Raw genomic sequence first — 144,179 nt, forward strand, 5'->3', positions numbered from 1 at the left:
AGGATGTCATCAACAATTGGCAGAGGGCAATGCAATCCATTAGCTTAGTGGGAGGAGAGGGTCCCTCTCCACTGAGCGCTGCACGACTGTTTGATTGCCAGCAGTCAAGTAGGGCATCTGAATAATTCACAGGGACAAACTGGGAGATGACAATGGGTTCTTCATGTTCTAACCCAGCCCACGGTCTGAATATCCTGCTTTTTATAGTCTTCTCAGGCTACATAAGTGAGCAAGTATCATTATTCAGTGTGAGCACAGACTGGAATTGAAAACAATCAGCGCATCCACTTATGTAGTCGCTAGATGGTAAACAATCCACTCACCTCAATTTCCTACACAAGTCCATCATAGAGTGATAGTGCCTGAACAATGGACGGATCTGCCTTTGACCCTTCCTGAAACTCCTGCAGGGTCAGCTTGCCGTCCGCATTCTGAACAAAAGAACAAAACACAAGGTGTGAAACTTGAACAACTGAAGACGCCTGTACACTTTATCGCCAGCAGGGGGCAAAAGAGGTTCTTAAGTTAAGTCACTTGTCAGTCCTGTTCCACACTGTTAGACCGATCCAGCTCAATGCACTTGGACGGTAGCCCACTCTCCTCCAGCCATACAAATGAAATGACTGACTGAGCGCTGCTGTGTTGCAGAGCCAGTCCAATGGGCTGAGCTTGGCACTGGTGGGACGTGCGGCTGACAAGCACACACCCAATCAGACTCCCGTCTCATCTTTCACTGAGCTAAGGAGGCTCTGGGGGAGCCGAGGGACTGGGCATTAGCGCTCGACATTGGTAGCGGAGGAAGGTATCTGTGACGTTTATATACCGCAGGCAGAGTTAGTGACACTGCGGTGGCTACAGCGAACAGCTCTTAATTTTACAGTGCCAGTATCGAGCCCCCAAGGGTGGCAGTGGAAGGCACATTCAGTTCTCTTCATTGCTAAACGAATGACCATTACAACAAGTAAGATGTTTTTGGGGCTTTTATGCCTTTATAGATAGGACTGACAGGAAATGGGGAGTGACGCACAGCAAAGTTCGTCGTGATCGGGATTCAAACCCTCGACACGCCGCCAGGCTGGCATTGCAGCCTAGGGTGCCCGGAGTGCCACGCTGCGGCCCAGGCCGTGATACCTTGTTTTTTTTTCTTTATAATTTTTATCCCGCGATTTTTGTAACACAATTTTTTTCACCCGGTGCCAATTTCCTAAGTGATCCTGGGCGCTACACCAGCCCTACACCAGCGCTACACCAGTCCCCCACAGCCAGGGCCAAGCTCATGCTTCCTTCAGTGCATGAGAGCCAACTGACCTTCTTGTCACCTGACAGGGGGGAATTTCCCTGGTTGGACGTAGCGCGTGGAAGGAACACGTTATTCCAACCAGTTCCCTTCCCCTCCATCAGGCGCCCCGGCTGTCATGGGGGAGGCGGTATAGCGACCAGGATTACTACATGTTTTTGTGAGGGTATTAACTACCCTAGGAGACACGGGGAGAACAACCCCACCCTGGGTATGGGCGCTGATGACGCGGAGGAGAAGACACGCCCCCAGCGCCCACAGCGTCCCTGGCGGGAATCGAACCCAGGACCTTCTAGCTGTGAGGCGACAGCGCTACCGACTGCGCCACCGTGCCCCTATTATACCTTCATACCTTGTTTTTTTAAATAAATGGTATTCAAAAAAATGAATGTTTCATGTTTGAATGCTTGAGCAACGCACTCTGCAACTACGGCATTAATCCATCCCTTTGTAATTTGTGTGGTATTACCTCAATACTGCAAATCACTGACCTTGTCCATCATAGCAAAAATACGGTCCACCCGCTTCTCTGGAGTATTCTCCTCCTCTGGTAACTCTACAGTGTTCCCCTGGGAAAGAAAAGCATTACAGTATATACATACTCTCTCTATAGCCTTGAGCTAATTTTTGTTCAAGTCAAATATTAATTAAACAGTGAATGTTTGGTATAACTTACCACCATCTGATAAATGGCGTCCACAATGTTCAGCATCTCATCACGAGTGATGTAACCATCGTTATCAAGGTCGTATAACTTGAAGGCCCCTGTGTAGAGAAAATCGCTTGAGTGGAAAATAGCTTTGAGTTTTGCCAGTGCACTGTAATCAGTTGTTCTCAAATTCTGCCCCGACCCGACCCTACCCGACCCAGCGTGTTCGGGACGGGCCAAACATTTATGCTAATTACTCGAGCCGGGCCGAGCCTCGGTTTCCATGACAGAAAATAAAAAATAAATATATATATAATTTGTCTATTTTTTTCTCCGTTTTTTTCGGGTTTTCAGGCCTAACATTATGGGCCCTGTTCGTGCCGGTCCAGTTAGGGCCCAGTTAGGGCCCAGTTAGGGCCGGGCCTTAATTTTCAGGCCCGTTGAGAACTCGAACTGTAATGCTAAGTTTTAAAAGATGATTTTGTAATTGACCCCAAATTGAGAAGGGAACAAACAAAATGTTATACCCCTGCCACCAAAAAGTTTAAACACATGTATATTGCTTAATTACAGTGTGCTTTACAGAGCAATAAGACAATGTTTCATTTGTTTTTGTGAAGTAATTAAAGGAGTTAATGGGCACTGTTTTAATGAGAAAACTAAAATTGTATGTTACTGCTAACCATGGATACATTGAATCTTAACGAATCCGAAATTAAAAACAAAACTGTTTCATACAGTAGCAAAATGTTTCATGTACCATGTTGATGACAAGAGAATGCAGACCATGTTGTGGAAACTAACTCTACACCTAACTCTTACCCAAATCTTATCCAAAAGAACTATGCCGTACCTTAATTTTAGAACTGCATATAGAGTTGACATGGTCCTTATCAGTTCAGAAATGTTGAGATTCAACATCTCCGTGGTTTACAGAAACGTACAATGCCAACATTTTATTCTGACGATTGGGTTGCTTTAACAGTGGAATCTGTGCCGGGACCAGAATTATATTGAAGGACCCCAATTCTCACATCAGGGGGCCTTGTCCCTGAGGATACAACAGCCTGCTGTAGCCTTTCTTCTGCCACCTTTTATTTGCTGCCGACCTCTTTGTTATGCAATGCATAACAATCAAGCCTGAATCCTGTCATTTGGGTGTCAAAACGCACTAGGCCGGGGGTGTAATGGAAGAGGTCGAGCTCCTTACATCTCAACTTCTCATCCAGGGTCCCCCGAGAGGTTACTGACAGGGCCTGGATGAACTCGGAGAACTCGATGCGGCCATCCTGCAGAGTGACAGAAGGGGACAGCAAGAAAGAAGGATAGAATGTTAGATGGAAAGTGTAAGTGAATGGCCCAAAGACAAGAACACCTTACTTTGCTGTACTTTTCACCAACTCATTGCTGTTTTTCTGCTGAAAATGGGGCCAGACGTTTGCTCCATGTAAGCTGCTATTTCTGCCCTGCACCTGGCTCTCTCCCGGGGCTTAAATATGTCACCTCTGGTCATTAGTAAGATGGATACTACTGGTTCACAGCAGAGTTAAAGCATGCACAGTTAACCACTGTATATATCAAAGGCCAAGATGTTTTTCATTGATTATACATTATAAATGGACTTCAAGGATAACACTAATATTTTCCGTTCTGTCAGTTTTGTTGGAATATCATCTAAAGCATCTTTCTGGAGCAATTCATAATCTCTAGAATCCAGTTGGATTCCTAAAATCGTAGCCTGCAGCATACTACTGAGTCTACCATGATGTAAGATATAAATATAAATGTCTGTTGAACACCGAGTAACTGAACACAAAATGAAGTAGAAAAGTAGAAGTTGTAAAGATTTAAATTTCAAACCACCCTTGTGATGCTATTTAACATAATCAACCAAAGCAATTCTAAGGGACTCGTTCAAATATAATCATAACAGTGCATGAAAATAAATGCATTTTATGTATTAGATAAAAACATCTTCTGAACCACAAATTGACTCTATCTTAATGGAGGTATGGCCTATTCATTACTTCACAAATGCTGACCATATAGGCCTAATTCAATCACATAACAAAGGCTATTCCAGCATCCTAATTCCTGAACATAGGCCTATTACTATAGGAATCATAAGGCCTGAGACAGGCTATGACTCTTGTCTCCCCAACAACCCCCGAATCCTCTGCCAAAGGCCAGGCTAACTATCTCTCAGACATCTGACCAGCCAGCCATTGTTAAAAAGACAATGAACTGACTTAATGATTGTTACTATAAAATAAAAATAAAAAATAAAACCTATAATGATAACTGAGCTCTCTAACTATAGGGAGCCTATCACTAATGAAGGTCACAGATAAACATCAGACAGAGGGTTCGTCTGATCTCCCTGACTCAAAATCAATACATGCCGGTGGAGGGAGTATGCCACAGAAAAGGTTTGCTTCTTCAAGACATACACCATTCATATTTCTTTGGAAATAATAAGGCAGCTTGAGAGCTATTTTTAGTGCTTTGACATAAAATCATGAGCCATCTTAAGAGCTTACGGAACAGTTAAGTTGTTGAAGGGAGAGACATCTGTGATTTCGTAAGAAGAAAATACATTACACCAACCTGACAACATACAATTTACAGACATGCAAAGTACAAAGGGCTCTAAGACAGTACGGTAATTAAGGCAGCGCAATGAGTAGCATTTCTTATAGCATTTGTTATGAGCAACAAGAGCACCTTCTGGTCCTTTCATTCTGTGAAACCTACAGTTGACCAGAGAGTAGCTGGTCATGTTCTTGCACACTCACATGACCTCTTATTAAAGACCATTAAATTAACACTTCCCATGAGGCTTTATGGATACCATTGCTTTTAACATAACTGGCAATGATCAAACAGCAACCTCATATCTCTTTATATCCGATGAAAGGAAGACCAACTCCTAGCTACTTAAATACAATTATGTATTAAATACAATTAACTCTTTGACTGCCAATGACAATAATATTTTGCTAAGGAATGACGAGAATGACGAGATTTTGTGTTTTCAGTGTTTTTTTCGCTAGACTCTTGACTCCCAGTGAAGCAAAGACGCAGCAAATCACGTGATCGCAAAAAAAAAACAGGCACATTCACATTCACTTCCATGTTAATGGATTTGGATAAATGGCTTTTTCTCTGCTTTCTGTTGCTTTTAGGCAAATACTGGAGATAAATATTCTATGATTTTTCAAAGGGTTAGTGAAAACACTCGAAAATCGCTGGCAGTGGCTTAGCAAACTACATTTTATTTCTGGCAGTCAAAGAGTAAGTCAAAGTAGATCATATATAAAGCAGGGCAAAAAAAACCTTGTTTTCATCAAACACGTTGAAGACGAAGGAAGCGAATTTAGTTGGATCTCCAAAGGGGAAGAACTGTTTGTAGATCTTCTGGAAGCCCACAGCGTCTAGCTGTCCACTTGGACAGTCCTTGATGAAGCCTTTGTACCTGAGAGAGAGAAAAGAGACGGAAACATACAGAATTCAATATAATGAATTTATAATAATTTATAATGCAAGGAGTACACACTGTACAGGAGTACAGTGAAACTGGAGATTTGTTCAATTATTAACGACTTAGACTACAGCTTGTTTGTAGCTTGTACAAGCATTACTCATCCATTTTGATACAGCATGCCAGATCGAAAACTTTAGAGCACAAATCTATGTGTCTGGTTAGAAGATAAGACGAACACGCTAATCCAATATTCGGAGCAGAGAGTGTTTAAATCTAATCAAATTACACTCCAGTCTTCTCTTGATATACTGTAATATGCATAACTGATAGATAGGTCTATGAGCTTCCTCCAGCCCCTGGAGATGGCCTATCTAGAGAGTGACTTAACATCTCAGTTCTGCCTAAATATAGAAGCATCTCATAAGCAATTTCAAGCACAGTCACTCAAAGGTTGGCAATTTCCTTGTACAGCTCAATACAGAAACACTGCATTAGTGGTAATGGGCCAGGGAAAAAGGTGTCAAGAGGAAATAATAAATGTGAATTTAGAGGAGATGGAGGAAATTGACAGAAAAATGATAATAACCTGTCAAGTAAAAAAAGTAAACAACCTCCTCATCAATGTAATGTAAAGTTCAAACGGTTAGCATTACTTGCTCATCTGTGATTGAGTCAAGGCGGTGTAGAATGAGGCTAGGCTGTAATTAAGGCCAGAGAGAGAGAGAGAGAGACATTGAGGAGTCTAATGGAGAATGACGCCCAGGATAGATCTCTTTCCTCTTACGGTCTAGCTGTCTCCTCACTCTAAAACTCTTTACTTTTAATCTGCCTGGTAGATAATGAAGGCAGATCCATGGTCAAAGAGATGGAGAAAAGCTCGGTGGAACAGCTGGGAAAAGGCTGTTCAGCGAGGAGAGAGGGGAACCATGTAATTCTAACATTTTCATTGTCTGACGATATACAGGGAAATTAAAGCCTTGGCCAGGACTAGATGGAATTCATTGGTATTCAAAGTGCACAGCGCATACTATAATCCAAACATGACCTATTTGACCTGATTATTTGTCTCCCTTTCTCTGTTTCTAAATTTCCCCTCCATAAATGAATGAATAATAGTGTCTGTAATGGAGTTGTGAGGCTCCCTATCTGGAGACCTCGATTACAAGCATTACTGATCCATTTTGATATCGCATGCCAGATCGTGTCTCTCTTCCTATGTGGACACAACTGCAATCTGAATGAAAGAATGAATAAAATCATAGCATCTGCCACCTAGTTGAGTAACAAGCGGATGGCAGTGATTTTGCTACTAGTCTACTAGTTTAATTAATGTGAAAACTCTACTTTGAAACTTGTTAAGATCAAATACCCACATTAATTCCCACTTCCCACTGTTAATCTCCTGCATTAGCCAGTCCTGCTGGGTGTGAGAATTTGCTTGTGCCTGCCAGTATTTCTGTGATACTGTTTGAACCTGTGGTTTTTCATCCAACCCCTTAATTGGCAGACTACAGACAAAGATCTTATAACGCTAATTACGATAAGATTTAATATATGAAGTAAAACATATGGTACAGTGAGTAAGTACACATTTTGTATGAGCCCAACGTAAGACAGACACACAGTGGGCAGGTACAGTATGATTATTCACTAGGGAGCCAGCATGAAGATAAAGTATTTATTACTGGCAATGGCTTCTATTACTTGGCAACCAAATGTGGTAAGTGTCGTCGTGCAGGACATTTTTCCTCGTGCTGTCGAGTTGGCAGGAACATCACGGTGCCATAGCATTCTGTTAGTGATTCCAGGTGGATCCCAAGCATACTAATGAAGTTCTCTTAGAAGAGAATTAGAATGGAGCACCAATATGACGCACAACACAGGCTAATTGTGCTAATTTTTCTATATCTACGCCTCTAATTGCACACCATCTGGTATTTCCCCTGGTATAATGTCATCTCATCCCTCACACTCGGACATGGGTGTGTGATTGCTAGCAGATCCTCAAGTACAGACCAAAGATCTGTGATGAGACAAAACCACTTTAAACCCAATTTATTTTATATTATAAAAAAATGGTCTGAGTGTTACAAATGGACCCAAATGGATCCAAATGGAGTGAAATGAACTCTCAGGATTTTACCATGTGCAAGCAGCCGCTGGTGAGACAGGCTAGCACTGAGGCTGTTGAGCTGCTCATCGGCCAGTGTGTGTGTGTGTGTGTGTGTAGGCTGACTCAGGCTGCTGCTGTGTGACTGTGAATGTTCCCTGGCTCCATCCTTCCCTCTTAACCCATTCAATCCGGGAACGCAACTGCGTCATTTTAATTTCTTTTGGCTATTCAAAAATAGCAGATCTACAAGCTCATACCGCGCTATGAGCTTGTAGATCTGCTATCTTTTGAAAAATTGTGGAAAATTTGTGCAAATCTTTGAATATATATGTTTTAAAGCGAACATTTTATAACACTTCTGGGGGTCCCTGGAACAAAACATTTTGAGATGGGGGTCCGCGGGCCAAATACATATCTAAGAATGTTTTCTAAATCCTAACAGTATGTTGCTATATCAGTGGTGCTCCAACTTTTCCATGTCAAGGACCACCCAAAATGATATGTACATGGCCGTGGACCCCAATCTCAAAATATGTTGTTTCAGGGACCCCCAGAAGCACAGATCGGAGTTAAAACTGTTCGCTTTAAAACATAAATATATGGCCTAGACCGTGGCGTCGCGGTCTAGGCACCCTGGTTGCAAATCCTTAATAGCAGTGTGCCGCGGGTTCGCGTCCCGTTCCCGTCGGCCTTTCCTGCATGTCTTCCCCCCATCTCTCTCCCCATTCTTCCTGTCAGACTACTTTCCCTGTCCCTCTCCAATAAAAACAATAAAAAAATACCAAAAACAAATCTTAAAAAAAAAAAAAAAAAACATAAATATATATTCAAAGATTTGAACACATTTTCCAAGATTTTTCAAAAAATAGCAGATCTACAAGCTCATAGCACATCTGCTATTGGGTTTTTTGTCTTTATTTTTCGATTTTTTAAGTGAAGATAGACAGGAAAGAGGGAGAGAGAGGGGATAGACACGCAGCAAAGGTCGTCAGGAACGGGACTCAGACCCGCGGCGCGGCTTATGAGGCTAGGTCCCTGGACCGCAAGGCCAGGGATCTGGACTAATTTCCCAGTCTTAATGGGTTAAGTGAGGGCATGAACAGTATAGCAACCAGCTAGCTCGTGAGGCGTTGCTCCTTTCATGCATGCAGAGAGTCAGGTCATGATATGCAAACCCAAAGCTGGACCACTGATGTGTGTTCTTCGTTTAAGCTTGGGTCATCATCATAATGATGATGAAACGTCTCTTGCCCCCGTGCCTTCTTGCTGTGTAATAATTGCGCCTTGTGCTTACTGTGCAAAAACGTATGTGCAGAGCAGCATACCTCAACAGTAATGAGTCTTTACCAGTGACCCCCGGCCAGAGGTTTTGCTGTTATGCTAATTAATATGTATAATCCTGACATATTACAATAATTATATAACACTCTGTTGGGGCGGAAACCTTGTATCTACAAAACCGTGACTTTTTTCAGGATATGGACAAAATAACCTGTGTTCCAATAGATCTAATGTAGTTATTATCTACTAAAACAGGGGTCTTCAACGTTTTCAGGCCAAGGACCCCCTAGCTGAGAGAGAGATGAAGCAGGGACCCCCTCTATATTGTATAAAATTGTGTTTCAGATAAACTTTTGCTGCTAGGGTTCGAGTGGTTAATATAAATTTAAAAAAATCCTATCACACAAAGATTTGGTGGACCCTCTGTAGTAACTGTGAGGACCCCCTAGGGGTCCCGGACCCCCTGTTGAAGACCCCTGTACTGAAATTTACAACAAAAAACATAAAAAAGATGAAATATGGAGATACACGGTTTCTGCCCGACAGTGACGATAACGTTATAATAGGTACAGTGCAGGCTCAGGAGCAGAGAAGAAAGTGCTGACTTCTGCACACTGATTAGGCCATGCAAGGACACCGTGTAGGTATTTCACAGTTAGTTACACACATCAACCACCTTATGGAGCCCTCTGTCGCCATGGAGTTAAGTGGCTAAAAGAAAAATGGCCTTTTAGCCCCCTGGCCCTGCATACTACACTGCTATAATCACTATGAGCAAATTGATCAAAAAGGTTGTTGAGGAATGCATGCATCATGGAAGTGTTACTGCTGCATCAGCGTTATCAGGCTTCAAAGTAACTCAGTCTTGGCATCGTATCATCAAGGCTTCAAAGTCACTCTATTTTCAGAAGATGTCTTGTCTTCGGCGCCAACGTATGTGGGAGAGAACAGCTGGCTTCGAATACACTATCAAAAAACACTTTAAATATTTCATCCTTGGGGTGGTTCAGCCAGTTAGTGCACTGACCATGTTCCTACTTGTTAGTCGCATGGATCAGAGTTTGACTCAAACTCACATTTATGTCTTGCATGTCTCTCTACACTCTCCTCTCTAAATAAAGCATAAAATGCCCCAAAAAGAATCTTTTAACCCATTCAATCCGGGACATTTTCAATTTTTAGCTATAACCATTATTTTATACTGTACTTTGGGTTATTTCTTTTGAAAAATCGTGAAAATGTGTGCAAATCGTTTTTTAAAACTCAAATCTTTGCTTCTGGGGAGTCTACAAATGTCATCTAAATCCTAACTGTTTTTTTTTTGAGAAAAACTTATGTTGCTGTAATATCAGTGGTTCTCAAACGTTTTTCATGTCAAGGACCACCCCAAATGCACCCCCCCCCCCCCGGAAGCAAAGATTTGAGTTAAAAAATAATATTATTCAATGATTTGCACACATTTTCACGATTTCTTTAGCCAAAGACATCTAAAGTGACACAGATGCGTTCCCGGATTGAATGGGTTAAGTAAGTAAGTAAAACATGAGCAACAAAGTAGCAAAGTGAATTTTGGAAGTGGGTCAACATGAGACCCCGGCTACACCAGATGTTTTCCAGAGAAGACATCTCATCGTACAACTCACTTTCACCTCACTACTGTTCAGGCAATATGGGAGGAATAGATGAATGCGGTAATGGAGGAAATCATCATAAATAATGTATGCTTACCACTGCTGTACTTCTTTCTCTGTAACTGCAAGAGAAATGAAGAGTGACATTAGCTTCGACAGGAAAACTTTGGGTGGCCTAGAACAAAATGTTGCTCGCTATTGTTAGAAGCAACAGTAACAGCCAAGCAGTCAGATCGTTGATCATATTGGCCTAAAATCCTTTCTCACAGCTACCCTCATCTGTTAAGGCCTTTGCAGACAGGGTGCGATTTTCCGCACGGAAAAAACGGACAATATCATTTTTTAAATGAACACATGGTTCTCAATGACCTCATGCACACCCCGTGCGGCGATGCGATGCGGCGATGCGTTTTCTTTTCCAATCGAACCCAGTTCGATTCGTGCGTTTTTTCGCATGCGGTAAAAACTGGTTGACTAATCGCACCCTGTGTGCAAAGGCCTTTAAAGTGAACCAAAAACATGAATCTATGTTATTATGAGACGCAGAGAAAACAAAGTGATTGATGCTTAGTGGCGTTGGTGACGCACAGCAAAAATATAGTAGATCTACACATGTATAACTCAGGCTTTACATGATAATCACATGGCATTTAGATTAAAGGTAGAGCAACAGATAAGGGACAACTTCTGATATTTACATACTAGTCAATATCTAAACAATAATAACTTTCCTTTTTTTCATGTAATTATTATAAGAATTCCTTAAAATGAGAAGTTTTGAAAAGGTGACCCTACAGGTAGTAGAGTGGAACTGAACAGTGATACCATTACCATCACCAGTGGAGGAAAATGCTCGATGTGTAAGCTGTATTATTTTGAGTACTATATTGGCCTATAAATGTACATTGTAAACGTCTAGCATTCAAAATCAGATATATTTGCAATGCTCTGTAAGTCTCTCTACTGTAAAAGGTTAAATTACATGTATATTAATGATATAATAACAAGTATCATTGTATTTGTTCATAGGGAGTTTGGGTGAGTTTACTTTGCCAGGGTGGACTTATTTCACTCCAGACATCACACAAGTGCTCAACTTGGGATAATTGAATGTTGGGCGTAGGGCAGATTTAGCTGTTCAAACAACTTTTCCCAACATTTATTAAAAAATATGTATTGTTTATGATTGTGTTTTTTTCTCCACATTATTTGAATAGACTTGTCAGCATTTAAAATGATCTGTTGCCCTGCCTTAAAATGATCCAAGCAGTAGTGGACAAGTGAAGACAAAATGCAAGGGAATAGAAGAAGACATGTTGAAGAATAAATGAAGGTCAGGAATAGATTAAAGAAAGAGAACAGTTAAGGGAGCAGGATGTGTTATGCCCACACATGCATTATTATCTTCCAGTACCTAATCAAGCAATCCCTTCCGGGTCCCCTCTCGACTCTTAACTCTTTCTCAAGTAACCAAAAGCAATTTTCCTCCTCTCAACCCCTGGGCATAGAGCTGAAAACAGGCGGTGGAAATCAATAGCTTTGGTTTAACCTGGCGGTCCGATGGGAGAGGCAGTCTGAATAGAACCTGCTCTAAGGCTTTGGATAAAGGACCTCCATTACCACCTGTGTTAATCATGATTACAGGGACCTTCTGCACGCCAATCTAGAGGCCTGACGTGGGCTGAAATCAGAGTCAATGGGTTAGAGGTGCATGGCAACAGGCACCTCAGAAATAACTTGAGGTGGGCGTCCGCTGGCCTAGCGGTCCAGCCGCATATCACGTATACTGGTAATCCAGCTTGACAGCGTGTCGCAGGTTCGACTCCCGATCCCGACAACCTTTGCTGTATGTCATTCACCCATCTCTCTCCCCATTTCCGCCTACTAACCTATCAATAAAGACAGAAAAAGCTATATAAAAAAATCTTTAAAATATAAAAAAAAGAAATATCCTGAGGTCTCCTCCTAGGGATCAACTTTAGATGTTACACATTACAACAAATAGAGGCTCATCATCATGGTCACTTAAGAAGGATCATCTCCCTTTAAAGAAGAAGACACTGCCTTGGGATAGATATCACCATTGAATCCATTCCATAAAGACCCTTTTCAAAGCGGCTAGTTTGACAAAGTAAAGTGAAGTGTTTCTGTGACATGAAAGTCAGTCACACCAAAATGAAACACAACCACAGTTCATGTTATTACCTTCAGTTGTGTTTACCGGTCTATTGAGGCACTACACTGATCTGATTCTGCTTATCAAACATGTATTCAAGACAAGCACAATAAACCATATAGCCTTGAGCTGAAGATTATTTTTAGTCACATTTTATAATGTGACTAATGCTCAGATCTTTACACTGGCTCCCTGTCTGTCAAATAATTGATTTCGAAATATGGCTATTGGTTTTTATAAAGCATTGAATGGTTCAGGGCCAGAATAGCCTGACCTTGTGCTAGCCTACACCATGAACCAATGAGTCAGACTTCTCAGGTTGTGTGGGACAGGTCTGCTTTCTGAACCCAGAGTCAGAAGAACTAAGTGCGGAGAAGCAGCACTCAGTTTATACGCACCACATTATCTGGATTCTGGAACAAACTCGAAAACTGCAGGTCTAGTGAACTCTAAGTTCTTTTAGTCTTAAAAGCTGAAGACTTTTATGTTTGCTGCTGCATTTTACTAAGATTTGTGATTCGTTGCTTGTGAACTGTCATTTTATTCTCTTATTTTTCTGTTGTGTCCTTTTATAATGTGTTTGTTTTGCAGCTTAATTTTTGAGTAAACTAGCACATTGAATTGCCTTGTCGTTGAAATGTGCTATACAAATAAACTTCCCATGGCTTGGCCCTTGCCTAATGCAGTGGGGAGCAGAATAATACAGAGGCTACCAATAAGGTAGCCAGGTCAGGTAATCTGCATTCATTTTGGCCTCGTTTGCTTTGCTCAGCGTTTCAACCTGGATGCCCATCATTGTGACCCATTCCTAGGCAGTAAATGCCAGGGTCAATCTCTCGACTGTCAGCCAAGGCAAGCAACCATTAAATTGGCCTAAAAAGTCAATGCAGCCAAAAAATGGCAATTCACCAAAGCTAAAACAATTTAATCAGAACGTATTACATAAGTCAGAGGCAATGGTCAGTAATGTAATCAGCCTATGCAGGAAAGAACAGAGCCCACTCCCTGCCTGTTGGCCCTGCAGGGTGTGCTATAGCTACGCAGCTTAAACGTGCATTCTGTCATTATTGAGACCTTCTATATATGGATCTGACAACTTAAGGGTGATTTATACTTAGTTATAAAATAGTCAAGCTTGTACATCTGCTATTTTTGGTGCACGCCATGGCATGCAACCAAGTATAAATCAGGCATTAGGCTTAGCATTGCCACTCCAATACATACCTACTCTACATCCTGTGGTCAGTTTAATAGCATGGTTGGTCTTTCCACGAGATTCAAGGCCACTAATTTGGTACAGAATTTTTCAGTTGGTGTACTAGCTTAAAGGACAAGTTATAGAAAAATCATTCTAACTTGCTCACTTGTTCACTGGGAGCAGGAAAACATTAGCTAACTAAAGTCTCAGCTTTGGTTTGTTTCTGAGTAGGTAACTGTTGCCATGGTTCATGAGCAAACTAATAATGATTAGCTCATACATTTTTCTTTTCTTTTTTTAAGATGACTTGTTGGTTGCCTGTGAACAGAGGGCATTCATTACCAGGGAAAAGGTGACTTTTATTTTCTAGCCACTGAGAACTCAACAAAAATGGTCAAGCTTTTACGAAGTCCCCACTCTCTCTGTCAACAATCACAAAGAAACAGTAACTAAAATGGCAGACAACTTCTCATGGGAGCATGAGAGAAAGAGGCAATGGGATACAGAGATAATTTGAAATGATAAAGGTTCACAGTCAAACCATAGAAGAGCAGAGCAAGGGAGACGGCAAGAGATCATGCTGGAAGGGAAAGCTTGGTGTCTCTCTAAGCAATGCTAACCAGATAACATCCTAATGATTCCATTCCCTGCTCAAAGAGGGTAATCAGGAGATAAAGGCAGAGATAGAGGGTGAAAGGGTAAAAGGAAGAGAGAGAGAAAAGAAAGAGAGACGGATAGACAGAAAGAGAGAGACAGCCAGGCATGACAAAAGAGATGAGAGAGAGAAAGAGCAAACACCACATCTCAGCACGAAGCCCAATCTTCCTCCACAGTAATTTCCTGCCACAACAGCCTTCCTTCGTTGCACCACGGAGAGACCCACCACGCAAAGAACACTGTTATTAAGCAGCCATTGGCTGTCAACTCCCACCCAGCACCTGCACACTGCAGAGCAATAACAAGCGATGGGAATAACCAAAGCAACAGATTCATATAAAAAAAACATTTTTTAATTATTTTTGCTCTGGTCTGAACAATGGTCACAAAAAGTATAGATGCAATACTTTATTTATTTTGATCTGACTCCTTACCATTTCTTTTGACAGGAACAACAGGCCAGATAATAACAGAATTGGCCTATTCTTAACGCTGTCATTTTGGAGTGCTGTAATGGCTCAAGTGAGACAACCCACTTTGTAATCCGAATTGTTCTCTCTCTCTTTATCTCATCATCCCTATCATTCTCCACACTATGCTGTACAAATAAACATAGAAAAGGCCATAATGTATTCTTGAAAAATATATGTGAAATACTGTTTTTGATCATGTAAGCTGCAAGCGTAACTGCTGATGCAAAGGCTTCAGTGTCTCCATATTCATAGATTACTTCAGCATGATTTAAAAACAGCTGATAAAACATTTGTCAAACCCGAACCAATCAAAATGTTGTTACACAAGTGATTTTTAAATCTGCAGAGCCAGCTTATTCCCTGCTGACTATTATAGCATTGGTCTGAAAATAATGATTCTGCAGACATTGCATGAATTGGCTTAGAATCTCTCAATCAATACAAATCATGCCTGCAGTCAGGCCTGCACACCTGTGTGAAGTTCAACTGGCAGAATGTAGCCTAATTTGGAAAATGTAACATAACATGTTACACTACACCAGGGGTCTTCAACGTTCAGCGAGGCGTTGTGAGCTTGTAGATCTGCTATTTTTGGCTAAAGTTCACCTCAGAAAAAGGGATGCTTGGGTTCAAGTGGATAAGGTAAAAAAAAAATCATATCACACAAAGATTTGGCGGACCCCCTGTAGTAACTCTGAGGTCCTCCTAGGGGTCCCGGACCCCCTGTTGAAGACCCCTGCACTTCACAGTACTGGCACAGTGCTTTTGACGACCTCACATACTCGCATTTGGCTTCTTGTACCTGTAAGAGTATAGTGACAAAAAAACCTTCTTGATCCTTGATTCTACATGACACTCAATACAGGGGACACGATAGCTGTGATTTGCTTCCTTGACATTGCCTGGTTTAACAGAAGTAAATGTAAGTTCAAGTTTAAATGGCACTGCATTGACAAGCTCAACAGGGAAAGGACAGGAAGCTACTCACAGTAGGTTTTCCTTGTCAACTCCTCCACCACCTCGGGTTTGAGCTTGCTGTTTGATTTCCCCATTGTCACCTCTCCTCCACGCCGCCTCCGGTTCCACCGTGGCACACAGCGCACTTACTACCTCCACTCCAGTCTGATGCTCTGCCAAACACATACAAAAATGTGGGCCAGTTTAGGCGCAACGACAGGAGCGAAACAAAGTGAAACGCCTTTTTTTTCTGCTTTGGGTAGCAAAATAAAAAAACTCCCACTCAACCTAGATAAGTCTAGAGGAGTCAGTGTAGTCCACTGTGGATGTAGCCATGGTGTTGTAAAAGATTTCAGCCTCGACACCCCCAGAGAGTCAAGTTAAACCCCAGGGGCTCTAAGAAGTGACAGCAAGTTGTTGAGCCCTATAAGTGTCGAGTGCCTGTCTTCTGCCTCTCCCTTCCTTCACAGCCATCCGTGTGGGCGAGAGTATGGCGTTGTGATGCGTTGCCACCTTCGTGCCTGGTTACAGGAGTCACTCTGTCGCTGGGCTCTCTGCGCGCTCACAGATATTACAGTCCTTCTCTGTTCCTCTCAGCCCCCCCCCCCCCCACACACACACACTCTCTCTCCCCCTCCCACCACCAATGTCTCCTCTGCTCTGGCGAACTTACTGTATAAGTGAATCCTCCCTGTAGACAGCTGAGATAAGGAGGTGCGTACACTCACTGACATGATGAACAGAGACTACACTTATTCCCGTAATACAGGCAGACGTAATACTTCACAGAAACAACAAATAAAGAAAAGAAAAAAGCTTTTAAAAAAGGTATGGGAAGACTAAATAAAATAATAAAACATCTGTACATTTTGAGATGCAAATTGAAGAGTGAAAAAATAGATCCGGTCTGGCTCTTAAAATAAGCATGTGAGCTGTCTCCTCAGCTTGTAGGCAGAGGGATTTAAAGGTTGACAGTTCTCCTTTCTCCTCCATTCTGACTCATAATTCTCCCTCCTTCCTGGCCTCACGGCAGCACACAGTATGATGATTTCCTCCTCTCTGTCACAGCAGACAGGAGATGAGGAGGGATAATGGAATTTCTTTGTGTCGCATGGCCTGCCTTTCTGCATGCCTTGATGCCTAAACACAGCAACCGCCTGAGAAAACCTGTAAGAAAATTATGTACCACTTTGGCACCTTCACAGGGAACATCTGCTGTTTTTTTCTGTCCATCCATGGCTGAGATTGTCACTCTGATCATCAGCATCTTGTATTTTATCAATCTTGTGGTACTCCTCCTTCAATATGATAAAAAGGATGCACATGGGTGCTGCATCCAGAGACTGAAAGTTGACTTTCTGTCTATCAGAAGTCTTAGGAAGAGCTCAAAACGTAACACCTTTGCAAATTAGAAATCCTTTTAACATTGCATATTTGCTGTCCAGACTGTAACTGTGTTAATGTAGCTTTAAACGTTGCATATTTTTCTGTTTTTTAAATGTGCCTTCTTTGGTATAATTAAAACACTAATGAATACAAGCAGCAGCACACAAAAAGCTGTTAGATCATAATGCCAGAGACACGCTGCCTTTGTGGTGTGTGTCTGTGTACTAACCCAGACTCCCAGAGGCACAAGAGTCATCAACGTGCACACTTGACTTGACAACGACCTTTGATTCTCTGTAGCAAAGCAGCAGTGTAGTGGCAGTATCATAGACCTATTTTATATAGTCCTGATCCAAAGCTATAGTGGCAGCTAAAGTGGGTGGGATACCTATTTGAGTGGAGCATTTAATTCCACCAGCACTGCAGCAAAGTGTCAAAAAACTAAAAGTCAAGTCGTAACAGTTTATGACTAACAGAAGTATGCAATAAAATGCACCTTTACGTGTTTAACGTTAGCCATGAACTATATGCATAGCCTACATTCCTGAGTCCAGTCAAAAACGACTGGAAATAGGTCAACAACAAATTGGTGAGATTAATTCAAAAACAATTGAATTATGTGCATTTGTCTGTGTAGTTACCTGTGATACATGCATGTGTAACAAAGACATGCGGTTGCAGCAGCAGGTGGGATGTTGCCTTGCAGCGCCATAGCAACCAACGCACAGTTTACACAGTCAGCTACATTAACAGCTACTACAGTATAGACACAGCAAACTGGTCCGGTCTGGCGTTGACAAAGAAAAAAGAAAATGCGTGGAGAACTAGAACAGGTTAAATGCGGATTGTTTGTGAACCTATTATTACCTGTGTTTTAGGCTACACACACACGTAGAAAGTAAAGCGTCCCAAGAAGCCCAGACAGTGGAAACGTGTCCAATGTTGTCTTCCTGTCGATCCTGATGCCAGTGCCTTCCACTCTGTCTGGATGTCCGGACCGTTGCTCAGATGTGCGATGGGAAGCTGCGCTTGAGTCGCTTGCATAGGTGTTACACCAAAGCGTGTAACCTATTGAATACTGTGACTACAGGGGTCACTTTTTTTTGTAAACTATTGTAATTTAGTCTTGGCTGTGAACAGAGTAACAGACTTGGTTGTAAATACTCAGGCCATGTTACAGGCAGGTTAGTTAGTTGATATTTAACAGTTGAGGGGTTGTGACTGGAGCAAAGACAGGAAATGAACGCGTTACGTGCGTTAAGTGACGCTTCCAACGAATTCTGGATTAAGACACATAATTCGTTAGAATACGGGTTACGGTGTAACAAATGCCAAAAAAGGTTTTGCGTCGCCGCCGGTGAGTGACGTGGTAGGATCGGACTCAGTTCAGAAACAGAGGAGAGTCAAGAGACTGACGTCGCATTTACAGAAGACTCAAATTGTTTGATCTCTTGCCTCTGTAGCTTTTTGTTTATTACAATAATACACCACATACATGTGTTGTAAATAAACTATGCTATAAAAAGCCCAAAGTGATTACAGGGATTGGAAAGGATCGACAACACGACAATTAAGTCACCTTCTCCTTCTGCACGCCAATCAAGAGGCCTCAAGTGGGCTGACATCGGCTGCAATCCGAGTCAATGGGTTCAAGGTGGCAGCCACTGGGAAGCGAGCAGATCAAAGCAACTCTGGTTAGTCTGGAAACTATAAACACCCTGAACTCACTCTGTATATGACGCTTTAAAGTAGCATTTAGTCATCTTTCAGGCCAGGGAACAGCTTACAAGTCCATGCTCCTCTTTGACAGTTTATTGTCTGCGCCAGGCCGAAAGGCATGGCCGAGACTATGTTTTGCACCCTATCTGTCCGTGTGTGTGTGTGTGTGTGTGTGTGTGTCCTTACGTCTGTGAACAGCTAATCTCCGGCACTGTAGGCCCCATCAAAACGAAACTGTGCGCACACACACACATCCGTGGATGCCAGAGCAGAACCTCTGCCCCAAACATTTCACATGGGCCTGTTATAGCGCCACCAGAAGGCCGATTTGTGCAAAACAATTTTTTTGACAGTACTCCTACAGATTCTGTCCAAAAATCACGCAAATCGGTACACAGCATCTATAGTCATTAAACAAAACAGCTTTCATATTTTCCATATTCCAACCTTTAAATTGGCTAAGATTGGCTTCCAAAGTTTGCTGGAGTGCTCCGTATTGAACAAAATGCCTCAAATCATGAACATAGCGTGCAATTTCCGTGAAATCTTTCACGCACATCCCCTCTCTAGGCCGAGGAAGAAATGCCACTTGAAAATGTTCAAATCAGCCTCATGGTGGTTGTGAGGAAGGGACCTCGGTGGTTTGAGTAATCACGTATGAAATAATAGACTCCGGTCAGAGAATCCTTTTTGGAGGATTTACTGAAGAAGAACAGGGTACATTGAATGCAGTTTCGGGTATGTGTGTGGTTTCTAATACAGAGAAATATAAAGCAAATAAACAGTACAAATTACAGCTCACAATCAAGTACAAGGTCTCAGTGACCTCCTTCCAATAGAGTACAAATTTGCTCGCGGATGCCACATAGTCGGAGAAAAGGTCTGTCGGATTAACGCATGCCTCCCATGTCAAACGCAAGGTCACAGTGACCTCCTACCAATAGGGCAGTAATTGGCTATAGCTGCAAACATCTGGCACAGTTACCTCATTAACCAAACAAATGAAATAAACACCAAATTGCATCTTATACAATATATATAGCCTAAAGGTAATGTAGATACATACATCACAAGCATGAGTAAACACTCACATTATGCATTTAAGCTGCAGTACAACTCACTGACATGCAGCATAACAGACTCATTTTACCAAACATCATGATGCAGTGTTAAATGTAAAGGAAACTACAACTCAAACGTAGTTCCTCACCTGCGTCATGCACGCACACAAACAAAAACATAGAAAAAGGCAGAGCTCTGGTCCTGTGGCATGTTGCTCAGAGCAGCTCTGCTCACTGAATGAAGCTCTGCTAGTCTCTGACTCAGCCTTGATTGCATTCAGGTGTGCCAATCCTAATTGGATCAGAATTGGCTTCAGCAAGGGCTTTTGTACAGTGGTGCTATAACAGGCCGATTTGTGTTTTACCTATATATACTGCACCGATCTGTGTAAAACTTTGTATGCACACTCCCTAGAGGCGAAGGAAAAACCTTTGCCCTGCATTTTTCACATCTGCCTTTTATAGCACCACCAGGAGGCCGACTTATGTAATACACATTTTTTGATATTCAGATATTCAAATTTCCTAATTGGCTAAGATTGACATCTAAAGTTTGCAGGAGTGGCCCGTTTTGAACAAAATGCCGCAAATCATGAACGCATGTCCGATTGCGGTGAAACTTTGCACGCACATTTGCACCATGTTGAGGAACAAACATTTTTTTATTACTTACACAACTTTTGTCCAAACAGCATGCAAATGGGTGCACATTATCTCTATAGTCAAGTGATCCATCCGATTTGTCATATTCCATCCTGGCAGAGACCTGTGCTCCGAGTAGAACTTTTTCTAGTTAGATTAGACTTGATTCCAAATCTTGCAGTTTACTTATTCATGGCTGTTTCCATGATGTGAATAAACTAAAATCATTGATATTGGAAATAACAACACTAGGCTAGTCTTAAACAATGCTCCTTAGAGCAGAATTAGTATTGTAGGGGAAAAAAAGATGACCACTAACACTATGACTTGTTTATATAAAAAAGCTATTACACAAATGTTTATTTTACACGCGAGATGTTGGATATGTTGAATATGTGACAACTGGCCAGTAGGCCTACTCATAGTTTATGCTCTGTTGTACGACGGTACGCGACACAATCGTTCCACGATAAATCATGTTTCGGTTTGAATGGGATGGGTTCTACAGCTTCATTAGCCTAAGTAGGCATATAAAGCCTGACTTGGCGGGTCAGTTTAGGATTTAACAACAACACTCTTCTCAGAGAAGGCTTCTCTGCGATCCTTATTGCAGTCAACTCAAAATTCTCTCAGTCTCAGGATCAAAGAATGAGGGAGAACAGCCTGGGCAAGGGAAAATAATTGATGATTAAAACACACATTTTTGATGTGCTTTTCTCATGACATCACCCCCTCCCCCTTTTCTCTCTCTCTCTCTCTCACACACAACATGAATGGGCCCTAGAGCAGACCACCCAATGAAAATAGGCTGCACCTTGGTATGCTGGGAAAGGTTACAGAACTATAGGCTATCAGTAACATTTTTCCACAGCTATGTATTGCTGAATGTGACTGTTTCAAGTTCTTACGCAAATAAATGATAAATCGGTCCAAAACAGTGTTCAGCATGAATTGTGCAATGGTTGTGTGAGTCCCATCCTGTTTTGCCAGTTTTCGGGTCATATAACCATGTAAGTAAGTAAGTAGCCTTGGGAACCAATGGTTCCCGAGTCGTGTGGCCCACAGGTCAGGAGCCTATCTGCTGTTTCTGGAGCGTGAGGGAGCTTGATGTACAAGCACACCCCCTGGACACGAGCTAGTCTGTCACAGGGACTTAGGTACCATTTTTCTTCGGTATGACACGACCAGGGAGCCCGACCTCCCAGTCTACGTGTGGAAACTCTATCCATAAGGCCACTGTATAACCAGGTTATAGCCTATTACAGTTTTTCTTTATCAATTTGGCAAATATTTCCAGACTAAAGTCAATGCTCTCAAAAAGTAATGTCATACACTATAGACCAGTGGTTCTCAAAGTGGGTTCTAGTGACTCTCTGGGTTCCTTTTAGGGGTTCTAAATTGACCCTTACAAGTCTGTAACTCTGACAGTATACAAATAGAACCAAATGGACCCGTTAGTCCATTTGTATCCTGTCAGAGTTAAGGGGAGACGTTCAAATGAAAACGTTTGAGAACCACTGCTATAGACTATAGACAGTATCTATCATGATTGTATTTGGGACAGTAAGGAGGTAGAATTATTGATTTACACATGAAATCTCTTCAAAAGAAAAAAATCGGTGCCTTTGATGAGCCCCGTATTGATGTTGTCATCAATATTTGTTTATAGCCCAGCCAATAAGAATGTCCGGGTGTCCGGACAGACACACGGACACCCGGACACACGGACAAAGTCAGATATAGAGCGGTTGGCACCGCTAAAAACACAAACATGTTTGCTGTTGTTGTGAGTGACCAATGATTTTATGCATCATCCACACTTTAACTTATGTCAGGCCAGAGCATTTCATCCACATCACAGTATGGACTATTGTTTCTCTAGTTGCATGGCTAGAGAAACAATAAGAGGAAAAAAAGCCACCAGTGCCAAATCCATTCCTGGCATGCATCAGCTTCCTTCTATATCGCCACAGGCCTCCTCCATGTCCTCTACCTCCCATAACTCCTCTCTTCCTCCTCCATGATGTCCCCCATCTCCCCTTCCTCCTACTTCATGTCCTCTATACCTCCACATACCTCCACGTCCCCCTCCTTGTCCTCCATCTCTCCTTCCTCCTTCCTGTCCTCTACCCCCCCCTCCCCATCTCCCCTTTCTCCCATATCCCCTCTTCCACCTCCACACATTCTTACAGATCTGAAAATGCTTAACCCGTTAAGGCTATTCAAAAATAGCAGATATACTAAGCTCATAGCGCGGCACCGAGTGCCGCGCTACGAGCTTGTAGATCTGCTATTTTTGAAAAATCGTGAACATTCGTGGCAATTTTTTAAAAAGTGATATTTAGTTCCAGGAACCCTCAGAAGCAAAGATTTGAGTTACAAATGTCCGCCAAAAAAAAAGGAAAAAAATCGAATATTTGCACAACTTTTCATGATTTTTCAAAAATAGCAGATCTACAAGCTCATCAGAGTGCCGCGCGATGAGGTTGTACATTTGCAATATTTGAATAGCCCAACGAAATCTAAAAATGACACACAGATGCGTTCCCGGTCTTAAAGAGTTAAATGCTCTTGCTCCATTCGTTGGTCAGTTTCTATAGCCTTCATACAAATGTTTTGACTTCAGTTGACTCCTTATGTAAGTACATAATGAAGTGCAGGCGGTGATTATTGAGTGAACAATTTTGCAATTAGCACATTCTGTGTTGTGTGATTTATTAATTGGTCTGACATCAATATGCTGGAAATTGGGTTGAGTTGAATTGAATTGTCATGTGGAAGTAGTAGCAAGAACAAATTGTTAAATTAAATTTGGATGATATGTGGAGTTGTTTGTAATGTTTGGCAAAATGATAAGTGCATGTAGTTCTGTAGTTTGTTTGAAAACTAGAAATACTATACACAGTATACACAATGTTATACTATTAGTTTTGGAGAAATTTGGCCAATCAATTGAGAAAATCTGCAACCAACAGCGATTACTCAGATAAAATGGCATGTAGATTAGAAGAGTCGACTGCATGGAACCATATCAATCTCTCTCTTTCTCTGTATCTCTTATCAGATGTTTCACTGTCTCCGTCTCTCTCTCTCTCATTCTCCTTTCTCTCTCTCCATCACCATATCTCTTCTCACTGTCAGGTTCTCTCTTTCTCATTCTCTCTCCTCTATATCTGCTCTGTCTTTTCAGTTATTTCTGTGTCTTTCTCTCATTCAATTGATCATGAATGGAATTCAGGATAGGAGGCTAACCTTTGGCCACTATAGGTTAATGGATTCAAAAAAGTGTTCTGCCTCTTGCACTATTTATAATACAATGCCTCAATGGTGGATGGTTATGCGAGACAATCAGCCTTATTCAATCCCTAACAGTATTTGGCTGGTATAGTGTTAAATTAAGATGATAGTAATACAGTATTAAGTCTGTATTCCCCTTTTTTGTGTTTGTAGTATCACTATGATGTGCTGACAATGACATGCTGGAAAAGAGGAGGACTAAGCATATATCATCTGTAGTAAACTACCACTATGCTTACACACCACAAGTATGACACCATTAATGGTCTCGGGTTCACACAGTGAGGACAGGGAAGGGATTGAGGAGCTAAGGAAATATTACAAAGATTCAATTATGTTTTCTTTAACATTTAGAATTTAAGAGAGATATCCATATAAAGAAAGCTCTTGACAGCAGGGGGAAACACTCATACATTATACTGTATTTGAAAAATCTATGTCATGATTAGTGATGATGTGTTTCTGTACCATGTTGTCATTTGCTTAGCATCAGTCATTATGGCAGCTTCATAAATAGTCAATGGCAGAACTTTCCATAATAATGCAGCTTTAATGAGTCTGATATGAAAGATCCAGATTTAGGCAAGGCAGTGCCTTCTGGGCAAAATGCTGAGATTAAAAAAAACATAGCCGGGTCAAGCCAAGGGATTTCAATATTTAGTTTCTCAGTTTTGTCTCAATACTGTGCTTACTAGGCAGGGTTTCCATGTGAGCTGTTTAAATGAAAGATAGCAAATGCTGTGCCATTTCCAGATTAAATTGATCACAGATCATTCATTGTTATGGCTTCGCCTTTCATTGATGCTTATTATTTATACAAATGCATGAGGCCAAAAGGATTAGGTGACATACTATATCGTACAGGGAAGTGTTCTGCGCATTTATAGAGTTTCTGGAAATGTGATTCTCCACGACCAGTGTGACAGATGGAGGGAGAAAACAAGAGCAGCTGATGAATGAGAATCCTTTTATATGCAGCGCAAACCAGATCATCTGTACAGAAATGTATCCCAGTACAGGAAACAGTGGTTTGACTTCAACACAATGCTTCTTGAAACAAAATTATCCTCAGAAGTCTCAAAGATTGATGTATGTTAACATAAGTGACTATTTATGATGAAAGAAAAGACACTTTCTTAAAAGATTGTACTGCAGGATTAACCATTGGAAGTGGGACATAATATTAAGTACTGCACATCTAAAAGCAACATTCAGTACCATACTTATATATAAATGAAGAATGTTATTGTTGTTGATATTATTATTATTATACCTTGGTCTGGGTATCACCACACAGAAATGCAACCATTAACTGTGATTAACCTTTTCCCTGTTCAGTAATTGCTGCTCGAACAACATGTTTTGGAAGACATCAACCAGAAGTATCAGTTGGACACACTTGGGCATCCCATATGGCTGTATGTATAATTCAGACCATCATGAATATACAATCCCAGCCCCGTCCTTTCACAAAAGGCGTGGGTACGCAGATACAATGACACTTATCACAGTCTGTGGCTTTGCTGTGGAATTCAGTCTGGGCATGGAGGTTTTTTAGTGGAACATTGATGCTGGTTTAATGCCTGTGAAACGCAGCTGTTAATTGAGAGTGACAACAGACAGATATCTGGCAGACGAATGGCAGATGGAGCCTGAATCCCTGGCTTTAACAGAGATAAAGTATACGCCTCAGGAAAGAGGGGATGGGCAGACATGGAGAGAGAGAGAGAGAGAGAGAGAGAGAGAGAGAGAGAGAGAGAGAGAGAGAGAGAGAGAGAGAGGGGGAGGGAGAGAGAGGGGTGGGTGTGAATGTAACGAGTTTACCCTATACAGCCTTACTGTGAAAATACCATTGCTGCTATTGCATGACGCACTTCATTAGAACAAGTGCAGTGTGTGTGTGTGTGTGTGTGTGTGTGTGTGTGTGTGTGTGTGTGTGTGTGTGTGTGTGTGAGCATGTGCGTGTGCGTGTGTGTGTGTGTGTGGGGGGGGGGGGGGGGGGGGCTGTGGGGTCATGAGGTCACAAGGAAAGAAGGCAAAGATGGGACTTATTACTTAACACAACTGAACTTTATCTGGAAACTGGGACATTTTTTAAGAGGGTGTCTTTAGCTTGTTATCAGAGACGACAGTCTATTAAAATCATCAAAGGCGCAGAAAGTAGTTCAGCTATGATGGATAATAAGTAAATTACTTGTGAGGGACATAATTAGGAACAAAATACACATACTTTGAAATGAAAGATGGAAAAAGAATCTACCCAATTTAAAAGAAAAAGAGTATTACTAGGCTATTATAGTCACTTATCTGCCCATACTGTAGGTAAAGCAGGTCTATTTGATCTCTAGATTGTCAAGTCATTTATACTTTTGGAACTGTACTGCACAGCGTGTTACATCATGAGCTTTTAAAAACAGTCTTTGGTTTGGTAAAGTTTTCATGTTTGTCATTAGTTAAAGGAATGTTTGGTTATGCTTTCATAAGGGGTACTTTGAATGCGGTTGTCTGTCACCTTCTTGAAATCCAGTGAGAAGGTCTGAGAAGGCTAGCACAAATAGAAACATGTTGCCCTCTAGTGGTTTCATGTTGAACTAACACTGTAACGCAAATGCATGATACAGTATGTATTCATTCATTACATGATTGTGGCAGTTAAAAGGCCATACATGAAATAAAAATACTTCAGTTCAGTATTGGGGTTTTAGATGCCAAATAAATTACACATCCATTAGCTATCAGTGAAATCCTCTCAAATGAATGCCTTACAATTCTGCAGCTCAACCAATCTTCATGAATCGTTATGGTTTTCCTTCAGTCCAAAACCATTATTAAGAAATACTCCTGAACACCCAATGTGTCACAGAACACAATCAAACAGGAAGTGACTAATGAATTAGTCAAAGCACCCGTAAGTGAACCTAACCTTTTCCATTGATCTATCTCCCGGAAAACACACATTACGCAAACACACACACACACACACACACACACACACACACACGCGCGCACACACGCACGCACGCACACGCGCACGCACACACACACACATGCATGTTTGTATTAATATACTTGTGAGGACATCATTATTTTAGGAAGCCGAATGTATAAATGACATTATTTTTTGGCCATTCTTAACCCACACCTAAAGCTGCAAAAATAGCTGATCTACAAGCTCACAATGCATTGCAGTGTGACGCGTTGTGTGAGCTTCTATATCTGCTATTTTCTGTGGGCAACACCCACACACAACTAAGTATAAATCAGGCATAATTCTTACCCTAAACCTAACCTCTAAATGCCTAATCATAACCTTAATCCCCACCTGAAAATCTTTTCCTAATTGTAATCCTAACTTCCCAAATCTCTAAACAACCATTTCTCTTGTGAGGACCAGGAACATTGTCCTCACAATGTCTATTTCGCAAATTACACACACACACACACACACACACACACACACACACACACACACACACACACACACACACAGAGTGACGTGTGCCACAGATCAACTTTGTCCCTAGTGTTTTGGTAAACACACTGTCCTCTTCCCTGCTAGGCTGGCTCCAGTCTGACTGTGAGCCGGGGGGGAGAACCATATGCTGTATCTGTGAGATTCCCTCCCAGTATTAAAGCAGGTCAGGCAGACCAACAGGAAAGAGGGGAGATATGGCGTTTATGATGCTGCTGTGTCTGCTGCTGTCACTGCTGCCTGGCTCCACTGCTCTAATGAGATCTCCATTGGTGGAGGTAGGTCGAAAATACAGTAGAGGGAACTGTACAGGAGCACACAGTGCTTCATGATTCCCCTGCTTAGTTGGGACATCTGCAAAGTACATTGAACTCTTCAACTTTAAACAGTTTATTGTGCTCGTGGTACATGTACCTACAGAGAGACATAACTACATTTGAACAGGATCTCGGTCTTATACAATAGGCCTGTATAATAATATAATAATAGGCCAGTGTGTGTGTGTGCATATATATATACAGTATATATATATATATGTAAGTCACTTTGGATATAAGCGTCTGCTAAATGACTGTAATGTAATGTAATATATGAACTGGTGAAACTCTTTAAATAACTTTTTGTGATGTGAAATGAGAGAACGGACGCAAGCCTTAAATAGGCCAAATGCTGCTGTTGTTTTTATGGAGATCTAAAAAAAGATATACTATATATATTTCACTGTTTTGTGCTTTCTCTCAAGGTTTTTCAAAACTCTCACAATCAAAGGGATATGGGATATCAACCTGACACTGCCTCAGGTACATATGGTGGCTTAGTTGAACTATAAAGCCTTATTTATGCTCTGTAGTCTGACAGTGTCGCTTGCCAAAGAGAACTGGTCTACAAGCTATTAGCTTTTACATCAGCTCTTTTTGGCAGTGACACCCTTGTGTGATGGAGCGTAAATGAAGCTTAACAACTGTTTGAAGAAATGCATTCAATGCTGTGGCAACTGTCTTGCTATTGCTGCCATAATATAAGGAAACACTGCATTATATGACGCAGTGGCAGTGTGCATCTTCTGAGTGCCTTTCCTTTTGCTCATTTACATAAGATAAAGCACTCTGGAAATGTGAAGAAGTAGCTCTGTGCTGTGAAAACATCCAGGCACTCAGGAAAGAAATAACAGCGGTTTTCACCAGGACAAGGATGAAGACTGCTGTGGTCGAAACATGTTGACTTTTTAACTTTGACACGCCATGCATTAATAAAAGCTTTTTTGTTTGTATCCTCCCTTTTTTCCTGAGTGCCCGGAACTTTCTCTTCATTTAACATTCTTGTTGATTTAGGAGCACCTTCAAGATTAATAATAGTCTATTCAACTCTGCTTTAAGCACCTGGTTGTTTCCTTCTGTGCTTTACTTTCTCTTTAACCACAGTCAGCAAGCGGTTTCGCAGGGACAACGTGATGCCTGACGTGACACACCTGGAACTACTGGTGGTTGTGGGTCCTGATGTCCAACAGGCCCACAAACAGGACACTGAGAGATACATCCTCACCAACCTTAACATCGTGAGCGCCTAGACACACAGACACACACAAACCACATACATGCACATGCACGCACAGGGTTCAATTCTTAAACAAAAAATCACACCCTGTGTGAAGTGAGTGGTGCCTTTGATGAGCCCCGTATTGGTATTGATGTTGTCATCAATGTTTGTTTATTGGACAGACATACATACATACATACGGACACACGGACAAAGTCAGATATAGGAGTGGTTGGCACCACTCAAAAACAGTTTTCTTAACCTATTACGCCCTATTTAGTTTGTCGTATGACAAATAGCGAGAATAGCTGATCTACAAGCTCTCAACACATCCCATTGTGGTGCGTTGTGAGCTTGTAGATCTTCTCTTCAAAAAAAAAAGTAAAAATCCATCCATCTTCAACCGCTTATCAGTAGTCGGTTTACCAGGGCAACATTTCCAGCAGAGAGCTCCAGGAATTTCCTTTCCCGGGCAACATTAGCCACTTCATCCTGGGAGATCCCAAGGCGTTCCAAGGCCAGTGTGGAGATATAATCCCCCCATCTGGTCCTTGGTCTGCCAGGGGGTCTCCTCCCAGACGGACGTGCCTAGAGGACCTCCCTAGGGAGATGCTCAGGAAGCATCGGTAGTAGATAACTGAACCACCATTAAATTGTTAAATTGTGATATTATCAAACATGCCAGAAGAAGGGAAAAAACATATTGGCGATAAAAATACCACCAGAGAGCAGGATACCAAAACCAGAGGCATATATTTACCCCCCCCCCCCCCACACACACACACACATACACACCTGTTGCATGATTCAAAGACTTGCCTGCCTGCTCCGTACTCCGTGTAATTTCCCCACAGGCCTCGGAGCTGTTGAGGGACATGACCTTAGGGGCCAATATGAGGGTGCACCTGGTGCGCATGATCATCCTGTCAGAGCCAGAGGTCTGTCCTCTTCTCCACGGTCACATTCAAGTTCACTGTCAAATGCACAAAACAGCATGTCAATAGATTGTAAAGCATAAACAATACATCAAAAAGCAAGTGAAAAAAGGCTGTTTGTTAGCAGAAGGGAGTTACGGAGTTAGACTTCTCTGTACGGTTCAACATTTTCAGTTTATACTTATATAAACATAACATACATATTTACAACAATTTAAAACACATGTATGAACAAAGTAATGCAGAAAATTTACAGCGAGATTGTGGCATTAGGTTGAGGGACCGTATGCTACAACTGTTATGGCATATAATAAATATGATTTCCCTTTAGTTGTTGTGGTGGTATTTGTCACTATACATTTGCACATACGTGAAATTCATCCTCTGTATTTAGCCATCACTAAACTATTAGCAGCAGTGGGTACTATTTATACAGCACTCAGGGAGCATTAGGGGTTAAGTGTCTGGCTCAGGGACACCTCAACACATAGACTGGGAGGATCGGGGGGCCAACTGGAGACCTTATGACTCCCACAGGGCCTCTAGTCTCTACCCACTCAGCTACTAATTCCTTCCTCTCTCTTCTAGCCAGAGATCCAAATGTCTACCAACATTACTGCTTCTCTCAGAAGTGTGTGTGACTGGGGTCGAAGGATCAACCCTTCCAATGACACAGACCCGTTACACGCCGATCTTCTGCTTTACATTACCAGGTATACTCAATTCAGCTGGCTCTATACGTGTCTGGAGTCTGGCTGTATGAGCTTCACTTATAGGTTTTATTGTGACATGATTATTCCAAGCACACCAGTAGATAATGAAGCATGTGGTCATTTTTAATCTGTTTCATATTTCCATATTGTCGCTGTCGGGTGGAAACGAGACTTGCCCTATAACCTCGATGACCTTGCAGGCTTACGCAAAGGCTAAAATGTAATTTAGATAGCATGTTATGTAGACAGATGCCAGGTCATTGTTGACCTGGCATCCTATAGTGTGTATAGTTTCAATGTACAGATTATTGACTTTTTTCTTTTTTTCCCCGATATTCTACTGTTAGACTGATTATTGGTTTACCTATGATCCTAGATTACTATTTCTATGCATTTGATGTATTACCGTGTGTTGTCCTTGCTAAATTGTAAATTGTAATTGCAAAATGTGTTCCAATGGATCCATTGTAGTTAAATATTTATAAAACCCACAGACATTACCACTTTCACTTTCAAAAGTTTTCAAAAATAGCAGATCTACAAGCTTAGAATGCGTTGTGGAGCGACACGTTGTGAGCTTGTAAATCGGGTATTTTTGCTACTTGTGTGTGACACTCTTGTATGACGAAGTATGGCATTAATTTACGAAAAACATAAAAAGAATGAGATATGGAGATACAAGGCTTTCTGCCGTACAGCAACGGTATTATGTGGAAAATAGAACCTAGACCTCTACATCCTATACATCTCTTCTTCTTCTACGACTTTCCCTATCAACAGGTATGACCTGGAGCTGCCCGATGGGAACAAACTGGTCAGGGGCGTGGCACAGCTGGGCGGGGCTTGCACCAATGAATGGAGCTGTGTGATCACAGAGGACACAGGCTTTGATCTGGGTATCACCATAGCACACGAGATCGGACACAGGTAGAGAATCTGTGTTTAATGTTGTTCTATTTTTAATTGTCTTTCACTTGTAGATTTTGCCTTTAACCACAATAAGCCTGGCATCCCTATTTTGGGCATGTAATGACAGATTACATTTCGTTTTTGAAACATAAAAATACAAATATTTGTACATTTTAAAAACAAGTGTGAATTAAAAACAAGTCTGAAGCTCATCATGCATTGAAGGAAGCATGAGCTCAGTTCTGGGCTCTCCCTAGGCTGGCAGAGGGAGAGTAGTGCCCAGGATTACATAGGCAATTGGCACTGGGTGAAAAAATGGGTTACAAAATCGTGGGATCAAAATTTAGGGAAAAAAACCCTGACATTTTACAAATCTACAAGCTCTGAACTTGCAGACTGGCTATATTCGCTGCATGACATCATCGTGCGAAATATGAAATATGGCTTACTAGAGGATTGCAGAAAGGCCTCAACGTCCTGTTATTAACTTATTTTAAGCGTCATGTTTTTGAACCAGTTTTGGAATAAACCACGATGGCGTAGGAAACACCTGCGGCAGGAGTGGATTCATGATGGCCTCTGACGGAGGCTACAACAGTGTGGATCTCACCTGGTCCACATGCAGCAGGCAGCAGCTGTACACCTTCTTCAGGTGGGACCACCTGTTTCATGCAGCTGTGCACTAAAATAGCTCCCATTCATCAGGGAACTGCCACGTTCAAAGTAGCACTGTTCTTCAGCATTTCACCAATAAGACATGCAGCATACACAGCAAATCTAACAGGTCAATTTGGTTATATTTGTACAGCCTAGAGCAGTGGTTCCTAAACTTTTTAGCTCAATACAAAAATTGTGAAAACAGCCGATCTACAAGCTCACAGCTTGTAGATTGGCTATTTTCACTATTTCACTATATCTTTTGAAATAATACTTAATTCTAATTCAATATATTTCCTCACAACTCATAAAAATGGGTTTGAAACGTGTCCCGACCCATTGTTTGGGGAAATATAATGGATAAATTGTGAAATTTAAAAAGGGACATTTCTGTAAAACCCTGTTTACAGTTTTAAGTAAGTATTGTAGGGGGTAGGAGGATTCTGCCGACGCTTTTCAATGGGAACGAAGCGTTTTTTTTGGCGGAAATCCGCGAATGGCAACAAACCGCTCTGATCCCTTTGTGTGATCCCTTTAACACCAAGGGATCACTGTCCCTAAGAGATGACATCACTCACTTACACAAATTTAGTAAGGCTCAAATTGTAACTCTAAAAATTACATTGTCTACAATAGTTCTTGTTAAGCAAGCCCCATAATTCACCTGGTTTATTCTTATGTCTTATATTTTGTGTCTGTTCAATAGAAACCTAAAATAAGTAAAGGTAAAGGTGCAATAGACTCTATTGCACCTTTACTGTGTGGGCTTACTGTGTGGGCTTTTCATGCGGCACACATTCATAGACCCTTATGTGAATTTAAAAGTGTCCACCTTTGAGTGGCACATCAAGCAAACAATCTATTCTTTGACTGATGTGTATGTGAATGGTGTTCCCAATCCCAGTCAAAGAAAGGCTCAATGTGTTCGAGATTTGCCTGCAATGGGAGGCTCCCTGCAAGACTGGAAACCAGGCCTGTACTATGGAGTGGATGACCAGTGTCGGATAGCTTTCGGCAACACGGCCAGGGCCTGCTCTTTCACTAATCCTGACACGGTAAGGATCACATACAGTACTAGCCACTGTGGTCACGTGGCCCCTGGTGACACAATGAGTCCTCTTCAATATTTTTCAAAAATAGAGGATCTACAAGTTCACAATATGTCACATTGCGATGCATCGTGAGCTTGTAGATCGGCTATCGATTTTTCAGCTATGATAATGATATGTCCTGATCCAAAATAGGAACGCCTGGGTGAAAGTAATGATCTTTTTTCTGTCTATTCAGCCAGTGTGTCGTGTCCTGTCCTGCCACGTTAACCCTGGTGATGACAGCTCCTGCAAACGCCTTCTGGTTCCACTGCTGGACGGAACAGAGTGTGCACCTAATCAGGTGGTGATCTATTATTACTAGTGGTGTAACTAAGTACATTTACTCAAATACAGTACTTAAGTACCGTTTTGAGGTATTTTTTACTTAACTGGGGTATTTCCAATTTTCAATACTTATACCCCTACTCCACTACATCTCAGAAGAAAATATTGTGCTTTTTACTACAATACATTGAATAAATGATTAGTTACTAGTTACTTTGAAGATTTGTAATATTGTTACAAAACATACATTAACCACTTCAACTCGATATGTACTTTGGCTATTTTCAAAAGATTTTTATACATGACGAACTTGTGAAATGGGACATACTGCATAATGAGTACTTTTGGTACTTTAAGTATGTTTTGATGCCAATACTTTTGTACTCTTACTCAAGTATATTTTGAACACCAGACTTACTTGTAAGGGCGTGGTCACACAGAAGTTTAATTCTACCTATGAGGGTGGATTCTGCCAATGCTTTTCAATGGGAACAGAGCGTTCTTCCGCAGAAATCCGCAAATGGCAGAATCCACCCTCATAGGTAGGATTTACCTTTGGTGTGACCGCGCCCTTATGACAGAGTATTTCTGCATTGTGGTATTGATACTTTTACTTAAGTAAAAACTGTCAGCGAAGTTGTTGTGAAGTTCCACTGTGTCGTACCATTTTATCAGAGTTTTGACCATTATTTACTCTAACCCTGTCAACGATAGCCCGGCATGGCCAGACTAATATCACTGCGTAGATATTAGTCTGGAATCTCTGTGTGGAACCTACATTTCCAAGGGCGAATTAAAAAAATGCCCTGGTGATAAACCGGCCCTATATTTGCATACTGGGCCCTGATTGGTCCCTCACTACTTCGGAGGGAGTGAAATCCAATCACAACTGAGGTGCCAGACCAAATCTGCCAAGGGCAATTTTTTTTGCAATGGCATATTCGTCTGGTTTCCAGGCTATGTCAACGATACTGACCGTAATTTACACAGAGCAGGTTTTTAATGAAATAATATCTTCCTAACAGTGGTGTGTGAAGGGGCGCTGCGTGTCCCCAGACCAGCTAAGCTCCACGGTGATGGTGGTACATGGTTCTTGGTCCAGCTGGTCCGCTATGTCTCCTTGCTCACGGACATGTGGTGGGGGAGTCAGTTATTGCACGAGGCAGTGCAATAACCCACGGTAACAAATATGATGCCAGTGTTACTCCAATAATAACTAACCGATGGTAGTACTTTGTCAGACATGACTAAATATATATATATGGGATTTATGCATCAGGATACTTGTCATGTGTCATTTTCCAGACCTGCGTTTGGAGGGAATGATTGCGAGGGCCAGGACATTGAAGCTGAACTTTGTAACTTGCAGGTAAGTGCCCACTGGTTAATGTTGACAATGGGCCTCTATACAGTCAATAGGGTTCACAATTTACAATTTAGGCATTATCCAGAGCAACTTAGGAAGTACAAATTTGGAGCAAGTGGCATGAACCTTACTATTCAACTATCAGCAAATGATCAAGTTAAAACCAGCTGCTAAAAAGTAACAACCAGGTAAACATCAATCCATGTGTACGGTGTGCACACTTCTTTTGACATGACAGTGAGAGCTATTTGTCAATGTACCGCCGGTGCTTTAGTAGGCTGCATAAATATATTTTTTTAACTGTCAGTTAATTTAAAAAAAATGATGATGACATGACTGACAGACATGACAAGGACTTTAGCTGCTGCTTGTGGTTGTAAATAGCCACCGTGACTCCGCCACACTGTCAATCTCAAAGACACCTGACTTAATACTTTAGAGAGCAAAGAGAGGCGCGAGAGTTCGGCCCCTTTAGTTTGTCACCCGCCCCCCCCTCCTCTGTTCTCAGCTGGCACCGGGCCTGATTCTATCTAAATTATAGCATTCTTAGCATTTGAGGTCATGCATATAAACTGTAGAATCATAAAAATGTCTGTTTCTCCTTGTGATTGTAGCCATGTGAGAGAACCCAGTTGGACTTCATGGCAGAACAGTGTTCCCAGACAGACTCCCAGCCCCTCTACCTGTCGCCAAACATCGCTTCTCTGTATACTTGGATCCCTGCTGTAGGCTTTGTCACAGGTGAGAACATAGGATAATAGAACATGAGCTTTACTGCTCTCCAACGTTTCAGCAACAGAGAATATTATAAAGATAGAAGATATAAAGGTAATAAAGATAATAAAAAAAATGAAAGATATAAATGCAATAACTGAGTAGACTAACTTTACTTAAAGGAGAGATCCGGACATTTTAAGTGTCTTTGATGTGTCGCTAATCACTCACCAACATTGAAAGGGACGTTGAGTTATTCCAGAGAGTCCCCTTCGTCCAGTCTGGCGAGCCCCTCCGTTAGAGACGAATCCGTTAGACAAATAGACGCCAGGTTCTATGGAAGAAACAAGCAACCTGCGTCATCTCGTTCTGCACGAACGGTCGCTCGTTCGCGACATTCAGTGCATGTTTGAGTATCATGAGACTCCACGATGAGCAGTAGTAGAGAAAAAAACTAACTTTGCACAGTTATAATAGACGATTTTCACTCTTACACGGGCTCCCATTATGCCAACGGAGGGGGTCGCCAGACTGGACGAAGGGGACTCGGAATAACTGGAATAACTCAACGTCCCTTTCAATGTTGGTGAGTGATTAGCGACACATCAAAGATAACACTTAAAATGTCCGGATCTCTCCTTTAACCACTTCAAGAAGGTAGTATTTGTCATTAACTTATCCATGTACAAGCAGCGAAATGTCATTTAACGCCTATTTCAAAAATGTTTGATATTCATTGTACTGTATGAAGTACAGTATATCTGTGTTACTGTAAGTGGACAATGCTATTAGTATTGTCTTGATTTCTTTTGTCTTTTATGTCTCATCACCACCAGGGGATGAACAGTGCAGGTATATGTGCCAGTCTGATGGAGAAAACTTCATAGTAAGTCGTGGGTCTCAGTTTGTGGACGGAACACGGTGTGAGTCACTTGTTCCATCACCCCTTGGCTCTACAGCTGCTTGTCTACAAGGGAAATGCCAGGTAAACATTTTACCTGTGGCCGAAGAAGTACTCGGATTTTTTACTAAAGTAAAAGTAGCTATACCACAATGTAAAAGTAAAAGTCCTAAGAATTTTACTAGAGTAAAAGTACAAAGCTATTGTCAACACATATGCTTACAGTACCAAAATAAAAGTACTCATTATGCATAATGGACAAATTGGCAGAATTGAAAATGCATGTGTTGCATCACTTTAATGTTGCAGCTGATTTTAGATACTTTATGTGTTGGTAGGTAGCTTTAACTATAATAACACATCATCTTTTATCTCTTAATGTATGTTTTTGTTTTGATAACATACTGTAAATCTGGTAACTAGCAAGTAAAATGTACACTTTGACCGACTTACTCTTGAGATGTAGTGACGTAGAAGTAAGTATAAAGTATCCAAAAAAGAATAATACTCAAGTTAAGTAAAAGTACCTAAAATAATTTCTTAAGTACATTACTTGAGTAAACCTACTTAGTTACAGTACTTTCCCACCACTGTATTTTATTGAATTGAGGTCTGGTCTCACGCAGAATTAGATCCTCTTAAATTGTTTTTTCTTTTTTCTTTGGTGGTGGTGGGGGCTATCATTTTGGTTCATTGATTGGTCTCTATTAATAAGCTGTTTGGCTGTGACGGTGTGCTGCATTCTGGGAAAGTGGAGGACATCTGTGGAGTGTGCGGTGGAGACGGCTCGTCCTGCGTTTTCACTTCTAACGCCTACAACGGAGGCCGGGCCAGAGGTACAGTAGCTAGCATAAAGCAGATGATAAGGGAAGCTTTATCATTTTTATTATGCGTCTGAGCTGCATTCCTACATTAACTGCATCTCTTCTTTCTTTTTGTCAGAGTACGTTACCTTCCTTTCTCTGCCAGTGAACGCCACGCAGGTGCACGTGGTCAACATGGCGCCAGTCTTCACTCATATGGGTGAGAGAGAGAGAGAGAGCAGCGGGTTTATATGAGAGAGGGATTCAGTGGGTATTAACCCATTAAGACCGGGAAAGCATCTGTGTGTCATTTTTTGATTTCTTTGGGCTATTCAAAAATAGCAGATATACAAGCTCATAGCGCGCCACTGAGTGTCGCGCTATGAGCTTGTAGATCTGCTATTATTTTGAAAAATCGTGAAAATGTGTGCAAATCTTTTAATATTATGTATGTTTTAAAGCAAACATTTTAACTCAAGTCTTTGCTTCTGTCAAGGACCACCCAAAATGATATGTATTTGGCCGCGGACTCCCATCTCAAAATATGTTGTTCCAGGAACCCCCAGAAGCAAAGAGTTACAAATGTTCGCTTAAAAAATGATATAAGATTTGCACATACTTAACACGATTTTTCAAAAAATAGCAGATCTACAAGCTCATAGCGCGGCACTCGGTGCCGTGCTATGAGCTTGTATATCTGCTATTTTTTGAATAGCCTTAAGAAATCTTAAAATGACACACAGATGCGTTCCTGGTCTTAAAGGCTTAATAGAACTAGAACAGAAAGGAGCTGGTGTTTATACACTGTTCTCATTTACAGCTGTGATGCTTGGGGATCAGTATGTTGTGTCTGGGACGGGCGGCGTGGCTCTCAACATGACCCACCCCTCCCCGCTGGATGACCACCATCTGGCGTACAGCCTGTATCTGACCCCCGACCTTTTGCCCCAGATGGAGGAGCTTTGGCTTCCCGGGCCACTGCAGCAGGAGACACACATACAGGTCATCATAATAAATAGAGCATTATGGTTATTACTGTGGCAAGCCAGCAGGCTGGGTTCAGCTGATGTTCAATGTATTAAATTCCAGAGAATTGGATTTAACCACATTAAAGGGATAGTTCACCCTTTTTTTCTATAGATTAGTCACCCCATGGAGACTTGAATTCATGATATATATTTTTTTGTTTTTGTCACATTCCTAAGACAATAATTTGATGACCAGTGGACCGGTAGGCAGCGGTTCCGGGAGGAGACACAAAGGAGACTCTTGTGTCTCCTACTGGAACCACTGCAGGCCATCAAATTATTGGCTTAGGAATGAGACAAAAACAAAAGAATATCCATGAATTCAAGTCTCCATGGGGTGACTAATCGATAGAAAACAAGTCAATTCGGGGGTGAACTATCCCTTTAACCCTGACATCCCTATTTGAAATAATAAAAAGAAAAAGAAAAAAAAAAGAAAAAAAATCAAGATTTGTCCCAAATTATTCATACATAGTAAATCTACAATCTGAGTTATCTGACAACGTTGTGAGCTTGAAGATCAGCTAGTATGAAATAGGGCTTAAGTGATTAAATGCAAATTGCATGAATGAAATCAGGGAAATTGTGCATGTAAAACATCTGACCTTTATATCAGAGTCATATATATTATTGTTAGTGTCACTTTGCAGGTCTATCGCAAATATGGAAAAGAATATGGAGAGAAAACGAATCCAAACATCACGTACCAGTTCTATGTACCCAACAATAATAATGCTTTGACAGAGGTCAAACCAAGACGTAAATGGGTTGTCCTCACAACACCCTGTTCTGTCACTTGCGGCTCAGGTAAGAAATACAAGATAGAAAACCACCCAATATGCTCTAGAATGGTTAAAATGAAATAAAGAAATCATAGAAAATATTGGGAGCATGCTTGTCTTCGGCTGTAAAATGGTTTCCCTGTTGTTTTGAGGATATAAAGTGCTCAAAGTAGTACCCGAATCAAACTGCAGAATAAACCATTTCGGAATTGAGCGGATAACGATTATGCCATAATTTATACTTTTAAATTAAATGTTAAAATGACATTAGCAAATGACATGCATTTCTACATGATCATCCAATGTATACCTCAGGAAAAAAGTGTTTTTTTAATTTCCTTAACTTTTTAATTGCTAATTTCCTTTCCTTATTTGGTCAAATAATTCTGAATGGAAAATGATCCAAACAAGTTCCAACAATTTGGTTTAGTGAGGGTTTTGGTTTAGTGAGGGATGTTACTCTGTATCATGACAAATCACCCCATTAAACAGATCGTGCCACAATAGAGGTGATAAAAGTTGATCAAATGACCAAACAATGCCTTTTCATATTGTTTATGTTCTCTTTTCTCACAGGCATACAGAAAAACATGTATGTGTGTGCAGATGAGGATACCAGCAAACATTTAGAAGAGCAGTATTGTACTGATCCTCCACCATCCCTGGCCCTACAGACAGCATGTCAGCTCCCAGCCTGCCCTGCTAGGTTCACACGCACACGCACACACACACACACACACACACACACACACACACACACACACACACACATGCAGGACAGCATGCACGCACTCTTCACATTTAATTAGAGATAAATTAAATTTAAGTGGCTCTTGACAGAAAAAAATCAGTTGATTTAATTTGAATTTGCATTATTCATTCATTTGGCATTACGGCTACTGTGATGTCAGCGGGAGGAGTGCATAGTGTTGATTGGAGCTCAGTGAATTGATGAAAATGCCAGTTAGCACTACTAAGGGATACAACTACCCGTTTTAAACATTATTTTTGTATGATTACATGTGGTCTTTTGGAAACATAGTTTTCAAATCTGTAAGTGGTTTTGTATACTTAGTACAATGACAGTTTGGGGTAATTAAAAAGTCATAACTACACATTATAGTCTATCAGACAAGCAGGTGTGCAAAGTTGTAGTGCTTCAGCACCCTCTGGTGGACACATTTAAAGACAGTGACTTACATAAAATATACACAGACAGCTTCATTACAATTGTTTTGCATTACTTTGTGGCTCAACTAATGACAGCAGTGAAAATATGTTCTTCTTAAAGAATGAATTATGCTTAAGGCTGGAACAAAATACAACTCTGCTGCTGTATAATTGGTGAGAGATTATTTCTTTTTTTTATGACTACAGGTGGGAGATGGGGGAGTTTGGGCCTTGTAGTGCCTCGTGTGGTGGAGGAGAGAGAGAGCGCCCTGTGACATGTGTCCAGGAACAAGGAGCTAATATTGTAAAGGTCCCAGCTTCTGAATGCCCATCTGATTCAACCCCAAAGACCGTTCAACAATGTAATATTGAGCACTGCCCAGCCAGGTATATACAGCCTCCAAAAGTGCAATTTGTTCATGTTGTCCATGTATTAATATTCAACATGGATACTGTGTAAAATAAAAGTTTCTGCGTGTTTATGTGTTTAAAAACCTGCTAGTTCATATTTGACAGATGGAACGTGTCAGAGCCAGGGGCGTGTTCGGCTGTGTGTGGGCCAGGAGAAGCGAAACGCAACGTGTCATGTGTCCAGTCAAAAGGTGGACAGGACGTCAATGTGGATAATAGCTTCTGTCCAGAGCAAATCAGACCCCCTGACTCTGTGCCTTGTGTGGTGGACGTGTGTCCTATTGGCTGGGAGTCTATTAAGGGACAGGTACTGTGGTGGATATGAACAGTATAGGATAACTCGTGCAAGTCTACATTCTGCAGAATCTTAAACAAAAACACCTGTGCATTATTGTCCTCACCAGGAAACACCGGTCATAAAGTCGTCTGGTGGTTTGATGCCGCGCTCTAGACAGGCTCCTGTGTACGTCTGGAGTCCTGTTATCAGCCGGTGTTCAAAGAACTGTGGCAATGGTAAGTGAGGCCACTGGCTTACTCAGAACCCATGTAGCAGTGGTTCTCAAACATTTTCATGTCAAGGTCAAATTGATATTTATTTGTCTTCAGACCCCCATTTGAAAAGGTTTTGTACCAGGGACCCCCATAAGACAAGATTTGTCGTATAACATATTTCAAAAATAGACACTTTAAACCAGAGGTTTTCAAAAGGTGGTCCGTGAAGGTATTGCATGTGGTTGCATGTTGCAAAATGTTTTTTTTCTTTTTGTTCCACGGAACAGTGCATATTATCGACCTGGTGACTTATGATGACGTGTTAATGTTGTCAGTTACTATGAAGTCGGAGGTCAAGAAATTCCACAGAGAAGGGAGTTAGAATCTCAAAAAGGGGAAGAGTACCGGATTGCCTGATGGAGTCATCATTATTAGAAAATGTGCCCATATCATTGCTGTGTAGTCCATGGACCATTGGTTGAGAAAGACTGGGATGTATAGAAATGGGACGCATGCATAGCAAGTGTTACCAAAGCACTAATCTTAGCTCATATCCCCACCCAACACAACAGTGGTCCCCAGGTTGATTCTTAGTCAGGGTGGTGGTCCCTGGGTCACAACAATCAGTTGAAAACCCCTGCTTTAAACTGTTCCTCGTTTTGCTGGGGGACCCCCTCAAGGACCCCTGGGGGTCTCTCCCTGGCTGGACCCCACTTTGGGGAACCAGTGAGCTAAAAAAAATCAACCAAAGCCTGATACTTGCGTAGGAACCCTACAGGTGTGGTTTTCCTGTGTGAACCACCAGACCAGACTGGGAGTGGCCGAGTTCCACTGTGACGGCTCCAGCAAACCACAGCCTTACTCTGAGCCCTGCAACACCTCTCCCTGCCCTGCTATGTGAGTCACCACTGCACTGCAATCGCAAACAACAGCATTTTTGTGTATTTATCAATAATATGTACTATAACAAACATCAATCATACTGTAGATGCCAATTGCCAACGTACTAATACTATGTGTGCATTGTATAACACAAAAATGTCAGCAGTAGCATGTTTGTGTCGGCAGATGGCGATCGAAGCAAGGAGTCTGCAGTGTGACATGTGGGGGAGGGGTGGTTAACAGAGTGCTGTACTGCGCCCAAGAGACGGGAGGGGAGGGGGGGGAGGAGGAGGAGGAGGAGGAGGTGGTGGAGGATTCAGAGTGCAGTGCTTCTCACAAGCCCACAGCAGTGGTTACATGCAACACCAATAGTTGCCCAGCGAGGTAAATCACGTACAGAATATAGAGACGTACTCACAAATACCACAGAGATGGGCCCCATACACACACGCACACACGCACACACACACACACACACACACACACACACACACACACACACACACACACACACACAGAACATCAGGATAATAACCCCTCCCAATACCTACTATAATAGCATCTCACACACAGACACTGTAACCCATCCAGGTGGAAGGTTTTCAGTACAGCACCTTGCTCGGTGTCCTGTGACCTGGGCGTAGCTCAGAGGACTGTGTCCTGTGTCCAGTTCGTCCAAGGGAAGGAGAGGGTGGTGTCAGAGGAGAACTGTCACTCAGCCGTTAAGCCGGCGACCACGGTGCCCTGCCTGGTGCAAGTCTGCACATTCAGATGGGAAGTGAAAGAATGGAGCCAGGTAAATGCTTTCTGCGAGACAAAATGGAGCATGTGATGGAGAAGAAATGACTTTCAAGTGAAATACACGGTCCCGCACTCCCCAATACCCTATTTTGCTGAACGCAGGCATATTATTCAATGTAGGAGCACAGATTATTTGTACGTGTTATCTGCCTTTCTAAATACAGCCCTTTACTTAGTGCATATCTCCATAAACAGGAACACAACCCCAAATCTCCCACATTAAGTCCAATATATTTCTTTGCTTTTGTTCCTGATGGAATGAACTGGAAACTAATGCCAAAAGAATGTATTGGCTATGGCTGGTCTCTATGATTTATAGTTGTATTATATTTTATGTGCAAATATTCACATTATAACTATGAGAACATTTTTTCGATGAATTGAGTACAAAGGACCCCAATGGAAACAAGCCATAGGCTTTCTTGGGTTTAAAATCCTCTTAGCAGACCTTGTATTGAATTGTACTTTCCTGTGCTTTTTTTTGCAAACTGCTAATAAAGTATCCAATCAATCAAAATCAATTTAGCTTTTACAGCCAAATGTACACTGTGTGGATACGGTCAATAGCGAGTGTAAAGGAAAGCTTCCTTTGAAGAGGTGTTCTATGTTACTCTTCTCCATGCAGTGCTCAGTGCTGTGTGGATATGGGATCCAGTCCAGGGCTGTATCCTGCATGGGGCCTTCCAGCCCTGAGCCCCACAGCCCCCTGTTCTGCATGCACATGCCCAAGCCAATCACCATCCGGGGTTGCTACACGGCCAGCTGCAGAGACCCGGAGCCCACCACAGACCTCACCCCCACCCACACGCCCTCGCTGCACACCAGGGTGGAGGAGGCTACGCCCACTGAGGAGGAACCTCCACCATCTCCTACCCCAACTTTGGCAGCAGAGTTGGTCACCACCCCACAGACTGTCTTGCCCACTCCCACACCTAAAACCAGTTAGGTGACACTATCACGAAAAGCTGAAGCTAATTGGTGTGGCGCTGTCCTCTTTTTTATCATAATGTTTCTTTCCAGGTGTTTGTGGCCAGCTGCTCCTGGAAGAGACGGGTACGGTTGACTTAAGAAACATGACTGGGCGCTGCACCGTGTCCATAGGTCGACCTCTAGATGAGGTCATTCACGTCAACGTGGAGTCGGGCTCGTTGGACTGCAAAAAGAGTAAGTATGGTATACAACAATCTCTTATAGCAGACATGGATGTCTTGACGTCTATTATCCAGTAATGCTGCTGCGTTCACACTAGCAGCGACAAAGCAACAAGCAATCCAGTGAAATGAAGCTACAAACTTGACTGACACCCAACACTTGATGGCCTGCATGATGCACTACAAAAACATTCAGTGGCCTTCAACTATTTTCAATTCTCCAATGATGCAATGAAGTGTCAGTCATGTTTTTGTTTCACCATTTCAACTCCCCTGCTCCTTTCCATAAAAGGAAGAAAAACAAATTCTGGCTGTTAACAGTTCCCTGATAGTTGACCCTACCCTTTTCACTTACGCAGTGGCTTGAGCAACACATCAACGGCGTCCCGGCAGCAATGCAGCTGGACACGCTCTGCCGTTTTGTAGCTTTAGTCATCGATAGAATGAACACAGCATAAGAATGACTTTGTGTTTTGCATGTAGAGGAGTTCCTGGCGTTCTTTGACCGACTGGTGTTCGTAAGGAAATGTGAGCAGGTGGAGAATACGGCACTGATCTCAAGAACTAATGTCCTGTTGGTGCGCCAGAACCTCCTCACAGCAGGGAATGGGGTCCGGCTCACCTACAGCTCTCAGAAGAACTCTAAGAAGAGTCATCATGGTAAGATAGCTTCTGTGTCTGCAACGTGTGTGGGTTGGTGTCCACTCACCTTTAGCTCAAGTGATGCAGGAAGTGTTCTTCCATTAGAATCCCTTGAACTGGTGGTGGCGGCGCTTGAGTGGGGCAGAGCCAAAGTTCCTGGCTAACACATTGGAGACTTGGGGTTTGAATCCTCTGCTGTGCTTCCAGCTTGGCAGGGTATCTATACAGTACAAACACAATTGGCCATGTTAGTGGGAGGGAAGCCGGGTGGGGAGACCAAGCTTTGTCCCTGCATCAGCGACTCCTACAGGTTGGTCAAGGGCACCTGTCAGTAGGGGTGTTGAACTGTTTGGAATAGTGTGTTCCTCCGTACTCCCAGTGAAACTCCTCACTGTCAGGCGATCCCATGTGTATCAGAGGAAGCATGCGGTTTCAATACCATCCCTAGGACAAATAAGCATAAAGATCAACCAGTAGGGGTCAGCAGTGACACAATTACATTTGTTAATTAGCATAATGCAATTAGCTTAAATTGGGAGAAGAAACAAACTTAAACTCACAAAGGCTCACATAGCTTTTTCTTTAAAATAATAGAAGACAAACAATTATGTAAGTTTTACTTCCCATTTTGAAAGCGATTACATTAAATGTGTGCGGAATAAAATGCACATAAAAGACAACATTATAAGTTAATACCACTTGCCCGCTGAGAGATCCCTATGTTTTTTTTTTTTAATCCACAGACTGTGACATTCAGCTGTTTGCAACCAATGGTGTCTTTGAAAACCCTACAACATCCAGTAGTAACCACACTTGTCGAGTTCTGATCAATGCCCCACCCTCGGTGAAGATCAGAATCCAGGCACTCAGCATTGGACTAACGTTTAACAGAACAAACTCCCAAACCTCATACATCATGGTGAGAACAGGTTCTTTGATAGATGTTATCAGTGATTTGTGGCGAGTTGAATTTCATTTCATTCTAACCTGTAAGACTACATTTTTACACACTTGAGTTAAGCAGACTCTGATTTTACAGTGTAGAAAAGCCTATGTTGTGCAAATGCCAATAATACTCATTCATAACTGCCTATAAGCTATTTGTCTATAAGCTATTTGCCTATGGGTATTGTTTTTTCATTACTCAGATCCGTGACATGGATGTCTTAAAGACCACTGTGTTTAAAGGCCACCAGCTCTTCCTCTGGCGCTCCACTGGGAACATGGCGGAGATAGAATTCCACGGGGAATACCTGCATTCCAAAGGGAGCTTCACAGCTCAATACTCATTTGTGCGGTTGTGATGTGGGATTCAGCAGCAGCTGAGGAAAACAACAGTTTGCATAATGTACTTTTAAAGAAACTAAAGTTTCTTTAGTTTGAACAGTCGTGTTTGTTTAATATATTCAAATGATCCGACACTGCAGTCTTTTCTATCCTTTCTGTTGAGTCCTTTTTCACTTCTTATTGAAAAAACATTCAACAAACAAAACCACCTAAGTCAATGCAGCAACAACAAAATAATCCTGAAATCTGTACAATACGGCAAAAAATTTAACAAAAAACCTCTGTCAAATCAATTTAATAATACTCTTTAATAATATCATATAATGCAAAACAATTCAGTTCAACAATAATAAAATATATATAGTTTCTGTCAAGATGGCAGTGCTTTGACAGTGCTTTACACACTATGTACTTCTTATTAGCCTCTTGATATACATTCCCCCAAGTCCAACGCACGCAGTGCAATGTGCATTTCAGTTGTCCCTGTAACAAGTTTATGGCAACGTGGCTCTCTGCCACTGCCTCCGTTGCAAGTTCAGTTGCACCTTCTACACAGCCCGGCGGGTCAACCCCCATGCCAGGCCGCTGTGTGGGCTCACTGCTTGGCCTTGTCTCTGTCCTCCAGGAGAGCCCTCATGTCCAACAGAGCATCCTCTACAGCTCTGGAAAACCTGGCGGCATGGGTCTCCTCGCAGCTGTTGAAGGCAGTGATTGCGATGTTGATGTGATCATCCATTGGGTTGTAACACACGCCATAGCCATCTGGCACCATCGGACCAAAGCACATCGCACAGTCTGTCTTAGAACCAACCTAGACATCACAGAGACATGGATGATCATTTCCCAAGTACAATACCAATACAATAATAATAAAATAATGCAATGGACTGCAAAAATATATATATAATGGCACTCCCTTTTGTCAGTACAAAAGAAGTTTAAAAGCCTGCATCATCGAAAACATATGGCCAACGTGTACTGACCGATGAAGTCTTCGTCAGGGTTACAATAATACACTATAGCAATAATACTGTCCCATTGAATTTGTAACCGTTTTACACATTACCTGACTGGTCAAGAGGTTGTAATGCTGAGCCACAGCATAGGAAGTATCCATGAATATCTCAGGCATAGAGGTCAGGTCTATAATACCCTGCAGCTTCAACCCAAGAAGATGTCTGTCAATGGCTTGCCCATGAATTGCCTGGTCAGAAACGGAGCAAAACAATAACAATGAATACAAGAATATATGAATAAATGAATAGACATTATCACTATGGAGATTTGAATAACGATGAGGCATCAGTTCTTACTTTGGATGTATTCTCCCTGTGAGTCTGAACAGCGTTCTGTAGCAGGACTACTTTCTCTGTGATCTGTTGGAAAGTGAGGACGAACTAAATACTTATTGTCCAGCCAAATATACACTCATATAAATGTCACATCCAGGCCGCAAGAGTGGTTTTACCGGTTTGGCTGGGTCTTCCATGGCCTGGACAAACTTAAATGAATCCATGGTAGTCGAGTGGATCACATCTGTTCGACCATATTTGAACATTCGCAAGGACGCTGTCTCATACGTGGGGCAGCAAACTTTATACATCCTGAAAGTGAAAAATAGTAACAGTGAATATCTGATTGCGATACACAAAGAATATATCGAATAGAAAAAAAAACTTAAAAAAAGAAAACTCACCTGAAGTAGGCAAGCTGAAGAGCCATTTGTACAAATCCATCAGCACTCATCTTATGCTCTCGTAGGAAAGTTCTTCCAAAATGAGAAAACTGGAGCACATTCACATCCAAGTCCTGTACCATCCTAATAAAGAAAATAAAAGATTGGGTTACGCACAAATGTAATTTCGATTTGACAAACATAATTAACATCATAACCCCTTCTATACTTACATATTCATGTTTTGTTTGGCATTTTCAATGTCCCTCTTAATCTCAGGAGTAATGTTAAATCGCAGCTTCGCTGGCATGCCCAGGGGAATCATGGGAGAGCGCTTCATTTCAGGTTTCTGCCTATAGAAAAGATATTTAAAAAATGGAAATAAATAGGCCCAGTTCACCAGGTACTGGTGTAAAGGATAAAGGTTGTTGTAACCAATAAATGAACCTTACATGAAGTTGACAACATAATCAATGAGAAACACGATGGGCGGCCCTTCAGAAGCAGCATGTTCATACACCAGTCCACATGTCCCATCTTCACCAATGATGAACTGAGGATGATTCACAAATATATAGAATGTTCTATGAAGTTTCAAACCTATGCAGGGTTGAATTTACTGGGGGGATCCCAGCCCCTGAGAAGTATATAGGGCTTAACTGCATATTTTCAATGGGTAATTCCATATACCGGTAGCTTCAAACGTATGGATGTCTTGAACATACCTGCAATGTTTTGTCAAACCAACGGTTGCCACTGTTCCAGCGAGCCCCTCCCCCATGCAGTACCTGGGCAGCCACACGACTTCGATACAAGTTATCTGACACACGTGGCATTGGTGCATCCAGACACACTGTGAAGATACTTTTCTGGATGGCACGGACAGAGTCCTTATTTGTTTTATCTAGAGAGAAAAAACATAAGCATCATAACCATAATCCAATATGCAAAACTTCTACGGATTTATGATTGCTTTCTGCTTCTCTCCAGCCTCACCCTTCAGAAGGTTGTTATAGGCCTTGCCCCACGTGTTGCGGTGCTGGGATGTCAGGATGCCAATCGGCTCCTTGTTGGTCTGCAGAGAGGAGTTCCAGATCTTCTCAAGTTGCATGGAAATCTGGTCCACTGTCAGCCGGGATCCTTGGCTATTGTACACTTCTAGTATAAAGAACTGGAGGGGCAAACCCATATGAGGATGATTTAAGTAACTAGTCAACGAGGCACTGAAACCAATATTAATGGAATGTAAGGGCAAATTTAATATATATTTCGTCGGAAGACATTGTCGCTTGCCGACCAATTAGAAATTAGACTTGCTGGCCACAGTTCCTCTAAGTCTAAAATGTGCTGCTGGCATTTTGTATAGGATAAAACAGGAGAAAAACAGCACCATCTAGAGTACCTGGAAATTGTGTACCACGGTGATGGTAGCCGAAGGTGAATTTCCAATGATGTGATTAACTACGGTATCTCTCTTTGGTCCGGGGATTCGGCAGGAGGACAGGATCTGGTAATACTGGTCCATGCACAGCGGTTTGCCACCCAAGTATTCCACAGGCAAGGTGTTACTGCAACACAGTTTTAGTCCACGATACATATTCAGGCTTATAAAGCAATAATTGAAAATAACATTCATCATAATATTTCTGTTGACATTAAGATCAAATTTGAGTGATTATATATAAAAACACATTTTCACTGAAACTCACGTGTCAATCATTTTCTTAAAATCCAATACTCCTGCAATCAGCTTTGCAGCAAATCTACAGAGGAAGAATTATTGTATTATTGATACAGTTGATGGTGGCCTTTTCTCTTATTTCATAGGAATATACAATTACAATTACGGCATTTAGCAGACGCTCTTAATCCAGAGCGATTTACAGTCTAAGCCAGGGGTGGGCAAAATTTCTTTCCAGGGGGCCATACTGACTTCCATAAAGTGAGTGAGGGGCCACACATTGTACAATTGAAACTTGAAACATATAGTGCTAAATTATGTTAAAACTACATGGATTTGGTAGACATGCCTTGATGCCACACTACTTTACGATAAGGTACTTGCTTTCACAACAATCATTTTCAGTTACAAAATGTTGTAACTGAAAATTGTTCTGTTAATTTTTCTTTTCTGTATCACTCTGTGCTCTGGCCTTACAATAAAAGATGACTTGCATAAAACAATCCACGTCAATGCCGTATCAACTTTTAAATGAGCCTATAAATTTATACAGCATCTTATCTGATATGCACCACTCAGGTCACTGATCAAACGCATTGCATAGTGTTATAAATATGGACTCAAGGTTGACTGTTTCACTGTTAAATAATAATAAAACATTTGAGTACACACGGATGGAGGAATGCAGGTAGTACTCAAAATGGTACATATGAATTACTATTAATTGGAGTAGTTAAATAAGTTTTTCTGAAAACCATTAACATATGGCAGCCTTTTAGAATGTACGTTTTTGGTGGGGGTCATTTTGTTTTTCTTTGAGGACTTGGCGGGCCGGATTAAGATGGTCAAAGGGCCGGGTCCGGCCCCCGGGCCGTATGTTGCCCATGTGTGGTCTAAGCAGTATAATATTGAAATAAATGATCTGTATATTGAAACTATACACACACTATAGGATGCCAGGTCTACAACTGACACGGCATCTGTCTACATAACATGCTATCTAAGTTACATTTTTAGCCTTTGTTTGCATAAGCCTGCAAGGTCGTCAAGGCTAGGGCAAGTGCTACAGGCTAAGGTGGAGTTTGAAAAGGTGAGTCTTCAGACTATGGCGGAAGATTGGGAGTGAGTCTGGAGTTCTAACCGCAATGGTCAGTTTTGGAGCCATAATATTCATACAATACCATGCGCTAAAAGATCTGCAAATAATACAATATTCAATAATCAGTGGCCAACAAATGGAATACTGATCTACTGATAAAGATTATGCCGTATTAACGTAACAGTGCCTCTGACTGACAATGAGAAATAGCCTATCCTTGAACTACAGACCTCTGACAGCTGTAATATAAGGTAGGAGTATTTCTTCATGGGGCCACAATGTTCACTGTATATCCCATGGGTCACAGTAGTCCACAAAAAAAAAAGCTGAGCAATGCTACACGCAGCCAAAGTCCCAAAAATAGCCAGCGAGAGGAGGAAAAGTCTGTGTAAAGGTCAGCTGGAGACTGTATCTATACAGTGAACTACAGTACCAAATGTAGCTTTATTGCAGGTCTTATACTTAGACACAGAATGGTTGTAATTATTGTACTGGGCAGAAAATAAACATGACTTATTAAAACCACACTGCACTTTATTTTGGTGGCTGGTCATAAGGAGGATTTAAATAACTTAGTTGTGCGCCGGTGTCGCACACCGAAACATCGCCGATCTACAAGCTCACAACGTGTCGCAGTGCGACAACATGTGAGCTTGTAGATCTGCTATTTTTGGTACGCAACACCCGCTCATACGCAACTAAGTATAACGGGCCCTTTAGATACAGTGGACTGTGGTAGCCGGATGCTCACCTTATCTGTCCTTGGCGATCCTGGAAGTGCATGCGCGGCAGGACGACCCCAGGACTGGTGTAGACCGCCACAGGCATGCGACAGTCCAGATAGGCTGACTGCATCCACCACTCTGACAGCTGCAGAAAACACAACATACAGAGTACAGGGCATTATAAATACAACAGGGCAGTCAGGCAGTGTTTCTGGACAACCACTGGTTCAGGATCCAGGATTGTTCTGATCAGGTTACAGAAACTTAACAACTCTCATTATTAGTTGTGCCTCTGAAGCCTGACTTTTACTTCATCGTACAATGCTGTCGCATGTCGAACATAGCCGATCTACAAGCTCAGAACGCGTTGCGGACCGGTAAAACATAGCTTGTAGATCTTCTATGTTTGGTGCGTGACACCATCGTACGGCAGAGCATAAGCTTGCTGCTGCTGCGGCTCAACTGTGCACACCTCTAAGTTGCCTTCCATGATATTGAGTCCAGGCTTTGTCCCAGTGAATGCACAGCCTTTAAATAACTACTGCATTAGAGGGTATTATTATGCCCGTCAGCTTTGGGATTCTGGTCATTTGATGCACATGTATAAATATTTAGGCATACTTCAGCTACATCGCTTCATCTAACCTTACCATGCTCATACCCAAACTTAACCCACCTACACAGACTACTTCTGCTTCTCATTTCTTTAGAGTTTTACTATTTAATGATTAAAAAGCAAGTCTTTTGCACACCTACAAAGGCGACAGGTGCGTAGGAGAAGACCAAACGAGGGCCCAAAATATTTAATGATTACCAGTTTTATGTCATCTCATTGTCACATATCATGTTTTACTTGTCTTTCTATTGCTTAATACTTCTTGGCTTTAAGTCATCATTCTCTGTACTGTATACATCATCTACGCATTTTGTGTTTTTTATTTCATTGTGAAGCGACCTTGGGTCTAAGAAAGCCGACTGCTATATAAATAAAACATTATTTATACATGTAGCCAGGTTTTATAGCCGTCTAAAGCAACAAACGTTATGTGCCGATATTTCTTTCTGAAAATGGATCTTGCATTGTACTGCCATGCAACAGCTTCCAACATCAAATGCATGTGATTGCTTTGGGTTGCATGCATTTGATTAACACGTTCATCACTGTGACCACTGTTCAATTAACCAGACATCTCAGTGGGAAAGAATTGGCCCTTTGCGTAATCAAACTGATTATGAAAGATCTTGCAACAGTCATAATGAGGAACAGTCTAAGGCTCTTTGTCTAGGCAATGTGTTTCAGCCTGGACCCTGGTCCTGCTGGTCTGTAATCAAGACTACTGTTTTATTAGCACCCATATGTTTGTTTTTTACTTTTATCATGGTTTTAAAAAATAATAGCAAAATAATATCTTTGAATACCCAGTTGTCTGCCTTCTGTGCTCGTCTCTCCAGGCCTTTCTGTAGCCTCTCCCCTACACCACCCTTAAGGAACTCCTCCACCAATTGTCGGGTTTCTTCCATCTCCTCCTCACTGACGATGGGCTCCAGCATGGCCAAGTATCGCTCACATGTCTGCCGCAAGGGTGGGACGGGCAATTTAGGAAGATCATCCTGCTGAAGATGCTGGGGCACAAGGGTCTGGCTCCTCTTTGGGATGTGTGTTACTGGGTTGACCATTCGAGAGGGCTTCACCATGCCCGGCCTCAGCTGAAAAACATCTTAGTCAGTCTACATGTAGCTCTCATGACTGAAGCGGACACAACAGATTATGTATCATAGCAACAGTGTGTGCAACAAGGTAATACTAGAAAGGTGTTATGATATGCCCGACAGCACTTTGGTCAAATTTCACTTTTTGAATGAGTGTCAATACAAACCGTGTGAAAGGGATATTTCACTTTCAAACAATGCGTTTCATTTTAACGTCTACCCTGGCTTTAGTGAACGCCCCAGACAGTTTTTAAGTAGCTTGATTCAGTATTTAGATATTTGATATTCATTTTATCAGACATGCCCTCTTCCTATATAAACCCATTGTAACTTGAAACTCAATTTTAACCATGATAGATTGATCAAAAACATCCGTCCTTGGTTCTGGTAACTGATATTGTCCTTCTAATACGAGAGGGAGCTGTGTTTTTTCACTTACTTTTTTCATTCATTCTTTTCCCAAAGAAATTATAAAAAATAAATGAAAAAAGTAAAACACGGCCCCCTCACACATTAGAAGGACAATATCAGTCACCAAAACCAAGGACAGGTGTTTTCAATGAATCTATATGGTTAAAATAGAGTTTCAAGTTACAATGGGTTTATATAGCGTTTCTGAAAGAAATTTGGCATTCCCATAAACAATAAATATGTTTTATAAATGTAGGAAAAAGGTGTTTGAACAGCTAAATCTGCCCCGCCTCAAACATTCAGTTGTGATGTCATGAGCAGAGGAAGTCCACCCTGGTAAACTCACCTAAACCCCCTATAAACAAAGGATATTTATATCATCAACATACATATAATTTAACCTTTCACTGTAGTAGTGAGAGAGAGGCTTCCAGAGCATAGCAAATATTGATCTAGTTTTCATTTAAACACTTCCTCCACTAATGATGTCATCACTGCACTGGGCAGTTCCATTTTGCTACCTGTAGCATCACTGGCTTTTTAAAATAATGTCCATATAATTAAAATAAATTGATATATGGACCAGTATTTAAATATAAAAAACGTATCGTTAATGGTTATTAATAACATTAGTGTGGTTGGAATATTAAATGATTACCCCAAAGCTGATTGATGGACTAAATTCAAATGTCTTTTTTAAGGCAATGCATACATGCAACCCTTGCATAGAACTGCACACTCTACTCTACCTGCAAGCAACTCTTAAAACAAAACCTTTGCAGATAGAAAGAATAATTCAAGCTTTCCATACAGCTGCAATGTTGGAGAGTTTAATCAGAAAGGACGTTTGGATGTATGGGCTCTGTGTCAAGGGTTGGTATTGCAACTCTAGATTCCAAAAAACAAAACATCGGATCTTAGAGTTGATTGTTGTTGTGGCTAACTCCACTCTAAGAAACTTTATGGCTACAGACAGTCACTTGACACCAAAACAACTTATTCATACACTTGTTTGGGCCACCTGGCGTTAACAACACGGCCAGTTTATAAATAGAAAACTTGGTACACTTCCTGAACCTTTTGGAATGAAAGCTAATATAAAACAAACACACACACACGAGAGCCTTGACGCTATGCACTGCTGGCCCACAATGCTTTTAGAAGCATTGTTGGTAAAGTTGACACGTTGAACTGATGAAGAACTGATTTAGACGTCAACCTTTGAAAATGACATTAGGAGTGACACCGTTGAAGATGACCTTAGAGTGACACGGTGATAGGGAGCTCCCGCCACCCCTATGGTCATACGTATGGCTACTTAAGTAGGCTAGCGTGAGTAGCGTCCATATAAATCAAAGCATGCAATGATGGTCAAATTTGGAGTGTACAAACTAAAGCATGCCTCCGTAGTGCTGCTGCCCAACATGGTGCCCCACCCCCTTCCCTTCCCATCCGCAGTACTAGCATTATGTCCTACCTACCGTAATAACAAACGAGCTGCTTATGCTGCTACCAGTTAGCGCATAAAAGAAATACACACAACATACAGCGAAGCAAAAAAATATATATAAATACTCACCGCCGTTCTCACGAGAAGACCCAACATTTTGAGTCAGATAAATGCACTTCGTGGGGCTTTGACTGTCCTGAGAATAAACGGTAATAAACAAACAGCCCTCGGGCTGTCATGTCTCAAGGACAAGCACTAAATAGAAGCTAAAGCATTGAACTGAGAGGAGTTTGTCAGCTTTCCGCCCCCCTCTGGACTTTACGGGACACACAGCTGAACTCCACACAACACTCACATAGATATCAATCCAAATAACCGTGTGCGTGTGCGTGTGCGTGTGCGTGTGTGTGTGTGTGTGTGTGTGTGTGTTTGTGCGCGCGCCATTTCAAATCATGTCACACACACAGTGGTGATGGAAGAAATATTCACATGTTTTACTTTAGTAAAAGTATCAATACTGCAATGTCGATATACACTATGTTGCAAGTAGAAGTCCCGTATTCAAAATGTAGCTACTTGAGTAAAAGTACAAAAGTATCGGCATCAAAATGTACTTAAAGTATCTAAAGTAAAAGTACACATTGTGCAGAATGTTCAAAATGTATTTAAAATATTTAGAAAATAGCAGCAACGCATTGTGAGCTTGTAGATTGGCTATTTTCAAATGGTTGAAATGGGCTGAAGTGGTTAGTGTGTTTTGTAATAATAGTAACTAGTAACTAGTTAAAGTTTTCATAAAATGAACTTATAAAATTGCACTTAAGTACATGTACTTAGTTACTTTACACCACTGCACACACACACGGGCACGCACGCACACACACAAGCACGCACGCACGCACGTACGCACACACACACACACACACACACACACACACACACACACACACAAACCCCCCCCAAAAAATGAAGACATTTCTCCTTTAGCTTAATTCCCCCTTTATTGTGATAAATGAAAACCATGAATTCCACAGTGAAACATGTTTGCCATTTATAGCCAATAATTCATCAATCTTAAAACAACATCGTTTTTATTGATTAAAAAAGAAAGAATAAGGCCCTGATATGAATAATACACTTTGCAATACGAGAGTCGATTTGGTGCATGGGGCTGTACAGTTCTCCACTAGCCACATGATGGAGCTCGTCCAACATCTCTCTGGAAAAACAGCAATAAATAACTGATATTCTTTGGAAAAATACAAATCAAATACACACTCCAATGTCCTAACGAAGCATATAGAGCTCACAATGAGACAAGGTTTAAATGAGAGGTATTGTTTATTGATCTGTAGAGTTATGTGGCGATATAATGTGATGCGCAGGCAGAGTAAGTGTTCATGTGCAAAAGTAATGCTCAATGGGTATGTATGCTCACTCAGTCTATGTATCACATTTTCATTAACAATTTTCAATCACAGAACAGAGAGGGAATTACAGTCGTGTCATGATTTATTTGAAAGGAAACAAAATAACGAAACAATAATGCATGATAAAACAAACACAAATCAAAACGCTTCAATAGCTCTGGTCCAAGCACTGCCAGATAACAACGTATGTCTCAAACAAATTGTCTGAGCAGAGAATATTTGCTCAAGGTCCGTGTTGTTCTGCCAACTCATAAACTCAGTTAGTCCACCTGAACCCAACACCGAGATCAGGTTGGAGATGTTTGTTGTGTCCAACTGTTCCGAGTGATCGGCATGTGACTCGTCTTCAGTCCTCAGCCTTTTATTACTCGGCCATGGCCCTAAGTCTGGCCAGTAAAACTCTGGGTCAACAAGATGATAACTTGAGTCAATCTTTCGCTTCTTGCAGTAAGCCTGTGCGGCGTGCTGCGGGTGCTGCTGCTTCGGTGGCGGCGCGCAACAGTCTGAGTGGAAGTATCCATTGGTGACCGTGGTCACCACATGCGTGTCCAAGTCCAGGACAGTCTTTTGGTTAGCTTGTTGCGTGCTGTGCGGGACAGGTAAGTCCCACGAGGACTTGTCTCCACACTGCGGAGACAAGTCCTCTTGGGACTTACCACCTGTCCCGAGTCCACAACTCCAGCAGGCTTCCGACAGCATGATGTTCGAGTCGCTCAGCGCCGCGTCCTGGTGGTGCGTCGCCTCTGCGGGTCCAGGGTGGCCGTTGGGCTGGTGCGCTCCGCAGTGCCAGGAGCAGGAGTCCGACGACTCGGCGCCGCTAAAGTTGCAGTAGAAGTCATCGGCCAACTCCGTGAAGCTCCCCGTCAATTCTAGGTAATCTGGCTTTTCTCGGGTCGCCGTTACGTCCTCGTATTGTTGATGATGTGCCCGCTGCGTTTGCATAAAGTCTTTGCTCATGTAGAACTGCCGGGCGTTTCGAAGTACGTACGTTACCAGTAAGTTCTTGTGGAGCTTGATGCCTCCTCTCTGCGTCCTGGAGCTTTGGATTTTCCTCAGAGAAATGGAGATCAGATTCTGTGCCTCGAATGCACACTCCATCCTCGAATAGGCCACCCTGCGTCTCTCTTCTTACTCTGTTAAAATAGTTATTCCTATTTGAAGAAATGTTTAAATGTTTAGCTGAGATTTCTACTCGATTCGTGTAGACTGTGCTCATAGCGCTCCATGTCTTCCCAGTAAGGGCATGGATTTGCAACTCTCATCTTTCCTCGCCACGCCCTCAAATACACATCGTCCAATAGGAAGGAGGCGGCGCTTCTGTTATAAGCAAATATCACTACTAGCCTCATTCAGGATGCACATAGGAGTGGACATGCTGCATTTCACAAAATAGGTTCTAGTTCTTCTACACGTTCTTTAGTGCCCAGAAAACTGTCAGTGTATGCAGTGTTTCTCAAACTTTTAAATTTCAAGGACCCCCCTTAACTATGACAGTATACAAATGGAACCAAATGGACCCGTCCATTTGTATACTGTCAGAGTTACAGACTTGTAAGGGTCAATTTAGAACCCCCTCAAGGAACCCTGAGAGTCCCTGGACCCCACTTTGAGAACCACTGATATATAGAATAGAATAGAATAGAGTAGAATCCAACAGCACAGAATAGAAATGGACAGAATAGAACAGAAAACAGAAGAACAGAATAGAAACAGATGTACTAGAATAGAGCAGTGCTTCTCAAATGGGGTACTGGTACCCCTAGGGGTACTTTGGGGTACTCCACCCCAAAACTAAACTCGGAAAGTTTTTTTCCCCTTTTTTGTGTGTCTGATATTGTAAATGAACAATTTATTCCACATTCATAAATAATTTAAATATATGCCACCCAGCAAAGAAAAAAAACAGGTTGCCAGCTTGTGGCAGAAGATTTTTCAAATATTTAAGCAGAAACAAGACAAATAGATTAGTGGACAAAATAAAGAAACACCAAAAATGTGTCAAAATCACGAAGAATGTTTTATGCTGTGAATTCTTTTCTGATCTTGTGCAATATCATGAACTATCCAGATCTCTCAGGTCATCTGGGAAAGGTCTGCTTTCTGTCCCTAAAATCTAAAATAAACGTGGGGAAGCAGCATTTAGGTTTTTTTTGCGCCAAACTCCCAGAAAAATGCAGGTCTGCTGCCACTCTTATTTATTTTAAAACACAACTAAAGACCTTTCTGTTTGCCGCTGCCTTTGATTGAGCTACTGTTCTTTTTTTCTTTTTCTTTCTCTTCGGCACTCTATTGTATTTGTTATTTTTATTTAGTTGTATGCATCCTAATGTCATTTTATAATGGTGTCTCCTTTGCTTGATGTTCTGTGTAAAGCACATTGAATTGCCTTGTTGTTGAAATGTGCTATACCAGGGGTCTTCAACGTGTTCAGCCCAAGGACCCCCTAGCTGAGAGAGAGATGAAGCAGGGACCCCCTCTATATTGTATAAAATTGTGTTTCAGATTCAACTTGTGTTTACGTGGTCTACTATTTTTTTCCCTCTACACCTAAACCTCTTTGCCAAAAATAGCCGATCGAGGCGTTGTGAGCTTGTAGATCTGCTATTTTTGGCTAAAGTTCTCATCAGAAAAGGGATGCTAGGGTTCAAGTGGTTAAGGTAAAAAAAAAAAACTTATCGCACAAAGATTTGGCGGACCCCCTGTAGTAAACCTGAGGACCCCCTAGGGGTCCCGGACCCCCTGTTGAAGACCCCTGTGCTATACAATTATATGCCCTTGTGAAGGGGGTACTCAGCTGAAAGAATATTGGAGCAGGGGTGCACTAGTAAAGAAAGTTTCACTGGAATAGTGAATAGGTTACTCTGTACAATAGAATACACTAAACTGCACTATATTGTCATACAAAAATAATGTATACAAAACAACAACACAAGTTCTAGAAGAGGCAATTTAAAACATGTCAGTGTAATGCAGTCTTGAGTTTTGCACTTACACACACATGTGTGCTTGTATGCACGCACACGCGCACGCGCACGCACACGCACACGCACACACACATTATTATTAGTACATTGTCTGACTGCACCTGAGTATGATGTCATTAGGACTCCCACAGATCATGGAAAAACTGTCATTGCACTCAAATCTGCGAGGTAAGTGCTCTTTGTTGAGGGATGATCTGTCATCCATGCCACACATCTGTTTGTGTGTAAACACACAGATGGCTGACATCACACTCAACACCTGGATGTGACTTTGATTTCCTGCCAAATAGGTGAATCAGGAGGACAACCACTATTATGGTTTCCATGCCCTGGTAATACTGTACCCTGGCATGGCTACAAGTGTACAAAATGGCACGGCTACAAGCATGGCAAGTCTGCTAATGTTGGCCCTCCCAGGAATTTAGTGTGAATGCCATTACGCAGGGCTATAGTAGTATGCAAATTGCAAGTTGTATTTACTGAGGTATTATTTCTAATGTCAATACAACAATTGAGGTATGTCGTTTAAGTTTGTATTTTGTTCAATTTTCAGAAGATGTCCTAAATAACATCATGTTTCCAAAGTCAATAAGTGAAAAAAAAAAACTGTTGGTGGATTATGTTTTAGGATGTTCTGCGTACATAAGCATGTGTTAAAAAAATACTGTAGCCTTCTGCCTTCTACTTTCATGCTCTCATGAAAAAACAACAAACCTCAAACGTAATAGCCAACAAACCTCAAACGTATAATAGCCTACTTGATGTTAAGTAAATCTGATAAGTGTATGTTAAGATACACTTATCAGATTTTTATTTTAATGTATTTTTGCATTCGTTTTTTCATTTCCACTATGTTGGTTAGAATTTTTGGATCGTTAAGACATTATAGTAAGTATATAATAGTAAGTAAGGAGTAACTCGTGGTGTAACTCTAAATGTATAGACCATATTCTCAACACAGAGACTGACTGGGTGTGGCAACATTGCTGGACACTCATTGGTCAACAGTACTAGCCCTCCCATTCAACTCAGCTCAAAACAGGGAAAATTAGTTAATGCAATGAAAATCAATTTCAAGGACATATCAAATTAAATTTGGAATTGTTTCTCAAGTGAGGATTGTCATAAATGACTTGTATTTTTAAAATTGTAATGTGCCTGGCCTCAAGTGCACGTGACAACACCATATATGGGAGAGTTATTGAGTTATTGAATTTCATATGGGTTTAATTATAATAACCATGGTCAAGTATATTACCAATGCAGCTTATTTTGCTTTACCATTAGACAAACCAGTCACCACCACTGAACTGAGTCATCCTCAACCCTAAAAAATAATTGTGCCTGTGGTACTTTAGATTGTACTTTGAAAAGTCTTTTAGAGTTTTGGGGTGTAACAGCAGAGAGGAATCACAACTATAAACAAAGAATTTAGGCCTTCCACGGTGTTCCCTCTTAAATACAAAACTGAGATATGTGGTTCTGAAGATGCACACAATTACTTCAGAGCCGGGGTGCTTTATTTACATATGCAATATGCATAAGCAAGGTTGCTGTGAGGGTGAAATAACCGGGAGATAGATGGAGAGAGAGGGAGGGTGTGTGTGTGTGTGTGTGTGTGTGTGTGTGTGTGTGTGTGTGTGTGTGTGTGTGTGTGTGTGTGTGTGTGTGTGTGTGTGTGTGTGTGTGTGTGTGTGTGTGTGTGTGTGTGTGTGTGTGTGTGTGTGTGTGTGTGTGTGTGTGTGTGTGTGTGTGTGTGTGTGTGTGTGAACGCGTGTGATGGTGGTGGTGGTAGTGGTGGGGGTGGTGGGGAGAGGGGGTGGGGCAGTTGGAGTATGGGGTGGGGGTGTTGGGGGATGCAGAAAATTGGTGTTATCAATATTTAACCAACCCTTCCAGCATATTTATGGCAGACAATAGAGCAGACATGCAACTGTCTCTTGTGAGTGGAAGTGTATTTATTACAGATTGAAATGGAGGCTGTAAATAGGATGTCCATTGATACGTCCCCTGCACCCATGCTTCGTGTGAAACCTGCAAAGAGGCTACAACCTCGCATACCACTCCTAAAGTTGTGTCTCTTTCCGTGAAACTGAATTATTTACATGATGACTAATTAACGTACATTGTAACCTGGAATACATCACAAATATTTATTAGGGAAATACTTCTACATATGGCAAACAGATGTATGTAATTCAATCAGTTACAGAAAAAAAAAGTCCCAAAAAAAGCAATGAAAAGAGGGAAAAGAAATAAAATGTCTGGAGCTTTTTTTTTTCTCTCTTCACAGACCCACGGCCTCTCAGAAAATGTTTCCATGTGTTGTGTCTGAGCACACTGAGAGCAAAGAAGGAAAACATTCTCTCCTCCAAACCACATGCAACAGATTCTTTCTGAAGCCAAATAAATCAACCCTGTGTTTCAGATCATGTGACACTTTTTGTGCTTTGTGTTATTCCCGACATATCCTGTTTCAGCCCCCCCCCATCCCAACACACCCACATGCATGAACTTGCACACATGCATGCACACACACACACACACACACACACACACACACACACACACACACACACACACACACACACACACACACACACACACACACACACACACACACACACACACATACACACACTCAAACTCACGCAAGAGCACGCACACATGCACACACTCAGAGTTTCCATTTCCTGTACGTAAGATCACCTGTACAGACAGAATGGCGTGCTTCAATGCGACATGCTCAGGCAGGAAAACAGGAAAGGGAGTTCAAGGGTGTCCAACATGAAATACTCACAGAGTTAGGGGAAACCCAGAGCTTATGGCAGCACTCCAAAATCTGAAGACAGTAAGTAAAGTTTTACTTGAGCACTTTGTTGCGTTAATACTTAACGTTCGCTAAACTACTTTTGGCTGTATCACATAAGTTTCAGCGAGGGTTTCAATGAGAACGCTCTAAAACAGGACGTGCCATATTCGACGTGTTTAACTTCATTTGAGACAAGGGACATTTGTAGTAATTTTCAACACATTAATGCTGTGCCAGCATGTCCGTGTTAAGTGTGAATATTTCACATTTCCAAGCATGCTCTTCTCAATCCCCTATTAGTCACTTTTGTCTAATCCGGACCATAGTTTTTTTTGCTTAGGTTCGACTATTGTTACTCTGCAGTACTTGGTATATTTGACATGCCATACTGATCAATAGCCCCATGCTCTGTAGGGTAACACAGTGTTCCCCTGTGCATCTGACAGCCATCCCGAGCCCATTTACTGTCAAATGGGCTCCGCTCTCTTGCCTGAGCACAGATGCAGATTTATGCTGGAGCAATGCCGGGTCTTGCATATTAGATGAAAGCCTTGTTTGCATATACCCGCTCTCTTTTCTCCCTCCCTCCCTCTCTATCTCCCTCCCTCCCTCCCTGCACCCCCCCCCCCCCCCCCCCCCCTTCTCTCTCTCTTCCTTTTTTCTGAGGCGTCACTTTAATATGTATGCAAATGGGCTATGCTCCGCGGGTAGATATGTGTGGAGTCCTGTCCTGCAGTCAGGAGGTGTAGGATAGATTGTGTTTGTATTTATGAGGCATGGGCCATGCCAGTCTTGTGCGAAAAATGCTATGGCTTGTGCAGTGCAGGCTCTGTGGTGCAGGCGAAATGCAGATATGCCAATAACAGAGGTCACGGTTGTCACTAATGATAAGAGGATGCAATTAGACAATTGCGTAGCTGTAATGTACCCAAACACAGAAAGACAAACATCCACACACACACCTTCTTTTCCAATTCTCTATTCCCATTTTGACATGAAACAGGTAAACGTGGAACGAAGCAACAACACCATGTCGAACCAAGGAGGAAAGCCGCCCCTGTTTCTAGCATAATTATTGTTATCACCATACCTCTTCTTCTTCCCTGGCTCTTGACCTAGGCTATGGAGTCCATGGTGATTGGTGTGGGTAAAAGTCCAATCTATTGATCCAGTGGGTCCTCCCTCGGGGGCTGAGGATCACTGTCAGGAGCCGGAGCTGAGGAGACAAGGTCAGGTCACGAAGCAGAGAGGAACCCTTAACCCATTTCATCAGGCTGACGCTTCCCAGACAGGCCTCAAAAGCCTGCGATCGATAATATGTTGGTAGCATTAGATACAAGCAGAAATGAACAGCGTAGGAAAAGAAAGAAAAACAGAACTCTGATTCATGTTGTTAAATGTGTACATTTTAAATTTAGATAATTGCTCAGCTCAAAATAACAGTTTATAACAGTATTTATTTTAAACGCATGCTTTGTAAAATTGCAGATTTTTGGGGGGGTTAAAATGACAATGAATGGCTGGTATTATGTTCAAGACATAATATCTTGGCTTGGTGCCAATCAGTGATCCACGAAGGCAACACACATGCGCGTGTAGCCGTGTACGTGAGGACGCACGCACATACGCACACACACACACACACACACACTACTGTCGACTCCCTCTTTTTTTCTCCCTTTTTCTTGTGCTCTCTTTGCTCTCTCTCTCTCTCTCTCTCATGCATGCATGCACGCACGCACGCACGCACGCCACACGCACGCACGCCACACGCGCGCGCGCACACACACACACACACACACACACACACACACACACACACACACACACACACACACACACACACACACACACACACACACACACACACAGACAGCACTCGCACACAAACCCCTTCCTCCATCATGAATAAACCATACTGTGTCTATGAGTCATATACCACCCCCACATCCCTCTAACCCACTCCCCCTATTCGGCGCTGCTAGAGTAAAAGCGCTAATTAACGTGATGGCTAGCTGCAGCTCCTGTCAGCAGCTTGTGGGGGCCTCTCAACCAGGCAGGCTCCACTGGTCTCTGGTTTAGTAGCTCCTTCCCCAACCGCCATCTCTGGAGAACTGGGGCCCCCTCATTCATATTCAGCCCCACTCACAGGCACCTGGAAGCAGCCAGAGCTAGAGCTACCTCCATCACACAACCCCCATAGTGTCTATCACCAACCCCCCAGTCGAGCCCACCTCCTGTCAGTGCCGGATCACCCCCACTCTGCTGGTAAGACACACCCCAGTCTCACACACGCGCACACAAACATACACACACACACGCACACGCAACCACACGTGCAACCACACACTGTACAATTATTCCATTTCTCTAAATTGAAACCAAATTGGGCTGCAACACGGAGAAACTCCATTTAGGATATTTGGTGGGATAAACTGGCGAGGAGATGAGATAGACAAGACACAACCCAACTGATGAGTTGAATCACCCAACAGTGGAGAAGGAGGGAGGGAGAGAGAGGGAGGGAGGGAGGGAGAGAGTAGCTCTGCCTTGCCGTGGTGGACTAGCTCGGTAACCATGACAACGTAGTCAGGAGAGCAAGAAACAGGAACATACAGAATGTGTTTCTGCTGAGACTTGCACATGTGGCAGTGTGGAGCTTTCCCCTCAGAGCAGCATGAAGAGGGGGTGTGGACAGGCCCTTATGAAACATACATACCCTCTCTCTCTCTCTCTCTCTCTCTCTCTCTCTTGCTCTCTCTCTTGCTCTCTCTCTCTCTCTCTCTCTCTCTCTCTCTCTCTCTCTCTCTCTCTCTCTCTCTCTCTCTCTCTCTCTCTCTCTCTCTCTCTCTCTCTCTCTCTCTCTCTCTCTACCCAAACTGGTTCTCCTCAACTAGCTAGTGAGGCAGAACTCCAAAGACATTGGTATTAAAGATGAACCTCATAGCCCAGAACAACATTCACAGGCTGTTTTTGCTGCAGCCTGGCGGTTGGTCTCTTTGTCTTGTTCCCTCATTAAGCCTAATTCATACTTCATCGTAAAGCAGTGTCGCTTGCTGAAAATAAACTGAAAATAAATTGCTGTTATTTTTGGCGAGCCACATTGTCGTATAACAAAGTATAATTAGGCTTTTATTCTCTTTTGCGACAATGGATAGAAAGACTAATGATAGGGGCGAAATACTGTATGTAATAAGCAAGGAGTAAACCTCCATATTGTCGTGAAACCTATAGAACATTTTTTCCTTCGAAGATCTTTGGTTTTTCGTCTATTTTCTACCCTCCTTGGGCTTCTAAAGCACAGCTCCACTGCTTGCCTCTCTTTCTCTTCCCTCCTCTCTTGCTGCTGCCTCTTTCTACAGGCTCAGTCTAACCTCCCCCTCCCCTTTCCTCAAGGGAATAAAGGTCGTAACGCAAATGATTACTCAAACCCGAGTTGCCATAGAAACGCAGTCATGTGACTAGAGCAGGCATGCATAGACCACAACAAAGAGGAGGATCAGGAACCAGCGCTTGGAAAAAGAGAGAGCTGTAGCTCGCCTTGCTGGTGCCTCCGAGTATTTTCCTCAATGCATGTGTTTTAAAAATAGGAGAGAGAGAGAGGGAGAGAGTGAGCGCACAATGAAATGCAGAGGGGGTTCAGTTCAACTTAGAGAAAAACAAAACGGTTTTAGGGAAGAAGCTGAAGCGAAAATGGTTGGTTGTGTAAATGAATTTTTAAGAGGCTGTGAGTTTGAGAGAGACTGCAGCATTTGGTAGAGAGAGCGTAATGCCCAATTTATACTCCGTCGTACGACGGTGTGGCGCTACGAAAAAATAGCAGATCTACAAGCTCACAAGGGCGTCGTACCCGACGCCTTGTGTGAGCTTGCAGATCGGCTTTTTTTCCCTCGCAAGCTTCGTTTCTACCGTTCACAAGCAACCATAGCATACCAAGGGTGTGTCCTATTCCTCATGTCCGTCTTGGAGGCAGAGCTAGTCGGCGCCAGTTGTCTGGAATTTCTGTGAAATGGCGTCAGTTGTAGAGATCCAGAGGGTGGTGTATTTGCGCGCTCTTAAAATAGGAGTTGCAGTATATGGAGCCCAACTTTTTTTATGTATAAATCTTTGACTAATGTTCTAATCTAAAGCACATGGAACAAATAAAAATAAGCTTATACTGCAGATGAGTTTTACACTCCGTATCAATGTAGTAGCATAATTCAAGTCAATATTATTTTTTGTGTTATAAACTTGAAGAAAGTGACATGTCAGATATATACTAGTGGCCTTAGCCCATTAAGACCTGAGGCGATTCTTTAAAATGTTTTCTAAAACATTTTTTTGGGAAAAAAAAAAATCAAGATGCCGCGCTATGAGCTTGTATATCTGCTATTTTTGAATAGCCAAATAAATCTCTTGTGACACAGATACACCCTGTATATATACTGTATATATTCCGTATACTTTGGCAAATGCCAATCTGAGTGACTACACATACCGTAGACAAATAGGCCACAATTTCAAGAATACTTTCATGTATGTCAACTGATGGATTTCCACCTCCGAAACGAATACTGAATATATGCAACTTTGGAAGGAAAACATCCCACATCACTATATCTCACAGGATGAGACTATATAACAATGCATTCGTGAGTGAGCATACACATGCGGCCTAGCCCGTCCCTGCCTGGGAAGGATCTGACACCTGGGGTAGAATCAGACGATGGGGCTGCCCCAACAGGAATCAGAGATACAGCCCACCCCCACTGAGATTAGTCCCATAGCCTGGGTGAACTGGCTGACCCGAGGCCATCCTTCAGAGCACAGAAGAACCCCCCCCCCAACCCAAAGCTGTGTGTTCAGACTTGTCTGGGCTAGACAAGACCTAATGTAATGAAGCAGAGCCTGTCTTTCTGCAAGGGTGCAAGCGCTATATCCCAGTGATTCTACACCTTTTTAATTTCAAGGACCCCCAGTTTGATAAGCATTAGGCCGTGGACCCCCATTTGATACTGCGGCCCCAATCTACACTGTCAAATCTTCAGTGTTTATTTAACTCGTGAGAGTGTACAAATGGAACCATTTGGAGCCGTGACGATCCAGACCCATAAGGGCCCATTTGGCATGTACAAATGGAACAAATGGTCCCCAGACGCGACATTTAGAAACAGTGCTATATCCCTGTGGTTCTCAAAACATTTTCATCTCAAGGACCCCCAAATTGAAATGTATTGGGCTGCGGACCCCATTTGAACACATTCTGTGCCAGGGACATCTGTCAAGATCTTTGAAAGTAGCAGATCTCCAAGCGCTGCGATTTTCGAATAGTTGAAAAATAAAATAGGTGTTACATTTTTTTTTGGCGTAGTCACATTGTCGTATGACAAAGTATTATTAGGCTTTTATGCATCCGTTTAACCACTTTAACCATTATTTTATACTTTGGCTATTCAAAAATAGCAGATATACAAGCTCATAGCGTGGCACTGAGTGCTGCGCTATGAGCTTGTAGATCTGCTATTTTTTTTAAAATCTTGAAAATGTGTGCAAATCTTAGCAAACATTTTTAACTCAAATCTTTGCTTCTTGGGGGGTCCCTGGAACAACAAATTTTGAGATGGGGGCCCGCAGCCAAATACATATAATTTTGGGGATCCTTGACATGAAAAGGTTTGAGAACCACTGATATTATAGCAACATACGTTTTTCAGAAACCTGAAAAACGGATTTAGAAGACATTTGTAGATGCGTTCCCGGACTGAATGGGTTAATAGGCAAGGAGTAAAACTCATATTGTCGTGAAACCTACGAGAAAATTGTTTTCCTACGAAGATCTCTAGTTTTTCGTCTATTTTCTACCCTCCTTGGGCTTCTAAAGCACAGCTTCACTGCTTGCCTCTCTTTCTCCTCCCTCCTCTCTTGCTGCCTCTTTCTACAGGCTCAGTCTAACCTCCCCTTCTGCTAGGGTGCAAGCGCTATATATATTACACTGATTCCAAACCCTTATAATTTCAAGGACCCCCAGTTTGATAACCATTAGGCCAGTGGACCCCCATTTGATACTGCGACCCCAATCTGCACTGTAAAATCTTCAGTGTTTATTTAACTCTGAGAATGTACAAATGGAACCAAATGGTTCAAATGGAACAAATGGAACTCACTATGAATTGAGTACAAAGGACCCCAATGGAAACAAGCCAATGGCTTTCTTGGGTTTTTAGCCGCATGCGCTAGCGAGCGGCTCTGTAAACAGCACCAGTCTCTTTCCGACACCTGAGTAAAAAGTGTCGACACCTGAGTGTCATTGGCTGTCCTGGCTGTCCATCACACTTCCCTGTTTTTAAGCTCCCCTTTTAAGCCAATGGGGAGACGAAAATGTAATGGACACGTTAGTCAACGAATTAGACGAGACGAAAATGTTAGGGCGGGACGAATGGAGAAGAGATCCAATCAGAATTACTCTTTTTGAGGGACTAGTTGGGAAGGGAACCAATCAGAACGATCCTCATTGTTAGTTAGGTCTATCCACCCTGAAGCACACCATATTAGGGGCCAGCATGGACGAACATCACAACAAGGCAACGCACGGAGTTACACAGCAGAGAGAGAGAGAAAGGGAGACAGCTTCAGCCCAGGAGGGTTAGCCTAAATGCTAGCGTGCTTCATTAGACCTAGTTTGCCTATTAAGTTATTATTTGCCCATGTTCACACTGACTTCAATCTTAGCTATTGTTGGGAAGACCCGTGTGGTGTCACAAAATGTTGCCACCACTTATATAAAAAACTTTAGAGCGTTAATTTGCGACGCTAAATGTTGCCAGGTTTGGCGAGAGAAACAAGCAATCCAAAAAACAAGTAATCAGGTCTATGAAAAGATTGGGGCCAAAAAAGCCTGGCACATGCGGCTTTATTATGACTTTGGTCATACTTGTTTAATTCCTATTAGCTGACCTTGTATTGAACTGTACTTTCATGTGCTTTTTTCAACAAACTTCTAATAAAGTATTCAATCAATCAAAACCAAATGGACCCGTGAAGATCCAGACCCATAAGGGCCAATTTGGACCCGACATTGAGAAACAGTTTACTATATAGTAGCATATCCCTATAGTATATCCATGTGGTTCTCAAACATTATCATGTCATTTTCATGCCAAATTGATATGTATTGGGCTGCGGACCCCATTTGAAAACATTTTGTGCCAGGGACCCCCATAAGAGAACATCTATAAAGTTCTGCGATTTTCTAATCGTTGAAAAATAAAATAGGTGTTTAAAACAGTTCCTCATTTTGGTGGGGAGTGGGACCCCCCTGGAACCCCCTCAAGGACCCCTAAGGACGTCCCAGGACCTCACTTTGAGAACCAGCCGCTATATCCTGCATACAGTTTGAAATCTGACGAAGACTTCCTGCCATAGATTAATATTAATGGTGATTAATTTCATGGACTGGATGTATACCAAGATTTGCACTATAACAGTAAAGGTTGATGAGTGGTGAGAACTTCCTGTTATTCAACACTGGCTTGATATTAATGATCATTAATTTTGCTGTGTGACCCGTTAACTCCTCCAGAGCAATAGGACTCAGTGCATTTTTTTCTGATGAGGTCACCACATCTGTGGTTATGAACACTCACAGTACTGTGTGCATTCAAATGTCTACTCCCTCTCTCTCACGCTCTCTCTCAGTCTCTTTCTGTTCCTTTTTTTTCTGCCTCTCCCACTCTGTCTCTCTCCATGTCCATTTTTCCCTCTCTCTTTCTTTTACTCTCTTTTTCAGCTCTCTCGCTCTCTCTCTCTCTCTCTCTCTCTCTCTCACACACACACACACACACACACACACACACACACACACACACCCATGTATACATACACACTAACATGCGTGACATATACAGACATGCAACCATGCACGCACAATTCAGGGAATGTTACCAGTGTGACTGTTTTGTCTCTGTCTCTAGTTCTGTATGTCCCTATCTTTGTTTCAACTCCTCTCTCCTCTCTCTCTCTCTCTCTCTCTCTCTCTCTCTCTGAGTCTCTCAATGTCCTTGTAGACTATCTCTGTCTCTCATTCCTTTCATAGGACCACAATGGAAACAAGCCCTCAGGGCTTTTTGTGTTGTCCTTTTAGCATCGTTGTATAACTGTACCTCTGTACTTTTTTTGCAAACTGTTAATAAAGTATTCAATCAATCAATTCAGTCCGATTGTCTCAAATACATATGAATTTGTGTATGCATTCACATTAGCGCTACTGATAGGCATATGCACACACGTACTACATTCAAACATGCACATTTCAGACTGTTACCAGTATGACCTCCCAATGCTAACCATTTTGTCTATCCCTTTTCTTTCTGTCTCTTTCTCTGTCCCAGTTTCTCTCCCTCCCTCAGTCTCTCATTTTGTCTCTCTCAGAATGTCTCTCTCCTCCCCTATAGTTATTTGTCTCAATCTGTCTACTGCTTGTTCTGTCTATCCCTCTTTCTCTGCCTGCCTGTCTCTCACTCTGTCTATCCCTCTGTCTAGTGCTCTCTATCCTTCTCAATCTATCTATCCCTCTCCCTGTCTCACTCTCTCTTACTGTCTCTCTCTCTTGCTGTCTCCCTGTCTATCCCTCTTGCTCTCTCTCTCTCTCTCTCTCTCTCTCTGTTCTGTCTCTCCATCACCCCTTTTCAACACAGACCATTTTGTCTTCTCTTTTTCTTTCTCTCTCTTGCCCCCTCTATGTCTCTCTCTGTCTTTGTCCCTGTTTCTCCCTCTCCCTCAATCTCTCATTTTTCTACCTCAGTTTGTCTCTCCTCCCCTCTAGTTCTTTGTCTCTGTGTCTATCTCTCTTCCTCTGCCTGTTTCTCTCTCTCTCTCTGCCTCTGCCTGTCTATCTCTCTCCCTGCGTGTCTCTCCCTCTCTCTCTCTCTCTGTCTCTCTTTCTGTCTTTGTACACATTTATCTGTCTGCCTCAATCTGCCTCTGCCTGTCTATCTCTCTCCCTGTGTCTCTCCCCCCCCCCCCCCCTCTCTCTCTCTCTCTCTCTCTCTGTCTTTGTACACATTTATCTGTCTGCCTCAATCTGCCTCAAATTTCTGTCCTTCTACTCCCCTCTAGTTCTTTCTCTCGCTATCCCACTTTCTCTGCCGGTCTCTCTCTCTCTCACTCTGTCTATTGCTCTCTATCCCTCACACACTCGTCTGTCTGTCTCTCTCTATGTCTCTCTTTCTCTGTAATTGTCCATGTTTCTCTCCCTAAATCTCTTTTTTTTAAATAGCTCAGTCTGTCTCTCCTTCCCTCTAGATCTATCTCTATCCCTCCTTTTGTCTCTCTTTCTCCTGTTTCTATCTGTCTATCTCTCTCTGCCTCTCTGTCAGTCTCTCTGCCTGTCTATTGGTGTCTCTCTCCCTTTGTGCCTCTTTGTGTCTATCACTCTCTGTGTCTATTGCTCTCTATCCCTTTCTCACTGTCTGTCTCTCTCACTCTTTCGCTGTCTTTGTCCCCATTTCTCTCTCCCCAATGTCTCATTTTTTTCTATCTGTCTGTCTCTCCTGCCCTCTAGTTCTTCTCTCTCTGTCTATCGCTCTCAATCTGTCTCTCTCACCCTCTCTGTCTCAAACTGTCTATCCCCTCTCTCTCTCTCTCTGTCTATCCCTCTCACTGTCTCTCTCTCCATCTCTGTCTCCCTCAATCGCTTCCTCTCTCTCTATCACCCTTACAGTCTATATCTCTCTTTCTTTCTCTGCCTGTCTCTCTCTCTCTCTCTCTCTCTCTCTCTCTAGCACTCTCTCTGAGTCTTTCTCTCGTCACACTTTCTTAAAGGGCAAGACCACTTTGGTAGAGGTTTGGGTTGTGTAGTTACCTTGCCATGATGTAACTCCAAAGGTGGACAAGAAATCATTAGAAATTGATAATTAAAAATATGCTCCAGTCCTCACTGACTTACATTGTACGGTGACACAGCTGCCAAAGTCACTCTTTTAGCACATAAACTAGCGCAAACAAAGTTGATTCTGACAGTATAGAACATCACAAAAATGTCAACTTCCTGTTGATTTTGCCATATTTATTAAGAACAAAACCCGGACTGGATCCGCGTAGCCGGATCCGGATCTTCAAATATAGTAAGAGAATATAGTAATAGTAAGAGTCGACAGAAAGTTGAATTTTGTATTAAAAAACAAACAGTAGTGGGTTTTGTGATGTTCTATATTGTCTGAATCAACTTTGTTTGCGTTGGTTTATGTGCTAAAAGAGTGACTTTGAGAGCTGTTTCACCGTACAATGTAAGTCAATGAGGAGCATATTTTGAATTTTCACAATGAATTTAGTCTTCCACTCTTTATTTCTCTACCTCTCTCTCTCTGCCTATTGTCTTCCTGTTTATGTCTCTCTCTCTCTCTCTCTCTCTCTCTCTCTCTCTCTCTCTCTCTCTCTCCTGCCTCTGTTGCTCTCTCTGCCTGTTTCTCTCCTTCTCCCTCCATCCCTCTCCTTCAATGTGTCTGTCTCTAGCTCTCTTTTGCTCTCGTCTCTCTGTGTCCATATCTCTCTGTTCCTGTCTTTGTCCCCGTTTCTCTCATTCCCTCAATATCTATATTTTCTATCTCAGTCTGTCTCTCTCCTCCCCTATAGTACTTTGGCTCTCTGTCTATCCCTCTCTTTCTGTCTCTCCCTCCTCTCTACTGCTCTGTCTAGTGTCTATCCCTCTTTCTCTGCCTCTCTTCTCTGTCTCTCATCCCCTGCATATCCCTTCCCTGTCTATTCCTCACTTTCTCTCAGTCTGTCTGTCTATCACTGTCTCTCTCTCTTGTTTGTCCCTGTCTATCTCTGCCTTCGTCTTTTGTCTCTCTCCCCCTCTCCCTCCCTTTGTCTGTCTCTCCCCCTGTCTACTGCTCTGTCTATCCCTCTTTCATTGCCTATGTTTCTCTCACTGTCTCTTCCTTTGCCTACTCCCCAGTCTTATCACTATGTCTCTCCCTCTTTATGTCTCTCCCCCCTCTCTACCGCTGTCTCTCCCTCTTTCTCTGCCTCTCTCTCTCCCTCTTTATGTCTCTCCCCCATCTCTGCAGCTCTGCCTATCCCTCTTTCATTGTCTCCGCCAGGCCGAAAGGCATGGCGAGAGAGTATGTTTTACCCCCCGTCCGTCCGTGTGTGTGTCCGTGTGTCCATCTGTCTGTGAACAGCTAATCTCCGGCACCGTTGGCCCGGCCGCTGCGATGCCAATTCAGAACCTCTGCCCCATTTTCTTTTACATGGCCCTGTTATAGCGCCACCAGGAGGCCGATTTGTGCAAAACCCATTTTTTGATATTACTCCTACAGATTTTATCCAAACATCACGCAAATCAGTACACAGTATCGCTATAGTCATGTGATCAACACGGATCTGTCTGATTTTCCATATTCCATCCTGATTGGCTAAGGTTGGCTTCAAAAGTTGTTTTTACTAAATGCCTCAAATCATGAACGCAGCTTGCGCTTTCCGTGAAATTTCACACGCACATTCCCACAAGGCCGAGGAAGAAATGGCACTTGAAATTTTTCAAATCAGCCTCATGGTGGCGCTATAAAAGGCCAATTCACATTTTTAACTGTAACTGCACCGATCTGCATGAAACTTTGCACGCATACTCCCTAGAGGCCAAGGAAAAATATATGCCCTGTATTTTTCCACATTAGCCTTTTATAGCGCCACCAGGTGGCCGACTTATGTAAAACACATATTTTGAGAATAAGCCTTCAGATTTTATCAAAATTTCACGCAAATCGGAACACATGATCTCTATAGTCATGTGATCAAGATGGATCTGTTTGATTTTTCATATTCCATCTTGATTGACTAACAGGTTTGCAGGAGTGGCCCGTTTTGAACAAAATGCCGCAAATCATGAACGCAGCGTCCGATTGCGGTGGAACTTGCACGCACATTCGCACTACGTTGAAGAACAAACGCTACCCTCTTAACATTGCCCTATTATAGCGCCACCAGGAGGCCGATTTATCTTTTAGCGGCGCTAGCCGCTAGCCCTCTATACCTGGCTTTTGCGTCAACGTTCTGATTGGTCAGACACGTCAACAAAGTGATTGGTCAAGCTTCACGTGACACGTGGCTATAAACACATTATAAACACTTATTGATGACAAAATGTATCAAAGGCGCCGCTACCTTCACACAGGTGTGATTTTTTTATATTACTCCTACGAATTTGGTCCAAACATCATGAAAACTAGAACCAGGAGACCTGGTACTGCCAGACCCCTAGTGGTTGAAATCTGAATGGCCGGACTTCGCATGACGTGTGTGCAGAGGAAAAGGGGAAAAGAGGGACAAAAGAGGGACGAAAGAGGTACAAAAGAGGGACGAAAGAGGGACAAGAGGAAAAGAGGGACGAAAGAGGGACAGACAAAGCCTCATGTAGGCGGACCCTCTGGGTCTGGCAATCAGTACACATTATCTCTATAGTCAAGTGATCAAGATGGTTCCATCCGATTTTTTATATTCCATCCTGATTGGCAAATTCTGAACATTGCTGGCCCACAATAACCTACCTAACCTGGCGGAGACCTGTGCTCCGAGGAGCACTTTTTCTAGTTGCCTATGTTTCTCTCTCCGTCTCTTCCTGTGCCTACCCCCCAGTCTTATCACCATGTCTCTCCCTCTTTCTCTGCTTCTCTCTCTCCCTCTTTATGTCTCTCCCCCCTCTCTACAGCTCTGCCTATCCCTCTTTCATTGCCTATGTTTCTCTCTCCGTCTCTTCCTCTGCCTACCCCCCCAGTCTTATCACTATATGTCTCTCCCTCTCGTTCTCTGCTTCTCTCTCTCCCTCTCGCCTATTCCTCTCCCCCCTCTGCCTATTCCTCTCTTTCTCTAGGTCTGTCTACCCCCCTAACTCTGTCCCTCTGCCTATCTCCTTCTCTCTATCTATCCCTCTCTCTCTCTCTATCTCTCACACACACACACACACACACACACACACACACACACACACACACACACACACACACACACACACACACACACACACACACACACACACACACACACACACACACACACACACACACACACACACACCTCTCTATTTCTCTCTGTGTCACCCTTTCTCAACACATGCACAATGCACATGTTCACACTAGCTCATACACACAAATACATAAACAGTATGGGTAAATGCAGCCAGGATGACCCCTCATACTGACAATCTTGTCTTCTCCTCTTCCTCTTCTTCCCATCTGACTCTCTCTCACACACACACACACACACACACACACTATATACACACTATATATATATATATATATATATATATATATATATATATATATATATATATATATATATATATATATATATATGCAAAAGCACACATTCACAATTCAGGGGGAGCGTTGCCAGTGTGACCCTTCACCACTGACCATTCTGCCCCCCAACTCCCTGGTGGCTTCCAGCAGCAGCTGAGTGTTCAGTGATGTCTGCAATTATCTGGTGTCTAGACAATGTCTAGTGAAAGGCAGGGGAGATGCACATTGAGAGTGTCTGTGCGCCCTATATATATTTATATATACATATACTGGATAAAAAACAGGGCTGCAATGGTCTAAAATGGGGGTTTAGACTGTCTAAGTTAGTGATACGCTGGTAAATCAAAAAGGCATATAGGCTAAACTGTGAACCTGTGTCAGAAATCACCAAATCACAAAGGTGGGTGTGTGTGTGTGTGTGTGTGTGTGTGTGTGTGTGTGTGTGTGTGTGTGTGTATATGTATATGTATATGTATATGTATGTATATATATATATATATTAAAATTGGCTTAAGGGAGGGCCGGCCGGCGGGCGGACCTCTGACGTCACGCTCATGTCACCATGACTCAGCCATAACCATATAAGGAGTTCCCAATGCAGCTACGCCCAAATATGGAGAGTGTTGTCTAACATCAATGTGTCGTCATGGCATCAGGCGCAAACAAATCAGTCAGCTCCATATATGGGCAGTTTGGGCACAAAAGGGACAAGGACTGACAGATACAGAGGTCTCTATATGGGCATATCAGCATGCTCATGTATGGGCATATACTGATGACATCAGGGATGTCCATTTATATCTCCATAAAAGGGACAAGGACTGACAGATATAGAGATCTCCATACATCCTATAGTAAATTGGCTTAGGGGAGGACCATCCGGCCGGTCCTAAGGAGTTTCCAATGCAGCTACGCCCAAATATGGAGTGTGTTGTCTAACCTCAATGTGTCGTCATGGCATCAGGTGCAAAAAAACAAATCACCCAGCTCCATATATGGGCACAAAAGCGGGCAAGCCCATATATGGGCATATACTGATGACATCACGGATCTCCATCTGGGCATAAAAGGGACAAAGACTGACAGATAAGGAGATCTCCATATATGGGCATAAAGGGGACAAGGACTGACAGATAAGGAGATCTCTATATATGGGCATAAAGGGGACAAGGACTGACAGATACAGAGATCTCCATAAATATATACACACACACACACACACACACACACACACACACACACATCCTATGTTAAAATTGGCTTAAAGGAGTAGTTCACCCAAAAAAATACAGATTTTCTAACAATTACACACCCCATGAAGCCTTGAATTCATGGAGTTTCTTTAGTTTTCGTCGCATTCCTAAGCCAATAATTTGATTACCGGTGGAAAGATGCTAATGTATCCGGTAGGAGACTCAAAGGAGACTCTTTGTGTCTCCTACCGGAATCGCTGCTGGTCATCAAATTATTGGCTTAGGAATGAGACAAAAAATAAAAAAACTCCTTGAATTCAAGTTTCCATGGGGTGACGAATCGATAGAAAAAAAAATGGGGGTGAACTATCCCTTTAAGGGAGGGCCGGCCAGGGGGCGGACCTCATGTCACCATGACTCAGCCATAACCATATAAGGAGTTCCCAATGTAGCTACGCCCAAATATGGAGGTTGTGTGTTCAATTCCCCAATGTTCAATTCACCTCAATGTGTCGTCATGGCATCAGGCACAAACAAATCAATCAGCTCCATATATGCGCAAAGGGGGACATGCCCATATATGGATCTCCATATGGGCATTAAAGGGATAAGGACTGCAGATACAGAGATCTCCATAAATAGGAATATCAGCATGGCCAACTATGGGCATACTAATGACATCAGGGATGTCCATGTATGGGCATAAAAGGGACAAGGACTGATAGATACAGATTTCTCCATAGATACAGATGTCTCCATATATGGGCATAAAAGGGAACTGATACAGAAATCTCCATATATGGGCATATCAGTCGTATCTATGCTACCTGAAGCCTACTCTAGTATATAGATATAGTATAGTAATATATATATAATATATACCCAAATACTGCCCTTGTATATCTATAATATACCCCCAAATACTGCCTTAAGTTTAAAAGAAATACCGCAAAAAACAACTTGTTAGTTGGATACTGCATACAACATAAAATCCTTAAGTGTTAATTTATCTATTTGTAGCTCTATGATAGTGTACAGGATTTTATAGTGCATATATCCTAAGTGTTTGTCACTATGATTTATATCACCTTGAAAATGTGAGTAAACTGCACTGAAGTGGATTTACCCTACACTTCTAGTCTCCAGCTCTGTCATTAAATGCCCTTGAGACTGTGCTGTTTTTCCATGGTTCCTACATCATTCCATGGATGAAGCACCCAACTTCTCTGGGCTGCGGCGGGGCTGACGTGGGTGCTCAAGTTGATTGCCGAGCTGAAAACAGCAAACATGATGATGATGAGTGCTGGAGAATGAAGAAGGGGGGAAGAAAAGGCATGGAGCTTATAGGACCGGGAAGGAGGAATCAGCAACAGGAAAACAAAAAGTAAAGAAAAATATATATGCAGAGGCTAAAATAATAAGAACTACAAAAGAAGACGAATGAGAAGATAAAAAAAAAAAAAAGCTATTGGTAAAAAAAGAGACAATGGGTTGCAGTGGGAAAACAGGCTATGGGAGAATGAGCAGGTGTGGTGGGAAAGACCCATGGGCTTCAGGGAGAGAATAGATCAATAACTAATTTCAGTACCGAGCTTCACTCGCACTGTTTTCCAATAAATGCTGGATGGAGAGCACTGGCTTAGCCCTACCCCCACTATCTCTGCTCCATCACCTTCTGCAAAGCAGGATTGGGTTCTCCATGGAAGGAGGCTGGTGGTGTTTTTTCCCCCCCCCTCCTTGCTTTGTATAGTTGTTGCCTGGGTAGATAATGCCTCAACAGTGAAGTTTATTGCGTAAAACTAATCCAACATTGTGCTTCCTATAATATATATATATATATATATATATATATATATATAGACACACGTATATATATATATATATATATACACACACACACACACACATAGAGAGAGCCTATACACACACACACACACACAACGAATGGTTTGAAACCCATTCCACATATGCCGTCTTCAGTCTTTCTACGCACATGCAGGCTTCCCCCCCCCCCACCATTCGATTCCTGCCCCCCCCACCCCTTCCCTTTCCCCCTCCTCTCTCTCTTGCTCTCCCTCTCCCCACTATTCTAGCAGGCGAACGGTTGAGGTTTTGTCAGGAGTATGCAGTGAGATTCAGGCAGACAGGAGAGTGAAGCGTGTGTCATGCAGCGCTGCTGCTGCTGCTGCTGTTGAAGCTGTGTGCTCCTCAGAGGCTGTGACCTAGATAACCACCAAGAGGAGTTGGAGCGCCTGCAAGCCTTGGAGCCACTCCAGCTCCACCAATGTCAGGAAGGGGTTAGTTGTGTAACACAATGTCCTATTTAGTTTGCTCGTCACACACACACACACACACACACACACACATAGACACAAGCACATATGTACCCTATAGCCTTCTCACGGTATGATCGTATTTCTTTTAACCGTCGTTTGTCCCAATACGAGGACAGGATTCAGACAAAGGGTGTTATTATTGGTGTGTGTGTGTGTGTGTGTGTGTGTGTGTGTGTGCGTGTGTGTACGTGTGTGAGAGAGATAGAGAGAACTGAGAGAGAGAGAAGGCAGCAGACAAACACAAGGGGGTTGAAATACAGCAGAATTTAAGCATAACCATTAAGAACGCTTGGTAAAACTTTCCACATCAGCAGCCATTATGGCTAAATTCTGTCACAGCTCGCCACGTCAAGACGTCTGCATATGTAGGAGTCTCCATATTTAAACACTGTGTTCCTGTCCCTTTATTTCAATGTACACTCAACTGAACATCGGTCTATGGACTACATGGAAGGGAGGGAGGGGGCCAAGATTGAAATATATGAACCAATTATTATTTCCTCTATCAGGATGGCAATAAGGATAATAAAGGAGTTTTTACCACCAGACAGCCATTACTTGGTCAGTCAGAACAAGAAGATTGAGACGTGAAACATGTAAAATGCAGTGCCACTGCCAATCAGTATGCCATTGGTGAGACATGGTTTGGTTTATTGGGCCACTTTTATATAGTGAGGGAATAGACATAAATCTGGAGTTTCGGCCATCCATCACCAAAGTGTTGGTGACATAAAATATGAATGACTTTCACTGTATCACAATAACTTTTACTGGGCAGAATGCAAATACCTATATCACTGTCCCTCACCTCCAATACAATTCCTAGCTGACGATGAAGCCGTGTGGATTGCGCAAGAACAACATTGCCATCTGGTGGCATCTGTACTGCATTACAGCACAGTTACAGACATTACAGACTAAGTAAAGACTGTAGACTACGAGAGAACGTTGACAGTCTATGCACACCAGATCATGTTTCAATGCAATGAAGCGTTAAAGGCCCAGGGAATGTTTTGAACATGTAAATTGGGATATTGGGATACTATATTCATATACAGTAAATGTTTTGTCACACCACAGAAGATATGTGGTGCTTTTGATTGACTGATTATGCAAAACATAAGAGCATTGACAGATTTAGCACCATTTATTTATCATTACTCCTATTGTTTAAGACATTGAGATATGGTTGAAAAACAGTGGCTTATTCCTCTGAGGAAAAATGTCTCAATGGTATAGCTTGTGTGTACTGACATACACCAAATAAATGAACATACAATGTATGTTGAGACACTTAAGCTAGAGGATCTATCACAAGATCATTTCAGATCTGCTGTACACATGAACGTGGGTAGTGGCTGATAAGACTCAGCGTTCACTATGCAGTGGTCTAAAACGGTCCCAGCCAGGCTTTGAGCTATATGTGTGTTGAGGGAGGATAAATTCTTTTAGTCTGTCTGGTAGGGGAAGGGCCTTTACTCTGTCTTCCAGCGACCACGGCTGCAGGTGGGTCCTAATGAACGCCCTGCAGAGGCAGCGCAGCGGCGGAGGGCTGGCCTCTTGCTCTGCCACGCGTTTGTGGAAGTCCAGCAGAGCCTGGGCATAGGGGTCCTCCTGGCCAGGCACGGGCAGCTCCAGCCCGGGCGTCAAGGGCAGCGTCGGGTAGGACGCCCGGGCTAAGTCCAGCAACACCTCGGCTTGCTCCAGGAGCTCGGAGGCCTGGCTCTCATCCGAGCACTGATGAAGAGCTACCTGAAGCCTGCTAAAGACTAAGCTATAACCTGACCAGCAGGAGGCGCCGTGGTTTGCACAGACAAAAGAGGCTCCCCTCTGGAGCAACAGCACCGCCAGAGGGAAGAGCAGATCAAAGTGTTCCAGGCTGGTCGGCGTTAGCGAGGGCTCACCGTCCCTGCAGCACGGGTCGGCGCCGTGGGCCAGCAGGAGCCGGGTGGCCCTTAGGCAGAAATGGCCGATCTCGGCAGCGGCCTCTTCACTGGAGTCCAGAGCCTCCTTGACCAGAAACACCAGTGAGGACTCTGCAGTCTCTCCTTCTACAGTGGTAGCACGAACATCAGCACCTATATGCATGAGGAAAAGTCACTCTGTTACAAGGCAAACTCCAGTCCTGCCAAGTGGGCAAGTTTTTCCTCCCACGGCCGAGTCAGTCAGGGGTAAGAGGAAGGTCAGGCAGGGAATAGGGATGCAGGCAAGTCAGCAAAGAGGCAGTCATCCACATTGTTATGGGAGCTTGTAAATGAGATGGCCTCAACTTTGTACAGTATGCTGGTGCTGGAAAAGTAACGAGGTACTAAGTTAGTTTTAAAACAGTATTGTGGCAGTATTTCCGAGCACTTTTTAACCACGTAAGCCTTCGTAATGTACTTCTTTGAAAACGGCTGACATTTTTTGTCCATAATGACTAGCCAAAAATACAGACACCAGGTTCTGAGGGCTTTTCTGTTAAAAGAATATGTGCCTTCAAGTGTTTAAGTTGACAGCATTGATGGCTTCACGTAGTGCTGGTGGGTGTGGCTAGTCGTCAGGGGGAAACTGTAGTATGAAGACACAAATAGAACGTTCAACAAGTAAGTTCCAAACCCGTCTCAGTCTCAATCACACAAGGCTATCTTTTGCCTGAAATTGAGTGACAGGGAGATATCCAAACTGACATGGCAGTGGAAGAGGCTTTTCATCTTCAGCTTGTAGACAGAGACAGTGCCAGAAGCAAAATAGTGTATGGCAGTAGTAGCCGTACTTCATGTATAAAGCCAAAGAGAAAGACAAGCCCACCTAACAGGTGTTATAGTATTTATAGTAGTTATGTAACCCGTCAAAATGTATGCAGAGAGAGTACGAACACAACTGATCTCAAACACGTTCCATAATAGTTTAATTAATTTACTCAAGCTTACAACTTGAGGAACAAGCTTGTAATTCGTGATAACAGCTACAGTATAGCTTTGCCTAGAGGTGGCAGGTATGTGTTAGGATATATAATATACAGCCCATAGAACATTAGATGTAATACCTAAACATGATTAGTAACAGTTATAATTAGGTCTGCCATGTCTTTAGTTTTAATACATATAGCTCCATGTTAACATGTGTTGTATGCCTCCACTGCCAATCAGGATATCTACAGTATCAGTGCAAGTTTTAGACCTATACACAGATAGACCAACAACAATGTGGCTTAAAGTACGGTAAGTACACTAACTGGCAGCTGCTTGGTCTCAGATAAAAAGGACTATGTAGGTAAAACCACCACACAATCCACTATCATTATCTCCACACACGTCATCATGGGCCTGTACACAATCTGTGCTGTAACACATCATCAGCCAAAGAGAGACACTGCTAACTACTGTTATGTGCAAACATTATGTCACATTTTGGCTCTACTTGCTTGCAGTGTTAGGATTACATACCATGAAGACTAATATGCAACAATGCCTTAATACATAAAATGGCAAGACTACAAAGACAAGGAAAGGGAACGCATGCCACCAGTGAAGAGATGCACTTTGCCTTTTAAACAATGCAATGTATTGCTAGGTAATCCATAGTCTCCCACAGGACAAAGCAATATTTGTGATTGGGGTTTTAGGTTCAGTGACCTACTTTGGTACATGACACACCGCCTTCCCTAAATGTAATAATAGTTTAGTCATACTGGGTATCGGTCTTATGGCATAGTAGAGAGGTATGGTCCAGACAAGATCTCAGATGAACGGATGGACAGAGTGTTAACTTACGTGTCCCTTCCAGAGGTCTAGTGCGGTCTACTTATCATTCTAAGTAATAATGGCAAATATAATATCTTGTCATGGTGTCATATGACAAATGTCATATCATGAATTCTCATCTCCCATAGTGTGGTGCTTCAAATTGTTTTGAGTGCAGCAAAGAGTCATGCATCAGGTGGAGGAGACAAGGCCAAGTTCCGTAATGGCCTAGCATCTTGAACTATCAATAATCAGTTAAGGAACTGGAGCTTGGGAATGAAGCAGTCATATCACGTATGAGACAAAAGTCATAATAAACTGTCTCTCAGCTTATATGCCAATTGGCAAGTCAACATGTAAGCATTTAACTGACCGTTTCTCTGCAGTGATTTAGACACGTTGCGGCTTTTTGTTTTCTGAGCAACCACAATTGGACAATCAGGTTAAGTGAAGAAGAAGGACATTTTGCAGCCCAGTACCTCTCTTCAGTAGAAGTTGGATGTTCTCTGTGTTGTCCACTGTGAGGCCATCACTGCTCGCGAGGGCATGGAGCAACGCCGTTTTTCCTACAAAAACGTACATCGATATAAAACTTTTTATTTCCCACATGTACATTTATGTCAAATGTAAAAATAGATTTCCAACACTGTTTTCAATAAATAAGCCGATGTAAATGTACCATTTTTATCCCTTGCGTTCGCGTTAGCTCCAAAATCCAGTAGAGCCAGCATGCATGGTAATCTCTCCGCTTCTTCACTGGCTAGGTCTAAGGGACTGCATTCGTGGATCTAAAAACAACACATACTGTACAGCTATACATATACACGAGACACAAGAAATCAACGAGGATATAGCGATAACAAGAGGGTGTAAACATAAACACAAGGCATCTCTCATTTTCTGACCTTTGAGTAGCCTTTTGCCTTTAACAACTCACTCTGTCCCGTTTTTCAATGTCAGCTCCATGTCCAACCAGCGGCCTCAACATGCTTGGCCTGTTCCTCACTACAGCTATGTGTAGTGGATTGTAGTACGACACTGGGTCTAGGGAGTCAAACATTAATTCTCTATAAAGCCTGATTTATACATGCGTGCCAGACTGCCAGTGTCCTGCAACGAAAACAGCAGATCTACAAGCTGACTTGTCGTGAGCTTGTAAATCAAGTTTTTTCGCCATGGGACGCCATCGTACGGTCGTAAGTATAAATCAGGCTCAAACCTGCTACAGAGAACAGACATGTATTCAAATATAATTACACACATATACCACAGAACATTACAACACGTTCAACTTGAGATTACCATGAAACTGGGTGCTGGTCAGTAAGTAGTAAATAATGAAAAAGCAAGACCAGTGCAGCCCTCCAAATGTACTCTTTAATTGCTTTTCAAAAGTCTGTGTGACTTTTTAATTGCTACACAGACTTTTCAAAAGTCTGTGTGGCAATTAAAACGCTATGGCAGGATCTATTATGGCAGCATTGCAAGAATTATTCTCTGTTCCAATTATCCAAGAAAAGATTATTTTCTCAAGTACACAACATTCCCTTTGGGGACTCAGAAGCACTTTACGCATGCCATGGCGCAATGTGTCTAAAATGTTGGATCTATCACTGGAACGTCCAAATATCACTTGAAACACTAGAGAGTACTCTGGCACCAATCTGTGCTTATGAACTGGGAGTCACAACTCCAGTTCCTTTATTGCAGAATCACCCTCTGGTGCACTGTCAGCAGACCGCGGCTGCTCTGGCCAAAGGAGAGGTGCAATATATGATTGTTCATTACAAAAGCTCAACTTGCTTCAAATCTTGTGGCCCTGTCACACAGTGAACATAACTGTTTTTCAGATCAAAACTTGAAACTTCCCATAGTCTTTAAACGTGCATGGTAATGGATTTCTTAATGTATATGTATTGTCCAAAATGAGTATTAGATCAAGTTTATTATTATGTCCCAAACTGGGCAATTTATGTTACAGCAGATAATAATAAGGAACTCCAAGACACAAATAGATTGGATTTATAAACACACAAATTTAAAATGGACAATTCTGTTTGATGTACGTATGCCAAACACGGACAAGACCGACGATATTAAGACGTTTTGTTATAGTGAACATTCTGGGTTGATCATAATTTTAGCATGTTCACTTATTTATACGTACATTCTTACACGTTACACAACGTGTCACTATATTCATCCTTAAGCTATCGCATACCAGTTTAAATAATGGAAAATCCGTCTTCTCTCACCTTCAAAGTTGACATCAGCTCCATAGCGTAGCAGGATTTCAGCTGCATACACGAGCCCAACCTCTGCCATCTTAAACAGAGCATAGCTGATGCCCTCCTCAAAGACATCAGACTGGGACTCTCTCTCCAGTAGCTCCTCCAGGGCCCTGCAGACTCTGTCCTCATTGTCAGGGCTGTTAACACTGGCAAGAAGAGGAGAGAGAAAGTCAGGTACAGTTTATGAAACACACACTTTGTGCCCAGCAGTATGGCCTGGTTAACATTCAGCCAAATCATTTGTAAAGGCAATTATGTGATGGGTCCCAATTTGTAACCACGTTAAGCCTGGCATCCCTATTTTAGGGCATACGTTTTTAAAATAGCAGATCTACAAGCTTACAACGTGTTGTGAGTGACACATCGGCTATTTTTGAAAAGTTTTGTATTGGGTTTAAGTATTAAAAAAAAAAATGCATTTATTTTTATTTTCCAAATATAAGTTTAGTAAAATTGATCCAAATGTTTTGCACTTTTTGACAAAATATCAGTCAGAACATCAGTAATCGTTGGTCTAGCCAAGTCTAGGACTCTCCAAAATCGGGATCGGACCCAAACATCTGTCATCGGCCAGGCTCTAGTAACATTACTGTGATAAGATGTACAGCACAATGCAAATCTAACCATTTCAACACCAACATACCACTGCAGAGACAGACCTAGTATGTACAGTATTTCAGTCAGACTCAGTTACAACATAAAAAGCAGGCTTTACCCCTTTTCATGGACATTAGCTCCCTCCTCCAGTCCCAGGACACTCATCACAGCATCCACCAGTGGCTGGTACTCATAGATGATTCGTCGGAAGCCATGGAGGAAGGGCATGGCTGGCCAGTGTGTCCTCCTTCCTTCAGAGTTCTGGACATGCAAAAAAAGCAAAAAAACATCAGTGGTTCTCAGGGGTCCTTGAGGGGCTTCTAAATTGTCTGTAACGCCCAGAGTGTACAAATGGAACCACAATGATCCGTAATACCACAATGGAAATAAGCCTTCAGGGCTTTTTGTGTTATACTTTTAGCACCATTGTAGTGTTGTGAGAAAAAAATCAGCTATTTGTCCCAAAGTGACTGCAAAAGATTGCTGCTATTTGTTTCAAAAAGCTTTTTACCCTGTATATATAACATGTATAACAAAGCAATAAGACATAGCTGTTTACACAAACACCGCTGTAATGTACCCCCTCCAACTGTATATACTTTCCCCATTTTCAACTGTTTTAATTATATTTTGACACTTGCTTTGGAAATGTAAACGTATGTTTTCTCATGCCAATAAAGCTCCTTTGAATTGAATTGAATTAATAAAGTATTAAATCAATGAAAGGGGTCCATTTGGTTTTTTGCATACACAAGAATTACGGGGTGCTTGAAATTAAAACGTTTGAGAACCACAGACATACATAACTGCTTCTCAGTGCTGACTGACAGTGACAGTTGATCAGAACTATGATAGGCAGGCCAGCGTGCTTATCTGTCGTTTACAGCAGGGGTCTTCAACCTTTTCAGGCCAAGGACCCCCTAGCTGAGAGAGAGATAAGGCAGGGACCCCCTCTATATTGTATACAATTGTGTTTCAGATTCAACTTTTTTGTTTACTTGGTCTGCTCTTTTTTCCCTCTACACCAAACACCTCTTTGCCAAAAATAGCCGATCTACGAGGCGTTGTGAGCTTGTAGATCTGCTATTTTTGGCTCAAGTTCTCCTCAGAAAAGGGATGTTAGGGTTCAAGTGGTTAATGTAAAAAAAAAATTATGTCACACAAAGATTTGGCGGACCCCCTGTAGTAACTCGGCCCCCTGTTGAAGACCCCTGGTTTACAGTGTTGCTTTCAGCTGCCAGCCCAGCGACCAAAAGTATTGACGAAAAAAGAAAAGGAAAAAAAAGCTTGACGATAAGAGCACATCGGTAAGCTTTCAACTTTATTCACTAACGCTTTCTCGGCAACATGGAGTCTTTCTACTCATCTATAAATCATCATTAACGCTGTTGTTTTAACAGAACATGATTAAAGTGAATTATGGAACGATGAATGGACGGACGCATGTTGACACGAGTGTGAGGGAAAAGTTCACGTTACGTTTGCACTGCTAACGTTACGGGACCATAGTTATACTATTTATAAATATAATAATTCATAATGTAATATATATTAAAAAAAAGACATGTTTACCAATTCAAGATTTTGAAAAATAAGCCACAGACACTATTATGCTGCCGTCACTGCCACCGTTTTCAAAACAGGAAATGCATGCCATCGTTGCCATATATTGGGAGAGAAATAAGCAACCAGTCCAGGTCTAAGAAAACAAGCCCAAAAGAAGCGACTAGGGCACTAGTATGAGCACTTTAAACCAGTGGGTTTCAACCTTTTTCGCGTCAAGGACCCCCAAATTGACACATATTAGCCCACGGACCCCCATTTGAAAATATATGCCAGGGACTCAACCATTTTGATTTCTTGGTGGTCCCAATCTACACTGTATCATCATCATTAGTGTTCATTCCATTTGTACACTCTCAGAGTTACAGACACAAGGGTCAATTTGGTTCCCAACTATTAATTTGGCTGGGGGGGACCCCCTGGAACCCCCTCAAGGACCACTGGTTGAAAACCACTGCTTTAAACCTATATACTGTATACATTGAAAATAGCCTCTAATCTAAACTCAAGTTGTGAGCTTGTAGATCTGCTATTTTCAAATAATCTTGAAATAAAATGTGGAATCTTTGGAATATCTTTGAAACATTCTAACGACACAAAATGGGGCTCGAGCCCCATACCAGATTTGTGTTGAGAATGTTTTCTGAAAATGTTCTGTACTGCCAGGGATCCCTGGCTGGCACACAACATTTTTCAGATGGGGGGACAAATACATTTGGGGGTCCATGGCATGAAAATATTTGAGAACCACTGGTTGAATTCATTTAAGAACTGTGAAACAAGCCCAACTAGCAACTACACAACTACCAATATTTACAAGCAACTTCCCAGAAAAATAAGCCCAAAGTCGCTTATAATAAGCGGACATGGCAACGCTGGACGTTTCCACGCCCATAGCTGTAACCCAGGCCTGATTCATACTTCGTCCCATGACGGTGTCGCGCTTCAAAAATAGCAAATCTACAAGCTCACAACCCGTTGCGCCGCAACGCATTGTGAGCTTGTAGGTCTGCTATTTTCGGAGCGCAACGCTGTCGTTCTTCTTCTTTTCGTGATTTATCGGCACGGTCTTGATGTCGCTTGCATTATTGCTGCCTCCCACCGGTGGTTTGTATGTAGTACTGCTCTTATTTATCATGGCAACTCTCAATTCAATTCTATTCAATTATATTCAATTATATTCAATTCAATTCAAAGGGCTTTATTGGCATGAGAATACATACGTTAGGGAAATCTAACTTACAAACCCATAAGAATTGTGCATTTGCTGTCAGAAATAGTTAGCCTATTATCCACGTAGGAAAGGTTAGCTTGGGATAAGCTTTTGCAAAATTGTGCATAAATAGTAGCTGTTTTTCAAAAGTGTTAAGGTAATTGCTCTGTTTGTATGTACAGTGTTTCTCTCACACAGGCCCATTGAGAAAATAAAATCCAACACTGCTTTCACAGCAGCTGTTCCCTCTGCTCTTCAGGTCCAAGCAAGTTCCTAATATAAAAATTCCACTATCCAGGCCAGGGCATCCCTGAACAGCACCTCCCTCTCTCCTTTTTAGATCTCAGAGTTCATCAGCATGCTGCGCGGTTTTTCAGCAACTGTCACACTGTCCAACCTTTTGGTGCCTGTCGTTCCAAAGATATCTTGTCCACTTTTATAACCTTGTTTAGTGCGTTTAAACATTGTGTGCATTGTGTGCAGACTTTGGTCAGGTGTTGCATTTTGAGAAACTTATGGGGTTGTTGCTGCTCCCAATAACTGTATTGCTCACATTTATTTAAGGTCAGTGGATATTGATGCATTTCCTCAATAGTGGTTCTGGTGTAATTATTTGTATTCCAACTTAATACAATGATAATGAATGAATGAATTGATTAATTCATGTATTACTTAATTACTACAGCAATCAAACATTCACCAGTGGAAGATCACTTCTCTTTCCTTGGCTGCTCAATGGGTTTCCCCCCTTGTTGTACTTCTGTCCAATATGGCAGAGATGGTACCCAGCGACTTGGCCCCCTGAATGTGGAATATTTGGTCATTGAGGAAGATGTGGGGTTTTAGCTTCCACCTAAGTACCAGATGAGTGGGAGTTTGCCATCTGAATGTACAACTAACGCCAGAAAGATTAGATAATCACAGGAAAGTATGTAAAAGTATCTCTGTGTGCTTTACAGCAAATGAAATAAGCACTTAGTTGTTCTCACACAGAAAACCACCCATCTGGTATGTCATGATCAATAAAACAAAGCCAGCATTCTATTTGGTCTGGCAGAAAGTACACTTTGTTATACACTCCAAAATACACGAACAATCAGCAGCAGAGATGTTATGCATGCAGGGTTAAATTTATAGAAACAAAAACATTCTTTCTTTCTTAACCCGCTTGAACACGGCCCATATATTTCTTCGTACATCAATTAGCAAAAATAGCCGATCTGCAATCTCACAACTTGTCGTATTGCGAGGCCTTGTGACAAATTTTGAACGTTTGCCCAGAAGAGGCATGCTAGGGTTGATATGGTTACGATGTTTACGTTTTTTATTAAATTGTTAAATATCATAAATATCAGCAAGTCTATTTCTTTGCTTGTGTTTATTTAATATGAAATAAACATGAGCAAAGATGTGTGACAACTAATGACATTTTCAACACTTTACTGCAACATTTTATTCAGTACTGAAGTTTAAGCCTCTCAGGTAACTGCAAAGTATGATCTGACTTGTGGAAATATTATTTTCTTTTTTACCTATTAATTTCACAAACAAACAAATGTGTGCAATGGAATTCTGGTGACTTGATGGTTAACAGAATGTCCTCTGTGATGACAAAAATGTGGGCTGCATTTTATGCTACCTGCCTCTTTTACAGATGCAGTTAATTCTTCAATTGACCTGTTGGAGTGAGGGAAAATATGATATAAATTTAACAGCATCATTACCTACCGTCTTCAATTGCCTCTGTGACTTTCCCAGGGTCATTGGAGAGGTAAAGATTGGTCATATAAGCCATCAGGTAGCCGATGGGTCTCTTCCCATGCATCTCATGCAGAATCCCTGTATGATCAAATTTGCTGGAACAAAGACCATTTTGAGATAAATGAAGCAGTGAATCTGCTGCATGTTTGAGAATTCAACACACTGTGATAATGAATGATGTTTATGCACATACTCACTCCCAACTCGTCAAATGCGGTCGCTTGGTCATGCCCCCACGTCTGACTCAAGTGTGGCCATGATTGTTAGTCTTAAGTTTATTTATAACTTAAGAGTAAGAACACAGCACCTTCAAGCACATTAAGCATAAGAAACTGTTTGAATACTGCTGCTATTCTTTGATTACTCATTTTTTAAGTTACATAATGCTGTATATTATTATTAATAATAAGAATATAATAATTATAATAATTATTACTGTTATTATTATTGATTACAAAGTCTGAGGAACCAAAACAATACCTGTACACAAGATGCAACAATAAAGAAACCTTGAACCATGAATCAAAACAATAGGAACCTTTGTCAGAACTTTGCATGGGAGTCATTGAGCCCAACAGAAAATCTGACATCAAAATGTAATATGTCATCATCTGTAATGGACATCAGCTATTAGACAAGAAATTAAGCAATTGTTCTACAATTTAGTTAATTTCGGTGGTAATTTAAAACCTTCACTGCATCTGTGTCTCCCAAAGCAGCTGATCTCACTGGTCCCATTAATGTGTTTACATTTTTTGAAAGCTCCCTGTAGTATGATGCTTGATATCTTCTAGGTGTCAACCCAAGCATATTCATAAATGTGCTGTTCAGAGTAACTTATTGGAAAGTTAATGAGGCTTACCATAACAAATGGAAAAGAAACTTTTGGCTCCAGAGGCTTGTTTTTGTGCTCCACCTGATAGATTATGTATTTCTCTACTCCTTTCTCCTCATAACCTGCCCATAACTGAAGATTTCACATACCAAGGCAGCACTGTCAGACATGATGGAGGAGCAGGCAGCGACATCATGAGCCGACTCAGCAAGGCCCAAAACACCTTACAGTAGCTAAACAACGTCTGGAAGTTGGCCCAGTACCAACATTAAGCTACTAGCTTAGTATCAGAGGTATGTCCTGTCAACCCTAGCTGCTATACGGCTCTGAATGTTGGAGAAAGACAGAAAACAATCTTCACAAACTGTTAACCGAAAATAGTGAAAATGATTTATTTTGCCCATCTCCAACCATACCTACTTGGCTGGTACTAACAAGACAACATGGCCACCATCATGAGAAGGCGGTGGAAATGGATTAGGCATGTCTTCCGAAGAAAGCAGGACAGCATCTCCTGAGCTGCCATTCACTGGACACCAGATGATAAACGTAAAGGAGGCTGACCCAAGAACACCTGGCTAGACAGTGGAGGTAGAGCTGAAGAAGACCCTGTATCACACCTGGGGTATTATAAAGACACTGGCCCTGAAAACACAGCAGCGGAATTCCTTTGCCGCTGTGCCCTTTATGACATTAGGCATAAAGGGCAATAAATAATTAAGTCCTCCTCATAAACCTTCATCTCTGCTGCCATGTTGAACAAGGTGTGAGCGGAGATGGGCCTAACAGCATATTGTGAGCTGGGCTGTCCACGTCAAGGAAATAAAACAAGACATGTTCAAATCACCCATAATAGTAGCCATATGAGGCTGTACCAGGTAGGCTTATAAAGTCGGTTGGATCAGATCAGCGCTTTTCCAAAAATAGCTCTAAATCCACAAATCTCTGTGTAATGGTCATCTGTCTGTCCGTCTATCTATCTTTTATGTTTAAAGATTTCAATAGAGCCTGCATCCATCTCTTTAGGTAAGGTATCAAATCATTTGGGAGCATAACTGAAACAAGCTGCATCTTCAGTTTATTATGGGTAGGGTTATGCACGACATCTAGCAAGCCTATACAGTAGAGATCAGTAGAGATAGGCATGTGAAGGAAAATAAAACAACAGGGAGTCTGTGATGCAGGCTGGCCCTTACCCGTTGAGAGCCAGACAGATGGAGCCAGTGTAGTCTAGCTAGGAGTTTTTTGTTTTAGTCAGCAAGCAGAGTTCTTAAGAAGCTGTAACCTTTCAATTTATTTTTCATGAAGGCCTTTAACATGTACATTGCAGTAATCCAACCTACTTTAGATAAAAGCAATTAGCTTTTCAGCATCTTGCTTAATTAAGGAATGGTCATATTATAACAATATTTCAGAGATTAAAGAATTCTGTTTTGGTCACTTAGTTTATATGGGACTATTTATATGCAACTACCAATATTTACAAGTGACTTTACACAAAAACAAGCCCAAAGTTGCTTATAATAATCGGACTTGGCAACACTGGTCAGTACAAAAGTCTCAGATGATCAGTTATACTGAGAGCTGTTTCTGTAATATGATTAGCTCTGAAACCTCACTGAAATTTCTCTATATGATTGATACCGTTTAGAAAGTTGTTTACTACTTTGTTTACTAGGTTTACAACTTTTTAAAGTAACTTGCTTGCTTAGAAAGGAGAGGTGTGATTTGGTCTGTAATGGCTTAGAGCTCCACAAATCTATAGGCTATACTTCTTCAATAGAGGTTCACAACAGCAGTTTTGAAGACATTAAAAATAAACTCCCACTTCGAGTAATTTATTAATATTTATGACCATGCAGAAAACACTATTGAAGACCCACTTAATGAGGGAGGAACAGGGTCGAGACAGCAACGGTTTCCCAGTATCAGATGTTAATGAATTTTCTCATTGTTGCCTGCCTTTCACAAGGTTGCCTGCAGAGGTCAGCAGCAGTTGTAACAATTTCAGCTCTGATGGCTTTGATTGTATTGTTAAAAAGTAAAATTGCATAATTCTCACATTAAGAAGAAAGTCAGAGGCAGTGGCGGGGTTTAAAAATCTAGTGGAAAACAGCATTCTAGAAATGATGTTGTTTTCTGAGAAGTTTCTTGGAAAAAAAAACCCTGTGTTATTATAACTATGAATGCTTTGTAAATACTACAATGGACCTCCAGTCCAGTTTTTCTCCATCTCTTTTCATGTTCTCCTGTTTATCCATGGAGATTTTATTAATGATTCCTTTTATTCTTAAGGTTTTTGGTTTAGGGTGGCAACCATTTTGTCTAGTGAGCAGATCAAACTTCATGGATCAAAAAAAACGTATACTGCTCAATGAACTCACTTTCTTCTGCAGCATCTTAGAGACGCTTTTCGACCATGCACTCTTTTGCATTTCCTTCTCCCATTCACCCTTCACCACATTCTTGTTACACACGCACGCACGCACGCACGCACGCACGCACGCACGCACGCACGCACGCACACACACACACACACACACACACACACACACACACACACACACACACACACACACACACACACACACACACACACTTGCACACATAGGAACATAGGAATGACACAAGAGAAAAGGCATCATGCTGTAATCCCATGGTTCTCAAAGTGGGGTCCGGGGGCCCCCAGGGGTACTTGAGGGGGTTCCAGGGGGTCCCCAGCTAGATGATGGACAGGAACCAAATGGACCCTTATTGGTCTGTAACTCTGAGAGTGTACAAATGGAACCAAATGGACCCGTCCATTTGGTTCCATTTGTACACTCTCAGAGTTAAATTAACATTGATTTTACAATATGAATTGGGGCCCCAGAGGTATAAATGCCATGGGGGTCCGTAGCCTAATGCATGTCAAACTGGGGGTCCTTGAAATTAAAATGGATTAGAATCACTGCTAGAGCCGTAAAAATCTTCTCTTATGGGGGTCCCTGGCATATCTTTTGAAATGGGGGTCCGCGGGCTAATAAGTGTCAATTTGGGGGTCCTTGACATGAAAAAGTTTGAGAACCACTGCTGTAATCAGTCGACAATTTGGTGATCAAATGGTAACTAGAGTGTGCAAAGAAAACAATTAAGTAGGTCTTTACTTCGAATGCAGCCCTCAATCCAGACATGCATAACTTGCAATAGGCTACTCTACATCAGTATAAAGATAGGAAACATTCAAAATGTCCATGCAGAGGCTTCCTCGCTTTTCTGAATAAACCTTCTGTCAGAAGATCATATACACAGCTCATAACTTTCAGAAAGTTTTATTTTTGTTTTGTTTTGGCACAACAGACACAAGCTCTTTAATATGTCAGCCTGAAACAGCAGCTGTCTCATTCTTTTTGACATCTAATCTATTATATCCACAACTGGTTCTAATTACTAACCGTAGACTATATGTTTTGTTCAGCTGACAAGAAGCCCCTGTAATGTATGAGTTTGTTTGGGAACATTTGATTTACTGAGAACAGATGTAAACCAGGATTACAATAAATGACCCATCTATCTATCTATAAAATTCCACAAATCTCTTTCTGTGTTTCTGTGTTTCTGTCTGTCTGTGTTTCTCTGTCTGTCTGTCTGTCTGTCTGTCTGTCTGTCTGTCTGTCTGTCTGTCTGTCTGTCTGTCTGTCTGTCTGTCTGTCTGTCTGTCTGTCTGTCTGTCGCCAAAAAAATGGTGTAGTTTCCTATGGCTTGGAATATCCCTATCTGAACTGTTCATAGCCCAACAATGAGATGCAGAGTGAGTAGACGGAAATTGTGCCATCTTATAATGAACATTATTGAGGACCAATTATATGAATATACGGTTGAAAATGGGTGATTTATACAGTATATAAAGGGAAAAAGGTTCATGTTGAATGGATGAATTGATATATAAATAATATAATATAATTAAGAATTAAGCATTTTTTGAAATGATTAAATGTTTGATTGTAATATCTCTCTGCAAAACGTGTAAAAGCTATGTTTTCATATTAGTGACTGAAGCATATCACACAGAAGGCAGTCGATTAATCTCCATAAGTTTATAAAAAAATGATTTTGTCTGATGGTTGTGTAGGGCTGGCATTACTTTTCCAGCCACACAGTGCTTCGTGTCTTTCTGTTATCTTGGCATTACATGTTGTCAAAGACACCATTAAGAGTTTTTTCTATGTTAAGATAAACTCTGTCTTTAGATGGCAGCAGTGTCACATATGACTTGAACCCAAAATATATGGCAGTCTTGGCAGACATCCTTTCTGTCTTACACAAAACCACATGCACACGCAAACACACATATTATGCAGAGAAACAAAATCCTTCATGTTTTCTTTATTTATTTTTGTTTATTTCATTTATCATAATCACCCAGCACAGGGTCTGTGCGGCCTTTCTCTGAATGAGAAAACAGAATGCAACACTTTAATCAAGATTTGATTAATAATTCTAATTTTGCTACTTCCAAACCAATTATTATTATCATACCCTAACCAGCCATTGAGGAAATCATTGTTCACTGCAGGGATGGCAGCTTGCACAAAATTCCTCTAATGTCTCAGCAGTCTCTTGCCATTTTACTCCCACACTCAATTTGCCCTCTGTTTTCAAGCCATGTGCTCATGAATAATCTATTTTACATCCCCTTTATTCCCTTAATTCTGCCACTGATTAGTTCTTTATTATTTGTGTACACACCTGTCTTGGTTCTCTACTGAAGCAGGTGAGGCTATTTCTCCACTTTGAAGTAAATATGTACCTTTGCCACCATGTGGTGGGCCGGAGCTCTGTATTATTTCTTGTCAGACAGACAGTAATAGTGGGTGGTGTAATTCACAAAGCGTTTGACCATAAGAAAACTGCTTATCTCTGCTGTGGGACCGCCGCCTGAACCTTAGGCTCAGCATTAACTCAGGAGGTGTAGGGTAAGAGCTGGGAAAGCTTATGAAAATCATTGCGGCACAGCACGTACCAATGTCTTTCACAAGCACTGCAAACATAACAGCTGAACGGGTTATGGCAACTTTCACACACAAGGTTGGTTTGATGCTTTCTATGAGGAAGCTGTGGAAATAAACAAGCACAACCTGCGATAGCGAGCTTGTCTGGGATTTTGCTGTACTCTTTCCTACGGTTGAATTTTCAATGATCGCTATACAGTATTTCTAAACAATGACAACAATATCAAAACAATTCTTCATGTCAGTGTCACTGCTGCGTATGAAATGGAAATGCTCTATGTAAAGGCAAACATATGGAAGTTTTTAAAAACTTTTTCTTTACACATTAACACTGATACACAAGTGCTACACCAGCCTATGTCAGAAATATCCTCATCCTTTGTTGTTTGTCTCTTTCTTCCCATCTGTTTTGGAGCCAGATTGGAGAAGGGAGGGAATGAGAGGGACGGGAGGGAAGATAACTGCAATTCCATTCCCATACCCCCTACAAGTAAATTGGCTCTTTATTAAATTTGGACCCCATCTATCAATAGAAAGACTGGTATCGAAATTACTTTGTTGGCCACAAATCGTTCTCAATAGATTGAGCTTCTCCTGAAACAGGGCCGTCATTTATCTGGTTCACATTTCCTCCAGAGGTGAAAGGAAGTGGGACACAGTCAGACTTTTATTTGTTCCCTGGGTGATAGATGTGACCCCCCCTGGTCTCCTGATTACCAGATTACCACAAGTAAAACAGTAATCTATTAAACATTTAGCCCCGCCGGGCCCCGTTGGGTTCTCTCTATTTTTATCAAATAGTGCTGCCAGGGGAGCTGCAGGCATGGGAGAGCCTGCCAACTCCAAGGAGACTCCGAACAAAACTACAAAGTGTTCTCTGCTATGTAAAGCTGTGTAATTTGTCCCCGGAGGGCAATGCATTAAAGAGAAGTTAATTACCACTGATACAAAGGGTTTAAGAAAAATAGGATCCCAATACTCACACCATATGCATCAGTTGTTCACATTAAAAGGTGGGAACAGTCAGGTGAAAGGTGACAGCGCTGGTATTGTGGATGAAGGATGTGGCAGTGAAATTATAATGGGGTGGCAGAGCATTTTGGTATGTTTCTCTGAGTTCTGTTCTGGGGACAGGATTTTATCAGGCCACTGGGCCTGGGCTTAATATCCATTTGTGCTGGCAGCATATTGAAGAGAGAAGATTGAAGGTGGAAATAATCAGCCTTTTTTTTAAAGGTCATAGAAAGTTAAGCACACCCAAAGTAAGCCATGACATCCTGGCTGATAAGAAATAACTGTCTATGTAAGAAAGAATGAGCAGAGAAGTTCACCTTGTTCCATTTGCGCTATCGCAACTGCTGAACTGTCAGTCAAAAATAATAGCACATATGGAGTCGACTTCACCGATCAGAAACTCCGCTCCCAGGGTAAGGTGGTTATTGAATTGGCACAATACTGCATTGAATTACTCACACAGTGTGCTCACGGTGCAGCTTAGCATTATTGGTATGGACATACATTATAAGATGCCAGAAGCACTTTATGTTCGGATGTAAGTCTAATTTCTTGAATAGAAGGAAAATGTGCAAAATGTAACTGCCTAACAGCAAATCAATCACCAACTATGCATTTGCTTGTAACATAAATGTGTAACTTAAAGGCAATATTGTCTTCATTATATTCCATTCTATTTGTGTTGTGTGTATTTTTTATTGTATTTATTTACAGCATATGAGTCATGGCAGATTTAAAGGTTGGGGCACTGGAATAAATCATAAATAAAGGAATACATTCATGTGGGAATCAGACGTTTAGCTTCCAGTGACTCCAACTGCATCGTGGGCTATAGGAAGGTCATGTTTTCCCTTCCCTTCCCTGTGGGCATCAGCATTGCAAAAAGAATGATGGCCCCAGAGAGGCCCGATAAGTAAATACCGTTTTAATGGGTTGTGAATGGGCTGGTGATAATCTGCACAGGGTGAGAGTGGGCAGGGGCACAGAGGGCGAGCAGGCCATCTGAAGTTGTTGTTATTAATGCTATCACGGATCTGATAGTCTGTGAAGCAAAATGAAGGCTGCTGATGAATTTGGGGCCTCCTGTCTACCTACAGAAGCTGACTGGAGGACAAGCTATAGGGAGGCAGACTGAGGTCATGGATGAAGGATACCACCCAATAGCAGCCACAAGAGACGATGCATTATGTATAATGTGGAGGATATACCCAAGTATGTATACAGTACACCCCAGAGACCAAAGTGAAGGTCACAGGGTAGAAAAGAGGCGCTCTGTCAGTGTGTGCACTTCGGCAGCTGAAGTTCAAACACGCATTTTGCATATCCTAAACTTCTGCTCCAAAGCATACAGCATGAATTTTGCAAATGCCTGAAATTTGATTTACTTAAAACCCACTGGAAAAACCAAACTGCAATGTGGGAAATGAGAAGTCTGGCAGTGAAAATGTTTAGCTCATTGTATCTTTATGTGGGTGACATTTCAATATCCGGACCTTTCAAGACATGAAAGCCTTCAGACCTTTTTGAGGAGATGAAAGTCTTGAGACCTTTCTCAGGACATGAAAGTCTTTCAAACGCATCTTCAGAAATGTTTGCAGACCAAAACATCATCTATAGGCTAGCCTAGTACACATACAATTAAATATATCTTAGTCTCAGCCAGGACTATCCGATTTCACGCTAGGCCTATCTATCCACATATCCACCTGTATCTACATATCTGCACCCGGTGCCTGTCTTCATCATTCTGAGTAAAATGGATGTACTCAGGGTTTATTGCAGCTACGTATATCATTTATACAGTCTCAGTAATTTAGTTTGCGTAATAGACTTACCATGTGTGAGGCTGAGAGGAGGTCAATGTGTATTGTGTGTTTTTTTCCCCCAATAACGTCCATCTATGCTACAGACAAAGTAATCGGAGACATCTGTGCTCTGTCTCGTGCTCTCTCTCTCTGATTTTCAGCAGTTGAATGGACCTCAGTGTAGCTGGGACTTGAGGGGATTTGTCTGAGAGGCTGGCCACAGGAGTCAGGACTGATGGCTTTTGGACTGGCACCAGCCTTTGTGTGAATGACATTCCAGACCACCATTACAGCTTGGAAAGCAACTCCCAACACCAGCATTTTAGTTCCCCTGCTCTAATGTGTTTTGCAGCTGTCCAAGAGCGAATTTGTTTCCTTACAGGATCAAATTGCACACGCGCTGGGGGGTGGGGGGTGGATACTCGAGTGTTCTCTGAGGGAAGGATGGAATTTGGACTGAAGCTGAAAACATGTCTCAAAATTAGGGCAGTTGGCGATGCAGTGGTTGCTACTATGATTTAGAGGTTGCTGAGATTTCAAACTAGGTCAAAGATATGTAAACAGCATCATAAACACTAGTTATAGGCTTGGTGTATTATACTTCTATTTGTGGCTCTGACTTTAGTCTGTGTATTGAGGTTTTCTAGGACTATCAGAACATATACCTGTGATAATTCCTAAAGAAATAATCCTGAATAAAAGTTGTCATTCCACTTTTACTTAATCACCGGGCTTGCTTGTTTATTTTGGCTGACTTTAAGACTCTTAAAATTCATGCTGTGAGTTTTTTTTTTTAAACTTTGCCTTTTGAGGTTTTTTTTTTATATCATGAAAGTACTCCTTTATGATAATCTGTCAAGTAATCGATGTATCCTTTTTCATTTCCATGATAATGATGACTATTACTGATTGATCAGTTTCGCTCTGTGCCAAGACGTGGGCCATTGATTGGATGATAGATGTGGCTGAGCTATCTTTTCCTATATAATCACAGCATAGATGACTACTGGCAGAAATAATGCTCAGCTCACATCGAGCCTACAGAGACATCAGAACATTGAGAGGCAAATGGGGCAATGAACCAGACTGTCATGAAAAGGAGGATTATACAGTCAGTGACTCATCTGATATACTACCTAGTTTTCACAAGCGCTATTTGCCCTGCCCATGATACCATCCCTCAGCTGGGTACCTTCTATAAAGGAACATGTTCCACTTTTGGCAAATCAGTCGGAAGCGATAATTACATTTTGGAGTCCCAGCTGACGTGGAATAAAATTATCATATGTAATGAAGGGAAAGTATACAGCAAGAACCCGAATTCCTCCTTTTTTCTTGTAGTTCTTTTTGGTGAGGTACTCATTAGAATTCCACTGCATGCCTTCAATCCAAAGATGTCACCCATTGGCTTTTATTCCATAAACACATTTAATTTGGGTTTGGCTGTTAGCCAGTCTAACTGAAATTTGCTGCTGTTTGTATGGCAATATACTGCACAATGATAGTTTGTCATAGGTCGGTAACAACTCCTATCCAAGATGCTTTAATGATTTAATTCAGTATGCAGTATGGTGCTAATGCTTAAAGCACAATGGGAAATGTATAGCTCTTGTACAGTCTCATTCAGTTCTTAGACTGATTTTATTTAAAATAAATGCCAACCATTGACTCATGAGTAAATTAAAGATAGCCTACAGAATCTCTCTCTCTCTCTCTCTCTCTCTCTCTCTCTCTCTCTCTCTCTCTCTCTCTCTCTCTCTCTCTCTCTCTCTCTCTTTTCAAACTTTTTGTCATTGGGTCTCTTTTGTTTTCGCATCATAGAACTAGGCTCAATTCAGTAAACATTCCACACGGGGTCGCTAGTGCCTGCCAAGTGCAACTATTGCATGCGTCGGCTCGAGCGTTCTTCAACGTATCGACAGGAAAGGCTAAGAAGAGGATGGAAAAACTAAAAGTAAGTCAATTCATGAAAAGGCTAAGGTATCTCTTTGGAAACATGGTGGTAAAGAAGATTATCTCCCCATACATACAAGAATTAAGATGACCTGGGGGCGCGTTGTTGTTTATTTCCCACCTTTCCCATCACTGTTGTTGACATCTTGCCAGTGGTGGAAGAAGTAGGACTCACATTTGTTACTTAAGTAAAAAGTATCAACACCACAATGTAGAAATGCAAATACTATGTTACAAGTAAAAGTCTGGTAATCAAAATTTACTTGAGTAAAAGTACAAAAGTATTGGCATCAAAATATACTTAAGTGTACCAAAAGTAAAAGTACGCATTATGCAGAATGTCCCGTTCACAAGGTATAAAATGTATACGACGATGCGTTGTGAGCTTGTAGATCAGCTATTTTCAAAATAGCCAAGGTTTAAACAGGGCTGAAGAGGTTAATGTATGTTTTGTAAAAAAAAATAACTAGTAAAAAAAACCCGAAAGTTTTTAAATAATTTCAGTGGAAGTAAAAGTACAATATTTGTCTCTGGAGGTGCAGTGGAGTAGAAGTAAAAGTATTGATAATTGGAAATACTCCAGTAAAGTAAAAGTAAAATTGTACTGATAAGTAGGCCTACAGTACTTACTTGAGTAAATGTAATCAGTTACTTTCCACCACTAGGTTGTTGACAGCATCTTATCCACACACCTGTGCATCATCATAATCACTCTCTCTGGGGGACTGGTGGCATCACGCTACTGACGCCCCTTGACCAAAGAATGTGCCAAGTCTGTCTTGTCACTCGTACAGTACACTGTACAGCCTCTATTCTATCCTTCTCTCTCTCGGCGTACATTGGACGGTTGAGAGAGAATGCATGCGCTTCATTGCTGCCATTACTTATTCCTGCAGACGGGCTACAACACATCATAGACAATGAGGGAATGGGACGGACTTTAAACTGAACAACACGCCGACTATAATACTTTGTGCCAAAGTCAAATGAGAAGTAATTGAACATTTGCGCTGCCTTTGCATGAGATGAAAACTCAGCTCAGCAGCACAGTGGGTGAAGCTGAAGCCAGGAGTTGCGTGGAGATATTCTCGCATATGGATAACAGTACCTGTGTGGTGTGGAACTGTGGATGTATATTTTAACCCCCGTTTTATAAGCTCGAACTTGATTTCTTTGCACGGGACTTATCTTCACAATGCCGGACAGGAGTATCTTGCGTCGTTTTAACACTTTATTTGGACTTCCACTCAGTGCAGCAGCAGGCAACTTGGGGGATAACCTGCGGTTTGGTGATGAATAATGCGGAGGCTGCAGAGACGACTCACTGATCAGCGGAACGGGCAGTGATTGAACGTCATTCTACATAAATTGTAATTATCTGGACGAAATTAAAGATATCCCGCCCAGGGGTCTCTCTAAAGCAGTTTTTCAATTCGAAAATAACGAGCGCGTTATTGGCCAAAATGCGTAAAAGAGGAGCGCTGCAAAGCTGCGACCAAGTTCATCCTCAAGCCTACAACAATTCTTGACATTTCCAGATCATTCAAGTATAATTACTATGCCAATTAGTGACTGAGAGGGCCTGACATTCTCCCCCTGCTGCACTTGTTATAATTTGATTTATTTCGATTGCTCACGCTGAGTGGTTTGATGAAGCTGGCGCGACCTTTTTTACACGAATAAAATGCCTTTTTCGAATTGTTGAAGATGTTGCAGCAAGTCCGCTTGGCTTTTTCAACTAAGCAATTTACCAGACTATAAACCTTTTTTTAAAGGTTTTTTTCTTCTAATTAAAACAGGGGGAAAAGAAAAGAAAAGGGAAAGACAAGACAAGGCGAAAGGAAACATGTTGCATATCCTTGTACTTCAATCAATCGTGTTACTTTTAGGAGGTAAGCACATTTTTACATCCCATTAATTGTATTGTTTGTTACGTTTTCTCAACTTAGGTTGTTAATGCTATTGTTATATACCTATGTGATATACTGTTACTTAGAGCTATACTGTAAGTTGCTTTAGAAAATGTCATTTATGTTCCTTCAGACTGAGTTGCTTCATCTCGGGTTCTTAGGCTAAGGTAAATCAATAAAGCGATGCATATGGACAATAGGAGTAGTTCATGCTGGGCAGGAACAGTTTTGGGAAAAACAATAGTGTTGACAAGATATACATAACATCTTGGACATGTAAACATTATTTGAATATGGGTGTTATTTCTTCTCTACTTTTAAAACAAATAGCCCATATGTTTGATAGATCAGCTGGCCTAAAGCTGACCTGAAAATAGGTGTGTGTGTGTGTGTGTGTGTGTGTGTGTGTGTGTGTGTGTGTTTGTGTGAGAAATGATTTCTGACACCATAGTCAGTGATTCTATATGACAGCACAGCACCACAACAGCAGTAGATATTATACCTGTTCATGATACCACTGTCTCACCTCACCATTCAGTTCTCATTAGAATGTTGACTGTAGATTTCTGAAACCCTGGAGAGATTTCTCTCTCCATGACACATTAGCATCTTTCTACCAGGGAACTGGCAGTGTTCAGTGATTGACATATTGCCAAGTTAGTGATGCGATCTGACAGCAGTTTAAGATCCTCTTTAGAATAAGGTGGATCACAGAGGTGGTTCCCCCCAGAAGGTTTAGCTTCTCCTCACCATTCTCATACTTTTACAAGCACTTACCTGCATGGCTTTAGTGGGATGATTTTAGGAGAGTCCCATTATTTCAGAAACTGCGACTTGAATCAGATCTTGGATGAGCTAAGTATCCCAGAAACAAATTCTATCTATCATTATCAACCTTATATATTATTTAATCAGAATCATCTTTATCTCAGTGGCCCCATCTCAGCCATCTGACCTCCCACCTCACATCTAGCCCTGAATTCAACTTTGAAATCTCAGTCAAAAGAGGAGTCAGGTCTTCTCTTGGATCTTCTTGTTACCATAATTAGTGTCCACGTCAAATAAGCTTCATAGAACCACTTTTTGGCTCTGGTTCTGTCCAATCAAGTCATTTAGTCCTTTAATCGGTGCCATAAACTAATATGCTGAAATACATTATCAACTAGAAAAAGTGTTCCTCGGAGCACAGGTCTCCGCCAGGTCAGGTAGCTTATTGTGGGCCAGCAATCAGGATGGAATATGAAACGTCTTGATCACTTGACTATAGAGCGTGCCAAAAATCCTGAACGGGGCGTCAACAAGTGTCTTTTGGTAGCGGCGGACATCTTTGAGGGGTAAAAAACAGGTTGACTTAACATTGCCCCCCCTCAAGTATGTCTGCAGCTACTATGCCACGCCCCTCGTGGTGACGAGTCGTTGGCACGCTCTATAGAGATAATGTGTACCGATTTGCATGATGTTTGGACAACTTTTGTAGGAGTAATATAAAAACAAAATGTTTTGCAAAAATTGGCCTCCTGGTGGTGCTATAATAAGGAAATGTTAAAAGGGTGGCATTGTTTCTCAACTTAGTGCGAATGTGCGTGCAAAGTTTTACCGCAATCAGACGCTGCGTTCATGATTTGCGGCATTTTGTTAAAAACGGGCCACTCCTCTAAACTTTAGATGTCATAGATTGACATCTTAGCCAATCAGGATGGAATATCCGTCAGATCCATCTTGATCACATGACTATCACATGGCAAAATTTTGATTAAATCTGAAGGAGTAATATCAAATAATGTGTTTTACATAAGTCGACCTCCTGGTGGCGCTATAAAAGGCAGATGTGAAAAATGCAGGACAAAGGTTTTTCCATGGCCTCTAGGGAGTGCACATACAAAGTTTTACACAGATCGTGCAGTTACAGGTAAAAACATGAATCGACCCGTTATAGTGCCACCATGAGGCTGATTTGAAAATGTTCACATAGCATTTCTTCCTCAGCCTAGTGGGAATGTGCGTGCTAAATTTCACGGAAATTGCACGCTGTGTTCATGATTTGAGTAATTTTGTTCAAAACGGAGCGCTCCTGCAAACTTTGCAAGCCAGTCTTAGTCAATCAGGATGGAATATGAAAAATCTGAAAGACCCCGTTTCGTTTAATGACTATAGAGATACTGTGTACCGATTTGCGTAATGTCTGGACGAAATCGGAGTTCTGTCAAAAAATTTGTTCTGCAAAAATCAGCCTCCTGGTGGCGCACAGGGTGCAAAGCATAGTCTCAGCGACGCCTTTCGGCCTGGCGGAGACAATGAGAAATTAACCAAAAGTGTGTTATTGTGCTCTGTTCAAAAGCAAAATATGCACACTACCATGCAGGTTCATACCCACAGTAATGCATTTCATTGTCTCTTCACAGCTTTAGCTGTATACTCTACATAAACATGGACATTTACCCATCAACGGCTTAACTTCTTTTTGATTTCATGCTTGTCTACATGTTCTCTAAAGTCATTGAAACACTTGAACTTACATGAATAGCTAATTGAGTCACTGTTGGCTAAACATCATTGCGTGGTTAATAAGTCAGGAAGTTTTTTAATTAAGTTTGTAAATCAATCTTTTCTCCAGTGACAATTTTGGCAAGACTTTTCAAATCAATTTGCAATTTTAAATGTGACAATTATGCAACCTTACCCACTTAAACACTAGCATGCAAAAGTAGCAGACCTACAAGCTCACAACGCGCTGCAACGCCTTGCCTTTGAGCTTAGTAGATCGGCTATTTTTGGGAGATTTGGTACTGTAGACAGAAAAAAACAGTTGCAAAACAGTTTTCACCCCTTTTGTTCTTTTTGACATTTTTTGTTTTATCTTCTCTAGACAAGAGAGTGTAGAGAGACATGCTGAGGGTAGAGAGGACAAAGATGTGAAACACATGGCCGGAAATCGAACCAAAGACATTGCCATATGGCTGCCGCTGCGTGCCGCACTAACTCTTCATCCATCGGTGCACTCCCAATAACGTAACTTTGACAAAAGATAACTGTGCAAAAATATTTAGTGTGTTGGATTACTTTATCTCAAGCAAGTTTAAAAGTCTGTTCGAGTTGATTTTCATACTGTAGGGATTAGGGAATGGAATCAAATGGCCTCCTTAAAAATCAAACAAACCATGAACACAAGCATAAACTGTCACAGTGAAAGATTCTACTGGGTCTGCACTGAATAGGGCTGCATTACCTGGCCTGGACTAAAACCAGTCATTCCAAAGAGATCTTGACAAGTAGTAATCACACCTGTAACAATAGAATTCTTAGAGATTTATTGCATCCTACAGTATATTTCATTTGCATGACCATTTAGGGTGGGAACCCCTATTTGTAACCATACCTTTCAAGACGGGAACCCCTTTTGGGGTTCTTGTTGCTATGTACAGATACATACATTGTTTTGTAATTTTGGAACATTTTTCAGAAAACTTAGGTCAGGATTTAGAAGGCGTTTTTAGAATCGGCCTCAGGTCAAAATGGGTTAAGGGCAGTGCCCTTATTGACAATATTAGTATATTTTCTTTCTCACTAGCTTGACCCGTGTGAAAACAATGTTGTATTCCAAGACCTCAATAACCTTATGATCGCAGTGGAGCATGCTGCATTATGCATTGTAAAGATGTGTGGCACAGCTCCACACTTTAAATCCTTATGTGACTAGTGATTAGACTTGACCTTGCACTCTTGGTCACAAGTGGACCAAGTTGGTGTGTGTGTGACAAATGATAGAGCAATATGACAAGCCATGATTAGATATAACGGTCTTTACTCTTGTGTCTGTTTTGACAAAACATCACATCCTATGTCTTATATCATTGAACAGCATTGTATTGTGATATTGGGATTCATTTTCAAATCTATATTGTTTTATCTATTGTAGCTAATTTATTCCTCTACTTCTATAAGTAAGTAAGTATGTAGGTCGGAGAGACTTATTGTCGGTATCAGCCGAGAACGCAGGCAGTGTTGCAATGCTGAATTGGAACGTGGTTGCACTCCATTTTAATGACGTGGCGCGTTTAACACCTACACTACAGGTCACACAATGGACAATTGATATGTATCTAGGCTCATTCCTATGTTAATCCACCTGGTGTGAGTCGGGAGCCTTTGTAAACTTTGTTGAGGTGTGAATTTAAAGTAGTTTTAAATCTGTGCGCGTGCCTGCGCGTGCACCTGGTCAAATAGGTTCCTGCACGGCGTGCAAGACCGTCCCATGAGCAATGCAACCCTGAACGCAGGAGTCTATCCCTGTTACAATGTGCTAGACCCCTGGGAGAATGCTGAGGTGGAGCGCCACGCCTACCATCAGCTCCTAGTACTTATCATACGACTTGCCGTACCCAAGCCGTGCTACTCTATACGTTGAGTTGGCGGTGCCCGGGATCGAACTCAACAAAATAATTGAACCACTTAAACCCTGGTGTCCAAATTGTGGGCATCCCATTATAGGTGAGGGGAAAAAAAGAAAAGAAATGTACTTGTCTTTATGGCTAAGTGGTTAAATCTGCATTTAACACTGAGGTTTTCACAATGTGCTATTCTCCCATCCCTGTGCTCTTCTTAGCCTTCTGGTTAATACGCTCTAAAATGGGATGAAACAAGGCTAGTCCAGAGTGTACATCTCTTAAGTATCTCTGCCATGTACTTGTACTTGTGTCTATTGCTTTCAAGGAGATACAGTATTCCATTCCTCAAATGCCGTATTAACCCCTCAAAGAGCCTTAGTATCATGGGACTTTGCGGGTGGCAGATTAGTTCTCAGTGCAGTTGAGAGGTTTTATTTTTTTTAATCTGCAATTGTCTTTAATATGATCCACTGCAAGCGGGTGTTGATATTTTGTTGTTGCCCCTGGCATTCCCGATAAGAGTTGCAACTGATGCCCTTGTGCAAGGCGAGGGCCCGGCAAAGAGAAAGAGAGGGGAAATGTAAACAGACAAATTAATAGTTTTAAAGCTGCCCGGAAGGGAGAAATGCAACGGAAGCCAGTGGATTAAAAGACAATTGCACCATTGTCTTTGGATGTGAGACTCTACTGCAGGCTATTCTGTGCACAGTGAGAGTAACTGTGCCCTCAGTTTGTAATCTCAGGAGATTGCAATGATATAGCAACTTTCCATCAAAAATATTTTAGCAATGAGGATGATCACACTCATGCCAATTTCCTCTTTGCCTCATGGTTAGGAATTCACTTAGATCTGATCCTTCATGTATATCATAGCTTCAGAACATCTTGATTGAAATATAACCAATCAATTGAACCTTTCTAATCCAAATTATTTAGTTCACAATACCCATAGATGCCACTTGACACTGGAGCTTGCTGATATGGTCACTGGAGTTAACCAAATTCGACCTGGCGTCCCTATTTTGGGCATGTAGGTGAACATTTTCCACAACTTTATTAGAATTATTGTTTTTTAAAACGTATTTATTTATTTTAAGATCTACAAGCTCACGTGCGATGCTATGTTTGCTATTTATCATACGATGAAGTGTATATAGGGGCTTAAATGTTTAAAGGAATTATCTGTAGCTTGTGTTTATTCAATAATGGTTATGTGATTTAACAAGGAAGGGAAGACAATGGAAAGCACATAACTAATCCCAGGTTTGCTCCTAATATTTAATCAAGGATATCTCAGAGCTTTTCTCTTGAGCATTATCTGGTGCAATGTACAGATGCATGTGCAACACAGAACCCTGGTAAAGAAGAGGTGCATTTTTCCCTGTTCTTTTTCAAATCCAGTTTTGTCTGGTGTGCATACTGCATATTGTAGAAGAGGTAAGGGGAACAAAACATAGGAACAGCAGAATACGAGCTGTTTTCAAACCCATCTGGTATGTGGTTACTACCTTGCCCAGACAAGGGCTACAATCAATCAGTCTTCAGCATTAGGTTTGTAGGTAGGAATACATTGAAGTTTTCACCTTTGATTGTTCAATGAATATTTTATGAGGAGGCAGAGGCTGCTTCCCCATCCCCTGTACTGTCTGTTTCTGTAGCAATAAGGCACCACCTTTTCTTTGAGACATTTATTACACCTTAAGCCTAATATCCTAATGATTGTTAAACCGTGGGCTGTTTGTTGCAACTAGAGACACAACAACCCTTTTGCATCATTAATTTATACTTTAATACTAACTGTGGTGAACTGAGAATGCCAAAGGTGTTGAAGCGGTGTCATATACAGAAGCATTAATCTTACAGAACCTGATCTGGCATGAATAGCGACCAATGACCATCCAGGGCTTTCCCGGGATTATAATGTGATGTGAATGGGACCAATGTAGGTTGATCCTATACTATTGAATGATAGTATAGGATATCCCTTATATGATATCCCTTGTGAATCCTGGGTTTTCTGAGAGAACGGGGTAATGGTGAACGTGTGGAGGCACGTACAGGATTATGTGTTGTTTGTTCAATCACTGTGTCATTAAGATGGTGATTTCCCCCCAAAATGTTATTAATTAATAATATAGTATGTCATTTCTTCCGAAGGCACGTCAGCACTGTGTTAATTGACTCTTTTCTTAGCGCTTGACCTCTCAGTTACTTTAATAACATTTCCTGATTAAGGGAAGCTGATGGGATTAGATCTACAGTAAAAGCTCAAACTGGGGGCCGCTGGGGTCGGGGGATGTTCATTGTAATAATTGATAAATATGCTAATGAGTGTTTGGGCTGTCTCTCATCAGCCTATAGTGGTGTCAGCACTCAGGGACCCGCTGCACATGAATCTGTCTGAAGGGGGTTAATCCATTAAGACCGGGAAAGCATCTGTGTCATTTTAGATGTTTTTGGCTATTAAAAAATAGCAGATATACAAGCTCATAGCGGTGCCGGGGCTGCAAGCTTGTAGATCTGCTATTTTTGAAAATTCTTGACAGTTTGTGCAAATCTTTGAATGTACGTATATTTTCAACTCCAATATTTGTTTCTGGGGGTCCCTGGAACAAACATATTTTACAATATACCCCCAAAATACATATAATTTTGGGGGTCCTTGACATGGGAAAAGTTGGAGCACCACTGATGGCAACCAAACAACAAAAAGGATATGTATTTGGCCGTGGACCCCCATCTCAAAATATTTTGTTCCAGGGACCGCCAGAAGCAAAGATTTGAGTTACAAATGTTCGCTAGAATATAATGAAAGATTTGCACAAATTGTAACTATTTAAAAAAAAATAGCAGATCTACAAGCTCATAGCGCGGCACTCGGTGCCGCGCTATGAGCTTGTATATCTGCTATTTTTTTAATTGCCACAGATGCGTTCCCAGTCTTAAAGGGTTAACTGCGGGGGTTGAATGACGGTCCGCTCTTATCATCATGTAGCATCATCTAAGTGTGCTGCAGGACAGGGGAAACTCAGAAACTGCTGAGATGTGCACTCTGGGCTCACGTTAAACGAGTCCATGATCAAGTTCAAATTGACGGCGCGCTGACTCACATATGCTCTAGTGTTCCTATACACGGTCTCATTTACACGCTGCTGAGACAACTAAGTTAAACATGCAGAACAGTGTTATTAACTGCGGCACGTACTAATTATCTGCCATCTTTTACGAGAAAAGGATAAATTGCCCATGCAGGCCATGTCTAGTTCACCCCCATCCCTCATAAAATAGAGATACACATTCATACTTTACTGCAATTAGCTTAACTTGTTTCCTTTTTTATATTTTTTTTTGCTACACTATAGAGAGAAATGAGAAAGATCATCATAGGGGTATTGTATAAAAGATGGTATTGAATCACAATGTATTTTAAAACGATGGACAATGAGGTGGTTGGTGTAGACGTAATTCTGTCGTAATTTAACTCTGAAAGTGTACAAAATGGCCCCTAACACCCTGTAGTCTACAGTGCATATAATTACTACAGTACATTAATAGAGATGTTATTAGTGTAGGAGCCTTCTCTGAATAAAAAATAAAATGCCACGCCAGCATTACACTATATTAGATATTAATGCAATAAGTCCTGCATGGAGGCTTTTAAGTTAACCAGTACATTTAACAGTATATAAATGCACTCAGGCACTTTATTGGCCTTTAACTAACTATCCTGCATGTCCACCACAAGCACAGATATGCAAGAACAAAAAAAACGACCATCATCCCTAAACTTCTTTGCCATTTTTTTTACTATTTTTAAAAACATTTTCAAATAGCCATTCTACAAGCTCACAACGTGTCGATGTAGATCTATTGAACTATTTGAAAATGTTTTTACAAATAGTAAAAAATGGCACAGAAGTTTAGGGATGATGGGTAAGGCACCGGCGAAAATAGGGCCCATTGTCTCTTAGCCAGGCCGGAAGGCGGTGGTATTGCTTTCACCCCTGTCTGTGTTTCTTTAAGTGTTCCTGTCAATAGCTAATCTCGCAAAATACTATTACACTACAGTGTCACATTTCTTGTGCACCCTGCCAGCAGGCCACGGAACTCAATCCCCAAAATTTTTTCACATCATCAGTCACCAACTGTGTCAGAGTCATTTTTGTGAATTCATAATCTGATATCCACACAGTCCCTCCAGCCTATGGGACACATGTCTGCCAGCCTCATTACACGCACGGGGGTCTCGGGAGTTCGAATTATTTTTGTATCCACTCAGTTAATCAGTTTCATAGCTGTGGCCAGTTGAATGTGCCTTGTTTTAGCCGTAAAGCAAGAGGAACGGAGATATAGCTATTTTCCCACAGGAAATAAATAAATGACGTCAATTCCGGGTCTGTCGTCATCTGGCAGTAAAAGCATCATCCATAGGGTAGCGAACAGCTACAGCGTCAGTTGGCACTAGGACCAAGTGCCAACTGACGAGTTTACTCGTCCTTAGCAGTCAAAGAGTCAATTTGCCTGTAATATAACCAGGGCTAGTCGCAGTGAGTTGAGCAAATCTATATTTTAAGCAATAAGCAGGTCCTGGCCCTAAACACTCACACAAAGAAATCAGAAACAATGCAGCCTAGTATTTTCTTGAAACTTTGATTGTGTGCATTGTTCCGGTGTAACTTTTTTTTTGTTGCCATTTCCAGCCAGGTCTCACTGTCTTTCCTGCCTCTAAAATGCGAGCAAAAATCATTTCCATTTGTTCTGCATCTTTTATTTGAGTAATTACACACAGGTGGCTGGACAAAAGGCTGACGATGCGTCTTGAGCGAGCGGAGCCTTCGACACAGTGTGGAGCTGTCAGCGTTTATCAGCAGCGTCAGAGCTTAATGCATTAGAGGCAATGATCTGACAGGTACATATTGTCAAGGCCCATTGACTTCTTTGTGGCTCGGTTGATTGATTGTGGAAATTATGTTAAAATGGGAGCGCTGCTGCACCTCTGTGTGATTCAGAGTGGTATACCGGTATTAGAACACAGAATTTAAGGTCATAAAAGTACCACTGAATTTTTGCCTTGACATTTATGTGCTTTAAGCAGTTTATATACTTCTACGTTATTACCAGGAATGAGTAGAACATGTTTGTTCTGATCCCTTGATATGTGTCCAACTAACGTAAAGCTCTACTGAGAATAAAGATGAAAAAGGTGACAGTGACCACCATTGTGTCCATCCACAAAACCAGTGGAGTATGTCTGGGTAAACATCAGTATAACATCACATTAGACTTTGTGCTCTCTGGTGACACAGAATTGTTCATGTTGACAAATACTATTTGCGCTGTGCAAGAAGACTAACATGAATTCTTAAAAGCTATCAGGTTCCCCATGCTTTTCCTTCACTCCTCTCACTGTGATAACGAAAAAAGGCATGGGTTCCCGAGGCTACTGTGATATTGACTTTACTGTAGTTAATGTCGTTTGTAGTTTATTTTGACAATTTTGAAAACAAACATTTGAGAGGGTCATGATATTTTAAACGGGTCATGAGCCGTGACAGTGTAGGGAATATGGGTACATGGATGTTTAGAAAATATGAGCAACTGTTAATAATTTGCATATCGACAACCGAATGGTTCTACATTTTTGGATTCAAACTGTATCCTGAACATTTGCAATATGTATAATTGTGCACGTCAGTATGAGCTTTGATATTGCCTTACTGCTTAGTTTGAAAGACTCCACAGAACAGACTTCAACACCATTTCCTGAGAGACAGCGAGATCCGATACCGACCTCGACGTTGCCATGCCATCGTCGCGACGCTACTGACCGTCGGTTGTTCGGTCGGTTGCGTCGCGACGCTACTGACGGCGACGCGACGCAACCGACCGAACAACCGACGGTCAGTAGCGTCGCGACGCAACCGACCGAACAACCGACGGACCGATCGAACAACCGACTGACCGACCGAACAACCGACCGACCGACCGACCCGCGGAGTCCTTCACGCACCAGGCAACGTCAATTTCCATCCGATCCATCGACCTTATCTGCGCTCTTCTGGCGCAGCCCCCCCACCTGTCCCCCCCACCTGCGTGACCCCCCCCCCCCGGGACCCCCCCCCCCGGGACCCCCCCCCGGGACGCCCCCCCGCCCAAGGGGTGGATAGTAATAATTGTATATTTTGCGCATTTGATCCAGAGTAGTTGAGATTTGATTCGGCCATATCTTTCTGAATGTAACTTGTATTTTTATAATTGTATTTTTTATATGATCTGTAAAGTTTATATTTTCATTTGCTACCAGGCATGAATTCATTATAATTTATTATATATATTTTTCCTTATTTTCTTTCTTTATTTACACGTGCGTAATAAACGAAGCATTTTGAGATTTCATCCGCCCAGATCTTTATGAATTTTACTTGAATTATTATAATTTTAATGTTTATATGATCCGTACATTTTATATTTTCATGTGGTATCAGGCATGAATTTATTTTATTATTTTATTTCATGTATTTACATGCGCGCAATTACACGCATCTAACTATTGGACTCAGCTCTGGGGACACGGTGCGGCTGCAGAGTTTACCTTGCAACAGATATGATAGAGCAACTTAAGTGCCTGCAGAACTTAATAATATAAGCACACTTATTCTCCAGGCAGACAGACAGAAACAGTCTGTCTGTCTGTCTGTCTGTCTGTCTGTCTGTCTGTCGGTATATTATGTTACGAGCGACCAGAGTCGCTGTCCTGGCGGAGACCGCGGAGTCCTTCATGCCACCAGGCAACGTCAATTTCCATCCGATCCATCGACCATATCTGCGCTCTTCTGGCGCAGCCCCCCCCCCCCCCCCACCCACCGGGACCCCCCCCGGACCCCCCCTCGGCCCAGGGTTTCACTCCTAATAATGTTATATTTTGCGCATTATTGACACAGAGGTTGAGATCTGTCATTCATTTCCACGCGCGTATACGCACGTATCTATCTATCTATCTGTCTATCTATCTATATATCTATCTATCTATCTATCCATCTGTCAATTAAACTATCATCTGTCACAAGGGTTTTCAGCCCAAGGACCCCCTGAGAGAGAGATGAAGCCGGGACCCCTCTATATAAGCTCAGAATCGACAGCAGCTATATTTATTTTATTTTAATGTCAATAAAATGTATTCTCTAAATATTATAGGCTACTAATATTTCCTGAATGAATTAACTTGGTAAATAGGGTCGGGATGACATGTTGCTATAGTCATTAATTACCCCAACCAACATCAAAGTTACCGTGCATTATCATTAAATCAAATAAAAGTTTATTATTACATCTGTCTTGCCTGTATGTCCTTTCACGAAAGCAATTGGCACTACTTTATTTAGTGTCCAAGCATTTGGAGAGATTCAGTTTTAACCTATAACTCATCTCTGAAGTGTCTATGTTACTTCTGTGTATTAATTATGAGTTGATTAATACTCAATAAAATGATACATGTTGAAATGTAACTTTCGGATCAGCGCGCATCATGCGCTGTAATTTCTCCTTCACTTTGCTGCCCAAAAATAGCTGATCTACAAGCTCACAACGCATCAGCGGGACGTTTTGAGGAAATCCGATATTTTTGGAGAAGCTCTTCTGTCTATTTAAATGTTCTGTATGAGTCATAATAGTAGCCTGGTTATTAATCTACAATCACCATTTAACGCCGTTGATGAAATGACTGAGCGCGTGTCTGAGCGCATGTCAGGGTGTGTGTGTGTGTGTGTGTGTGTGTGTGTGTGTGTGTGTGTGTGTGTGTGTGTCTGTGTGTGTGTGTGTGTGTGTGTGTGTGTGTCTGTGTCTGTGTCTGTGTGTGTGTCTGTGTGTGTGTGTGTGTGTGTGTGTGTCTATCTCCAGCAATGTACCGCTTGCCTACAGCTGCCCGCCCCTAAACCCACAAAAATATACAATATAGAGGGGGTCCCTGCTTAATCTTTCTCTCAGCTAGGGGGTCCTTGGGCTGAAAACCCTTGTGACAGATGATAGCCGTTTGAAAATCGCGCAAGAATTAACAGCTAAACTGTTGATAAATAGATAGATAGACAGACGAACAGACAGACAGACAGACAGACAGACAGACAGACAGACAGACAGACAGACAGACAGACAGACAGACAGACAGACAGACAGACAGACCCAGGCCGTGGGAGGCACTCAATCACACTAACCGATGCGCTTTCTTAATTATAATATATAAGAATAATAATTATAATAATCCTACACTTCGCATATATAAATTATTATATTATGACCATACACTAACCACTTCCGACCTATGTTATACGCTATTTGAAAATAGCAGATCTACAAGCTCACAATAACGAAGCTTGTAGATCTGCTATTTGTTGAACAATCACCGCGTTGGGACCGCGTTGGGGGGGTGGCAGCTGTACCGCTGGAGATAGATAGATAGATAGATAGATAGATAGATAGATAGATAGTTAGATAGTTAGATAGATAGATAGATAGATAGATATTTAGATAGATTTAAAGATAGACAGACAGACACACAGACACGCCTTTTTTTAGGGTAAGTTTATTTCATTTTTCATTTCTGAAACAGCTCCATTGGCAGCGCAAAGGTGGAGCTTGGGGGTCCCTAATAAAACCACCAAAAAGGTTAGACTACAATGGGCTATATACATGTAAAGTCGACGTTGTGTATTATTATGTTACGTGCGTAATTACGCGCGTCGCAAAAATCTGATTGATATCGTTAGATAAAGTTCATAATTAAATATAATATATTCATGACTGATACCAAATGAAAATATAAACTTGAAAGATCATAGAAACATTAAAATTATAAGAATTCAAGTACAATTGGCAGAGATATGGCCTAATCAAATCTCAACCGCTCTCTGTCTCCTGCACAAATTATGCTGACTCTCGACGGCGTCGGTTAAGTTGGTTGTGCGTCGCAACGGTACCGACGCCGTCAGTAGCGGCGCGACGCTACTGACGGCGTCGGTCAGTAGCGACGCCGTCAGTAGCGGCGCGACGCTACTGACTGCGTCGGTCAGTAGCGACGCCGTCAGTAGCGGCGCGACGCTAATGACGGCGTCGGTAGCGTTGCGACGCACAACCAACGCAACCGACGCCGTCGAGAGCCAACCGACGAAACCGACGCCGTTGGTTGACTCCGTCGGTGGCCACCCATGGAGTCGATCCTTCATGGCACCGCAACGTCAATTTATCGACCAAGACGACCATATCTGCGATCTTCTGGCGCAGCCCCCCCCCCCCCCCCACACCTGCGTGCCCCCCCCCACCTGCGTGCCCCCCCCCCCCCCCCCCCCCCCCCCCCGATCAACAAGCTCTGAAGCGCGATACAGAGTCTGCTGCATTGGATCTGCTCTTTGATGCTCTTGGATGCCGCACATGATTTTCCAAAGTAATTACGCACGTAACATAATCATACACAACGTGTACTGTACATCCCACTGTAGGCTAGCCCCCACAAGCTATCCCCGTGCCACCCCGACCCCCCCCCCCCCCCCGGAGCCCCTCCGCCAAGCCCAGGGGGTCACTCATAACTATTGTAGGTCAGCATAATTTGTGCAGGAGACAGAAAGCGGTTGAGATTTGATTAGGCCATATCTCTGCCAATTGTACTTGAATTCTTATAATTTTAATGTTTCTATGATCTTTCAAGTTTATATTTTCATTTGGTATCAGTCATGAATATATTATATTTAATTATGAACTTTATCTAACGATATCAATCAGATTTTTGCGACGCGCGTAATTACGCACGTAACATAATAATACACAACGTCGACTTTACATATATATAGCCCATTGTAGTCTAACCTTTTTGGTGGTTTTATTAGGGACCCCCAAGCTCCACCTTTGCGCTGCCAATGGAGCTGTTTCAGAAATGAAAAATGAAATAAACTTACCCTAAAAAAAGGCGTGTCTGTGTGTCTGTCTGTCTATCTTTAAATCTATCTAAATATCTATCTATCTATCTATCTATCTATCTATCTATCTATCTCCAGCGGTACAGCTGCCACCCCCCCAACGCGGTCCCAACGCGGTGATTGTTCAACAAATAGCAGATCTACAAGCTTCGTTATTGTGAGCTTGTAGATCTGCTATTTTCAAATAGCGTATAACATAGGTCGGAAGTGGTTAGTGTATGGTCATAATATAATAATTCATATATGCGAAGTGTAGGATTATTATAATTATTATTCTTATATATTATAATTAAGAAAGCGCATCGGTTAGTGTGATTGAGTGCCTCCCACGGCCTGGGTCTGTCTGTCTGTCTGTCTGTCTGTCTGTCTGTCTGTCTGTCTGTCTGTTCGTCTGTCTATCTATCTATTTATCAACAGGTTAGCTGTTAATTCTTGCGCGATTTTCAAACGGCTATCATCTGTCACAAGGGTTTTCAGCCCAAGGACCCCCTAGCTGAGAGAAAGATTAAGCAGGGACCCCCTCTATATTGTATATTTTTGTGGGTTTAGGGGCGGGCAGCTGTAGGCAAGCGGTACATTGCTGGAGATAGACACACACACACACACAGACAGACAGACAGACAGACAGACAGACAGACAGACAGACAGACAGACAGACAGACAGACAGACAGACAGACAGACAGACAGACAGACAGACAGACAGACAGACAGACAGACAGACAGACAGACAGACAGACAGACAGACAGACAGACAGACAGACAGACAGACACACACACACACACACACACCCTGACATGCGCTCAGACACGCGCTCAGTCATTTCATCAACGGCGTTAAATGGTGATTGTAGATTAATAACCAGGCTACTATTATGACTCATACAGAACATTTAAATAGACAGAAGAGCTTCTCCAAAAATATCGGATTTCCTCAAAACGTCCCGCTGATGCGTTGTGAGCTTGTAGATCAGCTATTTTTGGGCAGCAAAGTGAAGGAGAAATTACAGCGCATGATGCGCGCTGATCCGAAAGTTACATTTCAACATGTATCATTTTATTGAGTATTAATCAACTCATAATTAATACACAGAAGTAACATAGACACTTCAGAGATGAGTTATAGGTTAAAACTGAATCTCTCCAAATGCTTGGACACTAAATAAAGTAGTGCCAATTGCTTTCGTGAAAGGACATACAGGCAAGACAGATGTAATAATAAACTTTTATTTGATTTAATGATAATGCACGGTAACTTTGATGTTGGTTGGGGTAATTAATGACTATAGCAACATGTCATCCCGACCCTATTTACCAAGTTAATTCATTCAGGAAATATTAGTAGCCTATAATATTTAGAGAATACATTTTATTGACATTAAAATAAAATAAATATAGCTGCTGTCGATTCTGAGCTTATATAGAGGGGTCCCGGCTTCATCTCTCTCTCAGGGGGTCCTTGGGCTGAAAACCCTTGTGACAGATGATAGTTTAATTGACAGATGGATAGATAGATAGATAGATATATAGATAGATAGACAGATAGATAGATAGATACGTGCGTATACGCGCGTGGAAATGAATGACAGATCTCAACCTCTGTGTCAATAATGCGCAAAATATAACATTATTAGGAGTGAAACCCTGGGCCGAGGGGGGGTCCGGGGGGGGTCCCGGTGGGTGGGGGGGGGGGGGGGGGGGGCTGCGCCAGAAGAGCGCAGATATGGTCGATGGATCGGATGGAAATTGACGTTGCCTGGTGGCATGAAGGACTCCGCGGTCTCCGCCAGGACAGCGACTCTGGTCGCTCGTAACATAATATACCGACAGACAGACAGACAGACAGACAGACAGACAGACTGTTTCTGTCTGTCTGCCTGGAGAATAAGTGTGCTTATATTATTAAGTTCTGCAGGCACTTAAGTTGCTCTATCATATCTGTTGCAAGGTAAACTCTGCAGCCGCACCGTGTCCCCAGAGCTGAGTCCAATAGTTAGATGCGTGTAATTGCGCGCATGTAAATACATGAAATAAAATAATAAAATAAATTCATGCCTGATACCACATGAAAATATAAAATGTACGGATCATATAAACATTAAAATTATAATAATTCAAGTAAAATTCATAAAGATCTGGGCGGATGAAATCTCAAAATGCTTCGTTTATTACGCACGTGTAAATAAAGAAAGAAAATAAGGAAAAATATATATAATAAATTATAATGAATTCATGCCTGGTAGCAAATGAAAATATAAACTTTACAGATCATATAAAAAATACAATTATAAAAATACAAGTTACATTCAGAAAGATATGGCCGAATCAAATCTCAACTACTCTGGATCAAATGCGCAAAATATACAATTATTACTATCCACCCCTTGGGCGGGGGGGCGTCCCGGGGGGGGGTCCCGGGGGGGGGGGTCCCGGGGGGGGGGGGGTCACGCAGGTGGGGGGGACAGGTGGGGGGGGGGGGGCTGCGCCAGAAGAGCGCAGATAAGGTCGATGGATCGGATGGAAATTGACGTTGCCTGGTGCGTGAAGGACTCCGCGGGTCGGTCGGTCGGTCGGTTGTTCGGTCGGTCCGTCGGTTGTTCGGTCGGTTGCGTCGCGACGCTACTGACCGTCGGTTGTTCGGTCGGTTGCGTCGCGTCGCCGTCAGTAGCGTCGCGACGCAACCGACCGAACAACCGACGGTCAGTAGCGTTGCGACGATGGCATGGCAACGTCGAGGTCGGTATCGGATCTCGCTCCTCCTGCATTTCCTTGACTGCCTAATCAGTTGTTTTTTCATTACAACCAAGTAAAATGTAAATGAAGACAAGTGCTCTGTGGCCACTGACTAGGTGGTACTTGGTGTAATTGGAAAGTCGGTGTGTGCGTCCCCAATCAGCTCTGGCAGCATCATGGGCACTAATCAGTGTGAAAGTAATGACCACACACCACAGAGGACAATCACAGTACAACATAGCCTCACGGGATTGGCTTGAACTCACACAGAGCTGTGAGACAAAAACAAACACCAGGGAAAAAGATCACACTAGAAAGGGGTGCTCCGCTCATAACATGAACATATATTTGCCAGGCTGGGTTGCCTCCCCAGGGCTGTATAAGTTGTGGGTCGCAGGTGTTCTTTTTTAAATGTATTTTAAGACATAGGCCCCTCACACAAAACCTAGAAGCCACTTACAGGCAAACAGTGCCAATTGTCTAAGTAATTCTGGGCGCTGCACTCCATCTGCCAGCCTAGGTAGAGCCCAGAGCCGAGCTCATTTCCCCCCCGGTTGGACGTAGCGCGTAGAAGGAACACGTTATTCCAACCAGTTCCTTTCCCCTCCATCAGGTGCCCCGACTGACCAGGGGAGGCAGTATAGAGACCAGGATTACTGCATGTTTTTGTGTGGGTACTACCCCAGGGGACACGGGGAGAACATGCAAACTCCACACAGAAAGGCCCTTTCACCAACCCCACCTAGGTTATGGGCACTGATGACATGGAGGAGAGGACACGCCCCCAGCGCCCACAGCATCCCCGTCGGGAATCGAACCCAGGACTTCCTAGCTGTGAGGCGACAGTGCTACCGTGCCCCCCAGAGTCCAGCATTGCTATGCGTTGTGAACTTGTAGATCAGATATTTTTTTAAAGTTTGAAAACCTTTTTTCATAATTGTCTGCATTTTCGACCAATCAGGCTGCATTTGCCGATACGGATGTTGTCAAAAAAGTGAAATTACGGCTTATATATCCAAACTGATTTGTCTGGCCCTAGTGACTGCTGGCTCTGAGAGGACGCTTGTAGGCCCGCTTGCTGCTGCAGGGACAGAACTCCTGCTATCCGCTTATCCGCAACGCAAACTGTGCTGGTTAGGCTAGTGTTAGTGTTGTTGTTGTTGGTTGCCTTGAACCGTGCATATAATGAGTTCAGACAGTCTGCCCGAACAGCATCAGCAACTGATATAAACTTAATTTCATAAACTTCTCCTAATGAGCAGGTTGCTGCCTTGCATGATTGCCTCCACTATTGGTGTGTGTGTGTGTGTGTGTGTGTGTGTGTGTGTGTGTGTGTGTGTGTGTGTGTGTGTGTGTGTGTGTGTGTGTGTGTGTGTGTGTGTGTGTGTGTGTGTGTGTGTGTGTGTGTGTGTGTGTGTGTGTGTGTGTGTGTGTGTGTGTGTGTGAATGGGTGAATGTGACGCACATAGTAAAGCACTTTGGATAAATACACACTAGAAATTCAGACCGCTGAAAAGCGAATGAGCTCCTGTGATCCAGATTAAAGGCCCATTCACACCAAGCACAATAATGTATGGCATAGTCCACACCACAACTCTAACGACAATTATAGTCGCGGACGATATCGTTTGGATCACTTTCAGGGCAATTTTATGAATGATAGAAACATTGACGACCGTTCAATCAAAATCCATCAAGGACCTCTGGAATGCAGGCGGCCTCACAGACCCTTGGAACGTTTTGTTATTAACGGAGATGCAGAGACGATTATGAATAGCTAACGCTAGCTGGCATTACTGCAGGTACTGTAGGCTCATCTCCTTATAATTAATTATCAGTCAGACTATAATTATATCCCGTCTTTCAGCACCACGGAGGCGGAGATCTCTCTCTCGCCCTCTCTCCCTCTGTGTGGGCTCTGACACACGCTGGACTGAGCAGTGCGTGTTTGATGCAGTTTACATAACTTTATCGTTCTTCAGTGTGGACGCTAACTTAATTATTGTTACTAGACCATACCCGGTGAAGTGTGCAGGCGAAAGTAGTTGCAATCGTGGGGTTATTGCATGTCCTGTCGCGTGAGCAGTGTGCTTCCCCAAGTGGTTTCACTCAACTCGCCTGTCTCTCCCCGCACCCGCCAGGCCCCCGCTACTGAGACCGGGGGTAAAATGCGCAGTTTGATCAAGAGTCCAGCATTGTTTGACACATAAACGCTAATAAGCTGAGATTTGATGAAATTGAAAAACGGGCTTCACAGTTAAGTTCAGATGGTAATGGTCAATGGCTGTGTGCAAAATCAGAGCAATTGCTCCAGCCACTGAGGAGAACCGGGTAGCTTCACCACTACATTCACCACTTCACCACTACACCACTACAGACAAACGGACAGAGGTTACTCAAATTATAGGAGGATAGTTATCGTGCCATTCACGCCAAGCATTGTTTGCATTTTCAGACATGAATAGCCTATATCACCTTAGTGGAGTTGTGTTGTGGTCCAGGGTTTCCAGGACAACTGTCATTGCAGCAGTCGTCCTGGACAGGACTGTTAACAGGTAGGCAGGAGATACGCAGAAACTCGTTGTCCGTTTTTGACAGCTCGTCTGGAAATTGTATTACATTTGTCACAAAATAGATTGTGCATTGTTCATTAATTTCAGACCTACAACTGCAAGGTTAAAACTTTGATATCAATATTCGCGACTGCATCCAGCAGACCAGTTAAGCTGTCTATCTGAAAGGATGTCGAGTTTCACTTGATGCAGAAACGGTTGCTAGTTGGTGATTGGCTGGCGCCTGGCTGAGCATAAACCTCAGCAGAACGGAAGAAATTTCACGCCTTCCCCCCCCTGCTCCGCTCCCAATCCCAAGATCTTTTGCGTGGCTTTGCGCCTGCTCTGTAGAAAATGAATGTGGTGTGGGAAAAAAACAGGCCGTTCAGGGCCTATGTAAACGTACCGTCACTGTTTTATTTAATCACTTTACTGTAAAGTACTTTGAGCTGCATGTTTTGTATCAAAGGTGTTATTCAAATACATAAATATTATTTTTACATTACTTTACTTAAAATTGGACAGAGCCTCCACAGCACCCTGAATAGGAATGACCGCTAGGAAAAAAAGGATTAGCATAAAAAAATTACCACAGTTTAATTCATGTTGAGAATAAAACTGCACTGTTTGAGGAAGCGCTGATGGCTCTCCTATCACAAATTTGAGTTAGCGGTTGCTCTTTCACAGTATGGAATATTAAGGTTATGTAGGAGGTGATTTGCACACTGGCAGATGCGTTTTGTCTTTGCAGAGATGGTGTTTTACCCTCTGTGTCCTCTAGTAATGGCTTGTTATGATAGCCATAAATAGAATGCTAACAACGGAATAACTATTAACATTTGATAGACTGTCATCTTTTCAGTGCAAATTGATTACTGGAACAATGAGAATATGCCATTTGCGTGACATCGCGCTAACCTCTCGCATTCCCTACATTCCCTATTTTTAGAATAATGCAACCAATGAAGCTCCAATGCGCTGGAATTATCTTTGAATCGGAACAATGGAGAGCATTTCCAGCCTCCTCCACTCCTGGCAGAAAGACACAGATTTTCTCAGTATTGCTAACTGTTTCTCTCGCTCTCGCTCTCTCTCGCTCTCATATATATTATATCTCTGCTGTCGGGCAGAAACCAGGAACTCCAAGATGTTCATTTTTCAGGAAATGACAAAAACAAAACAAAAAGTGGAGTTGGGAGGTTTTGTTCATCATTGATAAGAACAGCTGAATGGACCTCAAAGCTCACAATGAGGTTGGCGGTCAAAAGGGGGTGGAGCCTGGAGTCAGCAAAACCAGCTAACTCCACCCCCCTTTGGTGGACTTGGCTGGTTTAGCAGAAAGTTTGAGGATCCAATGGAGTTAGCTGGTTTTGTCAGAAGCGCTTATTAATACTTTTCATTGGTTCAATATGTTTTTTACCAACACACAGACGTAAAGTGTGTTCAATAGCACTGATTCATGGAATAAAATGCAAAAGCGTCAAAATGAAGTTTGCTAGTTTCTGCCCGACAGTGAAGAAAAGCTAAGAGGAGGCAAACAAGCACGGTACTTGGGCTCAGTGGTGGTGCCTTTTGATTGTTTGCTTTGTTGTTGATTCATGTCTGCATTTTGTTCTCAGCCTTGAAGATCGTTGAGTGCAGGTCCCTCCTAAAATTCAACCTGAACTATAATCTCTTCTTCAGCCTTAAAGACGGGGCAACAGATACTTTCGAAGGCTGGAAATTCAACTAATGTCAAAACCGTACCTATGCTTTAGTGTTTGAACGACTAAATCCACAACTTCCTCCACTTCCTCCACTCTGTCATTACTCAGCAGTTTGAACCGATTCACTCTGCTATTACCTGTTCAATCACCTTTTCAGGACTTGAAAGCAATATTGTTGTCTACATATTCTAGACTAGAGATGTAAATATCTGAAGGTATCCCTAATGTGATGCCCTAGCTTTAATCGCGTGTGCGTTTGTGCTGGACAGCTAATTGGCCTCTTAGAGTGTAAGCATGCCTCATTTTGCTAGTTTTTGGGCGGTGCAACCGCCCCTATAAGTGAGGTTTGGACATCGACCCAATTGCACCCCCCCAACCCTGCGCTGTGATTGGCCACCATTGTACCCCCCTAACCCTGCACCGTGATTGGCCACCATGACTCTATTCAGGACTGTGATTGGCTAGAAACACATGACACATGTGCATAGCCCTATAAATAGGACTATGCACTTAAAAAAAAACACTTTTATCTTTTTTTTTAAGTGAATCACTTCCATCACTGTGATGACCACTGTGACCACACCGCCCACTTCACACTGGGTGTGATTAAAAAAAACATTTGGTCTATACAGCATGCCCCTGTTTTAGTTTTTTCCTCTAACTGCAAGTATAGCCTGATTTATACTTAGTTGTGTGCCGGTGTCGTGCACAAAAACATTGCCTACCTAGTACCTAGCCTGGGACCGTAGTGATATAGTCTGGCTACGCGAGGCTACCTAGTACCTACAAGCTTACAATTCGCTGCAATGTGTTGTGAGCTTGCAGATCTGCTGTTTTCAGCGCACGGCAAGGGCAACAAGTATGGATTGCTGAGTGGTTCATATGAACCCAATCAGTCTCCTATCCCTCACTGTTGCAGGATTCACAACCATTTGGACCTGTCCTCAGTAGTGTACAAAAGAAAGATCGGTGAGATGATAAGGAGATAGTCATAAAAGGTAGATTCTCATCAGGCTACAGTGAAGTGATTATAGTAAAGAAACATCACTATGTGTTACAAATAATACATTTCTGACCTGCATGTGGAGGAGGTGCCTGTGTAATTTGCCTGGAAATAAAGTCTGGGCCGACAGGAGGAACAGGCAGGCGGTGTTCTGATGCAGTGCCCCCCCCTTGTGAATAGAGATAGATGGGAGGTGAAGAGGCACTCTCCACTCTGATATTGTACAGTAAACATGAAAACACCTTAGAGACAAACATCCACACGCGCACACACACACACACACACACACACACACACACACACACACACACACACACACACACACACACACACACACACACACACACACACACACACACACACACACACACACACACACACACACACTCTCTCCCACGGTATAGGAGAATTCTATCAATTATTTGATAACAGATCTACAGTTGTACACAATTTCACAGAGGAAAATTGGACCGCAAACTTGTGATTTATTTTTCTGTATACTTTTGCAAGTTGTAGGAATGGGCTTTCAGCAGAAGAACAGGTTGCTGGGAAATGTTGAAGGGAGACTGAGGGAGCCATGACTGAGGTTCAGTTCAGTTCAGTTCAGACCAGTTCAGTTCAGTTCAGTTCAGACCAGTTCAGTTCAGTTCAGTTCAGTGCAGGTGGAAACGTTTGTGCTAAAGGCAGTGGTATGAATGGATCAGTGCAGCCCACTCTTTACCCCCTCATATTATTAGAAGCTCTTATACATAACCAGCCTTGTGCCAGCCCTGACAGTCTCTTCTCTACCCCTGACACAAAGGGCTCGCAGTTAAGAACAGAGACCTTACCTGGCCCTGAACAAAAGCAGTGCAGATGAAAAGGATGAGATTGTCGTTTGAGAGTGCAAGAGAGAGAAGGGGGGGGAGGGGGGGAACGTATGCAAAGGGAATTGTCATTTTAGAATTCTTTATGAGGCTTTGAAGAAATATGTTCTCGACCGCGGCCACACAAGCAGCACCAGCTCCGGCATCAAATGATAAGAACAGGTTGGTAGCAATGTTGCCAGATCAGATAAACCACCCAGTCCATGGAAAACTAGACCAAAACGTCTGTTGCCAATGATGTTTGTAACTTTTGGCCACAACTAAAGTAGAACAACTTGGAATCCTCAGAAACGATTTCAATGTGCAATATTTCTATTGCTGCCAGCCCAGCAACAATAAGGCAGATACTTGAATAAACACACACACACACACACACACACACACACACACACACACACACACACACACACACACACACACACACACACACACACACACACACACACACACACACACACACACACACACACACACACACGCATTCCCTGGCGACTTCCCTCTGATAGACTACAGTGGGCCTATATGCTATATTCCCTCTTCAGCACCATGGACAGCGAAGGATGGTCTGCGTTGAAGAGAGAGAAGAAAAATATTAATAGGTCAAACACAGCAAAGGCCACCTACGATTATTCAATGAAGTCGACCAACTAGCTTTTCCAAATAATGTTATGTGCAGATAAGAGCATCAATTCTACATGCAGTTTAATGATACTTTACCTTTAAGTCATTCTCTGTGCTTTTGGTGAATGCAGAAAGTTCTTGCGTGTTGCCGTAGAGGCCCAGAATGTGAGTCCACGTGTCAATGCAAATAAATGCAGTTGGCGTAGCCCCAAGCGGATGGAAGAACCATTGCACTTATTTGAGTAAAGTAAAAAAAAAACGTTTTAAATGTACGTATCACAGCAAACTCTGACTCGGATACTGTACGTGCTATTGACTACATTAATGCGGAAAGGTCCTTCTCAAATATACAAAATGCATTTCGAAACACACACACACACACTTTTATTTACACTTTACCGCAACACCAGAAAAATCAAATACAGCGCGATAGGGTGACGAATAGTGCACTGAGACTGATAGCGGTGCTTTAGGCCAGAGTTGCTAAAACCCCACCACCTGATGACAGATCAAATGCATTAGTACTATAGATTCTCTGCGGTGTAACTTTAGCAGTCACTCTGAGACATTTGCATTCATAAGGCTGGCCCTGCTGCTTGCGGTCCAGTTAAAAAGAGACAAGCTGGCCCGGATAGCTGGCGTAGCGGTCCGGGCAGCGGTGTCGCAGGTTCGAGTCCCGATCCCAACGGCCTTTGCTGCGTGTCACTCCCCATCTCTCTCCCCATTTCCTGTCAGCCTACTGTCCTATCAGTAATAAAGGCATAAAAAGCCCAAAAATAAATCTTTTAAAAAAAAGAAAGAAAGAGACCAGCTAGCTGTAAGAAAAGATGGTAAGCCTGGCTCAACAGACAAAATCTAAGGTCAGAAACCTGCCAGTTATTTTGGATGCTGACCTCAATTTCCAATCCCAGGTAGACAAGGTGACCAGAGACTGCAAACATAGCCAAAGTAAGACTTTTTCTGCAGCATCCTCCAAAGGAACTAAGTCAAACTTTTTTTGGCTTCGGCAGGCTATAATAAGATCAAAATTACGAGTGCGCTGCCTTGTCGAAGTTTGTTTTTCCACACATGTTGCACCACCAAGATTTTCTATCTTGCCGAACATCAAAGCAGAGACAACACACCAATGTAAAATGTTTTTGTTCTCAGAGTGCTTTGGCTGTTTCGGCAAAGCTGGCTGAAGCTGAAAAGATTGGACTTCGTTTGGAGCATGCTGCCAGCTTAACTCTCCAAGATACTGAAAAACGAATACCTGCACGCTTTTATCTCAAGCAGCTTGGACTACTGTAATGCTCTTTTTACCTGCTTGCCCAAGAACTCTATTGATAAACGCTGCTGCTAGAATCTTAACAAAAACTTTGTTAAGGGGCGCTTCACCAAGCACATATTTCCACAAGGCCGGGTGGCCTACCCAGGTTGTGTGTAATGTCACTTTTCCACTGCATAGTGCATCTATAGCATTGGCCCCACCGTCCTTTTTGCTTTTCTATTAGGCCAAAGTACCTGGTAAGAGGCGTAGAGTGTATGGCAGGAATGATGTGTGGCATTGCATCAATCGAAAGAAAGCATGTATGTTGTTGTTGTGCAATTGCATGTAGTAAATAGGCGTACGTAATGTGTTTTTAGATTAGGTGTTGTAATACTGGAGTGTAAAGCTGTCCGCCTATGATAGCGACATTGTTTGAGTAATGGAGCTCCAAGAGTTACAGAGTGGTGGAATAAATGCAAACAGCATTGAATGGCGGAAATTATATTTGCATGTAACAGAGTTGCATGATGGTCTTTTTACCAGGAAGCATGCCCCTATAATAATGCTTAAACTGTTTGATGCAGTAACATAGAACTCAGCCTCTTCCTCCGTCTCTATCTTTGTGTCTGGTGTGCGTGCATGCACATGCTTCAGTATGTGTATGGGGTACAGTATTTTGTATCATTTGGCAAGTTGTCACGTTGCATGGGCATTAACTGAAGGTGTGTCTGTCCTGTACTATGGATGCACATGCGTGTGCTTCATAGGTTCTGCAGTCTCTGCAGTGTGTCTGTCTGTTGGTTCTGCAGTCTCTGCAGTGTGTCTGTGCACATGCATGCTCATGAAGTGTCGTGACAACTATGCCGACTGTGTCTCTGTCGGTATAGTTGTCTGTGTACGTTGCACATGGTCACTGTGCGTGTGTGTGTGTCTGTCTCTCAGAGGAAATGTAAAACTGTTGTCCAATTACACACGCTCTGTGAAGAAAAGAAGTACTGTAGATCACATGTGCCGGATGGACGGATTGTGCCTGATTGTCTGGCAGTCTATAATCCCATTTGAATTTCAATGCTTTATAATTTTTTATATTCAAATATTTTATGTAATTATAAAAAAAGATATATAGTTAGGCTACACAATAATAAACACCCGCGTTTGCCATTTACACATACAAATTCTATTATAACAGGCTAAACAAAATTGTGAAACCAACTATAGCCTATTAGTTAAGGGCTATGGCTTTAATTTAGGTTCATTTTCAGGGTTTTTTGATAAGGGAGTAATATTAGGCTACAGCTTCTTATTGCGCGTCCGAGCAAAAGATAGAGTAAACAATGCTCATAAACAACTTTCACTGTCATAATTATGAAAGTTTCTTAAACGTAACTTTGAAGTGAAGTTTATGGGGGGAAAGGCGTTACTCAGTACATTTATGGAGGAACAATTCATATTCATATTCGAATTATATTCGACTCCCGAATTTCATTCTGACAGCACTAAGACAGACAGACAGACTTATAGACAGGGGTGAAAACAACATGATGATGATGAGATAAAAAGAAAAGAGAACATATTACACCCATCCTTGCTGCTCTGCATTAGCTTAAGATTTTCTTTTAGAATTTTAATATCTTGTTACTTGTATATGAACCTTTAAATGGCCTAGCACCTTTGCATATCAATGATAGATTATCATCTTACGTGCTGTACCAATTCAAGCTCTTAGATCATCCACATTGGGCTTGTTTAATGTGCCTGTGGTTAAACAGAGAAAAGTGGTGAGAGTGCTTTCTGCAGTTATGCACCAAAACACTCGAACACTTTCCCCCAAAACATAAGAATAGCAGACTCAGTTGGCAATTTTAAACAGCAACTCAAAACCTTGAATAACCTTAACCCATTAAGACCTTGAACGCATCTGTGTAATTTTTTGATTTGAGCTAAAAAGTATTATTTTACACTTTGGCTATTGAAAAATAGCAGATATACAAGCTCATAGTGCGGCACAGAGTGCCGCACTATGAGCTTGTAGATCTGCTATTTTTGAAAAATCGAGAAAATGTGTGCAAATCTTTGAATATATATATTTTTTAAGCGAACATTTGTAACTCAAATCTTTGCTTCTGGCCCTGGAACAAAATATTTTGAGATGGGGGTCCGCGGTCAAATACATATACATTTTGGGGTCCTTGACATGAAAAAGTTGGAGAACCACTGACATACAGTAGCAACATAAGTTTTTTCAAATAACTGTTAGGATTTAGAAGACATTTTGGAGAATCGGAAACTCAGGCCTTAATGGGTTAAAGCCATACAGTGTAACTTTTTTAATTAATCAAAAGTTATTTTTGATATCATCTTTCAGTGGTGCATTTCTCATAATATTCAAAGACAAAAATAACGCACATCCTACATCTTTGATGCTGAGCCTAACTGCAAACATGGAGAATCGTGAAGCAAATGAAGGCTCGAAAAGCTCCATCTTTATTTACAGCAGCTGCACAGCAACACGTTTCGACCTTGCGGTCTTTCTCAAGTTAAGTTGTAGTCAGCGTACTGTACTTGCTGTACCCAGTGTGGTGCAGTACCTCTTACCACAGTACTAATAACATTGGATTTTACAATCAATGGGTTATTTATAAACGGGCAACCGGCCTACTCAGGAACTATGCAAGTTGAGAATGCATGCCCCACTTGTTTATGCAATACCCATTGTACTTGTATTGTTGTCAGAACCTGTTGTACCCACAGAGTACCCACTACCCAGTGCGGTACCCACTACCATACAACGGATCAACCAAATATGGAGATACATACAGGGATCCCGTCGTCAAAAACTGCAGACCGACGTCTGCGGTGTTGATGATGTTCATGGGAATAAATGGGAGACAGACTGACAAGCCGACAGACGGATAAAGACATTTTGTGCATTGCCCTGTAAAACAATTAAGTTGTTTATTTCTATGTTGGTGTAGGTGCACAAACATGACACAAACTTCGGCCTATCTTAGTCAATCGGTCGGACGGTGCCCGAGTTATGCCCGACACACACACACACACACACACACACACACACAGACACACAGACACACACACACACACACACACACACACACACACACACACACACACACACAGGTTTCTGCAATGTATAGATAGATTACTAGAGTGATGCCCGTTGGAAACGCCTGCCCCAAATTTGTACCCGTTGTCAGTACTTGTTTATTGCAGTGCCCATTATCCTAGTACCGGGAGGCCAGTCTATGCTGTCAGGGCTAACAGGATGTCTCTATATGGGCATAAAATGGACACAGACACATACAGATACAGGGACTGGGTCTTCATTATCAGCAACAATGCTAGTACATCTTACATCACTGATAGCCGTCTGTCTCTCCGTGTTCATGTTGTCAAATAGGCAGTACTAGAATAGTGTCTTCCTCTAGTCTCGTCTGCTTGACCATTCATCTTCTCGGCAGCTGGACAGGGAAGATTTGAAAAGCGAAATGAGCCCTGCACAGCTACTTAAGCAAATATTTCTTTTTAACTAACAGATGCTGTCAAAGGTGCGACAGCCCATAGCTTTCCTCCTCTGATCTAGTCTCTGAAATAGAAACATGTATCTCTGCTTGTTGTTGCCTTAATGGCTTTCTTTCCCTGGACCAAAATAGAGCTACTTGTTTTGCAGAATTGGCGTCCGCTCTGGCAGGTTTAAGGCTTAACCAATAGGTTTAAAGCCTTCCTATCTAGAGCCAAATCAAAAGCTCTTTTATAAGGGTAAGGGTATTGTAAGGTGAAATGACACTAAGGAGAAAAAGAAAATACACCACAGTCTTTTATACTATGTCATTTATTTTAGATTTCCAACATGGCAATCGCATATTTTGGACAGAAGTAGAGAAGTACATTGAAAATGTCCCTTTGCAGCTATGAAGTTCAAGTGATTTTGCTACTGCTGTGTTTCCTGAAATATAATGAATCCCCCCCCCCACCCCCAAATGACAGATAATTTACAATCATTATTACCATAATAATAATAATGGTATCTGCCTCATTCTGGGGTGCATTACTCTGAGTAGGAGAAAAGATGATTGTTTCCATCACCAAGGAAGGTAATATTATGGCAAGTGCGGAAGTCAAGCCCTAGGCTTTTCACAGAATATGATCCCAGCTAAGCTGTTGTTGGATTCAGAAAGTGAGTAGCCTATCTGAGTGAGAATCTCTCTGAGGTAGAATTCTCTTTTGCCATCATCATCAAGATTGAGCCCTGGTGTTCCCCACTAAAACCCTACAGTACTTCATTGACCGGGGTCCTCCAGGGGTCTATATTGACCCCCTCCTTTTTTCCCCTCGACATCAAATGTCTTCGCTGGAAATAGCCAATCGATCTAGAAGCTCACAATGTGTTGCGTTTATGATGCGTTGTGAGCCTATTAAATCGCCCAGAATAGGGACGCTATAGGGTTAGGGTTCATGATGACATGTGGTTAAAAATCCTAATCTTGGCCTGGACGGCCCTCGCAGCGGTCCGGGCACCTAGGCTACTAAAGTGTGTTGCGGGTTCGAATCCCGATCCCGACGACCTTTTCTGCGTGTCACTCCCCATCGCTCTCTCTCTCTCCCCATTTCCTGTCAGTCTACTGTATACTATCACATAAAGGCAGAAAAAGCCAAAAGAAATCCTAATCTTTGCACTGATTAGCACTGAGCGGTCCTTTTTTATTAAATGAATGTACCAAAATCTAAATGACTCGACCACCATCGCTAACAGAAGTAATTAGGCTTACAGGTGCTGTGGAGCGCAGTGGGTCGGGGCATAGCGCTAACAATGCCAAGGTTAGGGTGGTGCAGCTCCCACTGGGGCCATACCAGCCACACTAAAAATCCATGCTGTCATTGTGTGAAAAAGGCACTTTGGATACATTCAGCCACAAAGTGGCCTGTCTCATATTAACACATTCATTGCCAGGTATTAATTTATCCGCCACTCTTTGACCTTATTTTGACGATTCACAGAATCTTCATTTCAACGTGGATGTAAACAAACGATGTGTCGGTGGAAAGACGAGTCTCTCTTCTTTCCACCGGAAAAAGAAAAACGTCCATTCTCTAGTTATCGGCAGTGAATATTGCTCGTTTTCACCAAAAACGCAATCTGGGAAAATAAATCCGAGATAAATGTATTTTCATAAATCTGATGACATTGTAGTGGACGGCAGTGTTGCCAGATCTGCTTATTATAATTTCCCAACCAATATTTCTTTTGAAAATAGCAGATCTACAAGCTCACAACGCGTCGCATCGCGACGCGTTGTGAGCTTGTAGATCGGCTATTTTCAAATAGCCGATGCATATGTTTAAAGTGCTCATGTGGCCCATAGTTTCTTCTTTTGGGTTTGTTTTCCTAGACCCGGTTGCTTGTTTCTCTCACAGAATCTGGCAACACTGGTGGACGGGGTGAAAATGTTTTAGATGACGTCATTTCCGGGTGTTATCCTTCTCTCGAAGTCAAGGCATCACTCATAGGTTGATGAAGTAATATTACATCATTGGCGGTCAAGCGTTGGGTTTGAGATGACGTAATATCATGTCCGTCAATGTGTTAAAGCTTTTATTTATTCGGAACATACAGTTCACCATGATACTGTTTCCATTAGAGATGAAACCCACGTACTGCACTGTATGATGCAAAGAAATGATCAAAGCTTGGGAAAGATGTCTGCCCAGGAAATACCGCCATACCAGTGGTGTGAAGTAACTAAGTACATTTACTCAAGTACTGTTTTGATGTATTGTATTTTTTTTACTTTACTGGAGTATTTCCAATTTTCAATAATTTTACTTCTACTCCACTACATCTCAGAGGCAAATATTGTACTTTTACTCCACTACAATTATTAGATATAAAATATCAGAGTACTTCTTCCAACACTGCGCCGTACACTAGCATCACTAGCACTGTTCGCGTAGGACTCACTGTACTGTAAGCACAGTTGCCTTCACAGGAATTCAGTCTTGTCTTGGAGAACTCAAACCAAAATGTATCATCCTGTATGTGGGTGACCTTGGGGGAGGTTTACCAATAGATTTTTGGGGAAGGGAGTGATGCCAGCTGAGGGAACATAAAAGAATGCAGAGACTGTGATGCACAGCCTTTTTTTTATTTTACTGGCTCTCATTTTCAAAGCTTGCTGTGACTAAAGGGATTTGGGGGGGGGAGGGGTGGACCTTCCTCCCATACAAACTGCAAAAAAACGGATTTAATGAAGTTGATCCAGGTAGTCCCTGTCCGTGCCCCCCCTGTCCGTCCCCCCCTTCCGGCTTGCATTCTTGGCATTAGCAATATAAGGGGGGCATCTGATCATGAGATTGCTGTCTTAGCGTGGCTGAACTTCACAGTCTGAAATCTGGCAGATCGTTTCAGGCCCTTGAAGTGTCTTTAACCCTTTAAGACCGGGAAAGCATCATTTTGTGTCATTTTTAAGATTTCTTTGGGCTATTAAAAAATAGCAGATATACAAGCTCATAGCGCGGCACCGAGTGCCGCACTATGAGCTTGTAGATCTGCTATTTTTTTTAAATCGTGAAAATGTGTGAAAATCTTGGAATATATATATTTTTTAAAGCGAACATTTGTAAAATATTTAGTTCCAGGGACCCCCAGAAGCAAAGATTTGAGTTACAAATATCCGCTTAAAAGAAAAACTAATATTTGCAAAAATATTCATAATTTTTTCAAAATAGCAGATCTACAAGCTCATAGCGGGGCACTCTGAGCTTGTAGATCTGCTATTTTTGAACAGCCAAAGAAATCTTAAAATGACACAAATGATGCTTTCCCGGTCTTTAAAGGGTTAAAAGAGAAAAAGAGGTGCTTTGAACTACGGTGTTAGAAGAACACATGGAGCATGATAAACTCAGAAAGCTGCTCTCCATTTCCATCAGAACAGCAACGTGTTCTGTTCTCTACCTGGGAAATCACTCACGGCCTCACCAGACACAACGTCTGGCATGTACTGCAAGTATGATACTTTAATATTGTAACAGTATTTATAATACTTTAACCACTTTCAACCTGCCGTCCCTGTTTTGAGCATGTAATTATATATAGACAATAATATTTTCTAACTCTTTACCACATGAACCCTAGCATCCCTATTCTGGGCATGTCATAATAGGGCTAACATCTAGTGAAAATAGGTGAACTTTCAGCAAAAATAACAGATCTAGGCCCTGGGCCGCTGGCGTAGCGGTCCAGGCACCGAGGCTCAGTGTAGCCTGACAGTGTGTTGTGGGTTCGAGTCCCGATCCCGACGGCCTTTGCTGCGTGTCACTCCCCATCTCTATCTCCCCATTTCCTGTCAGCCTACTGTCCTATCAATAAAGGCATAAAAGCCAAAAAATAAATCTTTACAAAAAAAAAACAGATCTACAAGCTCACAACTTGTCCCATTTGGGATGTGAGCTTGTAGATTGGCTCTTTTAACCATGCGACACCATGATGGAATGATAAAGTATAAAATAAAATGGGGCTTTAGTGGTTAATATTTAACAGTCCAATTATCATATTTTTTTCATACTTTTCAACGTGTTGTTCTTTCTATATCCTGTATTATATCAATGGCATTTTAAGCTGAGCGATGCAGTAGAGTTTTATTATTATTTTATTATTTTTTTTTTTCTGGTTGTTGTTTTCAAAGGAATCCTTTGTGGTAAATGAAACCACGCTCAGCATTATTATTGACCTATGCTTAGCTCAGTTGTGATTTTAATAGATTTTTGGCTTATGCCTGTGTTCCCCTGCTGTGAGAGGGAAATTGTAAAGATAGTGGATATGTTTAATTCTTCATTATTCATGACTCATACTTAGTTGTCATCTTAAGGTGGATGTTAAGTCCTTGCTGGATTCCTGTCTACTTGTTCCTCTGCTCCCAACAGAGCCTCCCCCTCACTGGTAAACGCTCCTCAGCGCTTACAAAGAGGCCAACTCACTCTGCCTTCCAAAAGGCCCTGCGTTTAGCCTGATTTACGACATCATTTAGCAACAAAGGCCGTCATTGGGGGGGTCATTAAGAAGCTCAGTTTATGTTTCAGAAATGTCCGGAGGGACTCGACGAATACAGATTGGCACACAAATCTGCTCTTGTCTTCTCCTCAAAAGCCGAAGCCAAAACCTCTCAGCCCCTCTTCCCTCATCCAGCTCCCTTCGTGTGTTAGATAGATGGCACAGAGTTGGTGTTGTTCTCCGTCACGAAAAGGAAACCCGAGATGATGCCCCAAGTCCTTAGCACTTGACTTGCAGTTCTTCCTTGCTGTGATAGCTGCCGTTCCAGATGCATCAGAAACTCTTCTTCAGCATCCCTTAACCCTTTAGGACCGGGAACGCATCTGTGTGTCATTTTAAGATTTCTTTGGGCTATATAAAATAACAGATCTATAAGTTCATAGTGCGGCACTCGGTGCCGCACTATGAGCTTGTATATCTGTTATTTTTGGAAAATATGTGCAAATCTTTGAATATATATATTTTTAAAGCGAACATTTTTAACTGTGTTAACACTTCTGGGGGTCCCTGGAAGAAAATATTTTGAGATGGGGGTCCACGGCCATATACGTATCATTTTGGGTGGTCCTTGACATGAAAAAGTTTGAGAACCACTGATATTATAGCAACATAAGTTTTTTTTTTAAACTGATAGGATTTAGAAGACATTCGTAGAATCCCCAGAAGCAAAGATTTGAGTTACGAATGTTCGCTTTAAAAAATATATATATTCAAAGATTTGCACACATTTTCACAATTTTAACAAGCTCATAGCGCGGCACTCAGTGCGCTATGAGCTTGTATATCTGCTATTTTTGAATAGCCAAAGAAATCTTAAAATGACACAGATGCGTTCCCGGTCTTAATAGGTTAACGACATACCCACTCCCCCCTCCCGATCACGAACAGCGGTGCCTATCCTATCTGAGGTTCATTTCTCCATCCACCAGCTTTACCATGCGGGGCCAGCAGCGCTGCACTGCGGTGTTTACTCTTTATCGGTCGATACTCTTTAATCCCCAAGATGATGCTTTCTCTCATGAACTCAAAAATAGCTCTTCCTCCCCTCAGTGAAGCCACAGGCCCATTACTCTTTATTAGCTCTTAGCGTCTTAAAATGTGGCCATCCATTAGAGGTGATGCAAACAAACATCCCTAGCAGGGTCCCCCGGTTGGTCTGCCAGAAGACATGCATGCACACGGATTGCACGTGCATTCACATGCACGGTACGTGCACTGCATGCACATAGGCACCGTACACATACTGGTGTGCACGTGCATAAAGAAACACACACACGCACGCACGCACGCACGCACGCACGCACGCACGCACGCACGCACGCACGCACGCACGCACGCACGCACGCACGCACGCACGCACGCACGCACGCACGCACGCACGCACATGCACACAAACTAATCACTGATCTAATCTGCACTGACCCCCCTTATCAAGAACAGTTATTACAGATTAAATAGAGCTCATCTGGAGGATGAGGTGAGGGGAGGGAGGTGTAAATTCACATGGGAAATGGTCCCGTTTCAAGGTACCATTACTCTGTAGGTGACAATATCTCCTACCTCTATGGCCCTTATTTACACTCATCAGCTAAAGGCGCCCTCCGCAGACCCCTATCTGCCTGAATGATTCCTTTTCTATGGAAGCTGGCACAGACTAATGCCACACTGTGTCATATATTGATTCTTTTTCCTTTTGCTTCTTTCTCAAATTTCTTGGTGACTCAACAGCATAGATCATTCCCAAATGATCCTTGAAGGAAATCTTATATTTATTATTCTTGACACTCGGGCACAAATTCAATAGCGCTTATTAATTGAACATGGTGAGAAATATGATGTGGGTAATTCAATGGGACTAGAAAGCTATCTCCCATCTTTCATATTTAAGAGTGTCCTGTTTGGCATTCCCTGCAAGTCTCTAGACCGCTTAGGAGATAGAGCGTAGGTCACAATGAGGAAAATTGTTAACCGAGAGCAAAGAGGGTTACTTGCTTGTCTTTCAACATATTTTTCGATGGCAATGTCAGTCAGTCAGTGAGCTCAACCTCTGGGGCATTTTCAGACTGGCCTCTAATTTTGAGGAGATCAGGACTGCTTATCTCCAGCACAATTTTGTGACACCGAGCAGTGGAATCGGTACAGCTGGTGCTAATGGACTAAAGAGGTGGGCCTAATTATGAAAAGGGACAACTGTTGCATTTTATTTCACCATTTTATCATCGGTCTGTGCATGCTATCCAGTCAACATAATTCTCCATATATAGGGGCAGATTAGAAATGTCAATACTTGACACTGACTTGTTAGTGTGGAATTTACTGCCCTAGAATCAGAGGCCTTCTTTAGGAGATGTTTCTCTGGGCTGATTGATTTGATTTAGATTGCAAATAAGCAATCTAAATCCTAGTGTCTCTACATAATTATGACTATCCATAATCAAGTAAAACTTTTGTTACCAGAGTTAAAGGATTCATCCAGCTACAAACGCTTCTGCTTTTATCTTATCACATTCTCTACTAAGGGCTCAACTCTTTTTCTCCACTCTTCTGTGTGTTCACTTAACTATGAGAGTGTGAACATTGACCCTCATGTGCATTTTACTTCACTGTTTATGTTACTGATTTCTTGTCCCCTGTTGAACAATGTGTGATGAACCAGAAAGACAGGCAGCCAGACAGGCTGACAGGCAGGCATGTGATGCCATGCAGACCCCTTCTCCTGTGTCCACCCACATCATTTGGTGCCAGCGCTGGGTTGCAGGAGCTCGGCCCTTCTGGTCATGGTGTCCTTCACACTGTGGCTAGTCATGTACGTTTCTGTGAAGGCTGCGGCTCCTTGCTCTGGCAGTTGTGCTCCTCCAGTCCAACACTCTTGGTGCAGAGCCCCAGTGATACAATGACTGAGCTTGTATGAGAGCCTGCTCCGTGACTAGTTAGCGCTCACCTCTGGACCACTAGCTTTTTTTCCCTCTGCACATCTCACACCGGCCTGTCTGAGCCCTGCCTGGGTGGACAGCTTTAGGTGTGCAATGGGTCTCTCCCCAGACCCATCCAACATGACAGCATGACTTGTGATGGGTTTTTCCCCGGAGCAGAAAGCCACTAATTGTCTACTTCAGAGTAAAACGAATATAATATTGTTTTCATTATATTGTTAAATAAATACACAAATTAATAAATTATCCCATTAAGACTTGAGGTGATTCCTAAAAATGCTTTCTAAATCCTTCTTAAAAAAACAAAAAAAAAAACAAGATTTTTCAAAAATAGCAGATCTACAAGCTCATAGCGCGGCACTCGGTGCCGCGCTATGAGCTTGTATATCTGTTATTTTTGAATAGCCAAAGAAATCTAAAGTGACACAGATGCATTCCAGGTCTTAATGGGTTAAAATATTGATACATTAATGATAATCATTATTATTTATTCAGCCCTTCTTTGGGGCATGTTTTGTCACCGTACATTTGCACAAACAGGAAATTTGTTTTCTGCATTTGCCCATACTAATTATTAGGAGCAGTGGGCACCCGGGAAACAGTTACGTGTTAAATGTCTTGTTCAGGGTCACTTCGACCCTGGCTATGGCCACCCTAAGTTGCTGGTGACTTGAATGTACATACATTACATTTTACCCATAAGAGATACATCCATAAAGGCATACATGTTAAGATTCCAGAATGTTATTGTTCAATAGTGGCAGTCATCTTACCCGAGTCCTGTTCTATACTTGCTGTAATTGGAACCTATGGTGAGAAGCCTATGTTGTCTTTAAATATTTTATTCTTCTACAAATACATCAGTACTGTTGTTTATTCAAATCGATGAGTATAAAACAAATATGCCTGTCTAGAATGAACTGAAGAGGTTGAATTTGATTATAGCTCCACATGAACAAAAAAATCTTCTTCAAGGCATGGATTATTATTATGATTTATTTGCTTAACTGAAAAGCATGTGTGGCTGATTTGGGGTTAAGATTAATGTAATGCGTGACTGAGAGGAAGGCTGAGGAGTGCCAGTGTATGGTTTTATGGTTGGTTGGTATGGTTGAACCTTAGCCCTGATGCAGGTGTATGGGTTCTGCTCCATTAACCACTAGAAACCTACTGTATAGCTCCATATTCTGAACAACAGAGCCTAGCGGACCTTGTTTAGATCCCTGGTGGACCCCCGGTCAACTGTAAGTACAGTATATAGGGTTATGTGGTTAAGAAATCACCATAGTGAAGTCAGAGGTCAAAACTAATCTTCATAATCCTTCACTTGTCTTGTTTAAATCTGCTGAAATGCGGAATATCTCAATGCTTTGCACACATACATATTAACGTGTAGGTATGCCAAAAATCTCCGTGCAAGGCTGGATGGCCTCTTCACCAGTACTGTCCTTCTGAGCAAGGCAAAACACTCGCCACTACTGCCACTGCCAAAAATGTGCCGTGTGCAGTGTACTGCCTAACATTACTGTGGTGGATGCGCTCAATAATTGTTGGCTAATTTAATCATTGTTCAAATTAGCGTTGTTATGTTTTATTACAATAAATTGATATTAGTGATTTTGGAGCATTAGGCAAAGTGGAACTCATTTCTTTCCCTTAAAACAATGCTAATTGGTTATTGTTTTTGAAAATCCAAACAATAGCCTAACTTTTTTACTTAACTAATAGAGGCTGTTGAGAGCCATCATTAATAACATTATACTGGTCAGTAACAGTACTGCAGTAACAGGAATGTTATCTATTTTGCTATATTTTTGCAGTAGACCCAAATGTAAGAAAACACATCTCTCAGTATTATGTACTATAACAAATACAGTATACTACAAACTTGGTGAAATACACTCTATTCTTAACATCGGCTCCAATCCTATAGGATGAGAAGAAATATTACCCATTGACATCATACAACAGTTATTAGGTGGGGTTGAGCATGTTTTGTTCTAATAAGACATATGGTTCACCAAATGGGAAATGGGAGACACTTTCCCTTCTCATAAGTGTTCTTGAACACAACACTTAACCTCCCGCCGCTCTGCTTAAGCTGCATTGTGGCCAACAGCACTGAGCAGTGATGGTGAGACTGAGCAGTGATGGTGAGAGTGGGAACATAAGAAACCTGCCGCTCTGATTCAACTGCAAGCCCTCAGTCCAATGCTGTGAGTAAGAATGTTTGTTAAAAGTGAACAATGGGAACTACTGTCCACTATGATGCCGCTGAACATTTAACTCTTTGACTGCCAGAAATACAACATCATTTGCCAAGCCACTGCCAGCGATTTTCAAGTCTTTTCACTAACCTTTGAAAAATCATAGAATATTCATCTCCAGTATGATCGATCCCCCGATCGCTTTAAAAGACGTATCCAAGTCGAGGCTCGTAGAATCGGGGGGGGGGGAGCGAGCGAGCGAGCCACCGCGACCATCCCTTCCATAGTTGTGGAACGGACATCATTGCCACCTCCCTTGGACCACTCACATGCAAACCCCACGTAAAAGACCTGGCTGTGATACTGGGCTCTTATCTCAAATTCGACAGACGGTTAAATGATGTCGTAAAAGGAGCCTTTTTCCAACTCAAGCAGATTGTCAAAATTAAACCTTTCCTCTCTATGTGCGATCTGGAGAAAGTCATCCATGTCATCATCTCATCAAGACTAGATTACTGCAACTCTATGTACTCTATGAGTTGCTATAGCTCATCACTCTCCAGACTACAACTTGTCCAAAATGCCGCTGCCAGACTCCTGACTGGCACCCGAAAGTGGGATCACATCACCCGATTCAGAATCAATTTATTTATTAAAATTCTACTGTTTGTCTTTAAAGCCATACACGGCCTGGTACCACCCTACATATCCGACCTAATCGCGCCTCCCGACTCCACTAGGCCACTCAGATCAACTGACCAGATGCTCCTAAAGGTTCAGCGCACACGACTGAAACTAAAAGGCGACCGTGCCTTCTCGGTCGCAGCACCGAATCTGTGGAACACCCTGCCTATAGCTAGTTCTTTGGCCATTTTTGAAATCCAGACTAAAGACATACAGTATATGTTCTCCCTGGCCAAATGCCCCACTGCCTCCATGGAGAAAGCACCTCTTACTTTGTGCTTTTTAACACCTCCATGCTCTCCTTCATTGCTCTGCCCAATTTTTATTTTAATGATGTCTTGCTTACATTTTGTGTAAACTTTTGTGTAACAGTGTTGTTTTTTTCTCTGTATATTTATATGCTGTGCAGCACTTTGGTCAACCCTGGTTGTTTTAAATGTGCTCTGGAAACAAAATTTACTTGACTTGATTTGACTGTAGATAGTAAAACTGCTGTGGACATACCCCCAAGGCATAAGTTAAGAACATGCGCCATGGCACAAAGTTCCACCGTTAAAATTGAGCCCTCCAAGTTAAATTAAGTATATTGCTATTGTATTATTGTACTATTGGTAGCATGAAAAACGTACCTTTTTAGTAGATTCACCACATACTTGAACACTCTAGTCTTAAAACAAAAACGGGCTGCTTTTTTCCGTCTACACCAAATGCCTTTGCCAAAAATAGCCGATCTACAAGCTCACAACGTGTCACAACGCGACACGTTCTTCATCTGCTAGCATCTGCTATTTTTGGCCTATGTTCCCCCCAGAATTGGCATTCTGGGGTTCAAGTGGTTAAGGGTGACTACATGGCACTCAGCCTGGACACTACATTTTTCCTTGGCACAGACTATCTGTACATGACGGTTCTGGAAGGTGAGCATCCCTCCCCAGACACATCAGCATGACAGCTGAGGGACGCCTGGATGAATGGCTCTAGCCTCATCAGGGTTCACCGTACAATTGACTGTTATTCACCGAGAAACACACGGAAATAAAAACCCTCTCATTTATTATGATACAAAGAAAATGAAGAAAGAATCGAAATGTTTGAATCTGTCTGGCTCAGCATAATGCTGACTATCTTTTTACAATTTAATGTTACACAATAGGGGAATTTAATTATATATGATATGAATCATAAAATGTATGCTGAAATAGTCCTTTTTCCCCCACACTTGAATTAGCATTATGCTTCTTTTGTCTCAGAGCATCTGTGCCAGTTGGAGGCAAGGGTGCGTGAGGATACGTACTGTATATTTCATGCACTCTCTTTTCTCTCTCCATGAGGAAACGGAAAGTTAAAAATCTTTTTTATGAACTTGCATTTATTGTAACTGTTTATTATCTTTTCTGCTGTAGTAGTGCCTCATCATGTATATTTTATATGTATTTTATGTTATGTTATGTCAGAGAGATGATACAATGAATTTGAAGAACACTGTCTGTCGATATTTAACTACTACCTCCTGCAGGGATTAAATTGTGTTGTGACGCGCTGTGAGCTTGTAGATCTGCTATTATCACTGAATGTTTTCCACAGAATAGGGATCATATTTGTGTTAACAAATACTTTTTCTTTTTGTATTTTATCTACCCTTTTGCCTAAACGGCACACAACCTGTATTCATAAGAATAACACCATTTAAGATGGTATTGATTTCCATCTGTAGGCTATATTGTTACAAAACAAGTGTAATGATGGACAGAACCAGAAGATATTGTTAAAGTTGACTTAAGCTTCACCACTCCCTCCAGCAGTTTAGAGTTTACACACATATTTATTTAGCATGTTGCATTGGGATTATAAAGTAATGTGATTTATCTCTCTAGCAGGTAGATGCTGTAGTTGTGGGTGCATTCAGATTCATTGCCTTCCAAATGTCCTCAGAAATGTGTGTATTAGCGTCTTCTTCCCATTTTAGTTTTGCCCTTGTTTCTTGCAGCTTGAGGCTATTATCTAAAATAGCATAAACTACTGAGATTTGATGTGGCACTTTGCTATAGTTCTTTACCAAGAATTGCACAAGTGAAGATCACCCACTTCTGTTGGTCTTCCTTTCAGTTTGACTATTACGGATGTAACTTCGTCTTTGTAGATGATGGAAATGTGGTAAATGTCTTAAAGATTCAAATTACATTATACTATTTTCATTTAGACATTGTCCCAGTATGGCCAGTCCCTTTTTTATTCCTACTGCATTTAGAATTAAACATATCATGTGTGTATATAGGTTGAGAGAACGCACGCACGCACACACACACACACACACACACACACACACACACACACACACACACACACACACACACACACACACACACACACACACACACACACACACACACACACACACACACACACACACACACACACACACACACACACACAATGCTGGCATGGTCTTGTCACCTTTCAGATATAGCTGTGTACAGTACATCTCATCCTACATAATCTCTCAAGAACAGATTCAGAGCTGCGCTTGAATCTGTCGGGAGCCCCGTTGAGAACCTATGCACAATGGCTATAATTGGGCGGGCCTTCAGATCAGGAAGCAGGCCGTGCTTTACCCAATCAAATGTAGTGGGCGGGATTTACATCTGTGCGCTCGCTTCCCACTGGAAACAAACCAAAACTCATTTAACAACTGCGTCCTCGGAGCCGACAAAACCACGGAAAG

General features: G+C 42.0%; 6 protein-coding genes across 6 annotated transcripts in view; 2 read left to right on the plus strand and 4 right to left on the minus strand.

The window, feature by feature from the left end:
• The window catches only part of ncs1b (neuronal calcium sensor 1b), a 17,304-nt gene extending 1,231 nt beyond the window's left edge, over positions 1-16,073 (minus strand). Inside the window, exons 1-7 of the mRNA XM_084054491.1 lie at positions 15,948-16,073; positions 10,553-10,577; positions 5,283-5,421; positions 3,157-3,235; positions 1,974-2,062; positions 1,789-1,866; positions 324-431 (exon numbers count right to left, since the gene is read on the minus strand). Coding sequence (XP_083910617.1) covers positions 333-431; positions 1,789-1,866; positions 1,974-2,062; positions 3,157-3,235; positions 5,283-5,421; positions 10,553-10,577; positions 15,948-16,011 — 573 coding nt within the window. The 5' untranslated portion in view covers positions 16,012-16,073 and the 3' untranslated portion in view covers positions 324-332. The remainder of the gene's footprint in view (positions 1-323; positions 432-1,788; positions 1,867-1,973; positions 2,063-3,156; positions 3,236-5,282; positions 5,422-10,552; positions 10,578-15,947) is intronic.
• Positions 16,074-27,690: 11,617 nt separating this feature from the next.
• Positions 27,691-46,066, plus strand: adamts13 (ADAM metallopeptidase with thrombospondin type 1 motif, 13; the record flags this gene model as incomplete). Its single annotated transcript, XM_084055497.1, has 29 exons — positions 27,691-27,771; positions 28,236-28,293; positions 28,915-29,048; positions 29,884-29,967; positions 30,553-30,677; positions 31,458-31,604; positions 32,104-32,238; positions 33,148-33,298; positions 33,531-33,635; positions 34,645-34,799; positions 34,925-34,988; positions 35,600-35,726; positions 36,536-36,684; positions 37,316-37,436; positions 37,543-37,623; positions 38,224-38,405; positions 39,082-39,238; positions 39,790-39,919; positions 40,591-40,770; positions 40,900-41,101; positions 41,199-41,307; positions 42,054-42,183; positions 42,355-42,552; positions 42,760-42,964; positions 43,595-43,910; positions 43,990-44,133; positions 44,604-44,780; positions 45,506-45,681; positions 45,911-46,066. The coding sequence occupies 29 exons, from the start codon at positions 27,691-27,693 to the stop codon at positions 46,064-46,066; spliced, it is 4,179 nt and encodes a 1,392-aa protein (XP_083911623.1).
• Positions 46,067-46,332: 266 nt separating this feature from the next.
• On the minus strand, positions 46,333-55,091 carry LOC311044561 (carnitine O-acetyltransferase). The gene is made up of 14 exons (XM_084056244.1): positions 54,930-55,091; positions 52,649-52,936; positions 51,256-51,374; positions 49,434-49,487; positions 49,127-49,292; positions 48,721-48,895; positions 48,450-48,628; positions 48,177-48,277; positions 47,958-48,077; positions 47,746-47,868; positions 47,518-47,653; positions 47,363-47,425; positions 47,116-47,253; positions 46,333-46,860 (listed from the first exon to the last, which is right to left on the minus strand). Exons 1-14 carry the CDS (start codon positions 54,954-54,956, stop codon positions 46,645-46,647), a joined length of 1,905 nt encoding a protein of 634 aa, XP_083912370.1. The 5' UTR covers positions 54,957-55,091; the 3' UTR covers positions 46,333-46,644.
• Positions 55,092-55,775: 684 nt separating this feature from the next.
• On the minus strand, positions 55,776-57,459 carry ier5l (immediate early response 5-like). Its single transcript, XM_084054841.1, has one exon. The coding sequence runs from the start codon at positions 57,326-57,328 to the stop codon at positions 56,369-56,371; it is 960 nt and encodes a 319-aa protein (XP_083910967.1). The 5' UTR covers positions 57,329-57,459; the 3' UTR covers positions 55,776-56,368.
• A 21,762-nt stretch (positions 57,460-79,221) lies between these two features.
• asb6 (ankyrin repeat and SOCS box containing 6) lies at positions 79,222-87,082 on the minus strand. The gene is made up of 7 exons (XM_084054305.1): positions 87,021-87,082; positions 85,567-85,709; positions 84,816-84,997; positions 83,498-83,604; positions 83,240-83,348; positions 83,040-83,126; positions 79,222-80,913 (listed from the first exon to the last, which is right to left on the minus strand). Exons 2-7 carry the CDS (start codon positions 85,674-85,676, stop codon positions 80,204-80,206), a joined length of 1,305 nt encoding a protein of 434 aa, XP_083910431.1. The 5' UTR covers positions 85,677-85,709; positions 87,021-87,082; the 3' UTR covers positions 79,222-80,203.
• A 15,347-nt stretch (positions 87,083-102,429) lies between these two features.
• The window catches only part of LOC311044587 (transmembrane protein 132C), a gene marked incomplete at its 5' end in the record, with an annotated part of 208,263 nt that continues 166,513 nt past the window's right edge, over positions 102,430-144,179 (plus strand). The window contains one exon of the mRNA XM_084056282.1: positions 102,430-102,475. Within this exon, the coding sequence (XP_083912408.1) occupies positions 102,430-102,475 (46 nt within the window). The remainder of the gene's footprint in view (positions 102,476-144,179) is intronic.

The sequence above is a fragment of the Gymnoscopelus microlampas genome (genome assembly GCF_963454915.1).
Source record: "Gymnoscopelus microlampas genome assembly, chromosome: 4".
NCBI lineage: Eukaryota > Metazoa > Chordata > Actinopteri > Myctophiformes > Myctophidae > Gymnoscopelus > Gymnoscopelus microlampas.

What these genes read in the sequence shown, in the direction of transcription:
- LOC311044561 (XM_084056244.1), bottom strand. Translation starts at nt 54,956, where the DNA reads ATGTTGGGTCTTCTCGTGAGAACGGCG. An exon ending in CCGTGGTACACAATTTCCAG is followed by an intron (nt 48,896 to 49,126) that starts GTACTCTAGATG and finishes TTGCCCCTCCAG; the next exon opens with TTCTTTATACTAGAAGTGTA. An exon ending in GCCAAACAAAACATGAATAT is followed by an intron (nt 47,869 to 47,957) that starts GTAAGTATAGAA and finishes TTTCTTTATTAG; the next exon opens with GATGGTACAGGACTTGGATG.
- asb6 (XM_084054305.1), bottom strand. Translation starts at nt 85,676, where the DNA reads ATGCCCTTCCTCCATGGCTTCCGACGAATCATCTATGAGTACCAGCCA. An exon ending in GCTAATGTCCATGAAAAGGG is followed by an intron (nt 84,998 to 85,566) that starts GTAAAGCCTGCT and finishes TCTTCTTGCCAG; the next exon opens with TGTTAACAGCCCTGACAATG. An exon ending in GAACGCAAGGGATAAAAATG is followed by an intron (nt 83,127 to 83,239) that starts GTACATTTACAT and finishes ACGTTTTTGTAG; the next exon opens with GAAAAACGGCGTTGCTCCAT.
- ier5l (XM_084054841.1), bottom strand. Translation starts at nt 57,328, where the DNA reads ATGGAGTGTGCATTCGAGGCACAGAATCTGATCTCCATTTCTCTGAGG.